Source organism: Mya arenaria, chromosome 1 (assembly GCF_026914265.1).
Source record: "Mya arenaria isolate MELC-2E11 chromosome 1, ASM2691426v1".
Lineage (NCBI taxonomy): Eukaryota > Metazoa > Mollusca > Bivalvia > Myida > Myidae > Mya > Mya arenaria.
This window is the reverse complement of record NC_069122.1, coordinates 7,737,322-7,881,500: the sequence shown is the minus strand read 5'-3', so window position 1 is coordinate 7,881,500 and position 144,179 is coordinate 7,737,322. Positions and strand designations below refer to the sequence as shown.

The 144,179-nt window shown below is 34.5% G+C and overlaps 6 protein-coding genes across 12 annotated transcripts in view; 4 read left to right on the top strand and 2 right to left on the bottom strand.

Annotated features, from left to right (window-relative positions):
• The window catches only part of LOC128230985 (fibroblast growth factor receptor-like), a 90,815-nt gene extending 81,095 nt beyond the window's left edge, over positions 1–9,720 (top strand). Inside the window, exons 17-29 of the mRNA XM_052943411.1 lie at positions 56–180; positions 869–1,034; positions 2,864–2,926; positions 3,475–3,534; positions 4,057–4,113; positions 4,281–4,456; positions 5,096–5,267; positions 5,689–5,808; positions 6,439–6,593; positions 7,140–7,265; positions 7,484–7,598; positions 8,425–8,515; positions 8,756–9,720. Coding sequence (XP_052799371.1) covers positions 56–180; positions 869–1,034; positions 2,864–2,926; positions 3,475–3,534; positions 4,057–4,113; positions 4,281–4,456; positions 5,096–5,267; positions 5,689–5,808; positions 6,439–6,593; positions 7,140–7,265; positions 7,484–7,598; positions 8,425–8,515; positions 8,756–8,888 — 1,559 coding nt within the window. The 3' untranslated portion in view covers positions 8,889–9,720. The remainder of the gene's footprint in view (positions 1–55; positions 181–868; positions 1,035–2,863; positions 2,927–3,474; positions 3,535–4,056; positions 4,114–4,280; positions 4,457–5,095; positions 5,268–5,688; positions 5,809–6,438; positions 6,594–7,139; positions 7,266–7,483; positions 7,599–8,424; positions 8,516–8,755) is intronic.
• Positions 9,721–19,958: 10,238 nt separating this feature from the next.
• Positions 19,959–42,341, top strand: LOC128230970 (uncharacterized). 2 transcript variants are annotated; one of them, XM_052943399.1, is made up of 25 exons: positions 19,959–20,340; positions 25,553–25,660; positions 26,758–26,855; positions 28,518–28,604; positions 29,646–29,753; positions 30,072–30,213; positions 30,754–30,905; positions 31,302–31,440; positions 31,646–31,760; positions 31,877–31,975; positions 32,196–32,401; positions 32,704–32,876; positions 33,292–33,433; positions 33,755–34,108; positions 34,367–34,490; positions 35,320–35,505; positions 37,023–37,059; positions 37,769–37,893; positions 38,436–38,601; positions 39,106–39,162; positions 39,330–39,523; positions 39,876–40,047; positions 40,474–40,593; positions 41,470–41,628; positions 42,209–42,341. In XM_052943399.1, exons 1-24 carry the CDS (start codon positions 20,261–20,263, stop codon positions 41,622–41,624), a joined length of 3,339 nt encoding a protein of 1,112 aa, XP_052799359.1. In that variant the 5' UTR covers positions 19,959–20,260; the 3' UTR covers positions 41,625–41,628; positions 42,209–42,341. The 2 variants fall into 2 exon arrangements, 1 of the variants encoding a protein (XP_052799359.1); XR_008260287.1 differs by lacking the exons at positions 39,876–40,047; positions 42,209–42,341 and having other exon boundaries at positions 41,470–41,605.
• On the top strand, positions 42,179–43,872 carry LOC128236146 (tyrosine kinase receptor Cad96Ca-like). Its single transcript, XM_052951020.1, has 3 exons — positions 42,179–42,347; positions 43,402–43,492; positions 43,740–43,872. The coding sequence occupies exons 1-3, from the start codon at positions 42,179–42,181 to the stop codon at positions 43,870–43,872; spliced, it is 393 nt and encodes a 130-aa protein (XP_052806980.1).
• Positions 43,873–64,681: 20,809 nt separating this feature from the next.
• LOC128231271 (uncharacterized) lies at positions 64,682–84,873 on the bottom strand. Its single transcript, XM_052943873.1, has 28 exons — positions 84,704–84,873; positions 83,611–83,730; positions 82,307–82,404; positions 80,992–81,087; positions 80,472–80,579; positions 78,335–78,476; positions 77,761–77,912; positions 77,157–77,295; positions 76,830–76,944; positions 76,615–76,713; positions 76,165–76,370; positions 75,699–75,871; positions 75,048–75,189; positions 73,841–74,194; positions 73,493–73,616; positions 73,041–73,226; positions 72,344–72,380; positions 71,548–71,672; positions 71,012–71,177; positions 69,770–69,823; positions 69,420–69,604; positions 68,461–68,623; positions 68,045–68,164; positions 67,105–67,259; positions 66,524–66,649; positions 66,198–66,312; positions 65,913–66,003; positions 64,682–65,626 (listed from the first exon to the last, which is right to left on the bottom strand). The coding sequence occupies exons 1-28, from the start codon at positions 84,781–84,783 to the stop codon at positions 65,494–65,496; spliced, it is 3,804 nt and encodes a 1,267-aa protein (XP_052799833.1). The 5' UTR covers positions 84,784–84,873; the 3' UTR covers positions 64,682–65,493.
• Positions 84,874–98,282: 13,409 nt separating this feature from the next.
• On the bottom strand, positions 98,283–138,846 carry LOC128236139 (uncharacterized). Its single transcript, XM_052951008.1, has 39 exons — positions 138,767–138,846; positions 135,357–135,454; positions 134,187–134,282; positions 133,650–133,757; positions 132,870–133,011; positions 132,265–132,416; positions 131,427–131,565; positions 131,177–131,291; positions 131,037–131,068; positions 128,799–128,933; positions 128,194–128,345; positions 127,356–127,494; positions 127,106–127,220; positions 126,045–126,168; positions 125,508–125,615; positions 124,728–124,869; positions 124,123–124,274; positions 123,285–123,423; positions 123,036–123,150; positions 122,829–122,927; positions 122,377–122,582; positions 121,882–122,054; positions 121,287–121,428; positions 120,600–120,953; positions 120,211–120,334; positions 119,644–119,829; positions 119,021–119,057; positions 118,196–118,320; positions 113,974–114,139; positions 112,169–112,225; positions 111,774–112,021; positions 111,426–111,430; positions 110,876–111,099; positions 110,366–110,485; positions 109,416–109,570; positions 108,967–109,092; positions 107,974–108,088; positions 99,106–99,196; positions 98,283–98,864 (listed from the first exon to the last, which is right to left on the bottom strand). The coding sequence occupies exons 1-39, from the start codon at positions 138,844–138,846 to the stop codon at positions 98,732–98,734; spliced, it is 5,169 nt and encodes a 1,722-aa protein (XP_052806968.1). The 3' UTR covers positions 98,283–98,731.
• On the top strand, positions 99,814–107,958 carry LOC128231276 (uncharacterized). Of its 6 annotated transcripts, XM_052943897.1 has the most exons (4): positions 99,814–100,075; positions 100,222–100,560; positions 100,928–101,022; positions 102,185–103,375. In XM_052943897.1, the coding sequence occupies exon 4, from the start codon at positions 102,187–102,189 to the stop codon at positions 103,009–103,011; it is 825 nt and encodes a 274-aa protein (XP_052799857.1). In that variant the 5' UTR covers positions 99,814–100,075; positions 100,222–100,560; positions 100,928–101,022; positions 102,185–102,186; the 3' UTR covers positions 103,012–103,375. The 6 variants fall into 6 exon arrangements, 4 of the variants coding, with proteins under 4 accessions (XP_052799857.1, XP_052799874.1, XP_052799847.1 ...); XR_008260336.1 differs by lacking the exons at positions 99,814–100,075; positions 102,185–103,375 and adding an exon at positions 107,916–107,958 and having other exon boundaries at positions 100,151–100,454; XR_008260335.1 differs by lacking the exons at positions 99,814–100,075; positions 102,185–103,375 and adding an exon at positions 107,916–107,958 and having other exon boundaries at positions 100,151–100,560.
• Positions 138,847–144,179: the final 5,333 nt, after the last annotated feature.

Below are 144,179 nucleotides of genomic sequence, written 5' to 3'. Positions count from 1 at the left end.
CCAGCTATAATGGCACAAAGCTGTAGTTAAACGACAATATTTGTTTAATTTTCAGACAATGGCCCAACGAACATAAGAATTGAAAACGTGTCTGCAACTAGCTTCAGGCTTGCATGGGACATGCCTGAATCGGAGTCCTGTTATGGAGCTGCAGACATCGTCATTATCTTAACAAACAGGGTAAGACATAGCATACTGGCCAGGTTTTTAGAACTCTATCCAAACACGTATATTAATTATGTAAAAACCAACAGGGAAACAACCGATGAAAAATCGGCAAATTTCATATTTTGAATGTGGTGCCAAAATAGACTTTGACTGTTTTGTAAACATTTTGGTATTATTTTTTGTCTTTCATTGGTATGTCTTTGCCTGCTGTAAGTGGTTGTTTCAAGTAGTATAAACAACTTGGAACTCGAACTCAGTTGATTCGTGATATCTAAAAACGTCATTGTATATGTATATTATTTATTTAGACAAAATAGATTCTATCAAAATTCTAACAAAATGCAAACATGATAAAGGAATACATGAATCACAAGTAAATAAAGATATACCAATGTTAAAAAAGATTATACGTTATGTTATATAAACATGATACCTAACCATTCTTGATAAACATACCTATTTTTATATAGTAAATATGCACTGTGTTGTTCGTGGAGTTTTGTGCTGTTATTCCATGTTTCTTGTGTGTGAGTTTTTGTTTTGTATTGTGTTCTAGGTCTTTGGCGTTTACTCTGTGCTTCTAAACGGTGTTAATGTTTAAACGTTTAACTACTGAGCATGTTTGTTGTGGCAATTTCCATTCATTTGTCTATTTAAAACAAAACATAACCTAGTTTATCAGTTGGTTTTACTTTTACAGAAATCAAATGGCGAAAATGAAATTAGATCGTTTGAAACGCCAGGTACTGCTACCTACTTTTATTTTCTGAGCCTGAACCCTGAGGTGAATTACAACTTAGGGCTTCAGATAAAGACCGAAGGTGGGACAGCACTAAACCTCGGAGAAGACCTGTCTGTTGTTACTTGTACGTACGCATTATGCATATTATTGCGAGTATTATATTTTTATCGCTACTTTAGAAGACGATGATGAGAATGTGTATCTTTTTTACAATTGTCACTGGTGAAGAGCAAGCAGAGTATTAAACTTGTCTTCAAGTTCCTCCTGCATAAGCCTTATATTGTTAGGTATGGCACTACTGTAGAATGTTGTGGGGTATTTTATACACTATATTGTTTAAGCCCAATTTGACTCTTGATTTTCTGACCGTTCAAAGCGGATAATCAAAAATAAAATAATAATCTAACGATATTGAAAAGACCCCAAAGGTCCGTAAAAATAAATTGTTGTTTATTTCTAGCGTCGGGAAATATTGGTTTATTGTTTAAGAAAAGAATTTGTATTTCATCAAACACGTATATCTTCTCAAATTAAAAGTCCCAATTTATTCAGGTCAAGTTGACCAAATACAAGTACGCCGAACAACATTTTTTTCACAAACGTTGTATATGTTAGACGTCATTTAATTTGACTGGATGATAAATAAAGAAAAAAATAATTTCAGAAAGACAATGTTCATTCTGACTTAACATTTCATGCAAAATTATGCACAGCAATTTCAAATTAGACAAATTGAAGGGATGTCTTTGAAACGACCAAAAATGGTGTAAAAAATATAAAAAGTGAAAATATAATTTAGTAGTGTGCAATTCTACTACTACTTTAACTATCTATTAAATAACTTTAAGCGTGGTATGTATTACTCCTATGTTACTTCAACATCTGCATGAACTGATATAACAAAATTGAAATCTCGGGGAAACCTGAGGTCATGATGAGACAACAAATGAAACATTGTAAATGACAAATTCAAAGATTGACCGTTGCATAGAACGTTAAATATTTTGGAGCGATATACAAATTGTTGCAAATAGATTATTATTAAATAGAGGAAACTGAATGCTACTTATGGTTAAGATAGTCCGAATACCGCACCAAATTGTCAGACTATATATATACCATATGCAGCAATTTTACGCCATTTTAAGAGATATGCGGGTACCTTGTCTTAATATCCCTGTCTGCCTGTCTTTTTTCCGTCCGTTGTTCCGTTAGCATGTTTCTAAGTGTTATCATTATAACTTTAAACCCGTTCAAGATATCATTTTTAAAACGTTTAAGCAATTTCATGACACGTTTTGTAACTCAAACTTTAATATTTTTAGATATAACGTTATGTTGTTTTTTTAAACAAATCAGCAAACCTGTTTTTTTTTGCACATATCTAAACTTTTGTTCAAAATATTGTATGATACCTTTGCGACAAAATGATATGTCAAGTTAGACGCCAGTGTAGTACAAGAATCACAAATGTTTGACTGTTTCTATTCGAGCCGCCTTTCTAATGAGAAGTTGATGGAAGTGAATCAATATTTCTTATTGTGTAATGTACAAAAAAACTTGACTCTGATCTGATTCATACACATGTTTAACATTTGTGAAAAGGGGTAACGAACGTTGAGAAAGAAGTTAATTACAAAAAGAAGTTAAATGGCAATAGGATCTTTTCACATTTCAATTTAAGTATAATTGTCCCTTTGTTCATATATAACCTTTATTTGTGATGAAACATATTCAAGACAAAGAGTTTAAATCTGGCATAAAGTGAAAGTAAATGTATTTGAATCCAGTCGTATATCATAATTCTTTTATCAACATTCCGGATTCCCGCTCATTAATGTTATGTAATACAAATGAAAAAATAAATATTTAAATGCTTTTTTAAGACCGAGTAAAATGTACATACTGTGCATTTTTTACTTGAACATTTGTATTCTGATGGGTCTTTTTCAGTGAAAGAAGAATCGCCTGGAGGGGTTTCTACTTCTACTGAAACTGTTGTCGAAACGACAATTGGTAAGTAATGAGGAATATAATCCAGTCGTATAATCATAACTCAATAATGCATATTCCTGAATTCCGTTCATATTACTTTTGCTTGGATGGCAATATGACTAATTACATGACTTTAAATACCCCTATTAAATAAATGTTATCATTCAAGGCCACGCGCGTCTTTGTAAATGGTGTTTTTAAAATATTTTTTAAAGGTTGTAAGATAATGGTTTTAACTTAACCATTTAATAAAAATACAATTTTTTAATTAAATCGAATGTTTTTGTATTGTTTAAAACACGTGTTCTCAAAATATTCAAGGACAACTCACGTACATGGTATCTCTTTTTTATCCCTTGAACCGTTTGATTATCAACATGGACATCGTACAAACGTTTTGTTGGGTTCAGGTCATTCCTTTAAACAATGTTATGTAATTCAAATGTAAAAAAGTCCTGTAAAATGTTTTTTATTAAGAAAATACATTTGTGTCTCAATATTAACCGAGTAAAATGTACATACAGTGCATCTTTTCCATAAACATTTGTATGCTGATGGGTCTTTTTCAGTGAAAGAATCGCCTGAAGGGGTTTCTACTTCTACGGAAACTGTTGTCGGAATAACAAGTGGTAAGTAAGGAGGAATATAATCCAGTCGTATAATCATAACTTTATGAGCCATATTTCCTAATTCCGTTGATATAACTTTAGGTTTGGTGGCAATTTGACTAATAACATGACATGAACCTCCTATCAAATAAATGCTGTCATTCAAGGCCATCATATCACCCTGTGATGGCTCAGATAAACGTAAGCGTGTGCCACACGCGTCACAGGAAGTGTTTTTTTTAAATATATTTTACAGGTTGTAAGATGATGATTGTTCCATTAAGATTTGCATATAAATATTAATTATTAAACAGGCGTTCTCAAGATATTCTAGGACAACCCTCGTAAATGGTATCTCTCATGTATGCCTTAATCTGTTTGCTTATCAACATTGACATCGTATGTAATTGGGTTTAGATCATCATAAGTAATGTAATTTTCTTCATTTTTCGAAAAGGCATTTGCCTCTCAATATTAACCGAGTAAAATGTACTTACCGTGCACGTTAACTAATACACTTTATGGTTGGTGGTGGGTTTTTAGCGAAAGAAGAATCACCTGGAGGGATTCCTACTGGAGCTGTTGTCGGAATAATTGTTGGTATGTTTGGAATAATAGCGTAATGCGTTGCGTAAAACATGTGGTTTGAGCGCAGAAACTTGGGCTCTTATATTCCTGATATCTTTATTAATGATTATTCTATATGTATATATAAATATAATATTTTGAAGAATAAAACATATATATGTAGTTATATTCGTTATTAGGTATTATTGTTTTGTGCGTTTTGGTTGTTGGCGTTCTCTTCGTCCTCACACGTCGTGGAATTATCAACGTTCAACCACAACGTAGAGCCGTCACGAAGCATGTACGTCAATCGAGAATCTCAGCGCCCGAGCCGCTTCCGCGACAATCTTATGAGAACAATGTCTTTGTGTTTGATGTAAGAACCTTCAGATATTTGATTCTGGGGACTTTGTTTGGTATATCAGTGTCTGCGAAGGTACAGTTGACCAGTAATAAGCAAGTGTTCATTAAACATATACCCAAATATTCAAAAACAGACGTGTGTTTTTGGTCTGGTAACTTTGTCAGTCGCTTTGCGAGTTCAATTTGTATATGTTTTCCTCATAAGGTGTCCGATAGGACTTAACTCTGTTCCTCACAAGGTATTCTTTTTTTTACGTTGAGTACAATGTTTCACCCTGTCGTTGTTATTGTTTTATTTAATTATCACTTTTATTGTGATTGATAGCATTTTAAATTGGTGTATTGTAATATCTCGAATGAAATATTATTTCGTTGGAAATAATTTCGCCAGCATGATGTATATAATAAATACGCATGTAGTAAGATGTATAGAACGTAGAAGCATGGGAACGACAATCTGAGGTGCTTTGGTTTGCATGAATCGGTGTTGGCGATAACCAACGTGAACATGTAAAAATCAATAAAAAAATCGTGAATAAGTTCCGATTAGTATGCTTAGTTACAAAATGAAGATACATGAATATCATATTAATTTGGACTTATATACAAGAAAGGTCCTTAACTAAAAGCTACTGTGCTTGTTCCTTTTCAGAATCGTCAGAATGAGTTGAACTTCTATGAAAAGTTGGATTTTAATTCCTCCAGTAAAGGCTACATAAGAACGGACCAGATTTCATTTGGCGAGCTCTTAAAACGTGGTCACTTTGCGAACATATACCGAGCACATTACAATAGACAAAACGTTGTGGCGAAAACTTTAAAAGGTACTTTATTTTATATTCATGTTGAGTGTTTACGTTTTTTTTTTCAACGCAGTTTTATAAACTGCTAATAAACAATGCTTAAAATAAACAAAAAACAAATATCATTAATTTTACTTTATATAGTTATAACAACAAAAAATGCCTTTTACATAAATACTGGACAAATACCGTAGATAATGATACTAATATGGAACACTGACTTTAGTAGGAACGCTTTTACGTTTCAATCATTGTTATACTTAAATTGATATTTCTGTACATGAAACTAAGAACGTCTTGCGAAGGATGACAACGTGCAAATTTTCATCAATTGATCATTTTAACAAACAGTTTCGATCGCTGCCAGTTGGTATGTATAGTAAAACATAAAGTAAGATTAACTCCGATAAAATGCTTTAACATAACTCCGATGAACTTTCAGAGCACTTCACGAGTGATGACAAACTACTAATGAAAGCGAAGATAAACTTCTCTTCCGAGAGAGTTGGCGATCATCCAAACATCATCAAGTTTGTTGGAGCGGTCGTGGATAATGTATCTAGTACGACATTTAAAAAAAAAAATATTTAGCGCCTATAATAGATACGGCAAAGGACAGCTTAACGGGTTGATGTGAAGCGACTCGCTTTTATCGGTGCTTAAAATCGTGAACAAAATGAGCTCGATTATCGAACCCGGATCCCTTTGTGTGTCAATCTGTTCCTTCAACTGTGTTTATACCTAGATAGGACTGGCAATTGCTTTGTTTTCTTATAATGTTATGGCATCAACATAACTTAAATAGTGGTTGCGCCACGGCTTGGTCAAGCAATCATCAAGCCAATGGGCGAGAGAAGATGCTCATTAATACTAATAAACACGAAAACACCGGGGCCATTTTATAAACTAGTGAATCGTATGGTTGTTTTCAAAACTTTCTTGGTTCTAACTGATGTTTAAAACTAAGGGTGGATTAAAATGCTCCACAAGGTTAAGCTGACTCTCGAGTAGTTGTCGTACTCTAGTTAATAAGAGGGTCCCAACATTAAATTTGGAACTTGTCGTTTGTACTTCAGTTAACCTGACGGATTTCTTACTGAATAACATATATTTGAAATGTGTGTAAATTAATGATTTTAGTACTCCCTTTGAGGTGATATGCTATCGTTCATTAAATGTTTTCTCAACCCAGTGGGTCCAATGATCATCTATGAGTTTTGCGAGAACGGAACTCTGAGAGAATACCTTGAGGAAAACAAATGTAACATGACCGTTGAGATGAAAAAAACTCTCTTCGGCTTTGGATTTGATATCGCTAAAGGCATGGACTTTCTTGCTAATAACGCGGTAAGCGGGTGTAAATACTTTACCAACTATCAGCATTTGGAATGACTTTAAAATGGCGTAAATACCATTATTATTAATGCACTACCATTGACTAATAGTTATTGTTTGTGTTTTTGTATTGTCATGGTCTCTAAGGGTATTGACGCTAACTAAAGGTATGTTTTCTTGTTCTTTCTACTTGTCCAATGTGGTCTCAACTCGATTACATCTTAAACAATAATACTCAAAGAATCGCATGTTTAGAATATTTCATGTCAGACAATTAAATAAAATCCAACACAGTTTTTATATAAAACAAATATTTGCTTATAACGGAGTAGACGGATGTAAATATATGAAACAGTCAATGAACATTTAAAAGCAATGCAAATGACATCGCCTATAGTGATTTTAATTGAAAAACCGTCTTAATTCTGATGATTGTAGTCAATTACAGTGTTGCGCTCAATACCTTTTGAAAAACCTTTGCATTTACAATTACCTGCGATACTATTGGTGTGTCAATGTCCTTATGCGATGTTTAAAAGCTACAACTGGTATCTCAAGGTAACACACGGACGTCTTGCTGCGTGCAACATATTCCTAAACCAACTCAATGCGATTAAAATTGCGGGATTTTGGCCCGAAACTGCTGGCGAGGAGAACGGAGAAGACGCGGAATCTGAAAAGAAAGTAGGAATATTTCCAAAGTTGGATTTGTTGAAGAGCTGGTATTAGGTTCAAAGAAAGATATGCGTGTTGCACGAAATATAACTATCAATTTACAGCAACAATCGTTTGGCAGCTGTTTTCATACTTTTGAACTACTCCTTTTTCCAGAATGTATTTTGTCTTAAACAACTTTGTATAATTTCAGGTGTGAAATATGTTATTCTTTTACATTTAATAAGGAACGTATCCTAATACGTTGGATGGCCCCTGAGTGTATGACATCAACAAAGATGGCTAACGGGAGAAGCGATGTGTGGTCGTATGCTGTTGTTCTCTGGGAAATTTTCTCTCTTGGTAAAAGATTAAATGTAAAACAGTGCAAAAGAGTGAACCAGTCAATGACCATTTAAAAATTAATGCATTTGACATTGCCTTTATTGATTTAAGTATTTTAGGGATATGTTCAAATCTCATCGGTATATTATATGTCTTTTTCGTTCTTAATTTTTTAAAAAGTTGTGTCATCAAACGAAAAATATAATGACAATTTCTTAAAAAAAGTATTTTTATGCGGTGTTGAGGAATCCATGTTTTCTTATAATGTTTTAAGTTAATAATCTGACTAGTACATGGTTTGTTTACACTGTGCCATCGAACGGAGTTCATTTTTAAACTTTGCACAATGGACTTCTTTCTGTAGTTTTTCCATATAAATATTGATATTACATAGAATATGTCAGCAAAACAAAACATAGTTTTTCACATAAGTATAGACATGTACACAAAAACACACACCTATATATATATATATATATATATATATATATATATATATATATATATATATATATATATATATATATATATATATATATTATTAATTTCGCATTGATAGGTTGTCGTGTAATAAGTGTGTGTACTACAATACGCAGAAGGAAACTTAATGTTCTCAAGCCGATGTTCGAACCTTAAAAGTTCTTATAGTGAAAATGACAGCATTCATTTTGCAGACATTACCATAAAACCTTGTCAACATGGTCGCCTAATCAAACTAAATGTCTATAATTAATATGTATAAACTTTGCAATCACGTCTTTTGGGCTGCATGCATATAATTAATATGATGACAATACTGACAGTTGGTACGTCATTTACCTTCTGTAATTGTATTTTCTTCTAGGTGAAACCCCATACACGGGTAAGACCCGCGATCTTCCCCAACGTCTGAAGAGGGGCGAGCGTCTCGGAAAACCAGAGCATTGCGATGACAAGTGAGTTTAACTTTCTAAATTGCGTTTGTTTCCTCGTGATAATTTTCGATACCGAAGTTCGTATTAAGAGTTTCTTACACCAAGATACCTAGCAGTATTGCTTGAAAACATACTTGACTGTGAAGTACAAATTAAAGCGTTTTATGGTATTTATACACATCCACATATAGATGAATACGATTTTATTTCTTTAAATACATTGTAGCTCATGAGCTCACTTAACGGGTTGATATTTTCCAGATGGTATAGCGTGATGCAGGATTGTTGGGAGTACGAACCAAGGAAACGACCTTGCTTTGCGGAAATCCGCGACCAACTTGACAAACTCTTCGTTAATTCGCCGGGAGACACCGTTTATTACAACAATCGCTAATTTCCTGGACGGACTTTACTGAAAAATGTTGAAGAAATATGGAATTATTACATACACACTGTATTATCTCTTTCCCTTTATTTCAGAAACGCCATCTTATTACTTAAAACATTTTTCATAAGCGCAATGCATTTTAAACCCAGTGTTGAAGTACTTTTGAAGGTTTGCATCAATGTATTACATACTCTAAATCCCGTTTCAAGGATACGGCTTCTACTTATTCATACACTTACTTACCTATTCATTCATGTTCCTTTAAAGGCGTTGAAAAATTCGAAAAAAAATGCTTTATCAACTTATTGTCATTGCAATGGACTTGGACGTTTTGTTCAAAGTTCGGAATGGAACGCGTGCTACGTTTCGGTGTCGGTGTTATACAGGATTAAGCCTTTTACATGAATACATGAATATATTGAATCACGCTTATTTCTTTATTGTATTTTACTTTTAATGATGTCAAACCATTCAATAATATAAATTTGTTTCATGGTGATTTGCTGGTAGTTTTGAGGTTGAAAATGTTGATTTTAACAATATCTAACAATTGTTAGTGGTGTTTGGTACGTTAAAGTATCATCTCAAAATGAATATGCACAAGTTCGCAGTCTTTAACGTGATTTTAAATTGATAGCTTTATCATCAGTCTCCATTAGGAACTCAGTCTATTTTTGGTTTGCCTAATGATATTTGTTATCAATTGTTTTTTCAGAACAACTTTCATGATTGTTGATATATGTATTAATGTTAACAATTTGTTTCCAAGTTTTAAGGTTTGAAAATTGTTGTCTTAATTGAATATTGCTAATGCTTTGGTTATAAAATATTAATACTTTTTTGTCATTCTGTTGTGACTAATATTTAAACAATATCAGCGGTCGGATGATTCTGGTTTGTGTGTTATCCCATCCGTTCTCTGTCTGTTATGGATAATAAACCGGGCGTCAACGGTAAAAATCGTGTATACACAATTTATCCATGTACTGTTAACGACTTACGCTTCGTCTGCATTTCCGATTCCAGAGTTTTCCTGATACGGATTCCAACTTTTGACTTTTTTATTCGTGACATACATATTGCAAAGGTTTACATCCAACGATTCATTTTAAGTCTCCACCACCAAGCCATACAATTTTTAGAAATCTTCAAAAAAAAAATACCGACCTGTTTACTTGAAACGAAACAGCACACCAAAGTTTAACTCTTGAAATAAGATTACCTACTTTTGTTGATGTACATGTATATCTTAACACTTTTCAGATAATATTGTAATATGCACGAATTGATTTTTCTACCGTCAAAATGATAATGGCATTGTTTTCGTTTGCTTTGAACCGTACATAACGGTTTACCAACCACTTTGAAGTCAAAAGCAAATGCTATGTATGCACTCGTATTTTCTCAGAAGAATTTGAACAATTAACAATGTTGGGGCTTTGAATAGAATATACCACTTTTTGTTTGTACCATATGTAAAGTATTTTTTCCATATACATTACCATTTTTAAAAGCTTCTTTTTGAAAAAAACAACAACATAGTTTTAATATGGTTTTGAATTTTACCTAAATAGCTTTGTGCCCGACGTTCTGGCAAACTATCTACATTTTCAAAACGACAACTGGATTTATTACATATCCGTCGTGAATTTCACTCGCGAAATCCGAATCACCAAAAAAACACTCGAGTCGAATACAACCTACCAGATCAAAACGCAGAACGTATATACATAGTTCGCACAATTGTAGCAATACATATTTTATATCCATGTCTATTGCTTTTTACCTTGAAACAAAGTTAGAAATACAAAGCATATTAAGAATTAACATTTTCAATACGATTAACATGCTGATTAAAATACATCACAAATAGAACAAGTGTCGTATGAGTTTATTCTGAATCATGACAGAATGTGTTTTTCTCCAAATAAAACATTAATTTGAACAATGAACATGTACGTTAAATTTTACCAACCCTTATTTAAACTGACTGAGCATTTTTTTAAAACGACTTTTAAAACGTTTCTTGTTGCCAGTTGACTCGATGACTGTCTGCCGTTTCTAAGTCTTGTAACTTGTTTCTGTAGTTTTTCATATAAATAGTGTACAATCAAATTAGCTTGACCGATTTTTCTTCATACCTTGTAAAATGTACCAGAACGATATGCTCCCCGTTTTTACGTCAAAACGGAACGTGTACCAGTAGACAGGGATTGTATCTTGCAATATACAGGGTGCAGATAAGTAAATACGATATTCATTTGAACGCCGCTACCCATAACACGATGAGTATGAGAATATAATTCACAACAATTTCTACACCCATTACCTTCGTAATGGAAAATAATCAACTTATTCGTCTAGATACAGCTATTTCGCTAAATTGTTTTCTTGCATGGAATATATATTTGCGAAGAGGTGCTGAAGCCTGTATTACACGTTCATGCTTTCTGTGAATAAAATATCTCAAGTGTTGGATTCCTCTTAAAGCGGTTTAAATGGCTCCCCCAGTATTACACGTTCATGCGTTCTGTGAATGAAAGGTCGAACGGAAGATTCCTCTTCAATGGGTGTTTAGAGGCTGCGCCTGTATAACACGTTCATGCGTCCTGTAAAACAATCTAACGTAAGACTCCATTTCAAGCGGTGTTAATACGCATAAAACACTTATGCGTTCTGTGAATGAAATGTTTATAACAGGACCCTTTTCAGGCAGTGTTTAGGGCTGCGCTAGTGTTACACGTTCTCTCTATCTGTGATTTAAAGGTCTAAGGCTGGAAGCCTCTTCAAGATGTGATAGGGGCAGTGCCAGTGCTACACGTTTTTGTGTTCTGTTAATGAAAGTTATAACATTGGTTTCCTCGTGTTAGGGGCTGCGCAAGTGCTACACTTCAATGCTTTCTGTGAATGATAGGTTTAAGCTGGATTCCTCTTTCAGCTGTGTTAGAAGATTAGCCATTGGGACACGTTCATGCGTTCTGTGAACGGACGGTCTGACATGCGATTCCTCTTTAAGCGACGTAAGGGGCTGTGCAAGTGTTGCGCGTCCATGTTTCTGTGAATGAAACGTCTAACGACTATTTCTTCTTCAAATGTAATAAGGAGCTGAGCCAGTGTTACACCATTCATGTTTTCTGTGAATGGATGGTCTTTGTACTTGTAAAAATACACATTATTTGAAACCTGCATGCTCAGCAATATAGTATAACATTATAAATGCGTCACTAAAAAGTAACACTAGAACATTTAAAAATAAGTAGTTAACAGAGTTTCGCTCAATAAAACGGTAAAATTTATTTCATATGAAACTAATCTAAAGTAACTAAAAGTTCGGTTATACTACTTGTACTTTTCATTATATGCTATACCTTGTTTTCAGTTTAATAACGCGATCACTTATGCTTCTGTATAACATATGTGATTTAACAATCCTCTTTTTCTATTGGTCAGAAAATATATAACTTCACAAGTTTAGAAACCAATGAATTGGCAAAAATAAAAGTTTAATTTACAATATTCAATAAAGTCATACGTTCATTTTTCATTTTAAATTCATGATAAATATTTATATGAGAGGAATATTTGTCATTTCGTCTTATTTTGGTGAGGAACATATTTAAAGGCACTTAATGTGTTTAAATAGAAAATATCGCCATAAAACAATAAACAAAAATATAATATCATCTTACCAGATATGACGTCACAATAAAAAAAAAAGATTTAATTAAAGTATACTGATATTTGTTACTCTTACTGTATACTGTATTAGTATGTATTTAACTTTTAAACATAAATATAACGATCAGATGTATCTGTAGTTTAAAATTATTCAGAGTTCAGATCAATACAAATTTGCAATGTTTAGAGATTTGGAATGGCATTATTTTGTTGTATTCGGCTTATCACTAGCGCAAGGGAAACATGAAGGACGTAGCTGCCTTTGTTTACAGGAAACACACGTGTGATAAAAAGAATATGATACTCGTTGGGATCGCTTAATAGCATACTTTCTGCACTCGTTGAATAAAATTGTTTATTATATACAACTAGTGACAGATCCTATTTTTTATGACAGGTATAGTTTTGGTTCATACAAATGATTTTATATTCACTTCATATTCATATTTTACTCGATGGGTGTAGTTATTAAATGCCGTCTGGTACGTTTTGTGTATGTTAGCAGTATTCTTAGTGCATGTGCTAATACAACAATAAATTGACTTGATAAAAACAATTTTAAAGGTATACTTTAAATAATGATGGACATATTCTTAAAAGAAGTATTGTTTTGTATTATCTTTCTTGTAATTTAAAAATCAAGACCATCCTAAGGTTACTGTTACTAGATCGAAGCTATTGATAAAAATGTCTCATTTCATTTATTTCACCCCAAAGCTTATATTGTATTGAACACTTAAGCGACAAACTAACTAGCCAACACATGAACACAGATCCTGTTTAAAGACGCACGGCTACGGCATTACTAACATAAAACGAGAGAGGCGCAATACAGACAATATTTATATGAACAACTACAGAAACAAGCTCAGTAGCCAAACGTTAATCCCCGTTTAATGACACTGGGTAAACGCCAAGTACTATGAATAGTGCAAGGACGCACTGTTGTGCATAGGCTATTATCGTTTGTGGTTATGAATTGTTGTTATTATATAATAAATGTGATACATATTAAATTTAGTGTTATATAATTGCTATACATATATACATTTCTGACTGGCGTTTTTATGTTCTATTTTTATATTTTGTTTCAAACGTAATTTTGCATTGAGCGTCGCAATGCCAACTGTTTTACTGTTTATTCAATAACTCATAAAATAAGGTCTTAATTTTTTCATGATCATCGGTCTTTCGATCGAATGAAATATTGTAGGGGGCTCACCTTAGTTTCACGCTAGTGAATGTACTTGACGCAAATGCATATCACAACTTAGCTTCAACTTCTTGTGGGCCGTGCTAACAAGCTCAGCTTTGCTCTCAAGTAACCGACTCAACTCTGATATTACGCAGACATTCTGTAGTTCGTACCAATTTCAACCACGTATTGAAAACAGTTGATAAGTTTTAACAGTTTTATTGCATTAATAAAGGTGAAATATCACTCGAACTGGGTACATATGTTCATACAGAAACATAATGTATTTATATCATAATATTTATTAAAGGTCACTATATTTTCGCTGGTGCGCACGTACCGAAAAAAGCCGTATAATATATTATATAATTTATTATTCCTGAACCAAGCGGTGTTATTTCTGTAGTACAACGCGAGTTTAATATTGTTAGGGTAATGGCAATCTAAGCGAGATAACTCACAAAAGTCACCCTACTTGCTTATTACAGTTGTCTGTGCTCTATAAATTCAATATGTATACACGTTCTGAACAATATTAATACTGTAGGACTTTATCAATTTTACCAGAAATGAACGTTAGTAAAAATACTTATAAATGTTCAGTTTATACAAAGTCACATACGTTATATGTTTTCTGAGTGATTATTTTGTCAAGAAGTTCTTTAATGTAACTTTTGTAATCATTTCAGTTGAAATTCAGATGTATTATTTAGCAAACGTAACGTGGTTCTGCACTGAACAAAAGCTTGACCCAAACTGCCTGCCAACGAAAATCGTGGCGCTTTTATACTCGCACAGTTGGCGAAACGCTACTGGCAAAAAAAAATGATGGCAATGCCACCCAAAACGTTGGCAGTGCAAAGAAAAATGATGGCAGTGACAACGATTTGAATGGCAGTCATGTGACCGCCACAAAATAGAACGTTTATAGGAATCAAAGGCAGCCATCTTGGAAAAATATGTAACTGATACAAAGAAAGGCTCTGAACATAGCCCTAAGTTTTGGAATGTAAACATAAACAAATCAAAAGGATGAGTCACCTTATACATGACTGCACTTGACCTTTAAAGAGCGGAAGTTGCGCAGAATAACAAAATGGCTGACATTGTGCGAGTACAGAAACTTTACGATAAATAATGCAAGAAATAGAGATATAACGTCGCACCAGCGGTGAGGAAAACAAATGCATCAACATATCGAGAAAAGCTATTGTTGAACGATTTAAATTTAAAAGCATGCATATGTTGAAAAAGTTCACAAAATGCTTACAATTACCGGGTGGGGTAAAGTTCATCTGAAGTGCACTTTTGGCAAATGTAAATACAGAGTCAGTTCATGATACTTTCACCCCTCCGAATGTCATTATGTTCTGAACAGAATCGGGTAAGTGTTTAATTAGATAATTTTTAATATAATAGGTTACATTTATAATGTTTAGATTTGTATTTATGTACATAACAATAATAATTTTAACTTTAAATTAATGTCTTTGTGTCCAAAGATCTGGCACAACAATATATATTAAAATAATAGTTTTTCAGAGTGCAAACTTATTGTTCTTGCCAAGCTTCAGAAGAAGAGAATGGCACTTGTGAAATCAACGTTACTCACAGTCTGCAATAGAAATGAACACTTAAGAATGTGTTATTTATATTTCTTTTTTTATATTTATTTCTTGAAAGTGCTAAAACAATTTGTACAATTAAGATTAAAAACAGGTCAAGCTAGTTTGATTGTACCATTTGTTTACATGGAAGAAGTTGTTCCGTTTACTGGCAACTCGAGACCACCAAATGTTTACATTCATTAAAAAAAGATCATTCAGACTGCAAAATCATTATTTTCCAAGCGTCAGCGATAAAGAATAAGACTTGTAAAATCAACAATGTAATATTAACAACGTTTATATTAGGAATGGTTTGCATTTAGCATGTAAGAATATGTTTATTATTTTATTTATTATACATATAATATATGAATGCTTATTTTTTTTTGTTTTCTTTCTTCTTTTTAGTCGTTCTGCCTGCTTGTAACCGTTCGAATTATTATAAATGAAATGACAAAAAAAAAAACGCTTTCCAATGCGATTTATAATATGAAGGAAGACAGGTCTAGCTTATTTGATTGTACAAAAAGTACACATTTGTACTGGCCTCGCTTACAGCCTTATAAAAAGATGCTCTATGTGTGATATATACTGACGCCTGAATTTAATAATTCAAACTTAAATACTATTAACAATTTGATAAAACGATAAGGTATGATTTTATCAAATTGTTAATAGTATTTAAGTCGTCATGCAAGTCAGTGGTATGCAATATTTCAAAACATTTTGAGCGTGTTAACCTGACATGGTTGATATGCACTTTTGTAAAACAAATGACAGTGATCATTTTATCTGTCTATTGTAAACATGATCATTCGAACCGTTCCAGTGTCAGTAGTTTTACCGCGGCCTAACATGAATGTTTATCATTTACAATGTGTCGCGTATCGAACGACCGAAGTACTATACTATGCAATAACAATCTTATTGGAAATCTCGGTCATTTAATGATGAAACAATGAAAGAAAACTTAAAGCAAATCATTTCGACAATTTTGTTTATATTATTACAAAAACCTGATTTATTTAGCATTATCAATTCAATTTGCTTGATAGTTGTTTTTGTTATTGGCCTGAATATTTTGTTGATAAGCATGCATAAGTACAGAACCACGTGAGGATTCTTTATGAAACGTTTCCCTGCACTGCTGATAATTTATAAAATATACAGAATTACTCCTTGCATAATTGACGTAACGCCCCCTGTTCTCCTGTTGAAAATCTGTCATAAGTACAGAATCGATCATTGGATACGTGATGAAACGTTCCCTGTTCCACTGTTGAAAATCTCTAATAAGTACGGAATCAATCATTGGATACTTGATTAAACGCCCCAGAGAAGCAGGTTGTTCAACGCCTAGTAATACATCGTGATGACTGTGTTTATTAATAAATTAGTATACTGTTCGTGTATACCTAGATCTAAAAGAATGTGTTCATCAATAGATGTGTATATAGTTTGTGTATAGCAAAATCTGAAAGAACGTGTTCATCACTAAATTTGTATATAGTTTGATGTTTAACAGTTTTACAAACTTCACGTACTGAAGAACTAGATATCACCGTATGAATCCAGCCAGAGCATCAACTTATGAAAGAAGAAGAGTTCAAGATTAAATGTGTTGATGAAGATGATTGTGAAATACCTCCAGTGATTCGAGTTACTCAAAGAGAAGTTGTGGTACAGATATATAGTAGAGTCGAGAAATTCTCAGCCTGGATATCCTTAATAAGAGCCTTTACTTAATAATGGTAGCAGGGTGCAAAGTGTTGGCAAGCCATATTATGGGAGCAGTGTTGATTCTTAGACAGAGGCATGTATCATTAGAGGGGCACAGAGGTCTGTCCTCGGGAATGAGGTGGCAGGCCTTTAAAATGAAAACTCATACCAGCTTAAAGCAGAATTATTGCTCTGTCACCTTTCCTAGATGATCATGGCATTCGACGAGTAGGTGGAAGTATCAATGAGGCACCAGATAAGTTCGGTCTTAAACACCCCATGATTTTACCTAGAAAATTATACGCAAAGTAATGCACTATCATTAGGAGGCTCAATTCCAGGGAAGACAGATAACCGAGTCTTCCATTCGCAGTACTGGGTTCTAGATTGTTGGTACAAAGAGACTGGTACCATCGAATCTACACAAGTTATTTTTTGTCTACGTAGAACGTTTATGTATTATCAGATGGCAGATTTACCAAAATACATGGTGACACCTTGGCAAATGTGTACTCATGTGGTTGTATATACATTTGAGCCATTGTCAGATGTCAGTCTGAAAACATGTGAGGTCTTCAAAACAACAGGAGGTGTGCTATTCTATTTGGTTATCCCCCACCAGAGCAGACCATATTGAAGTGGGTGAGGATATAAGTTGTTCATAGTTTTGTATCACTCAGGGGACCTGTGCATGAATTAATGCCAGATAGGGGTACAATCTTTCCCGTAACTGATGCCAAGCTTTTAAAATGTCTTGGATAGAAATTAACTTATAAGTGAATTCATGCGCAATCATGAACTCTAGGCAAATCGCACAGCTATATTGCGGTCCAGAAAGTCCTCAGATAATATCACCTACAATGCTCCTTACCAAAATGTAGGGATTGAAAATCGGACCAAAGTCATAATCGATCATCGAAAATAATCGGACGAGCCCTTTCGATCAATCATCGATTATATAATCGAAACGGAACAATTGAATATATTACAAATATATCCAAAACTATATTGGTTTGTACATACATGTCTTTAAATGAATAAACATATTACAATCAGTTATGTTTTATATGCTGTTTTGTTATACATTCCAGGTTACAATTGATAATTTAGTAAAATGTTTTGAGGAGATAACTTAATTCTAAAATAATTGAGAATAAATTGCCGTATAACCCCGTATAAGTCCGTACCGTTTCCCGTTTTAAAGAAAATCAGAACATACACAACACGGTTACGTCCCTTTGCCGTACATTAGCGATAATCGATTATGGAATAATGAAATCGATTATCGCCGACCTCGGACACAAATAATCGACTTTCAACAATACTCGATCATCGTTTTATCCCTACCAAAAGGTCTGGTACGCTGGCTGATCTAACTCCATCAGACAATAGCAGAGACATTTACACATCTGCAAAAAAAAGAACGTACAGGTTTATCCAAACCATTTTGAAAATTCTGGAGGGAGGAGTTACCTCTAGAAAATGCAAGCGCGCCATAATGGAGAACTACAAAGTTTGTGAGATTTGTCTTGCTGAGAATTAATGAAGTTCACATAAGCAATTGTCCCCTGAGTGTCGAGAAGAGTGTTTTTCAAAGCAAAGAGGATAATATCCGTTAGGTTGAAGGTTCTGTGATTAGGGAAGAGAGACTTACCAGCTTCGCCAGGCCCATTACGGAGCTGATTCTTTTTCTAATGTAAGGTATGCTTAAGCAGACCAATTATCAGCAAAATATAAGAAACACAAGTGCTTAAGGCTGTTTACAATAGCTGAAAATTTATTTGAGTACATCTTATGTTTTTGCTTTTTAAAACCACTTTATTAAGTAAGTATGCCACTATACGTGATCTATTGAAATCATAATAGTGTGTTAAATGTAAACTTTTAATTTGTTCAATGTAATGTAGGCGGTACCTTACAATCCTTGATAAACACACCTAGTTTTTTCTATATAGTATGTATGCACTGTGTTGTTTGTGGAGTTTTGTGCTGTTGTTCAATGTTTCTTGTTTGGTATTTTTTGTTTTTATGTTTAAACATTTTGCTACTAAGCTTTTGTCTGTAGTTTTTCGTATAAATATTCATCGTTTTTCACTTGTAAGTAAGATTAATATTCTATGGAATTAACATACTAAGTTTTATTTTTGTTGCTTTACTGTGGATATTTTCAGCTTTAGAAGATTTCTGTCCGAATTTTTATTTTAAAGTCATTCGTACTTAAGCATAGTCATAAAATTGCAGGCTCTAGTCATTCAATTTGTTAGACTTTGTTCTAAGGTTAAATGTTATGATATAAGCATAAACATTATTAGCTGTATTAAAATGTAAATAGATATTTTAAATGTAAAAGATGTTAACTTAAATTGTTTTGCCATTGTAAGAATGTTAATTGTGTCAATCTTTCATACATATTAATTTACAGTATCAATCACTCTGTTTATCACACGTTTTTATGATTCCAAAATTTTAAAAAAGTAAATCTTTCTTATTAGTCTTATTTTCACTTTTACGGTTTCATTAACAGTTTAAACTGTGTTTGTGTCTAAACAATAAAACCCAGTTTAAAATGTGATTAATATAATAGTGGTTCTGAAAGAATCAACGTAAACGTAAGTTTGGGTACAGGCTTGAGATAAAATACTATTTAACTGCTTATTAAAATCCAACATCGTGTTTTACTATAACGATTTTTAACCACCAGAAATATATCAAGGTTAAATTCAACACTTTACTGATTTACTAAATGAAAGATCAAATTAGCAGAGTAGCTTCCCTTGAATATATCAGTACCCTCTATGAAAAAGTATAATGATTTTACATAAATATCTCTGCAATTTTTAACTATTGTATTTGACCGTAAAATGATCGTGAATGTCATTTCACTCACTATTGACTTGCGCTTGTTGAATCATATAAATTCGTATAAGATCTTATTTTTAAAAATGACCTAAACCAAGCTGGATATTTGCCAAAAGTGTTTAGCGACAAGTGCATAAGAAAATACCCGTATGGATTACCTTCTAAAAAGCTTCCTGGATCCGATTTATAAAACAGTTTAATCTTCCGCACAAAGAGTAGGTGTCAGGCGCAAACTTTTCGTTTTGGGTGACAACTGCTTTTGGAGCAGAATATTAAATACTGTTGCTTATTGAAAATGTGATTGTATAACCAAACTTAGAATGATGCGGGGAATAAGTTTTGGACTTGTTGTGGTTGCTGCTTTGGCCGTAACATTAGTAACATCACAAAGCTGGTCTGGGTATGTATTTTGTTTTGTATTCAAAAAAGCAGCCTAATTGTTGAAAAAACATTATTTCATTCATAACAGAGAAGCAAATCTATAAACCATTTTACTTAAAAGTAAAGTCGATACACATAAATACCTTACGAGCGAGCTATACATGAAGGTGTCATTGTGCAAAATAATATGGATTTATATTTTCTACGATCGATGATTTTTACAAAAATAGCAGGCGTTCGTTTTACATTAAATGCTTTAATCCATATTACGGAAGCATTTCTATTGACTCTGATGTTATTCAAATAAAGCTATGATTCTTATATCTGCCGCACAAACGTTTATAGGGATTAATGCTTAAAATAATATTGATAAACAATTATTACCATAACATGATAATTACGCCAACGACGACGATGATGATGATGACCACGATGATTATAATGACGATGATGATGTGGATGATGATTGTGGTGGTGGTAATGGTGGTAGTGGTGGTGGTGATTGTGGTGGTTGGTGGTGGGTGCGGTGGTGGTGATGCTGATGCTGATGCTGATTCTGCTGCTGATAATGATGATGAACATGATGATGATGATAGTTTTAAACCTTAAAAAATACTTTTTGATAAAGAATTTTCGCACTGCTGTTTCAGTTGATATTTTACAAGGTATTATTTTTACACGTTTTCTGAGAGCTTCACAATATTTTTTTAAAGCCACCAATATAGTTTTTCTGAAATTGAAACCTAACAAAAAAAATCCCGTAAAACATGCATTCAAGGTCATATAAGGTATAAACATTGCATTTGTTTCCAGTTTCAATACCTACTCTAATGTTTATGGCTGTTTACATTACCAGTGATTCTAAACCTGATAGTATATATGTTCATAAGCATATAATTATGCATCAAAATATACTGGAGTAATTTGTGTTTGTTAATCAACCATCCCATACTATTCACCCAAAATTTGGTTTAATAATAGAACGAAGCACTAAACATATTTTGTGGGGAAATTTTAGACACATTAATCCACATAATGAATACGTTGAACTTGATTTATAAACCGTGACATGCCTTTAGTGAATCGACCAAAAATGTACATATCGTAATGTTATTCAGAACGACATTTTTTGCCGTATAATGTTTCATCTCGCTTCTATACAAACAAAATATATTATCAATACATTGATAATTATATATGCAATTTGATATCAAATTAGTTTGCATCTTTTTAGAGAGAAAGAGGGGAAGAGAGAGGGGAAGAGAGAGCGCGCGAGAGAGAGAGATATATTTAATGATAGGGTTGTGAGAGCACGATTTGCATTTTCAATTTTAGTCAATTTCATCGGCAATTGATTAAAGGTTGTCAGAATAAACATCTAACAACTAATTCACACGAGCAAATCAATCAGCTTGCAAGCAATATAACATCAAACGGATTCAATTACTTTCGGTTTTACGGCACTTTAAGACCTGGTCACTTATCACGTGATTGATACATGGAGAGGAAGTACTGCCAATTACGGTTTTTTCCAAATCTTTGATGTCAGACTTGGAAGGGTTTTGGCATAATGGCATTTCTGGCTCTAATAATTGACCGGGCTCAAGGCGCATTAGTCTTCAATAGATCCCGCCTGTTTCGGGTGTACATAGACCGATCTTGACACTGAACAGTATATGACCTTTCATTCAGTTTGTCAACTACAGTGGTTGAAATCCAATTACTTTGCAAAATCAGCAAATTCCTGAGAAAAAATAACGAGGAACACCATCTGATATAACCTTTTCACCAATTTCTCATCTTGCCATAATGCCTTTTAATCTGTTTATGACCAAGGTGCTTCAAATATTGGGCAAGTCCTTGACTTCAAAATACCTGCTGTAGTATTCCACTATCAGCAGTTCCTGTTTATTCATGTAAATATATCACCCATGTAAATATATCAGTGCCTTTAATTTGCCATGGATAATCAGAAATCTCATATGGATTTAATGGCTTTTTTGGATTTGAGTTTCTGTGTTTTGAATAAGTGTTGCATTAGAGCACAAGACTGGTAATATCAGCCGATATTCCTTGCCAAAACATATCGGGCCCTTCTGAGACATTTCTCCAATCCCATATGTCTTGCGTGAATTAGTTCAAGCATTTGAGACTGCATTGGTTTGGGGATGATTATTTTCTTACATGACTATTCCGTCAATAGAAGTTAACTCATCACGGAATTTCCAGAAAGGAAATATCTGGGACGGACACATTTTCTGGAGGTTGGCCAGCCTTGAACTATAGTCTGTTTCAACAAAACTAAAGTCTCAACTTGACTGCTTTGTCCTTCATTTCATTCATTTTTCTGTCAGATACAAGTAAATGTGACCTAACCATATGTACCTGCATGTCCCAGCCTGGTGACAATTCAGTGAACGTTTCATTTAGAAAGTTCCTGCTCAGTGTGTCTGCAACAGGTACTTGTTTAGATGGGTTATGTTTGATGTCAAGGTCATAATTCTATACCTGAAGTAGCATACACTGCAATCGTGTTGGTCCTTCCTTAATTGTTTGTTTTTTGAAAATAGAAACTCATGGAAAATGATCAGTTTGCAAGTTTACCTTGCGACCATATACAAAATAGCAAACATTTCCTTCTCAATTTGTGCATAATTGAGCCCAGTTTGTATTAGTGATTTTGATGCATTTGCAAGTGGTTTCCTGTCTTGCAGTATGGTTGCACCGAGACCAAACTTGGATGCCTCAACTTGCACTGTTAATGGCTTGTTTTTGTCATAATAGGATACTATCTGATTCGGATCTGTGATGATTCGTTTTCTTACTAGTCACTCCTAGCATCACGCTTGGTGAAGTACTTTGCACCTGAAATTTGAGGCAATGTATCATCCAGAGTTCTTAAAAGGTAATGTGGACGTATAATAGCCTTATTTAATTTACGCGGATCCAGACGTATACGAATTTGTCCATTGTCATTTTCGGTAAAGACCATGACCAAAGAACTCAACCAGTCAGCGGGTTCATCGACCTTTTCCACCTAATGACTCCATGTGGATGAACTCATCCTCGTCTTTTTCTTATAATGCTTAAGGGACTTTATTTGGCGGATGCCCGCACAAGTCAGTAGAACAATGTCATCAAAAACCTCAATGTACTCCTTTAATACCATGTCCTTAGTGAGGGTTTTGAACTGGGACTCTGACATAACTGTCAACATAAGATTTATGAGTTCAAAGAAAAGGGATGATTAGAGACTTAGCAAAGGATTTGAATGTATGTCAACTACTTGAAATTAAACATCTTCTGTTTTGCCAGTTCCGGGATGATTACACCTTAAAGTAATGCACCCCTTTATATCAAGCGTGCTGCCGGTATATGCTGAAAGCTTTGAATGTAATGCTTCAAGAACTGACTTTATTCCCATTTCTATAAAGGTTTTGTATGGAAAACTATTCACTTGACTCCCAGTATCAATCTTAAACTTTACAGACAAATTGTAAGGACCTACCCTGAAATCTGCAAACACCTGCCCATTTCTAACATTGCACTCAACGTTGTCAATCACTAAATCCTTGCAATCATGAAAACAAGAACTATAATTATTAAGACGTTCATTCACACTCTAACACACTGTAAAGTGATTCCAGTTTTGACAGCTTTGATATTGTTTTCCCTTTGATGGACACTGATATTTATGTTGGTGTTTCCGCCCACAATTTTGGCAATGGTTTCTCCAAAAGTGATGCGCTGTGGTCTTTCTTCGCTCCAACTGGCCTTAGGAATTGTGACCAGGCTAGTCTGAGGTGTAATGACCAGTTACCTTTATCGAACGAACCACATTAACAGCTGCTCCTTGCGAGGGTGCCTGCATTTCCCGGAGTTGTGCTTGAGCATATTCAAAACTTTGACATATTAGAATAGCTATGCTCAATGGCATTTTTTCTTCCACATTGGTTAGTTTTTTCCAGGAATGTTTGTGACGATATTTTAAACACAAGTCTATCCCTCATAATGTCTTCGCTGTTTTTAAAAATTTCAATCCTTCACCATTACTCTCAATTTGATCAAGAATTCTTCGAAAGACAATTCCCCCTGTGATATATTGTTGAAACGATAACGTGCGAAAAACTGATTTGATCGTCGGCTGTATGTATTTTGTAATCGCTTCACAAATTGCTGACAAATGTTCCCTGTCGGACGCTAACAGTTCAAGTGTTTTGTATAGGTCCCGACTCTTTTCACCCATCCAAAATTGCAAATTGGTGATGTGTAAATCCTCAAACTTTCCTTTTAATTGGACCTTAAAAAATGGACTCACAGCGCTCTGGGAATATTTTCCAAGCTGCTAGAAAGTTTGAGCTATTCCAATCCATGCGCGGTGTTAGAACACCACTTAACTTTATTCTCAAAGTGAATATTTTATTAGATGTTTAAGCTATTAACTAACAATCCAATGTTAAAATAATCCACATTGAATACTATTTGAGCAATAAGTTTCTTTCTGTCACCAAGTTATTAAGAACCACAACATTTGTTCTAACTAGTTTTTAATATATAAAATATTTGTGAGGATTTTACCACACCGGCTGCTAGAGATAAACTGACCGCCTGTGTTGGTTAGCTGGTCTGATCATATACTGTACATGTGAATTATAGTAAGCGGGATGAATTAATTCATTGTCGTATAATGTTTCACAGATTATGAAATGTGAACATTTTAAATCCGGGTTTTAGCCAATGTAAAACGGTCCTTAAATAATATCCAATTTTTTTTTCTGAACAAATCAATCAATGCATGCATAACATACATCAGTTCTTACTTGGAACAATTACAGGCTATACACAACTGATAATATATCGATTTAAATGTTCATTCAAGCGTTTCACATTTAAATCAACAAAACATTTCCTTAATATTCAGTTCAAAGCCCAATAAATTAAACAATACAAAAATACTTTCACGTTTTTCCTAAGAGATTTTAACCAAAGTAAAACACTACTATTTTCAAAGAATTAAAGTACTTGCCATGTATGATGTACCTATATATACATGGAGTTTCTGCTGTTTAATTTGTCTAAAATATTTGCACAAATTAGAACTAACGGACAACAATAAAACACTTCTTCAAATATATTTATATAAGTTAGGTTCAGAACAAAATCCTACAGTCAATATTAGTTTTGTAAACGCAAACAAGTTCAACAATGTTTATCGAAGGCATATATTGCAGAAACTACCAGAGACGTTATGGAGTGATACGTTACGAATCATACTGGTATTGTCGATGCCGTTACTGGCACCGGTGGCGGTTGGGATATCGATGGTATTGGCGATCGTGGTAAGTATGGTTTTCAACCAATGAGCAATAAGATACACAGAAAAAGGTCTCAATATATGCTTCTGCTACATTACCAGTTGTCAGACTCGTCTCAGATACCTTTTTCTTAAAAGGAATTAATTTAACTTTAACCATAAAACATAGCATTCCATGAGGGCTGAAGATTAAGTGTCATTCAAATACAATATATGTTTCTTCTTTCGTCAATCGTTTGCCAATCATGTGAGGTATTTAACTACTCACGGTGAAATAAACTTGAAGTAAAGTATCAAAGCATTTCAATAATGTTAGCGCTCTAATACAGGACATAATGGCGTGCAGTTGCTAAAATTGTTAGAATGAGTATTTCGCTAAGTATAATAAAACAGTTTTTATATAATGTTAATGAAATAAACTTTAGGAAATTAATAATGATTTGCTTGTTGTTGTTGTTGTTTTTTGCTATTGTTTTTTTAATTTGCGGCGATAAACGACAAAAGAGAAGCAATCATCAAACATAACCCATAAAAATGAGCATTTGGTTTAATAATAGTACAGTTGCTTGTATTGCTTTTTATTGGTTTGTTTTAATAAAATGACATTAATGAAAGCAGAACTGTCAATTTCTAACACTACATAAGATAAAATTTTTAGGCATGACTAAGCAATGATCATTATGAGCACTAAATACGACGTCACTGATTATTGAAATGACACGCATCATTAACGCTTAAAGTAACTTATAAGCTTTAAATGTAAGTTTTTACCCTAATATTTAGTCTTTATGGAACAAAAACAGAGTAGTATTAGTAAGGAAAGTCTTTTGTTGTCGATATGAATAATTATATGAAAAGCTACAGAAACAAGCGCAGTAGCCATAAGCCTCGTTTAATGGCAAACAGGAAAACGCCAAAGAAACCGAACACAAAAAAAACACAAACAAGAAACACGGAACAACAACACAGAACTCAACAAACAACACAGTGCATATATACTATAAAAAACTGGGGTGTATTTTTCAAGGATTGTAAGGTTCCGCCTTGGAACGGTCAGTAAAATATTTTTTCTGGGGATGCATATTTACTGATATCTAGCTTGTTTGTTATGTATTTTGCAAGGTGTCCCGCTTCCAGCTTTTATCGGCGTCCTGTGTTTGGCTATATTTACTCGTGTAAACCTGGATGGACACATAGTGGCAATCGATACTGCAATATACGTGAGTGATGTACATATGTTACACTTACGGAGGGGGTATTTATGAAATATATTGAACACCTCTGTTTCTGAACATTGCAATAACTATAAGTATGCTATGACCTATTGCGTTTACAAGAACAAACCAACATGGCATTTAAATCATCTCCCTCGGCGTTCCTCTCCAGAAGACCATTTTTGTCATCAATTATCAGTCATACGCTATTCCTACATGGTTTTCACATGGTTGCTTTATCGACATGACCTCATATATGTTATTGAATCAAAGTGAACAATTGTACGATAACAAAATTAACTAATAACTTTCAAACTGAACGCAGCGGTTGTCAACCGTTGCCGTTTTAAATTCCGAATTTCCATCAAAGTAGAAAAAGGAAAGGAAAAAGTTGATAAATTTCCACACGATATACACCCAAACTGGGCAATAAACAATAACTCTCAGGTTAATCCCTGATACAATTATCCGCATGTTTAGGATACCAATGCCACCGCGCGGCTATATATTAATCTTTAAATTAAAAAACAAGTCCAGTTGATTATGAAGTTAGCTATTGCCAAAAATGAGTACCCAGTCTTGGCTATAGCTTACATCACAATCTATTTTACGAATGATTATGAAATAAACAATGGAAACCACAGGACCAAGTCAGGTTGCCGGGAATTCAACCAGAATCCTGATTCAAGGCCAACGGATCAATGCAGAACACACAAGAGACACATAACGCTATAATACAACAAACATGTACTACCAAAACAAATCGTTATTGATTATTATTATGGTAACCGGATCGATACCGTCAAAGAACACTGTGGGTTTCTTTGTTTTGTTATCTGCTTTTGTTTGTCACTGATCGACTCTTTGAAGTTAATCGTTCAGCCTTGGTACATGGTAAGCGAATATTTTAGTTGCTGGCCTTGTCACTGTCAATGAAACTAGAAAAAGTTCATAGGGGGAGTAACGATTTTGAAGAAAGATTTGTTTGTCGCTGGTGGTCTCTTTGGATTAAATCATTTTGCCCTAAAACACAGGACATCTACCTGTTTTTGTCAAATGTACTGTTTCATGGTGCGCCCTCTTTTAAACAGTTTGTTAGCGAACATTAAGTTAAATTACAACAACAAAATTTTATCAGCCTCGGCTTTCATTTTTAATCCTTATTTCTAGAATAAACCACTTACCATTATCTAGTTTTACTGCATTACACTTACAACTCCCCTAAATGCAGATGCCGCTTTACATTAAAGACAATTTGGTTTAGTTATTCTGCGTGTTGTCAGACAGCGATAGCAAACGTCTAAGAGGAAGAAACTATCCTTAAAAATGACCCCAGTCCTTGTAGAAATGTCTGACCCGAGGCATGTGTCAAAGCCAGCTACGGACAAAAACAGATCAAATACAATGATATAGATCGTAATATTATCATATGCTAAAAATAAACAAACAAATATTTGTTTTATTTATAGTGTGAAACGTGTTACGTATAACGTTTGTGTGTATCTTTTTAGTAGTTCTTATAATGCACGATTGGTACAAATATTACGCGACGTAAAAATACTGGGTCGGTACCCATGTACATATGTATACCGATGCGAATCGTTTCTGTCATGTCGCATCATATCTGCTTTTTATCGATAACGACGCACATTTGTTTTCAAATTTCAGCTATTTGCCGGCCAACATGTAAGAATGGTGGGAACTGTTTATCTCCAAATGTATGTGATTGCCCAAATACCCAAACATGTCAGACACGTTAGTATAGAATTTTCTCGATATTGCATATGTCATACTCGTTAGTATAGAATTCTCTTGATATCGGATATGTCAGACTTACGAGTATAGATTTGTCTTAATAACAAATACGTTAATGAAGCACTATATATGCATATGTATATACAGTAGAAACTCACTAAACCGGACAAGGTCCGGACTGGGCAAAATTTCCGGTTTAGTGAGGATTCCGGTTTAGTGAGGATTTGATGTACGGAGTAAGTTTACTCAAAATATTAACTGAGTTAACCTTTAAAGGAAAGTTGAAAACTGGAATAAAATGAAAACAAATAAAGATAAACATAATTAAACATTTATGCGTTTTTATAATCATCTTCTTTTCCAAGTCTTAAAATAAAACAACTCGCGAAAACGACCACTTCATCACCAATCAAAGTTCTTGATTTGAGTAACAAACTAACAAATTATCCGATTATCTGTAATTTAATGCTTGTTAAGTATGTTTGATTGTTTAATTAACGCACCGCTCTAATTTGATTCAATCATATCAATCAACAAACAAATTAATGTTTCAATCAAATTTCTTTTCACAAGTTTGATTATCGTGCGCCAGTCAATCCACAGCGCAATCATTATTATCGATTATCGATATCACAGGTGCAATATTTAACGACGCACCGGCTGTCAAAACAAAGTGACACGCGATTCGCAAATTCCTAATACACAAAATCATTTTGACATGTTCGAACAAATATATGTCCAGTTTTGTGAGGTAAAATTACATTGACAACTAACAAATTTTCTCGATTTTTTGTCCGGTATCCGGAATTCCGGGGTAGGGATTTTTTTACATTGAAAATTGAAGGGGAAAACCGGGACTCTGAACAAAGTCCGGTATCCCGAGGATTCCGGTTTTGTTGAGTTCCTGTTTAGTGAGTTTCTACTGTACAACTAATTCATTGCCATTTGTTTTTTTATTGAAATACAAATATGGACACCACTGTTCTTGTAACGTCTAGAACATCAATAACTATATTTGACTATCTTTATATATCCTATAAGTCACCTGTTCCTATCGACGCCCATGCTATCCTGGGGACTGTGAGGAGAATACATGCAAATGTGAGCCCGCGTTTTATTCAATGAACATATACGACGGATGCATCAACAGTAAGGATAGTTAACTGAAGAAATAAGTAAATTGAGTCATGAAAATCCATAAGGTCCCAGTCATTACATTTGCTTTAAACCAATTAATGCATGAATTACTTAATGATAAAGACAGAATGACGATTGGTCAAACAAACAAACACAAACACAATTAGAAACGAACAATTCGGCATCAAACAAGCGTACAAACGAGTGAAAAAACAAATAAATTAAATCATGAAGAAATTTGAAAAATGAATGGAATACGAATGTTTTTACTGGAAAAAGTAATAGGGAAAACAATAGGTTAAATAGTGCTACAGCTCTTTTTATTTCAAGTTAAAAGCACTGCGGAGGGGTTTCGTCCAGATATCGTTCAAAGCAACGTTACACTTGCCCAAATACGACCCTCTGATAATAAAACGCAGTATATGTTCACTGTGGTCGGGAAGGATGAAAATGACTTCACGCTTGTTTGGAGGTTTGTTTTATAGTTTCGAAAATACTGGTAGTACAGATGATATGGGATTTTCATTTGATTATGAGAAATAGAATACAAGCACGTGTTTTAACATATGGCGTGGTGCCAGTTCTTTACTGATTATTAATGTTGAAAGTACATGCGAAATGGTTTGGAGAATATTGATTTTACATATTAAATATTCAATAATACATGCATACGTTTATTCCGTTACGGCATGGCATCCATATATAAACACGTGTACTTGTGTACTAAAGTGTTTAATGTACTAAACAAGAACAGAACAAGTCGTGTTAAAAGCGGTCATGTGATCAAGAAGGCGCGAAGATCAAAGTTATAGGTTAATATATATTTTTAGTATAGATCGATTCCATTACCTACTAGCATGACCTATGTCGCAGGTTTTTGTTGGCGAGTGTTTGTTTCTGGTTATCTCCCGAATAAAAAAACTTAAACAAATGTATCCTATGGTGTTTTAAATTTGAATCCGGTTATCCATATTTTAGGTTGATAGATTTAGAAGTGTATTTATATTGACAGCAATCAAAAGCGTTTCAACAACCTGAGGTTCGAGTTTGATACGCTGATTGACACCCCTGAAATCCCAGAAAGGCCGAATTATGTCCATGACGCTAAAATTGGAATAGTCGCAAGCAGTATAGAGGCATCTGTAAGCAAAATACCACGTGATGGTAAGTGCATCTGTTAAGAGATTTATATATGCTTGCCAGTGTATGTAAATCATGTTGTGAACACTTCCAGTAACGGTATAAATGTCATAGATCAAACATCACTCTTGTATGTGTACTTAAAACTGAATATTTTATTTTAGCATATTATATAAATGCAGCTGTATCATGAAAAAATGTGGAAATGGAAATGGACAATTAGCAAAAGCTTGAACACAAAATAAATAGTATAGTCTGGAAAAAATATCCTTCGAAAGCATAAAAACACGACAAAGTGAAAACAGTAGATTTCGCCCGATTTGATTCCTTTACGGTAATTACAAGTGGAACATTGTTAATCATTTGTTTTAGTTAATTGCTATCATAACAGTAATTTATGATGCGTTTCTATTTTGCTAGGAGGCAGCAATCGATACATAGCCTCCAACAAAACCTACAACTGTGAGACTGGAATAAGCAATGATACTCCTGCAGTAGAGAAGGACACTTGTGAAATCAACGATGAAAACTTTGCGACCCTGATTGAACATGGAGATATGTAAGTCGTTACCAATTATGATAATGATCGATTGTTGCGATAAATTACTTGTGTCACAGTTGCACAGCGTGTAATTGATACGTTATTTCATTGCAGCTATATCATTTCCCAAATAAATCAAAATGCATTAAACACAACACACAAACGAAACAGTATCAGATAGAAAATGCACTTAGGCTTTTACCATCAACTGTTTTGTTTGCAGCCTTCTCCTTAAATTCCGATCGCGTAGCGGTGGGTTTCAAAAGCTAATCAACATAGATGACCGAGGGAAACCGTATGCGACAAAGAATTACAATGGCCTTCAAGGCGAGCAAAATGTAAGTTGTTATGTTCTTTAACATAAATTGTGCATATTGTGTCTTTACACAATGGTTTATGTTAATCAGATGTATATAATTTTGAATAGTATACAATGGGTATGTGTCTTTTACAGCTGGAGTTCCGATTCGACTTTGTTGTACCCGAGCACTGTTCTTTAAATTCCGGGTCGTGCCTTCCCAAGCCACTTCACATAGACAATGAATTTACCAGAGTAAGTACTTCAAAACTGTGTTATAATGGAATAAAAAGACTAGACAATAAGACATTTGCCTAACGTTAAATGTTTTTCAAATAAAGTTCTGAAAACTTCCAAGGCAGGGAATATGTTGTTCAAAGTTCTGGATTAACTGCTGGTTAAATTATGCAACTTTATTAATAAGTAAGAATATGCCCAGCACGTAATAATCCTATATATTGGATCCTTATTTTAGACAAACATCCGAGCCAGCTGGTCGGATTGGACAGATGCGATGGCTGGAATGTGGCAGTATTATATGGAGGTGTTTAAACTCGCACCCAACAGAGACGAAAGACTAGTAGAGGCCACGCCCATTAATCCAGTTTACAATAAAGCACTGAATCACACCAACGGGGAAATGTCTAGTTCATACACGCCAGACGAACCTGGAATGTACAGGTATTTTCGATTCATAACGCGAAATGAGACCGAAATGCGAGACATTAATTAGCTGGTTTTAAAATTCATCTACTGGAGCTTTAATTGACAAAATACAAATGATTTTTCCAAGTTATTAACATACACGTTTTTAATAACACAAAACGATCTGATATGGGCAAAAGAGATATAAAGGCACTACACATAATTTCAGTTTCCTTAATTCGTTACGTTTCTTTTGTACACCCAAATCAAATCGAACTTAAATAACTTGTTTTATGTCTAAGGTTGTCGAAACCCACAGACGGATATATCTGTTTCAGTGTGCTCTTGAAAGTGTCCGATATGGCCAATAATTCCAGAATCGCTCGGCGCTTTGTTCTTTACGATGATTCATCCATGATATCTGTGAGTAACGAAACGGACAAGAAGCTGTACATCTCGAGTGCTGTCGAGGAAACTGGATACGCTTGGCAAACGCATTCGAACAGTGAGGGTAAGATACCCAATAGATAGGCTAATATGACAATGTCGTATGTCCGGGATTGACCAATATATATTTGGCTTGTATGTTACCCGGTTAACCGAGTGGTCTTACCAGACCGGGTACGCACATGCTTTACGATTTGACAGTGAACATTTTTACCTTTATAAGTACCGGTATTGTTGCAATAAAGGCATACACGTGGTAACATGAAATAGTAAGTCTGATGAAAACTTGTGTTTATGTTTATCATACGTTCGCGGTCAGTGACGTTATGAAGTGAAGTGTTAACACTGAACAGTTAAAATCAACCCGGTTTTCGTACTAGAAATTCATTTTCCGGATGTGTATTTCACATTTCTTTTCGTGTAATGTGTTTGATTTATACGTAATTTGTTTGTTACATTTCGAAGTTATGTTGAAACAGATAACATAGTTACGGTGAACACGAGATGGGATGGACACTTTGCAAACAAACTTCATGAAGACGGGAAATTTCTTGCTGAAATCGAGAAGTACCCAACTCAGTTCAAGGACATAGAAGATGATGGAATATTAATGAGTTTAAAGTAAGTATTGATTGGTCTATGCTTTGTTTATGACCACCCCGTTTTCGCACGAGAGGTTGGCAATTAAATGATGGCGATTTGTAGCGAGATATTGGTATCAAAGTAAGCGTCGATATAAAGTTCATTTAACCTGAATAAGATAATGAGCTACTTGTTATTGACATTAATAAAAGAAACTATAGGAACAAACGGATAATAAAACAAAAGCACACAAAACAAATAGCACATTTATAAATAAAGGCTACCACATTGAAAACAAATCAGTCCACTGAATTTAAGAGGCAAACATGAAGGAAGTAAATCCATGAGTTTCATGTTCAGGTTTGTTGCCGACACTCTTGATGACGACGAAGGTAAACGTACACGGAAAGCCATTACTAACTACCATGGTATCATCAAATTTGAGGTAGCATATGACCCATCCCCATCAGAGGAAGTGCCAACAACAGGATGGACAGTTATCCCACTTCAAGAAAGTATATCCACACAAAGAATCCTTGAAGATGGCGACCGTTTGCGCGTATGGGTCCGAGCTACTGACGTAATGGGAAATACAAATACCGACTCGACGTTCATGAGAATTGACGGATCACCTCCGTTCATTTCAAGTGGAAATGGCTCTGAACATCAAGTCGTATTAAATATTGAAGGTGAAGAATTCAAACATGCGTCAAGGTTTGTGATATGTTTGAACAATAGTTGCTTCTTATTCATACACTTTTACATGTGCGAGTCAGTAATACGATTTATGATTTTGGTATTGAAATTACTTTTCATTTTCTACAGTAATTTGTTTACATTTTCGTTCCTATTAAAACTCAAACAATCGTTTACAATGTTGCAGTTTCTTTAATCATAAAGGAACAGTCCGAATCACACCGGGGCTGTCTTTTATTTTCTCAAATGACAGAAAAGGTTATTTTTCGTTTTCAGAGCGAGCTTTCTGGCTTCTGATCTGCAAAGTGGTGTTCACAAGATCGAAATAAAACTAACAGTGAAATCGCCTGGCAAGGAAAACATGGTCACATATCGTAATTTCACAGAAGCTAGAAGAGGGGTACTCTAATTTATCTTATGATATACATGTATGTGCTTGTTTTAACGGAGTATTCCGCATGTGTATTGACTCTTGAATACATACAATTTTACATTTCATTATAAGGTCTTTACCTGTAAAATAAACTTAATATATTGGTCATAAGGCGAATTACCAAGGCTTGTTCTTGGAATTTTCATTCCATTATTGTATCAATAAGACTGCAATGAAAGCTACAAGGTCAAGCAAAACATTTCAGAAAAAACAACAACATAAAATAGCACGTAGTAAATGCAGAAAACGTCCAAGCTCCAATTTAGACGATTTTTGTTGAGCTAGTGAAACCTTGAGCATATTGATACATGATTGATCAAATGGTTCAATATTATTCGACAGTTTATGTATTTAAGGGCCTGTGGTTGCATATACCATTAAACACCATCGCAAAAGATCTACATAAAAGCCCAGCAGTTGGATTTTTATTTTACCCTGTATATGGTCAACACGACAATAAACTAGAGACTTAAACGTATTAACGCCACCTACACAGCACACACAGACAAAACGGATAACATATATGTTTTTGTTTAATAACAAATAGCAACTTGTTATATATGTCACTCGTAACTTAATTTGAATACAATGATCACTATAGGGACAAGCCTTGTAATCGTAAAAACACACAAAAACACCTTGTTTAGCGGCTAAAGTTAAGGGCCAAAACGGCAATGAAATAGAGACACAAACGTAAAAACACCACCTTTTCGTTAACAGAAATAATACTTCTTTTTTACGATAAGTTGTTTTTCATTTATAATGTCGCTATCGATTTCGGGTGTTTTTTTTTCAGAATGACATCACAGATCCGCGGTGTATCGGTTTCGACAAGATCGGGATGTGTCTCCTGCCAGCACAGATTGTGGAAATTGACAACTGCTGGCTAACTGTAAGCAAGAAGGACCTTGAGACGGCTTCAGGCGAGCTAGAGCTCACAGCTTACAACCAAGCGATGCTTACAGCAACCACTGCCTTTGATGTAAGACTCGCATTTTATTACTTATGCTAACTACTACAGAAACAAGCTCAGTAGCTTAACGTTTAGACATAAACCCGTTTAAAAGCACAGGGTAAACGCTAAACATATAGAATACAAAACAAAAAGTCACAAACAAGAAACATGGAACAACAGCACAAAATTCCACAAACTGCACAGTGCATTTATACTATTTACTCACTCAATACGTGAGAAAACTAATTATTCACTTATCTCAAAATACAACAACACAAACAGTTTAGGAATTGGCAATGTATTTGGTTAACATGTACACAGGAAAATACAGTATTCGGATGCTGGACGATTGGTTATAGCGTCTGAGCACATCTGGATCGTAACCTTGGTCGATCGTGGCCATGTCCGTCCTTAGAGTCAGCAACATCAATAATGACTGGTATCTTAGAAAACATCATTACACAACTGGAACGAAACTAAACATACGGTAAATCTAAAATCATAAAAGTAATAAATACGTTACTAACTAATGTTAGGCAATCAAACGGTGGAATTCTGTAAATGAAAATAAATATGCCTGTTAATCGAGCACATGTAACGGGAAAATCAACCTGAAAATAGTGATTGGATGGGCGGGAAATATTATCAAAATTATATCTTTGCTTTTAGACATTCCAAAATAACTTATTTCACCAAATACAAAACCTAGAGTGGCGTAAACAATATCGTTTTCCCCATATACCCACAAAAACACGAGGAAATCATGTTACTAGTGTCCCGCAAAACTAATCCAACTAAGTACTGAAGTACTACGAGTACTTAAACGATTCTCCTTAAATCAATAAAGTTTATATTTTTCAAAACGTGAATAATTGTATTATAAAAAACCTAGGTATGTTTATCAAAGGTTTGTTAGGAACCACATTGGAGCGGTCAGTTATATGTAAATTTACTAAAGGTTTAAACCAGTTTACATGATCATGTTAAGCTCATGAGACAAGTTATTGCAACGCTATCATGAAAACGCTTGTTTTTAAAAATGTCATGCGGAGGAGAATATACATTATTGGGGAAAAGGGATATCCGCCTAAAGCGTATTTGGCCGGGCCATGCATCCAGAGAATCAAGTTCAAGTGTGCTAAGCTGGCATCATTAATGCCTCATAAATTTAATTCCGTGTCAAGGTCGGTTGTAGAGCAATTTGTAATTGATAGTAAGCTTCTCAGTTTTAGTCGACGCAATGCTCATAACGATATACCTTTTGACCAAAGAGGCATTCGAGTACCAGCGGGGACACCTCACGACCACCTAAAGTCGACATCCAGCAAGCAAACAGACTCAAGTGTTAACCATGTCCACTAATGGATGTATGAACAATAGGGCTATCATGAATTAAACTGATGATTTACCATAGCCTTTTATCACGTCATGTTCTCCACAACCATCGCATTTCAGAGAATAATAGAAAGAGTACATCATGTATGTTTGTAATTTAGTTGAGTATAGGATTGTTAAGACTACATCTTGACTCTCTTTTTCTTCAGATGGGTCCACTGACAAACCTTCAAGGCTTGGAAAAATGTATGTATTAATAATATATAGAAACAATAGCTTTGTTCCCTTGAATGTTATGAGTGTATGCCTTTTGCTATACACTTGGTTTATTTGGTCATTCGAATAAATTAAACATATCATAACCATTCTTTGAAATATAGTACCGCTTAACAACAAACACAAAAAGTAAATGGCAGAAACCCATTTAAACATCATTTTGCAAATGTTACCTCACAATCGATCATTTTTATAGCGATTTTAATACATTCCTGCAAAATTCTGCATTGAAAGTCTTTAATACAAGTTTAACATAGAGTTCTTCTTTCAATAATGGTGTTTTATCATTGTTACTAGCATTTTTTCACATTTCACCCTTAATTTAATTGTTTGATGTCTTCCCTATAAACGTGAACAGGTCCCTCTCGTGAACAATTCTTTCTCGTGAACATTCTCTATAAAACGAGACTTTTGTTTTAATAACTGGATGTACTCCTGAATATGATCAATAGTATCCTTATTGGGGTGAGAGTGTCTTATGGTCAAAGGGTTCTGCCTTTCACCGAAGAGGTTGTGGGTTCGAGCCCTACTAGAGATACTTTCTCATGACCTCTCTAACTTGACACCACCACTAGTTTATACACAGGATAAGGATTCAACTCTATACCATTATATAAGTATAAACTTACAACTTTATTAAAGCCCAGTAAGTATAGCACAATATTTGTTTAATCCACAGACAATGGCCCAACGAACGTAAATATCGAAAACGTGTCTCCAACTGGCTTCAGGCTTACATGGCAACTGCCTGAACCAGAGTCCTGTTATGGAGCTGCAGATATCGTCATTATCTTAACACACATTGTAAGACATAGCATACTGGCCAGGGTTTTAGAACTTTACCCAAACACTCGTATATTAATTATTTTCCGACCAACAGGGATCAACCGCTATGAACAATCGGCTAATTTCATATTTGGAATGTAGTACCAAAATATACTATTGATGAAACTTCGACTGTTCGTATATATATATGCCACATTATGGTATGTTTTTTGTCTTTCATTGTTATGTCTTTGCTTGCTATAAGTGGTTGGTTCAATTAGTATAAACTACACGGAACTCGAACTCGGTTTTTGATTCGTATTATATATATACAGCAATGTTACAATTGATTGTACGTTATGTTATATAGAAATGAGATTAAAAGGACTATTACACAAACAGCCTTTGTAAACGAAAGTATAATTGTATAAATGATTAATATTTGAATGGTGTTCGTTGTTATTGTTATGTAGGTTGTGGCAATTTCCATTCATTTGTCTTTTTAAAAAAATATACTTTTAAACATATTCGATAAAAACAATTAAAATAAATCTTTCTTTCGTTTATTATTTATTTTACAGGATTCAAATGGCGAAAAAGAAATTAGATCATTTGAAACGCCAAGTACTGCTACCTACTTTGATTTTCTCGGACTGAACCCTGAGGTGAAATACAATTTAGAGCTTCAGATAAAGACCGAAGGTGGAATGGCACTGAACCTCGGAGAAGACCTGTCCGTTGTGACTTGTACGTACGAATCATGCATATTATTCCAAGTATGGTATTTTTATACTTTATATTAGAATTTTGAAGACGATTATGAGAATGTGTATTTTTAACAATTGTCACTGAAGAAGTACTAGTAGAGTATTGATATGGTAACTTAGTATCAAAATATTATGATAAGTTGGACGTCAATGTAATACATTGAAAAAAGTCACTTTAATTTAAAGAATAAAATGAACATCAGTAGATTTACTAAAGCAAATAACAAAAATACATTTCAAAGGTTGTAAAATAAGAATTTTACCATAACCATTTAATAAAACTATAATTCTGAATTAAATCGAACATTTTTGTATTTTTTAAAACACGTGTTCTCAAAATATTCAAGGTCAACTCTCGTACATGGCATCCAGTTAAATTTTCTTTATTTTCAGAAATGACATTCTCGTCTCAATATAAACATAGTAAAATATACTTAACGTGCACTTTCACTAATACATTATGATTTTGATCGATCTTTTTCAGTGAAAGAAGAATCTCCTGGAGGGATTCCTACAAGAGCTGTTGTCGGAATAGTAATTGGTAAGTACGGAACAATAGCGTTATGTCGTAAGTAAAAAGATGTGGTTTAAACGCAGAAACGGATAAATTTTACTTGGGCTCTTAAATATCTGATATCTTTAATCTTTATACATATTATATTTTGAAACATATATAGATATAAACACATATAGATATATTCGTTTCAGGTATAATTGTTTTTTGCGTTTTGGTTGTGGGCGTTCTCTTCATACTCACACGTCGTGGAATAATCAACTTTAAATTGCAACGTAGAAAGGGCGTGATACGTAGAGCCGTCACGAAACATGCACGTCAACCGAACATGTTACAGCTTGAGCCGATTCCGGGACAATCGCATGAGAACAAGGGCTTAGCGTTTGATGTAAGATCCTTCAAATATTTTATTCGGGGGACTTTGTCTGGTACATTAGTGTCTGTGAGGGTATGCATTGGCTAATATTAAGAAGGTGTACATTTTACATACGTCTAAAAGTAGGAAAAAAGTGTATATGTTCTTGTAAAGGCTGTCGTCAGTAGCTATGTTAATGGCTGTGCATGTTCTAACTGTAAATGAGTCCCTCGGAAAATGGCCGATAGGACCTAACACTATTCCTCTTAATAGGGTATTATTTGATATGTTGATGACAAGGCTTGTCGCTGTCTTTTCTATTGGTTTGTTTAATTACCACATGAACGATCCTTAACTGAAAGCCTCTTTGCTTGCTCTTTTTTAGAATCGTCAGAATGAGTTGAACTTCTATGAAAAGTTGGATTTTAATTCCTCCAGTAAGGGTTTTATAAGAACGGACCAGATTTCATTTGGAGAGCTCTTAAAAAGTGGTCACTTTGCGAACATTTACCGAGCACGTTACAATAGACAAAACGTTGTGGTAAAAACCTTAAAAGGTACATTCTCATATATTCATGCTGAAAGTTTACGTTTTTTATTCACCGCAGTTTTATAAACTGCTAATAAACAAACAATGTTAAAAATAAAACAAAAATATTAATTTTAATTTATATAGTTATAACAACAAAAACATGCCTTTGACATAAATACTGGACATATATCGTAGATAATGGGAATAATATGGAAAACCAACCTAAGTAGGAACGCTTTTCCGCTCCAATCATTATCGTACTGAAATCTGTACATGAAGCTACGAACGTCTTGTAAAGGATGACAACGTACAAATTATCATCAATTGATGATATTATGACCGATCATTTTGACAAACAATTTCAATCGCTGCCAGTTGGTATGAATAGTATAACAGAAAGTAAAATTAAATCCAGTATAAATGCTTTAACATTACTCCAATGAACTTTCAGAGAACTTCACGAATGAAGACGAAATACTAATGAAAGCGATGATAAAATTCTCCTCCGACAGAGTTGGCGATCATCCAAACATCATCAAGTTCGTTGGAGCGGTCGTGGATGATGTATCTAGTACGATATTTTAAACTAATATTTTAACATAAATTAGAAGCGCATATAATAGATACGGCAAAGACAGCTTAACGGGTAGATGTGCTAGTTGATGTCGTTACCCACAAGCCTTTAGGACGTTTTGTTGACATGACCTTTCAATGGAAAACTGTGGCCATCGAATAATCTGATCGATCATTGGTAGAGCGTCCTGTTCTGTTGCGGGAGTTCCTGGGTGTAATCCTGAATCGCGTCATACCAAAATACATTAAACTGTACCAGCAGATTCGGCAATAGAGGGTAGTGCTTAGAGGTTGGAAGTACTCAGTACTGGTCAAGCCCTATACAAGTGACTCACTCTTATTGGTGCTTAAAAGCGTGAACAAAATGAACTTTAGTATCGAACCCGAATCCCTTTGTGTGTCAATCTGTTCCTTCAACTGTGCTTATACCTTGATATGACTGACAATTGCTTTCTTTAATAATGGCATCACCATACCTTAAAACGTGGTTGCGCCACGGCTTGGTCAAACCATCAATAAGCCAATGGGCGAGAGAAGATAATAATAAATTCTAAGAAACATGAAAACAACGGGGCTATTTTAGTGCAACAAGTGCATCGTACGATTATTTCAAGACGGTTTTGGTTATAATCGAAGTTAAAAACTTATGCTGTATTGAAATGCTACACATTTTTCATACTCTGTTAATAACATTAAATATCATGTAGTCGAATTGCAAAGTAGGTGTACTTTAAGTTAACCTGACGAGATTTTTACTGCATTTTACTATCATATATTTGAAATGTGTGTAATTTAATGATGTTGGTACTCCCTTTGATATGTATGCTTTTTTGACGTGATATGCTTTCATTCATTAAATGTTTTCTCAAACCAGGGGGTCCATTGATCATCAACGAGTATTGCGAAAACGGAACTCTGAAAGAATACCTTGAGGAAAGAAAATCTAACATGACCGTTGAGATGCAAGAAAATCTCTTCCGCTTTGGATTTGATGTCGTTAAAGGCATGGACTTTCTTGCTATTATATAACGCGGTAAGCGAGCGTAAATACTTTACCCAATATCAGCATTTGGAATGACTTTAAAATGGATTAAATACTGTTATTAGCATTGATGCACTATCATGGACTTTGTATAGATATTGTTTGTGTTTTGTATGTTCATGGTTTCTAAGGGAATTGACGATCAACAAAGATTTGTCTCATTGTTCTATCCACTTGCCACATGTGGTTTCAACTGGAATACATTTTAAGCAATAAAATACATCGTACAAAGAATCTCATTTTTGATACATTTCATTTCAGACTATTAAATAAAGACCAAAACAGTATTTATATGAACAATTTCCTTTCTAATAACGAGGTAAACGGGTGTAAATATATGCCAAGTCAATGAACATTTAAAAACAATGCCATTGCCATCGCCTTTAGTGATTTTAAATGATTATATTGCTGGTGATAGTAGTTAATTAAAGTGTTGCGCTGACTATTGACTTCATTTTTTCACATAAGTATTCAGTCTTTTGAAAACCTGCTGCCATTACTAATACCTGCGATACTATTAGTGTTTCAATGTGCTTATGCGATGTTTAAAAGCTACAACGGGTATCTCAAGGTAACACACGGGCGTCTTGCTGCATGCAACATATTCCTGAACCAACTCAATGAGGTGAAAATTGCGGGGTTTGGACCCATATCTGCTGGCCAGGAAGGCGAGGAAGACGAAGGAGACGCGGACTCTGAAAACAAAGTAGGTATCCTATTTTTTACCTATTTCCGGCGTAGGATCTGTTAAAAACTGTAAATAGATTGAAACAAAGATTCGTGTTGCACGAAATATAACTATCGATTAACAGTTACAATCGTTGCAGCTGTTTTCATACTTTTCGTTTATTTTCTTGTTTTCGAATTACTCCTCCTTCCGGAATGCATTTTGCAACTTATTATAATTACATAATTCGTAGTTTTGAAATATGTTCGTTTTTACATTTGATAAGGAACGTATCCTAATACAATGGATGGCCCCTGAGTGTATGACATCGACAAAAAAGGCTAACGGGAAAAGTGATGTCTGGTCGTATGCTGTTGTTCTTTGGGAAATTTTCTCTCTTGGTAAAAACTCAATTTTAAAACAGTGCAAAAGAGTGAAACAACCAATGGACATTTAAACATTATGCAATTGACATCGCCTGTATTGATTTCAGAATTTTAGGGATGGGTTCAATTCCCTTCGGTATATGATATGTCTTTATCCTTTTTTAATTTTAAAACATTGTGTTTACAACCGAAACAAATCAGGACACTTAAATAACGTTGTTCAGGAATATATGTTTTCTTATAATGTTTTCATTGAATAAATTGACTATTATATGGTTCGTTGACACTGTGCCGGTGAACGGACTTCACATTAAACTGTGTATACTGGACTTGTTCCTGTAATTTTCCATATAATATTGGTATACTATAGAATATGTCAGAAAACAAAACATAGACATGTACTTTAAAAACATTAATTTCGCATTGATATGTAGTCGTGTATTAATTGTATTTAATACACAATGTTCCATAACCGCTGTTCGAACCTTAACAGTTCTCATAATGCGAATGAAAGCATTAATTTTGCAAAAACACTATCATAACACCTTCATAACAAAATCGCCTTATTAATATAAATGTGAGCAAGTTATCAATATAAACTTTGCAATCAAGTTTTTATGGCTTTAGACATATAGTTAATACCATAAAAATACTAACAGTTGATAGAATCGTATGTTTCTCATTTGCATTCTGTAATTTTGTATTATCTAGGTGAAACCCCGTATATGGGTATAAGTCGCAACCTTCTCCAGCGCCTGAAGAGCGGTGAGCGTCTTGAAAAACCAGAGCTTTGCGATGAAACGTGAGTTTTAGATTTTAAATTTCTTTTGTTCGCTCGTGATAATTTTTTATACAAAAGTTCGTATCAAGATTATTTTCTAACCCCAAAATACATAACAGTACTGCTTGAAAATTAATTCGACTGTGAAATATTTAAATGTTTTATGGCAAAAAATACACGTCAACATATATGAACGCGTTTTCATTTCTTTATATACATGGTATGTTTAATAACAAATGAGCTTATTTTAAGGACTGATTTTTTCCAGATGGTATAATGTGATGCAGGATTGTTGGGAGTACGACCCAAAGAAACGACCTTGCTTTGCGGAAATCCGCGACCAACTTGACAAATTCTTCTTTAATTATCCGGGAGGCAACTTTTATTTCAACAAACGCTAGTTGCCATGACGGACTTTGCTGAAAAATGTTGAAAAGATGTGGAATTATTACATACACACTGTATTACTCTTTTCCCTTTTTTCAGAACGCCATCTTCTGCTATAAACACTCCTCCTAAATAGCGCAATGCATTTTAAACACAGTGTGATTACTTTTGAAAGTATGCACCAACGAATTACATACACGTAATCCGTTCTCAAAGATACAGCTTCTACTTATGCATTCACTTACTTACCTTATAGTTTACTATTCATGCATCTTTAAAGGCGTTAAAGTACTATGCTAGCGCTGCTTTATCAACTTATTGCCATTGAAATGGACTTCATAGTTCGAAATGGAACGCATGATATATTTTTGTATCGGTGAAATACATGATTAAGCCTTTTACATGAATATAGTGACTCACGATTAGAACTTTATTGTATAATACTTTTAATCATGTCTATCCAGTCAGTAATATATTTGTTTCGGGGTGATTTGCTTGTGCTTTTGAAGTTAAAAACGTTGATTTTGAAAATATGTCAGTTTTTGATGTTGTTCGGTACGTAAGAGCATAATCTCAATACTTATGTGAAAATCTACAGAAACAAGCTCAGTAGCAAAAAGTTTAAGCATCCTTTGAACACGCATATGAACATCATTTTACTGGCGAGATATATCATGTTCTTAGTCTTAAACGCACTTATAAAGTGATAGCCGTAATATCAGTCTCTATTATGAATTCATGCTACTAATGGTTTGCATAATACATGCAGTGGTCAGATGATTCTTGTTTGTGTATTATCGCATCAGATGTCTGTTCTCGGTCTGTTATGGAATATTTACGAGCAAAAAACGGGCGCCAGGAGAAAAACGTGTATTCATCAAATGAATCCATGTGCCGCCAACGACTAAGTTTCCTCTTCATATCAGATTTTAGCTTTTACCTGAGATACGGATCACACGATGTCAACCGTCGACTTTTCTTATATGTAACAAACATTTACACCCAACAGTTTATTTTAAATAATCACGACCAATACGGAGCAAGAAATCTTAGAAAATAGATATCGTCTTGTTTATGTCAAACGAAATAGCGCACTTAAGTTGAAATAAGACTGCTTGCTTTTGTTGATGTACATGTATATCATAACCCTATTCAAACAATTTTGTTTCTCATGCGAATTGCCATCTCTACAGTCAAAAATGATAACGGTATTGGTTTTATTGGTATGAACCGTACATAGCGGTTACCAACACACTTTGATGTCAAAAGCAAATGCTTTGTATTCACTCGTATTTTCTCAGGTGAATTTGAACAATAAACAATGTTGGGGTTTGAATAGTATATAACACTATTTGTTTGTACCATATGTAAAGTATTTGTTCAATCTGCATTACCATTATTTAAAGCTTCTTTTTGAATTTGTGAAACAACATCCTAGTTTTAATACTGTGTTGATTTTATCTAAATAGCTTCATGCCCGACGGTTAGGGATTACTCAAACTATCTTCAGTTTCAAAACGAACATTTCAATCGCGAATTCCGAATATCCAAAAACACACTCGAGTTGAAAACAGCTCACTGTATCAAAACACAATACTTATACAAGTATTTCTAGCATTTGTGGCAATACATGTTGTCTATCCTAGTCAAATCTCCCTTACCTCGAAATAAAGTGAGGCATACAAAGCATATTAAGAATTAACATTTTCAATACGATTAACCTGCTGATTAAAATACAGCACAAATATTACAAGCATTGGGTGAGTATATACTGTGTTTTCCTTTCCAAATAAAACATTGATTTGAACACTGAATATGTACGTTGTTTTACAAATCCTTAATTAAATTGATCAAAGTTTAAATTATTAAAGAAATTCGAGTATGCCGGGAATTAGTGTTCTTGATTTTTGGCTAATCTGTTTTTGAACAATATCAAATGAAACACTATTCGTAATTAACAATACAAACAGTGCGTTCTTGAGCGTACGTGCTTAATACAAAACATGTGTTTCAGTATGGACGTTGTTTCAATGCGTACTGATATTTGGCAATTTTGAAAGAAATTATTTAATAAAATGTTCTATACTTTGATATCGCAATTGTAAAAAAGATACAAAAATGTAAAAAAAAATCGAATCGGAGACCGGGTTCGAACCAGTGTCGCCAAAATTGCAGTCCAGTGTTGTATCCACTGTGCTAAGAAAGTTTACCATAAACGATTGGAATATTTAAGCTATGTACCTAACTTGGTATTATCACGTGATAACATCGACAAGCCAATCACGCATAAGGAATGAATTCTACTAGGAAGACGTACCTAGTAATCTTTTAATCGAAAAATACAAAATAACTGCGAAAAATAAAATAATTGTAAACTATGTTGTACTTCAGTTTGTAAGTTGTAATGCATTGTACACATCGATACCATGTTTATGTCAGTTTTCGACAATTTTCTTTTTTTCCGCTATTTCATCATACGGAGTACAGCACCTTTAAAGTTTCCGGCAATAACACTTTAAGCCCGTAGAGGCAGCGCCTTACATGTAGTTATATTAAGATTTCGGCCTTGTTTTGATTAACCTATATGTACGTGATAGCATACTCTTAGTAAAACGCATTTCCTACATATCAAATAAAATCGTATATATTTGTCTTGGTTATACGATTGGCGAATTTAAAGTATTTTGTAAACACCAAGTCAACCGTTTGTTTTCAACCAGTGCGCGACACAGTAAGACACCGGAATATACCGGAATAATCCGGACTATACCGGAAGATGCCGAAAGAACAAGAAATTTGAGTGCCAAACTAGTGTCAGAAATGGAATTTAAAGCTGCACTCTCACAGATTGGATGTTTTGACAACTTGGAACGAGCCAATATTTGCGAAAATCCATGGAAACCAGTGAAATAAGACTGCTGACAAAAAAGTTCGCAGATTTTTATATTTAAGTTCAAAAATTGATGTTTTATGCATTTTTCTTAAACTGTTAGTAGCGGTTTAAGCCATAAAACATTAATTTTCGAACGGAGATATGAAAATCTAAGATCTGATTTTTGTAAGCTGTCTTATATCATTAGTTTGCAGATATTTACCGAAAAATTTGCCCTTTCAAAGACAAAAAAACAGTTGTAAAAGTGGTAAATCTGTGAGTGTGCAGCTTTAAAACCAAATAAGCCTTAATTGATATTTTAAATTGCATTAAAATCCAACATTATGGAATCAAAAAATCAATCGTTCATTAAAATGTCCCAAATGTTCCTTCTGACAAATTTTATTTAGCAGGCCTTATTTATTTCCCATTTGGTTCCAGTTGAACTCTAGCTTCTGTATGTTCCCCCTATTTATTGCATTTATTGGCAAATGAGTCACTCATATTTACAATACAGATTTTGATTGACCTGTATTGAATTGATATTGTTTACGTCCCCACGAATCCCCACCCCGCCCCATTTCTAAAAATAAGGTAACGGATTCTTTGTCCGCCAAAGCATATCCATTTTTTATGAATGACCAACTAATATCTCTAGCACTATGAATGGTATCTTGCTTAACGTTGAGCTTTGTATCAACTTAATGATCGTATGCAATGTTCTAGTGTTTTAATAAGTAACATTAGCTGGACTTCAAGATTAAGGTGTGAAAGAAATATTAAGGTTCATTTTAACATAAAAGGCCAGAACTTGATGCGGTTAAATTGAGTTTTTCTGAAATGTAAATTTCTGCTTGAATAGTATTTCTACTGCTAGACCCATATATCCAAGGGTACCTTCATTGTCCTTGATCAACTGCCCATTCATTCTTATATACGCATGATTCTGTTAATTGTAAAAATATAATTATTTATATGGACTGCATGCAAAATATGTATTATCAACAAAAAGTTCAACCATGTGTAAAAAGTTTGTCAATGTTCGTAACTTTTAAGTTACATAACTTGAGCATGTTGATGCTTATGTTTCGAATTCTCGAATAAAAATATTATACCTATGTACGATTATATCAAACTTGCTCTAGTGTTTAACGTTTCAACGCATTTGTTCATATTTTAAGACAGTGTAAATGAGTTTATAGACACGGACTTCGACGCCGGACAATTTTTAACGGTTCAACACATTTTTTTCATATTTTGAGACCTTATAATGGAGTTCGTAGACGCCGACCAATATGACCGCTCGTGACTGCAGTATTATGCATGCGACAAAAACATGTATTAAATGACCAATATGGAACACACATACACATCATCCATACTATAAATACTGTGAATGGCAAACGCTCAATATAGAGCAATCATGAAATAACAATGAAGTGATTACAATCATAATACATAAACTATCTCTGCACTTCCGCTCTTCCGTGACGGGGCTTCTGCTTCACCCCCTTGAAGAGCTTCCGGTTTGGTATTGTAGCTGATGTTGCATCTCAATTTCTGCTTGCTGATGGTTTGATTAAGGCACGGATGCTGCTGCATCTCCTAATTGAGCTTCCGGTCTGATATCACGATTTCTGCTTTAACCCCGTAGGAACTTCTGGTTTCGTCTAACGGATGGTACTGCATCTCAATATGGAGCGCATCTCAATCTGAAGCTTCCGGTCTGATATTATAATTTCTGCTTCAACCCTGTACGGAACTTCCGGCTTGGAATCGTGGATGATGATGCATCTCACTATAGAGCTTCCGGTCTGATATCATGATTTCTGCTTGATCCCTGTACGAAACTTTCGGCTTGTATCACGGGTGCTGCCGCATCTCAATATGGAGCTTTCGGTCTGATATCATGAATTCTGCTTGATCCCTGTACGAAACTTCCGGCTTGGTATCACGGGTGCTGCTGCATCTTAATATGGAGCTTCCAGTATGACATCATGAATTATGTTTGATTCATGTACAGAACTTCCGGCTTGGTATCACGGATGCTGCTGTATCTTAATATGAAGCTTCCGGTCTGATATCATGAATTCTGCTTGATCCCTGTACGTAACTTCCGGCTTGGTATCACGGATGCTGCTGCATCTCAATATGGAGCTTCCGGTCTGATATCATGAATTCTGCTTGATCCCTGTACGGAACTTCCGGCTTGGTATCGCGGGTGCTGCTGCATCTCAATACCGAGCTTCCAGTCCGATATCATGATTTCTGCTTGATTCATGTACAGAACTTCCGGCTTGATATCACGGATGCTGCTGCATCCCAATACGGAGCTTCTGGTCTGATGTTATGTTCTTTGCTTGATCCCTGTACACTTCCGGCTTGGTATCACGGATTCGATTGTATCTTAATACGGAGCTTCCGGTCCGGAAGTGCGGTGTTTGTTTGATAATTATACGCAGCTTCGGCTCTGGTATCACGATTAATAATGCAGCTCAAAAAGAAGACCAGATCTTGTTAAGCGTCTCTGCTTGAAGATTGCACATACTTTCCGGTCTGGTTGGTTAACGCGGGTTTCAGTAACTCATTTTTTGATAACAAATGATATGTTGGGATCGCTGTGGTCAATTATCGCTACTTCCGGCCTGGTGTCACGAGTTCTGGTGAATCGCAACGTCCAGATTTGTACGGGTATTCTGATGATTTACAGCGGGTTACGCCCGGACTAGGGGCGCCGATTCTCTTGAATCACTGCACGCAACTTCCGGTCTGGTGTTGCTGGTGCCGACTGCTCCCTGTACATCATCGCCTAAAATAGAATCAATAGTCTTGGTTTAGGACAATTAATTTATTATTACTTGAAAAAAGTTCGAATGATGTATTGCAATGGTGAAAATACATTTCACACTTTCTTACAAGTGTAAACAGTTTAGTAATCAACACATTGCATTGTTATTACATTCATATTTATCTACGTTAACTTTGCCTACTCCCAACGGTCGGTGTGTAAGGTTTAGTGGTAAAGGTGTTCGCCTCTCACCCAAAGTGTTATAAGTCCCATCGTTTAAACGTTCTTATTAGGTAAACAGTTCTTGGCGACCCATATTATGACAAAGTTTCATTAATAGTGGGTGAACAAATGGCCTGTAGAATGTCAACAATAATTTTTCATTTTTACCCTAGTGATCAAGTTATTTGACCCAAAATAATCATAAGTAACGTTCGTCTATTTTTCCTGCAGTTGGTTAACGTACATTTTCAAGAGAGAATTATGCACCTTGAAACATGTGTGTTTTGAAAATGATAATATGATTGTTAATTCTTATGAGTATATCTCATAACGTGTTCAGTTAACGTTATGACAATCGATTACGATTTGTACATGATAGTGTCGACAATGCCAGATCTCTCCTTAATGCGGTACTTAAACAATAAAGTATCATAATACCTTATTACTCCTTAAAAGGCCTATACAGTAGAACACCGCTATTTCGAACACCGATAAACCGAATTAATCGGTATTTCGAACTTTTTTCCTTCTTTATACAATGTAAAAATTAATGTTTAAACCTAACTTCACTATTTCGAATAAATCGATTTTTCGAACTTACTATTCGGTCCAAAATACGTTTTTCACGTGTGTTTATCAATCTTTGAATTCGAAACTGTGCACAAAAATTAGTCAATGTATTTTAGAATCCGCTAGCAGACGACCTATGCTTATCGCTTTGTTGTGTTTTCACACCTACGCTGACATCGGCGTGACAGACCAATTAACGTTATAATAAGGTGCAATTATCGCGGTTAAAGGAATGCCTTAGGTTAATTGGCGCGTGTATGGAGCAAACAACGGTATTGAATACATAGAGTGATTAATGTTGAGTGATATTATTTGTATATAACGGATGTTTTTTCGGTAAAATCGTCATTTGAAATGTCTGCCACAACAACACCGATCAATGTTGTATTCACTCGACCCACTGCCGAGCAATCTGGAGAAGGGCCCGGTAATTAACCATATATCCAATATAACAATTTATGCTGTAATTTGTGCTATTATATGTTTCTTTTATATATAAATGTTACTATTATATTATTTTTTGTGTAAATAAAATATATGTTTCGGAATTTTATTAAACATCGCTTTACATAGTGTAAAATACAATGGTTTAATGCAGCCATTTGAAATTTCACAACACAAATATTTTGTGACGTCGGTAGAGTAGAATTCGGATGCGCCGGATTTCGGAGACAATTGTTGGTGGAACTTCGGATTATTTCTCTCAATGTTTATTTCGAATAATCGTTATTTCGAAGTATTTAGCTAGATCACGACGACTTCGAAATAGCGGTGTTCTACTGTATATAATTTACAAAGAATTTGGGCATTGTATTGGTTCAAACATATGACCTTGGGTAATTGAACACTTGACCTTTTGCCAAACGTTCGTTTAGTTTTCCTTATGTTGATTGAAGGACACCAACCAATTTCAAGACATAATTAAACACTTGAGTAATATGTATGTAAAGTCGTATGTGAATGTTTCAAACTGTTTTGATGACCTACGTGTATGATTTTTGCAAGAAATATTTAACTGCCGTTCAAGGACTTTACGTTTCAAGTTTCAAGGACTTTAAGAATCATAATACCTCCATATTCCGAAAAAAGGCCTTAATACAATTTACAGTTTGGAAATTAGTATCAGTATGTGATCAAACAAATAACCTTGATGGTGAAACTGTTTTTTTTAACATCTGACCTCATGACCTACATTGGTTTACCCTGACATAACACATAGTCAACCTTGACCTTTATATGTACGATAGAAAAATACAATATAACCATCACTTGTGACCTCTGGATTTTACAAAAGAGTTGTTCAGTATAAAGTAACGAAACCGTGTTTCTTAACGAAACGTAACCAAATTTCAAATATTGATTTATATTCTAACAGGCTTCATTAGTACTTGATTGTTTTTTTTGTACAACTCGCGACATCATTGCTAGGTTTTTCTAGTGAACCGTCTAAACTGGACATGTGACACTAACTAACGCGATGCTTTAACATGATCAAGATTGATATTCTGTCTACGTAGCGTGGATATTTGGTATAACATGTTCCCCCAGGTACGATTGCAACGTTGTTGATTTCGGGTTTGATCTACTTCTTAACTTGAATGTGCACACACAAGACGAACATGTTTACAAATAATACGCCAGAGTTGTGGGCCTTCCTTTAGGGATGTGAACTGGTTTACAAATATTAAGTCAGAGTTGTGGACCTTTCTTTATGGATGTGTACTGGTTTACAAATATTAAGTCAGAGTTGTGGGCCTTCCATTAGGGATGTGTACTGGTTAACAAATATTAAGCCAGAGTTGTGGGCCTTCCTTTAGGGATGTGTACTGGTTTACAAATATTAAGCATGAGAAGTGGGCCTTCCTTTTAGGGATGCGTACTTGTTTACAAATATTAAGCCAGAGTTGTGGGCCTTCCTTTAGGGATGTGTACTTTTTACAAATATTAAGTCAGAGTTGCGGGCCTTCCCTTAGGGATGAGTACATGTTTACAAATATTGAGCCAGAGTTATTAGCCTTCCTTTAGGGATGTGTACATGTTTACAAATATTAAGCCAGAGTTATTGGCCTTCCTTTTTTGTATGCCCCCCCCCTCCCACCTCACCCACTCCCAACAATGCTTACAGCTGCAAGACTATGACACTTCACTGTTTATTTCTTAAGAAACTGACATGGGTAAAGGCACATTATATATACTACTATTATATAGATTGACAGTCTTGTCAATTTGCCTTTCTAATCTAACGTCAAAAGTCTCCATTTCTCAAGAAATCTTTGAAGAAAAAGAACTTCAAGTGTTTAGAGTAAAATCAAACCCCATTGGCTCGAACCCACATGCACTGGCGCAAAAAATCTCGAGCCTAGAAAATTCGAGCCAAGTGAGATTTCTAACATTCAGTTGAAAAAAATCGGTTCTTAACATCGAGCCAAGCGATTTCGAGCCAACGGGGTTTGACTGTACTTTCTTTATGCATGAAAAGTGAAAGAAAAACTCTTAATCGGCTTGACTCATAATCGAACTTCACTCTAAATGTAATAACGCACGCATAATGTAGCATCGTTAGGGTGATATTAATAAAATAATCGCTCTATTTCTAAAACCGCATTTGTCATATATGGCCATATAATGAGTCTTGTACCGCTGAATTCACCTCAGAGTGATATTTCTAATGGTTTAATTAGTTTGGTTCTGTTTAATAAATTGTTCAAATTGCAATTCCAAAATACAGTTTATGAATAATTGAATCTATTCAAACTTTAAATATGATTTTCTCAAAACATGAAAAACGACATGAAGTAAGGCGAAGAAATGTTTACAATAGACTATAACCGACGGACAACGTCCGATAGCTCACGGAAGCTAACCAACAACACGTTATGTTCAATTGCGCTTCATGATAAGCCTACGCATTACAGCCTTCTCACATTTCTGCAGATCTTCATTAAATATCCGTTCAAATACATTCATTTGTCAATCGACTGTTGACTTAATTTTTAAAATTGTATTCAACTATGGCCAACTTAATGTTCAAAGCACTTACGGCATGCTGAGCAAATCTCTGTGAATTCTGCCGATAGGTTGTCATAATTCCCGGCCTGAAAGTAGTCCATTCCCGGCTTCTCCGCCATGAACAAATAGTCCGCCCCTCTGGAATATGCTAGATAAACCCGCAACCACATCTGTACCCGGGTATAGGCATCTGAAATAAATGAATACAAAACATCAAGTACCCATACATCTTGTATATCATTTGGATAATTAATACTGTTTACTCAATGTTTTCTTGGTAGATCAGTTTAAACAGTCCTTGTTTCAAGTACAACCGCCTTGGGTTCGATTCCTGGCTAAGAAATAGTGATAAAATAGGGCAGAGATAACGAAGGGCAAGTTATAAACCGCAATTATCTTTTACTTTTCACAATTTGTAGAAAATCATAGCATACAGTAACATGTACAATCTCCTGGTTTATATGAATATACATTGCTATTGTTGGTTCTTTTTGGTAAAATGTTTCCGCTTCTATCATTTACTGTAACGGTGCTTTTACCCAGATTCTGCATTTTATGATGATATTAGTTATGATATGGTGGACATTTTGTTAAACGCTTTTGAAATGTCAAGGCGGTGGACGACAAAAACAGCTATAAACTAATGCAGTATTAGCCAAAGTTTGAATAACTGATTCATCGTTTGAGCCTTGTTAAAAGAGCACATTATCGCTCCTAAATTATCACTGATTGAAAATTTCTTTTAATAAATGCAAAAACGATATCCCTACAATAAGACACTAAAACAATGGCGATCTACGGAAATGCAGTTGCCAACTAATGCTGTATTAACCAAATTTGGATTAACTGCCTTTTCGATTGATCTTCATATATCCCACAACGACAACATAGTGATCTAGGTCTGATAAGCGCTTGCGGAGGCAGCCCCGCTTATGAAAGTCTCTCTAAGCCGCCTAGGTCCCTGTCGCTACCTGCACATAGAGTTCTGAGGATATCTGTCACAGATTTCTAAAAGGCGTCGAGCGCGTGTCCACCAAGGTTGAGCATAGAGTCATTCCACTTACAAGATAACCCGAACAAGCGCTACCAAACCTAGACAACCGTACCATCGCTATAGTTAAAATAATAATTTGCATTTTCACTCATTTATGTTATTTTCTGCATTTACTTACTTCATTTAGGTATAACCTTCATCGATACACCATCGCATTAACGTGTGTTTGAGTGGTGCTAAATCGAAATAACCAACACATGCTTTATGAAATGTCCGCATTAAAAATTGACAACTTTGACAACCGTGTTAAGTAATAAGCACATTATTCGATGAAGGGAAGCACTAACACACATAGAACTTAAAGAAAAACTATACAACATTAACATAGTTCATATTTTTAAACAACAATAATTATTTTAAATTATGAAACTTAGCTTGTTTCTTCCATTTCTGCCTCAGCCAAATAATTTGTGCAAACTACTGATACTTCAAGTATTTTAAAGATGTGTGAAATATAAATTAATACATGATAAAGACTGACTAATCCGTTATTGATGGTTTACCCTCAAGTTATACCACACCTCTAAAGCTAAAACCCCTACAATATGTTAATATAAAGTGTAAAGAAAACATTATGGATTCGCACATCGGTAAAAATCGCTCATCATTGTTGGTTGTGGTGATAATTGCTTAACAGTGTGCTACATGCTTCCATAAGAGAAAGGCCTTTTGTTAGTTTCATACCCGCGGCAATTGGCAATATGTGTAACTTTCAATCAAAACCGTTTCTCCCATTGTCACGAATGCGAAATGGCGCCAGCTCTATTAAGAGCTGCATACAAAAAGATCAATGCCACTTCCAAACTAGAGACTATTTTATAATGATGGCCACTCTTCGCCTCTAGCTAGTAAGTGTCGTTGTTTTTGTTTTTGTATGTACAGATCCAGCTGGGGCCACTGCTTCGCATCCATGATGAAGAAAGCCTGTACATTCATAACGAACTGCCTCAAGTCTGAGCTTAGCCAAAATGCAAATTCCCTTCTGGGTGAATATTGGTAATAATTTTGAATATTATTTTACAGTATACATGTACTATTTTTCACAATTTTTGGAATAAATGGAATGTCGATCATTCTTTGAAATTTAATAAAAATCATTTTCTAAGTCTAGAAAAACGGTACATACATTAACAAATATGTAATCGATATGTTTAGATATTTATTCTAAATATGTGTCCATTTATTGACCTTTATACCTATTTGGAATAAAGCGTACGATTTCAGCCAATCAAATTGCAGATAGGCAATCATTATCATTACGATTTTCTACTTTCGCGGGTGTTAAAAGGTCCGCCTACTGCAACTTGTCCGATACACACCCCTGTGTTAGATTTTGCGTTGGCAATGTGTTAGCCAATTAGGTTGTATTCTAAGTCAGTTCCGTGTCATGACCTGAAGTAAAATCTGAATGACTAAGAAGGGTTATGTTCGCTACGATACCCCTTCCCATTATTCAATCATTAAGATTTTACTTCTCGTCATGTAATTTTAACGTGCACATCTTTTCAGAACTATATTGTATATTAAATGCGGAGTATTCAATGGATTTAAAAACGAGAGGGTACGAAAGATTTATTGTACATATGTCAGTGGCAATGGCATGGCCACTAAACGCCAGCCCCGCCACTTAACGATGGTGCAAAGAAAATGACTGTCGACACTTCCGGCTCAGCGCTGTGTTTACTTCTGCTACAATATGGTTTAACCCCGACGTGAAGCAATCACGACTTAAATTGTGTTTATACCATGAGTGACTTGAGATAGAAGTGACATCAATTCGCAGTCAAATCGAGATAATCGAAGACTTGAAAAAAAACAACAGAGATACAAGAGATACGGGTGCTATACACTAGCTCGACAAGAAAATATTTATTGGTTCATGAATGTGCTCGGTGTAAATCACCGATACACGAGATACAACTTTCCTGGATTGAACCAGTGCTGAGTACACCACTTTCTCAAGTACTACCCTTCAAATGCCCAGCGCTAGGCAAATGGAGCTATTGGTACCATATTTTAAAGTATGTGGTTAAAATAGCTATTATAAATACAGGGCCAATCAAACCAATGCGAAAGTGATTACTAAGCGTTACGCGTTTTTTTTTCTTGTTTTGTATTAACACATAGCGTTTAATCAAAGTAAGGCTATTCGATTTCAGCCCGTTGACTTATTTCCATCTTCATAGGTATTGAAGCTGAATAGTTTGTGATTTCATGCCGGATATACTTGATCTACTTTTGTGTTTGTATTTTCACCCGATGTTTGTACTCGTACACCATAAATGGTCACTGTATCGAATACACAGTGGCTACATTTTTCTTCTTTTAAGAAACTTATTTTTCTAAAGTTATTTAATTTTAAGTTCACAAGTGGAACTTTCTTCCCATATATGGTGCTGGGGTCGCCACGCACTTTATATTGCATGCAAATTTGTCAAGTTGGTCAATGAACTGTAGAAAATATATGAGTGTCTCAAATATAGTTCAGAATAAATCTGAACTTTTGAAATGCAAAACTATTTCTGAAAAGAACAGTCGAACCCCGTTGTCTCGAACTCGCTTGGCTCGAGATCTCGTTATGTCGCCGGTCTCGCGAAGTTTGAGCCAACGGGGTTCCACTTTACGTATCAATTTTTACATTTATTTAACGATAGACATGCAAACACATTTACATATACGTTCACAAAAATATAAATGCATGTTCCACTTCTGTTTACATATTTGCAGCGTGTTGTCATCGGTAACCAGTAACGTTCTCCCAAGCCGGTGTTGCAACACCAGTCTCTGTTACCTAGCTATATATAGCACATGTATGTATGGAATATATGGAATATCGCTTGTATTAGAAGGCGTGAGTATCGAAGCATCGTAATCATTAGAACACGTTATTATCGTAGCATCGCTATCATTAGAACACGTTATTATCGTAGCATCGCTATCATAAGAACGCGTAAGTACTGCAGTATCGCTATCATAAGAACGCGTTAGTATTGTAGCATCTTTATCATTAGAACAAGTAAATATTGTAGTACCGCTATCATTAGAACGTGTTATTATCGTAGCATCGCTATCATTAGAACGCGTTAGTATTGTAGCATCTTTATCATTAGAACAAGTAAATATTGTAGTACCGCTATCATTAGAACGTGTTATTATCGTAGCATCGCTATCATTAGAACGAGTAAGTATTGTAGCATCTTTATCATTAGAACAAGTAAATATTGTAGCATCGCTATCATTAGAACACGTTATTATCGTAGCATCACTATCATTAGAACACGTAAGTATTGTAGCATCTTTATCATTAAAACAAGTAAGTATTGTAGCATCGCTATCATTAGAACACGTTATTATCGTAGCATCGCTGTCATTAGAACGCGTAAGTATTGTAGCATCTTTATCATTAAAACAAGTAAGTATTGTAGCATCGCTATCATTATAGCACGTAAGTATTGTTGTATCGTTATCAGTATAGCTCGTAAGTATTGTTGTATCGCTGTCATTAGAACACGTAAGTATTGTAGCATCGCTATCATTAGAACACGTAAGTATTGTAGCATCGCTAGCATTAGAACACGTAAGTATTGTAGCATCGCTATCATTAGACCGCTTGAGTACCGCTATCATTAGAACACGTAAGTACTGAAGCATCGCTATCATTAGACCGCTTGAGTACCGCTATCATTAGACCGCTTGAGTATCACGATCATTAGACCGCTTGAGTATCGCTTTCATTAGAACGCTTGTGTATCGCTGGAGTATCGCGATCATTATACCGCTTGAGTATCGCTATCATTAGACCGCTGGAGTATCGCGATCATTAGACCGCTTGAGTATCGCTTTCATTAGAACGCTTGAGTATCGCTGGAGTATCGCGATCATTATACCGCTTGAGTATCGCTATCATTAGAACGCTTGAGTATCGCTATCATTAGACCGCTTGAGTATCGCTATCATTAGACCGCTTGAGTATCGCTACCATAAGACTACTTGAGTATCGCTATCGTTAGACCGCTTGAGTATCGCTATCGTTAGACCGCTTGAGTATCGCTATCGTTAGAACGCTTGAGTATCGCTATCGTTAGACCGCTTGAGTATCACTACCATAAGACTACTTGAGTATCACTATCGTTAGACCGCTTGAGTATCGCTATCGTTAGACCGCTTGAGTATCGCTATCGTTAGACCGCTTGAGTATCGCTATCGCTAGACCGCTTGAGTATCGCCTTCGTTAGACCGCTTGAGTATCGCTATCTTTAGACCGCTTGAGTATCGCTACCATAATACTACTTGAGTATCGCTATCATTAGACCGCTTGAGTATCGCTATCATTAGACCGCTTGAGTATCGCTATCATTAGACTACTTGAGTATCGCTATCATTAGACCGCTTGAGTATCGCTACCATAAGACTACTTGAGTATCGCTATCTTTAGACCGCTTGAGTATCGCTATCTTTAGACCGCTTGAGTATCGTTATCTTTAGACCGCTTGAGTATCGCTACCATAAGACTACTTGAGTATCGCTATCATTAGACCTCTTGAGTATCGCTATCATTAGACCGCTTGAGTATCACTATCATTAGACCGCTTGAATATCGCTACCATAAGACTACTTGAGTATCGCTATCATTAGACCGCTTGAGTATCGCTATCTTTAGACCGCTTGAGTATCGCTATCTTTAGACCGCTTGAGTATCGCTATCATTAGACCGCTTGAGTATCGCTATCATTAGACCGCTTGAGTATCGCTATCTTTAGACCGCTTGAGTATCGCTATCATTAGACCGCTTGAGTATCGCTATCATTAGACCGCTTGAGTATCGCTACCATAAGACTACTTGAGTATCGCTATCATTAGACCGCTTGAGTATCGCTATCTTTAGACCGCTTGAGTATCGCTATCTTTAGACCGCTTGAGTATCGCTATCTTTAGACCGCTTGAGTATCGCTATCATTAGACCGCTTGAGTATCGCTATCTTTAGACCGCTTGAGTATCGCTATCTTTAGACCGCTTGAGTATCGCTATCATTAGACCGCTTGAGTATCACTATCATTAGGCCGCTTGAATATCGCTACCATAAGACTACTTGAGTATCGCTATCATTAGACCGCTTGAGTATCGCTATCTTTAGACCGCTTGAGTATCGCTATCTTTAGACCGCTTGAGTATCGCTATCTTTAGACCGCTTGAGTATCGCTATCATTAGACCGCTTGAGTATCGCTATTATTAGACCGCTTGAGTATCGCTATCTTTAGACCGCTTGAGTATCGCTATCATTAGACCGCTAGAGTATCGCTACCATAAGTCTACTTGAGAATCGCTATCATTAGACCGCTTGAGTATCGCTATTAAAGGGCAACTGATTTCTTAATATAATCATTTTATATCTATATGAAAAGAGGGAATCACGTAACAAAATGACACACATTAAAGCATGAAGATAAAAGCCGTGTGTGATGCGTCTTTACGATTTGATGGATCATTCCCTTAAACTCTTTGAGAACTATATTAAAGGCACACACCAAAGGCTGTTACATGTTAAGTCTAGAATAAACATTGAAATTACAGAACCAAATACGATATCGTATATCGTAATAAAGTAATGCAATCCATAAGAAGACGAATATAGAAAAATATATCCGAATTTCCTTGCAAAAGTGGAATATACTTCAAAAGCAAAATAAACATTTCTTAATATGATTCATTTATTATAGATTGGACATAAAATAAAACAGACATGAAGCGGTTCCGGAAATCGAGGTAACGTTTGGACATACTTTACATTATTTTCAATTTCTTTTCAATTGTCCAATTATCTTGTAAAATATCGAAACTTACTCATTTGAAAATGACCACGACGATGATGATGATGATGATGATGATGATGATGATGATGATGATGATGATGATGATGATGATGATGATGATGATGCCCTCAGGGGCAATATCAGCTCCTAATGGTGTGCGTTCGAGGATTAAAATTATTGACGAATTATAAACAGTTAAAACACCACTTAATATTTTCTATATGTTTTTTAGTTAATTGACCAATTTGCATGCAATATGACACTGATTTCTAGTAATTCACGAGCCATATACTATAAATGGGGAGAATGCCCCAGTTCAGTACTTAATATGAAACAACGCTGGTAAAAAATTACGTTTCACCTAAAAACTCATCCCGCTTCTGAGGACGATTTCTTTGTTATCATTATAGTTGAGTGTAACCGAACTGTTTGCGTATCGCTTCATGTCATGGCAAATGATACTTTAGTTTGTTGACAGCGAGGTTTTAACCTTTCTAATGCACCAGTCAACTGTAACCACGGCCCCCAGGTCCGGGGAATAGCGGGGACTTTGACATTCGGTCCACCCAACCCCAGCTAAAATCCCCGCCCTGCGGGGAACAGATGGTAACAGATGGTTAAATCCCCGCCAAATGCCCCCGCACCCCAGGGACTCTAGGTAAGGCCCATTCCCCGGTATATTTAAAGCGAAGACAAAACCACTGCATTCACCCTGCCATGCGGGGCCACCCGAAAGGTAAAAACACGGCCCATTGCTTGTTCTGCTGAAAAAGTGGCATTAAGATATCTGCGCATAAACCTGAAATAAAATGACGTTCGAGGTAAAATGACAATATCCGGAGTAGGAGGGCAAACAATGCGGTGAATTTGTAAACATTAATAAGTTTATCAAGTAGATCCAATATGTTCAGCCTGCTTTTCAAATCGTAAAGCATTCATCTTCAAAACGAACAAATGGAAATTAGCCAGTAGCCTGAAATGGTACATGCCCAATACTCATTTCGTTACCTGGAATATTTATGTGAAAACACCCGAACATTTCCTTCCAGTTCTGATCATATTAGGATACATTTGGTACGGTATAAATTGTGATTCAACAAGGCATGCATATTCATAGTATTGTTAAATAAACTTCTACCCACAGTTGGAGAGATTTGTAGCGTTACAAGTGTACACCAATAATGCCAAAAAATAAAGAGTATCCCTTAACGCTTATTATTGTAGCTAACATCTGGTCAGTGACAAAGACGTTTGCTATTTGGTGGTGTGGGTGGAGGGGTACCTTTGCATAGCTCACCTAGTCCAAATTTAAATCTGGAATCACCACTGCATATTGTAATGGTATTGGTACTATTCATTATTCACAGATTCAAAATTCAGTCTGTTCAGGAATACAGGATTCATCATCGTCAGGTTGAAATGGTTGTATACTGTACGTGGCTGAACATTATGTTATCATTTGCTTTTGTTAGAGTTCAATTTACAAGCATCTTTGAATGCTTCAAATAATTAATCAGAATCTATATGTTGTACTCGTTTTTTGAAGATAACCAAAACAGTGAGGGGATGGAATGCTTTATATTTGTAACTAAATCGCGGACAGAAGTTGATATTGCGATATACTGGCTCCCGTTTCATCGTCATCGTATATATCAAAACCGAGAGCAAGTACCAATGGAAGAACACACAGCGCAAACAGCAACGCAAAGGGAGGCAGATCAATCGCGTGTTTCGGAGATTGTGAAACAGGGGATAGTTTGTAGGAAAGCTGCTAGCTTATTATACTGAATAAAATCTTGTATTACACTTGAAAGGTATCACTCTTTTACATCGCTAAGTAATGAAAACATGTCGAATATGATTCAGTTTTATTTTAAATACTCCGGTTCATTTTATGAGTTTTTTTTTCTGTATTTAAAAAGTCTTTGAAGTTTAACGGCGACGAGTATGATGATATAACGATATTATTTTACAAATAACAAACACCCACCTGATTAGGAATGTTATCTGTTAACATTAGTGTTGATTTGTTTCATGTTCCGGGTATGTGTTTTATGTCATTGGCGTTGATCCTTCCTTTTAAACGGGGTTTGTGTTAAAATATCCACTACTGGACTTGTTTCTGTAGTTTTTCATATTTATATTGCATTGATATTTCCATTTCCCTTTTAAAGGATCTTCTTGAACACACACCCCAATAGACATATATACACTTCTTTATTATCAGATAAAGTCACGAGGAGCCAGAAGGGAGTAGAAAGGAAGCATGAATGAGAGACGATGTGTGTTGGTATTTCGAGGTGTGTAACCTTAAGCGTTGTGAAGCGTTTGAAGGATTTCTGAAGAGTTGCAATTTTTTTCTAGATTCGTGTTTTAAATTTATCTACCTTTTTCCTGGAGGAATATGTTGCTTCATTAACGATTGTTTACACGCGCCTATATGCAGTGAAGCCTTAAGGATTGTAAAACGTTTTTATTTCATCTGAAAAATACACTTGGTACAAATCAGCCTGTTAAATAATGCTACTATAAAATAAAAGTGTTTTGAGATTTTAAACCTCCGTGTGTGTCTGGGTGTAAAGTTATTAATTGTACCTGAATGGAGAAAACAGATCTTTGCTATAAATTGGGAAATAAGATGAGGAAGAAATGTAAAAGCAATGACAGTCAACAAATAATCAGCCTCACCGAAATGATGGTAGGGTTATTTATCTCAGCTTAACAGACAACAGCTTTCACTAAGAGCTTGCTTCATCTTCAGTCGAAACCTAACGTTACTTTGATCGACTTGGAATTACAAAGAATAGAAGCCATCAAAAAAACAAAAGGGCAGGGTTTGAAGGATGGATGTATTCGGTAATGCCATCTAGGTAGACACAAAGTCAAGAAATGTTCAGAAACGTCCGTAAACATCATTCCCATCAAGCAGATGTTAGGCGTAATGCCTCACTTAACCCTCTTCATAAGCGCTATGGAATTTGTATTCAATATATAAATGTAATATTTGTTTGAAACCTTCCAGAAAACGCGAGTATATGTTGCGACATAGACAGCTTTCGCATTCAAAAGAAGATTCGGATGACGACTCAATGTCTGACGTTACTGACCAATAATATATATTTGGACCTAATGGTGAAATAGAGTCTGATAAATCAACACAAAATGTATGAAGCCTCCGATAAGTTTTAAGTTTTCTATCCTTGACGAGAAGGGCGATGCAGTTTTTCAAAAGTTTCAGTCAAATTACGAGGAGGAAGTGCGTATGATAAAAGGGGAAGATATCGACCTTAATGAAAGCGAAGCAAACAAAATATGCATGGGAGGATACGCGGAGAACTCAAGGAAAGTCTCTGATGAAAGTTCTCGTTGTTTGATGCTATGAAGCGATATCTCAACTATCAACTAATCAAGAGGACATAATTAACTTAAAGACATAGAGTATTACGAACAGCAGGCGGAGATTGTATTTCGAAAATGTCTGAATAGTTACCACATATCTTATTGTTAAAGTCAAAAAGCAGGCGGATATGGTGTGAAAAAAAATGTAGATATATATATACCAAGCTACTTTCTACACAGAATAAGGACTCGATTATATACGCTTATATAAATATTAATTAAAACCCAGTAATTATAGTACAAGGCCCAAGTAAAACGACACTATTTTTAATCTTCTTACAATGGCCCAACGAACGTAAGAATTGAAAACGTGTCTGCAACTAGTTTCAGACTTGCATAGGAACTGCCTGCATCGGAGTCCTGTTATGGAGCAGCATATATCGTCATTATCATTACACACAGGGTAAGACATAGCATACTGGCCAGGTTTTTAGAACTGTATCCAAACACGTATATTAATTATGTACTGACCAACAGGGAAACAACCGATGAACATTCGGCTAATTTCATATTTTGAGTGTAGTGCCAAAATATACCATTGGTGAAACTATATTTGTAAATACACCACATCATGGTTTGTTTTTGTCTTTCATTGTTATGTCTTTGCTTGTTATTAGTGGTTGTTTCAACTAGTATATTCATAATAAATAACATCCACCAACGTACGTCAATTTTCTGATGAAGCTTCAGTGTGTAGTCTTTAAATGTCAATATCTAAAGTTTAAGAATTCTGGCTCCATCTTCAAATTGAAAAAGCGTTTGGCTTTGGGTGGCGATTTTAAATGGACCATTGTGGCTATATATTTGACATTTGATCGTCACAGATGAAATAACTTATTGAAAGTTTTGTTAGTGATAAAGTAACTCTCTTCTAAGCATGAGGTCAACAGTCGAAATCGTGTGATCCGTATGTCAGGTCAAAACTAGAACCAGATACACATAGGAGAAAACAAACGTTAACGCCACATCGATTGATTTCAAATACACGTTTTCTACCGTTGACGCACAGACCGAAGACGAACGTTTTGTACGATAATACACATACTAAAGTCATCCAACGGCTGATATATAAGCCTCATTTGAATGACAAAATAAAAGAGAATAAATATTTTATCAAAGACAGCATAATGGATATTCAGTAAAAACAGCAAGTTTAAAAAAAAAAAAAACACATTTACATTAAAGGCAAACATCAATACTATGAAAGTATTTTGAAAAGGTATAAAATCGATTACATATATTATTGTGCAAAACACAGGTAGAATAAAAACAGAACGGACACTGGAGATCAAGAATATAATGAAATGATTCCTTTAAAATCGCGAACGTGATATATCTCGTTCGAATAAATTGTGCATTTGAATTTTGATAGGATGATTTCAAGTACTCAACAGCACAAGCAACTGAGATATTACTTACATCGACATTTTCAACTTCAAATGTAGCGGAAAATCCCCCACCCCCTATACAACAGGGTGTTCAATGATTTTATATATTACTTAATTAAGAAATAATCGTGATTCACCATCATCATATTCTCCATCTCCATCGAGACAACGCAAGCGTCCGTTACCAAGTAATAACTCAAACGTTCAAACCAATATAAATAAAGATAAGATAATACATCAAAATTTTCGAAAACTTCAACGTCTTTGAAAGCAACATAAATATATATTTTTAGGTAAGTGTTTTTAATAGTAGAAGCCGCCTCATGGAGAAGCGACTAGGATTACATAATACGTATGTGAAATATTTCAAAACTACTTCAACATTTTTGTTCAAGGTGCATTGTGTCTTGGGAGAGTGCTTATACAAGTAGATGGTGTTTCCGAAGACATTGGGGGTGTATGTAGATATTTCATAATTCTTCAACATTTCACACAAATAATATACAGTTTTTCAGAAGAAATTAGCGTTTATAGTAATAGAAGTCGTCTCCTGGAGAATTGACGAAGAGTGTGTCAAGTTGCTCGCGGACTTCCGCAAAGCGGGGTCGTTTCTTGGGGTCGTACTCCCAACAATGCTGCATCACCTTATACCATCTGGAAAAAAAATCCGTAAAGTAACTGGTTTTTATGTTGTTGTTTTCAACATGTATTTAAAGAAATTAAAACGTTTTCATACATTTGTTGATGTGTATAATTAACGTAAAGCGCTCTCGTATTTCACAAACGAATGTGTTATTCAGGCATTATTATGATATATGTGTTTCGACCAAAAATAACAAATTAAATCCAAGATTCAATAATCATTGATTTTTTTCATTGTACTTTTATCGAGGCGGAAATTTAACGAGTATAACATCGCAATTTAGAATCTAAAACTCACGTTTCATCGCAAATCTCTGGCTTCTCGAGACGCTCGCCCCTCTTCAGTCGTTGGGGAAGATTGCGACTTTTACCCGTGTACGGAGTTTCTCCTAGAAAATATAAAAGTTGCATATTAATGATAAGGGACTTACCAATCATTGTCAATGAGGTTATAATATCTATTATGTGCATATAAACATAAACAATACACTGCAGTGTTTATTTTTTTATCAAACTAAACTTGTTTAAGCAACATTTCGACTCTCCCATTATAATGTTATTGTACTTGAATCTGAGCAATTACCAAGAGAGAAGATTTCCCAGAGAACAACAGCATACGACCAGACATCACTTTTCTCGTTTGCCTTCTTTGTTGATTCCATACACTCAGGTGCCATCCATTTGATTGGGATACGTTCCTTTGTAAATATAGGAGTATATTTTAGAAACTCAAAGTGTGCAGAATTAATAATGACACGATTAAATTCCGATAGAGGGGTCATTTAAAATCAGCTGCCAAACAAGTGCAACTGTCACTGATTATAGAAGTAACCAACATACATTTTTTAAGTTTATAAACGCTTTTACACATATAAACTTTAATAAGTAGGTCGAAATAAACAATCCTACCTTCTTTCCTGTTTCCGCGTCTCCTCCGTCCTCCTCGCCAGCCGTTTGGGGTCCAAATCCTGCGATTTTTACTTCATTGAGGTAATTCAGGAGGATGTTACGAGCAGCAAGACGTCGATGTGTCACCTGAAGATACCAATTGTAGCTTTAATAAACATTTCATGAATACGGATTCTGAAATAGTGATAGATTAAAAGCAGCAAAGTAAAAGCAATAGTAAGGGTTCATTGAAGGCCACAACCAACACTGTGTATGATTCAATGGCATGGAGTTGGTTCGTTGTCATTAAATTGTTTGAATAAGAAACTATATAAATACACTTCTTTATTAATAATTAAAATTTATTTGAGGTAAAACTGCATCGGTTAAGTGAAGAAAAACAGAAAAGCTATAGATTGCCAATGTCCTAAAAAACGAAAGTACTAAAAGACTAAAAGACTAAAAGAAAAATACAACCACTAACCCTATCGATTACATTCTAGTGGTTCAATGCTTAATATAGTATTTATTTTTGTAGTCATTCCAGTTGTTATTGTTGTTGTTGTTGTTTTTGTTGTTGTTTAGTACTAACGCATGCTTACCCCTTTAGTGGTTAGGTAGTCCATGCCTTTAGCGATGTCAAGTCCAAAGCGAAAGAGATTTTCTTGCATCTCAACGGTCATGTTAGATTTGTTTTTCTCAAGGTAGTCTCTCAGAGTTCCGTTCTCACAAAACTCATAGATGATCATTGGACCCACTGGGTTTTTTTAAAAAAAAGCAAACAGTAATTAAATTCACGACACTAAACCATTATGATTAAGGGAACTAATTTAAAAGTTATAGATTGACACACATTTCAAAAATATGCCATTCAGTAAAGTCATTATATGAAGCCATTACTTGTGCAATATACTTCAAAGTTTCGTCACTGTTCAACAGCAATAACTATTCCGACGAGAATTTCAATAATTTATATTGGGACCATCTTACAAACGCAAGTAAGGCAAGCAAACGAACATGGATACAGGGCGAGTGTCAAATTAATCTTGTGTATCTTTTCAATCCTACATATTTGTTTTAAATAGTTATATGTTTATATCATGAACGCTCGTCGACAAGGTGGCCAATCTACTTTGTTTCTTTGTTTTTTCTGCACCCATCATGGCTTGCCCTTGCCGTAGCGCAAAAGCGATGTAAAATGTTTTAATGGGATTCAATAGTAAATATAAGCAAAAATAAAGAAACAGATTCAAGAAGGCCCGAGAGAAATCTTGATTCTTAAACGTACATGATATAAAGCGACGATACACGGGAAACAACACCATTCCCTAGCGAATGGTATCAAAGGTTAACGAATTTCAGTAAGACGCACCGACACTTTATAATGCTTGTGGATGACGACGTCAACTAAAACATACACGGGTCTAGCTATCAATTATCGATACGCCAAGGTTAATTTCCCAAACAAACATATGCCGGTTGTACTATATATGCGCTACTCATCAATGTTAAAAGAGAGTGTTTAGATTTAAATTGCCCTACTTGTTACATCATCCACGACCGCTCCAATAAACTTGATGATGTTCGGGTGATCGCCAACTCTGTCGGAAAAGAAATTTATTTTCGCCTTCATTAATAGTTCGTCATCCGTCTTAAAGTTTTCTGAAATTTCATCGAATTTATGTTAAAGATTTTATAACATCGGTTTAACTTAAAACATATATAAAAGAAAAAATGTACTGTAGATACTTGAATAAAAATGTATATGTATCAACTGGCAGCGAACACAGCTTTTAACTATTTGACTGGCCATACTATCTTGAGTCTTTTGCAAGATGTGCGAAGCTTCAAAAAAGTTAATAAGTCCCTTGTTTTTGCCAACTATATACACTTATACTTTAAAAACAGCGGTTAACTTAAAAACAAAACACGCGAACATCGAACATGAAGACATGTACCTTTCAGAGTTTTAGCCACAACGTTTTGTCCATTATAACGTGCTCGGTATATGTTTGCAAAATGCCCACTCTTCAAGAGCACGTCAAATGTAATATGGTCCCTACTTATGTAGCCTTTGCTGGATGTATTGAAGTCCATTCCCCCGTATAAGTACAACTCCTCCTGAAAAGGATGTATATAAATTTGAGTTATTGCAGTATTCATATTTTTTCTCGTTATGTATCTAATAAACTTAAGCATAGATATTGGATCAAGCATTATCACGATTATGGCATACACGGGGTTATGCAAACAACTTCACGTGAAATAACATACATCGGAGAAAAAATATATATTGACTACTAATAGTACAACTCACTCTGGCGATTCTGAAAAAGTACAGACCTTCTAAGTTAAGGAATGTGCTTGTATATAACAAAAATGTTCTATCCGTGCGCTCTTGAAGGAAAATTCATTGTTGAGATGTTAATTATTTGACATAAGCATCTCAGATATGAATTTTGAAAACAAGAGCGCCCGGATAGAACATGTTCGTTCCCATGTATGATGCATCTACTAATCTCTCATCACAACTTTTGCCTGACTACATTATATTTCACACACTATATCGGCATGAAACATATAAAGATGATATCAAACACAATAAATAAGATCATAAAATAAAATTAAAGAAACGACAAGGATAATCCCCGAAATCAAAAGTATAAGAAAGAACCTGTTTAAAGGAAAAGAGCTAAGGTCTATCATAAACTTAACAAGGGAAACATACATCGATAGATCACATATAGCCGCTAACAAAGCTACTGACTGCAAGCCTTTACTAGACCGCATAATACGTATTCACACGTTAATGTGTCTGTCCGATGTAGATAAGCCAAGTACTGACAAACTCTTTTCTGTTCAGACACACCTGATATGTCAGAAAAAAATCTTGTATCCGATAACTAAATTATCTTACATCATAGCTCTTGTTCTCATGTGATTGACTTGGAGTATCAGTCGCAAACATTCTCGACTGACGCACACGCTTCGTGACGGCTCGACGTATCTCGCCCATTCTTTGTTGCGGTTGAATGTTAATGATTCCACGGCGCGTGAGGACGAAGAGGACGGCAACAGCCAAAGCGCACATCAACAGTATACCTTTAACGAATATATATCTAAATATGTTTGTATTGCTAAAAATACAGTATTCAAAGTATGATTTACAGAAGACATTACGAATATAATAGCTCGGGTATAAACTTTCCAAATGCATTTAATCCTGGTGTTTCACGCTACGAGATTACGTTATTGTTTCATACATACCAATAACGATTCCGGCAACAGCGCCAGTCGAAACTCCTGTTGATTCTTGTTTCGCTGAAAAAAGCCCGTCAAAATTATGTGTTTTTCATAAAAGCACAAGGCAACTTTGTTGTACTAAATGGAACAGGGGTTTTACTTCATTTGTGTTGTACGTAAATAGTAACAATAAAAAAGAATATGCATGAACGAAATCCAATATCTTAAATTATGACATAAATGTTCATAAGAAAAAATATCGTATAGAGCGATAACATACACTTAGGTTGTCTTAAACTATCGTGATATCATCTGTTTTAAACGAAACAAAAATTGTAGATATGTATATATATATATATATATATATATATATATATATATATATATATATATATATATATATCAAATAATCGAATTTAATTATGAAATATAAATTATAATTGAATATATAAAAATAAAATCTTATTTTCAACATATATCATATTTACATGATGCATCAAGAACATATGTATATATATATATGCTTAAACATTTCTATGTTGAATATAAAATTTACAACCAAGTTTTAAATGTATTTTTATAACACTACTTCCTAAGTCGTGGAGAAAGATTACTTTATCAATCACAAGGTGTAATAAGGCCCTTGAATAATGGCTTATACTTGATTGGAACAATTTGAAGACAGGTGATAAGCTAACCGGGATAACCATAGAACTATAACATATACAGTAAACTGAAGTTCTCAGACTATAAGTATTTGCTTTGAGGTATTTCAGTTTTTATTATAACATTAACATAATTTATTTTCGGTCTTTGACTAACCATGTGATAAAACTTATAAAGTTCATATTAACATTAAACAAAACGTCTTTATTACGTATTTACTTCCCACTTGAAAAGGCTGATCAAGAGATGTGATTATCAAGACAAATGTCTGATTTAAATTATAATTGTGATTGAAAAGTTGTGTTTTGAATTGCAATTAAGTAAACATTGCCACATTATCAAAGTAACATTAAAGGAACGTATAAATATGATCTCAGAGTTATGTTTATGTTAATGGTTCCATTATATATTGTCATCAACTTACGATTAACTCTCTTTCCTGATAATGCTATATGAAGTATTTGTTTATTCATGGGGGTATATGTGACAAGAAGGAGAGTTATGCTGCCTTTTTCTAATTGTGCATTATTCCCAATTGTCATTAAATACATTTATATAAACATAAAAATACTCGCAACAATATGCCAATTGCGTACTTACGAGTAATAACGGACAAGTCTTCCCCAAATGCCTGAGCCGTTCCACCTTCGGCTTTTATCTGAAGCCCTAAGTTGTATTTCACCTCAGGGTTCAGTCCGAGAAAATCAAAGTAGGTAGCAGTACTAGGAGTTGCAAACGATTTAAGTTCAATTTCACCGTTTGAATCCTGTAAAAAATAAGAATCTAAAATGCTAAATATGTAATTTATATGAAATTAATGTTTTTTATGAAAAAAAATCAAGGTTTAAAATTTATTTTTAAACAGCAAAGCGAATGTCAATTGCAACCTCATACATAACAACCTTCAAGTTTTAAATATTAGTAAATTCATATATAATAGCATACACACTAGTTAGGTTGTCTGAGTTAAGAGGGGTTTTTCTTCTAATGTTTATATATGACATCACTGTCAGTACAAATAAAATATTGCATATCGTTGTTCACATATAATTATGATTTTCTGTACTTCTGTATTCTGTGTGCATTTAATGAAAAGTATTAACTTCTTAACACCTGGTCAGTATGCTCTGTCTTACCCTGTTTGTAAGGATAATGATGATGTCTGCAGCTCCAAAACAGGACTCCGATTCAGGCAGGTCCCATGCTAGTCTAAAGCCAGTTGGTGACTTGTTTTCAATCCTCATGTTCGTTGGGCCATTGTCTGTAGATAAAAACACGATTGTCGCGGTACTGGAATTATGTACTTTAACTATTTGGCTTTCATTAGGAAACTTGTAACTATTAGATGTTTATAGAATTACAGTCCGCATCCTGTGAAGAAATAAGAACTAGTGTCCATATTGAGAGGTCAAGTATCCCTTGTAGGGCTCAAACTCACAACCTCTTGGGTGAGAGGCGGTAACCTTGCCCACTCTTATCCTAGTTAAGAAAAGTTAAGACAAGACGTTCAAGTTTCATCCGGTTTAACAAAGTACATAATAAAAAAAATGATGAAAAAGGCTCGGTTTGAGGGAAACTACTAAAGGGGCCTTTTAACGTTTAATATTGTCAGATTTCGAACAAATGAAGTCTGTGTGAAATGTGAACTAAACACTTGTAACAATGATCAAACATCAAGTTCGGAAAAGAGCTATTAAGTTAACAGATATTGAAAAAAAGTCATTGAATGGAAGATTTGCCGAGAACCGTTAGTGAGACTATCGAACACTTTTCCAATTAATTAATATAATATATTCAGCTAATACAAAGGGCTAGCGAATACGAAAACAGTGTTGTCCGGTTTCTAACGAGACATGAATGTAGTAAAAAGCATTCAGTCAGAACATTTAAAGGAACAAAGCAAAATTGCTTTCATAGATTTATTCTACTTACATTTTTCCAAACCATGAAGTTCTGTCAATGGACCCATCTGAAAAGAAAAAGTTGCATGACATAGTTTTTACCAATATCATGTTGTACTCTTCTTTGAATATTTTCTAAAATACAATGGTAGTGGAGTACTTAAGTGGTGTAAGGCTATGATAGATAAGAGGCTATGCCAATTTAATATTGTCCAATAATGAAGACATCAATTAGTAGACATGTTTATGGTTTATGCTTGTGTCATTTTGCTTTCTGTCTATTGGGTGGTCATAAGAAGGTGACGATGCTGGGGATAGAAACATGTACATTTTTGGTCAAAGGTGAAACACTTAGATAACGATGAGTTGTCTTCACGACTTTCAAGTCTATATATCCAAAAGTATGAAAGGTTCTCTAACCGACCTTAACATTGAATGAAATGGCTGAGGTATTAATATTGCTAACGTAGCCCACTTGTCTTAGTATTTATGTGAAAATCTACAGAAACAAGCCATGTAGCCGAAATTTTAAACATAAGCAATGAGTTGATTCTTGCGCTGCATGGCGTAGCTATGTGGATACCCCAGTTCCCCAATATACCGCAAGACCACGATCCCGGGAAACACCTTATCAAATAGCGATATAATGATAATATTCCATCACTTGTCTCACAACTTTAGACTGAAAATGTTAAAATTGGAAATCTTTACATCAGAACGAATCTTACGTCAAATGTAGTGGTTGCTGTAAGCATTGCTTGATTGTAAGCTGTGATCTCTAGCTCGCCTGAAGCCGTTTCAAGATCAGCCTTGCTGACCGTCAGCCAGCAATTGTCTATGTCCACAATTTGTGTTGGTAGGAGGCATATCCCATTCTGGTCTAACCCGATACACCGCGGATCTGAGTTGTCATTCTGAATAATACAGCCGAAAGCATCAGCGACATTAAAAACCGAAAATAACTTATAGGTAAGAAGAAGCGTTCTTTTTTGGTTAAACGAAGAGTTTGGTCTGTTTGTGGAGTTTATATTACGGTACGGGGTGTTAGTATATAAAGAAGGTGTTTTTCACATGTGATGGCCATATTAAGATAGTGTACAATCGGATTATATCAGTGCAAATACACAAATGAAATAGAACGTAAAGACAAATACATAAATCATAAGCAAAATTTAAGTACCCCTCTTCTTGCTTCTGTAAAATTTTGGTACGTCACCATGTCATCCTTCCCAGGCATTTTAGCTGTTAGTTTTATTCCAATCTTGTAAACACCACTTTCTCGATCAGACGCCAAAAAGGTTGCTCTGAAAACGAAAAATAACTTTCTCAAGAAGTCGAGAAAAAATTGAACAGTCTCGTTTAGATTGACACTCCTAAATCACTATAACAGAATCTGTATTATTGTCAAAAGTTGTGTTGACGATTATTTAAATATTATTTTAATACCCGTATCAGTACCTGTATAACTAACTCGCACTAATTATAGATAATTAATAAGAAGCCATACTACCGAAAGAATATTACAAACCTAGATGCATGTCTGTATGCACCATCATCAACATTTAATTCAACGCGATGATCTGAACTACTTCCACTTGAAATTGTTGGCGGAGATCCGTCAATTTTCATGAACGTCGAATCCGTTTTTGTATTACCCATAACATCAGTAGCTCTGACCCATACGCGCAAACGGTCGCCATCTTGAAGGGTTCTCAATGTAGATGTACTTTCTTGAAGAGTAATTTCTGACCACCCTCGTGTTGGTACTTCCTCTGATGCAGATTGGTCATATACGACCTCATATTTGACGATTCCATGGAAGTTGGGAATGGCGGCTCGTGTACGTTTACCCTCTTTGTCATCAAGAGAAGCGGCAACAAACCTAAAATAAAACGAATGAATTTACATTTTTTTTCTCAGTAAATTCAGTTCGGTTATTTGTTTTCGATTAACGTTTCAATGTATTAACTATAACGTTTTCTTTATTAATGTGCTTGTTGATTTGGGTTCTTCTTATTATCCGTTTGCTTCGGCTATTTGGGTTTGTGCAACTCTACATGTTTATACTAAGGTTTAAGCTGATGGCCCTTGCCCCTGACGTTTCCCTAGCATTATTCATATCAATATCAAAGTATGCAGTTGATGCATGGTCATTTGTGTAACAGTCAAAATTGTTGTCCCGAAGTATAGGGGATGACTTCTAACTATTGTTCCAAAGCCGATTTGACTGTTACACAAATGCCCATGCAACAACTGTTTTATTACCTAAATTAATATGTGTGTGTTCAAACACGAAAAGGACAAATACTTTTTTACCCCGGTAATAATCTTGATCATATAGACGATTAAGCGCTTGAAATTTATTCGGTATTCTCCGTGAACCAATTAAAATTACATAACCAATACCCGAAATTCATCAGTTTAAACATATGCAGTATATTTGTAGAATATCGGTCAAACCCATGACGTACCCTTTACGAAGCCTCACGCATGAGTAACAGTTCATACTGTTTACTGCTCAACAGTTTAAAACATTGTAATGTTCATTACTATTGGTAAAACAGTCGGAAATTTTCATTTATATAGGCATCGGGTAATTATTCAATATGTAAACAGCTTAAAGGCATATGTATATCGTCGCTTAACCATCGTCCTGATTCAAATGTTCCAAAATTATGGGACAACCTTTAAGCCAATGAAAAGGCGGAAATAAACATTTAAAATACAATACGTACTTCAAACTCATTAATATTCCATCGTCTTCTATGTCCTTGAACTGAATTGGGAACTCCTCGATTTCAGCCAGAAATTTCCCGTCTTCATGCAATTTGTTCGCAAAGTGTCCATCCCATCTCACGTTCACCGTTACCTTGTTTTCTGTTTAAACATAGCTGAGATATTTTACCAGCGCGAATATAAAAACATTCAAAGCATCTTAAAAAGAGAAAAATGTACATAACATTTATTTATGGATAGAAAAGCACACTTGAAATTCTAGCATGAAAACAACAGTATCTGATTAATTTAACTGATCAATTCTAAAATATCATTCAGATACATTCAATAACCTCGAAATCCGGAAAATCACTTCACTTCGTTACTACACTGTTATTGAACGCATGACAACACTAAACATCTAGTTTACATCGTGTAAAAATAGGATGAGCTCTATGTTGTTTATATAATCGTTTACTTTAAATGTCTCTTATCAATGTGACGAAGTAAATGCGTGTACAAATGAACTCGCTCGAATGTATGCGTACCCGGTTTGGTAAATCCACCATGTAGAATACCAAACATATAAATAAGCAAAAAGGTCCCTTGGTCAATCCCGGACAGACGACATTATTTTATGAGCGTGTGTCATACATATAGGGAAAACCAACCTTTGCTGGTCGAAGGCGTTTGCCAAGCGTATCCAGTCTCCTCCACAGCACTGGAAATGTATAGCTTCTTGTCCGTCTCGTTACTCACTGATATCACGGATGTACCATCGTAAAGAACAAAGCGTCGAGCGATTCGAGAATTGTTGGCCATATCGGACACTTTCAAGAGCACACTGAAACAGATATTTCCTTCCATAGGTTTAGATCTTATGCCTACAAAGTTAGTGTATTTCGATTTGATTTTAGTGTATAATTCAAAGTTAACATATTAAGGATACTGAAAATGTTCGTCGTGCGTTTATATCTTTGAAGCGCATACTTAATCTTTTTTATCTTTTAAGAACGCGTTAGTTAATAACTTAAATAATTCATTGTAATGCTCCGTTATTTTTAATTTTAAAATCAATTAATTAAAGTCCTAATATTCTTGAAATGATCCCGCATATTATGCATCGATAGAAAATACCTGTACATCCCAGGTTCGTCGGGCGTGTATGAACTAGACATTTCTCCGTCAGTATGGTTAAGTGTTTCACTGAAAACTGGGTCAATAGGAGTGGACTCTTCAAGTCTTTCGTCTCTGTTGGGTGCCAGTTTAAGAACCTCAATATAATACTGCCACATACCAGACATCGCATCTGTCCAACCTGACCATCGGGCTTGTATAGTACTCTGAAAGAAGGATCAAATATATTGGATTATAACGTTGTTATATGATTATTTACGAAGTAAATGCAATCCAAAGATACATTATCCAGCCAGCAATGGATACAGGACACCATATTTCCTGCCTTGGTAACTTTTCAGAATCATCTTGCAAAAACGATCACCGTTAGACAAAGTTGTTAAGTGATTAAACGAAGATGTCGTATTGTATCCATTTTTATACACTGCAATAGAGGTACAAAGCACTTACTCTGGTAAATTCATCGTCTATGTGAAGTGGCTTTGAAAGACACGACCCAGAACCTAAAGAACAGTGCTCGGGTACAACAAAGTCGAATCGAAACTCCAACTGTAAAAGAATAGACCCATTGTATGATATTGACAATGATATACATCTGATGTATACAAATCTTTGTCCAAAGACACATTATGGACACTGGTTGTTCAATATACCTAGACACTTACATTTTCCTCGCCTTGAAGACCATTGTAATGTTTAGTTGCAAACGGTTTCCCCTGGTTATCTATGTTGATTAGCTTTTGAAACCCACCGCTACGCGATCGGAATTTTAGAAGAAGACTGCAAATATAACAATATGCTAATGAGGCAGATAAACATCTACTGGCATTTTTCTATCTGGTAATTGACAATTGTGCTGCTTTGAAATGATTTAAAACAATACTTAAAAAAGAACATGTGTTGGATAAAGCCTATTACTGCAATTACTTACCAATAAAACATTATAAAACTGTAAAACCAGTCGTTCATTATCTTTATTGGCTACGACTTACATATCTCCATGTTCAATCAAGGTCGCAAAGTTTTCTTCGTTGAATTCACAAGTGTCCTTCTCTAGTGCAGGATTATCTTCGCTTATACCTGTCTCACAGTTGTAGGTATTGTTAGAAGCAATGTATCTATTGCTGCCTCCTAGCATAACAGAAGCAAAATTATCATGTATAACTATCATGTGATAAAAACATACGAATATATGATTTAGCAATGTTGCACTTGTTTTTCTGTAAATTAATACCAATCAAATCGAGACAAAACCTACTGTTTTCACACTTCATAGCGTTTTTTAGCTTGATAATATCTTTCCAAGATTTAATCTTATGAAAGTGTTCAGATTAAAGATTACCTTAACAGTTTATCATTTCTTATGGTGAAGTTGTATTGATATGAATTCGCTAAGAATAAGAAATTTAGTTTTAGGCAATAACAAGATGTTGTATTTTCATTTCGTATGTTGGAAGACAAAATAATGTTTGTACCCTAGCAAACAAAAGTGATGTTTGATAAGCAAGTTTGTACTGTTATTGGAAGTGAGTGCTGACTACATGCTAAACATACGCTGGCTCCAGTAAATGAACAACAGTTAACAGATAAACTTACCATCACGTGGTATTTTGCTTACAGATGCCTCTATACTGCTCGCAACGATTCCCATTTTAGCGTCATGGATATAATTAGGCCTTTCTGGGATTTCAGGAATGTCAATCAGCGTATCGAACTCGAACCTCAGGTTGTTGAAACGCTTTTGATTGCTACAAAAATAAATATGTTTCTAAATACACTTATAAATCTACCAAATTAAGTAAACGGATAACGGGGTCGTATTTCAAACACCAAAAATCACCTGAATCGAAAAACCAACAACCGCTAACATTAACCTTCAAAATGTTTTATTCAAGTATATAATGTAATTAATATACTAAAAAGGATTAAAGATAACATTTAGTCCTTAAGACTTTGATCTTCGCGTCTCTATGATTTCAAGGAAGCTTTTAATAGCCGTACTTTCCATGTACTCTTAACTTTAATATACATTATAGATGGTTATAATTGAATGCCATGTCGCAACAATAAACGTATGCTTGTATTATAGTGCTTCATTATAATCGGATTTTTTTAAATTAATGCAATACTTATTCTTTGATATCAATAATATCGACACTATAAAACGTACCTCCAAATAAGTGTGAAGTTATTTTTATCCTTCCCGACCACAGTGAACATATACTGTGTTTCATTATCAGAGCGCCGTATGTGGGCCAGTGTAACGTTGCTCTTGACGATTTCTGGACGAAACTCCTCCGCAGTGCTGTTAACTTAAACAGGTAACATATTTTAAAAAAATGAACGGTAATCAATTTGTAAACAAGGTCATGAGTAGTGTATGAGAAAAGCAGTATGAACATAACTTGTGCATATTGCTTTATTTTAATATCAAGTGTTTTACATTGCTGAGGAAGAAACCTGTTTAGCTTTTACACAAAATTCTTACTTACTAACATTAATGACAGAGTAACGGTGTGTTCTTGATAAACATGTGCCTGCGTTATTACTTTGACAAAATAATAGTTAAGCAAACATCACGTTTTCACAATGGCATTAGTCTGACTTGTGATAATATTAAAAGGCAATGAAGTTATATTGTTTAGACTCTTGGGTGCCAAAAATGATTCTAGGATCAACAACGGTTAATATAAATTATTTAAATTTTATTTTTGATTGAGTTTTGGGTTCAGCGGAAATATTTATTCAAAACGGGAAAACGGATTTATCGTAAATATATGATTAATTGTTTATAATACCAATGACCTATTATATTAGTCACATCATGTTTTAGTGATGTAAACTTATTTTTTGTATGTATATCCAAATAGGTTCTCTTAACATTTTTGATATTTTTTAAGCCCAGAATGATATAAAATGCCATTACAAATGCAACAAAACTTAAAGTATAATCTAAGTGTAATCAACATTAAGTGCGCCCAACGTCATAACGAAATTTGCATTTCACGTGACTTTCTGAATACTTAATGATTTGCAGTCTTGAACTAAAAAAATGGTCTTAGAGGTTGTTCCGCTAATGCATCTGAAAACACTCTTTTTATTACTATCTTATTCTATGATATCAGAATTGAAAAGAAAACAATACAATTATAGTACAAACAATATTTTGGTTTAAGTGGGGTGCGGACCCATTCCGATACAGTCAAGATCCTCCCCCAGACAATATGTGACCTGAACCACTAGACCACGATAACTACAATACATCTTGTCGATTAATTGACTTCTTGACCAGACAATACTTATATCAAGTGCTAATTTTAATCAGCCAATGATGCGACAACAAAACATGAACATTGTAGTCCTCAAAAAGCTAATTTTGAGCAAATATCACCATTTACTGTAGTGTTCCAGCTTTTAGTATCTTAGTTTAAACGCTCCTAATGATTTGGCACTTTTTATTTCGACATACACATAAAGTGCATTTTACAACATCATAAGCAAGTACCTACCTATCTGCGATTTTTAACTAAACAACATTGATGCTATTCTCCGCCCATTTATCTGCCTCATTAGCATATAGTATAAGTCTGTGGAATTTCGTTGGTATTTATCACACATTATTTTTTATTAAAGCATCTTTTGGACCGCAGGAATTTATCAGACATTATGAGAATCGATCATAGTTATATTCTCTCTTTTATTTTTGTTTTTCTATTTATTCAATCCTATGTGGATGCGGCTTTATTTTTGTCAACAACAGACAGTCACGATGTTTGAGATATTAGTTAATCGGCCCCTCCGGCCATCTGCATTATACTCGGCCCGAAGTTTTCATTGTTGAACAAACAGGCAGCCATTACAAAATAAGTGCTAGTTCCTAAACTTGTTTGGTTTTTCGAAAGTGTAATTGAGGTAGGTCAATCTCACACCGAGACTTGACGTAGTTTGGACTTTTGAAAATAAGCTACACCTCTCTAAGCAATAATTGGTCGATCTATCTTTGCTTCGTTCAGAACAAAGCAACGCAGAATTATTGATTTTTTTTTAATTTGTTCCGGATATGTAAAAAAAAAATAATGTTTTTGTTTGAGTTTTTTTCTAAAAGTGGGGAATTTCAGGGGCTAACTTTTTGGAAGAATAAAAATGGGTCATTGTTTTCTTAAATAATTTACCAAAGTATTCTTATAAGAAGCATACGTCACATGACTGGAGATTACGAAAGTCATTTATTTATTCGATTTATTATTCAAATATTCACGAATGCTTCATGAATCGGTTTACTTATTTCTTGAAGGAGTTAGCCTTACTGTTAATGCATCCGTCTGATGGGTTCGTGGAATAAAACGCGGGTTCACACTTGCATGAATTCGCTTCACAGTCCCCAGGATAGCAGGGGCGTCGATAGGAACAGGTGACTGCAAGTATAGTTCTATGTAATAATATATATATTCAACAGCCTCATATACGCTATAATGATAACATTACCATTGTAAATGCTTCATGGATATTTTTTATACAAAGCAATACTTAGCCACTTAAGTATTTGTTTAATTGAAAGCTTTTTTATGAAATGATGCATAACACACTGCATCAATCGACAACCAATTGCCTAAATAACTACAACATTCCTTCACTCAGTGTATGAAGATTGTAACATCAATAACAATTCTATACTCTTATTTGATATAAAAGTCAAATGCATGCCTTTGTCTTATTTAAAGATAACTATATGCTGTTATCTTATTTCAAATATGACTATATGCTTTTATCTTATACCAAATACAATATTAAAATCTTATTTGAAAACAAATAAAAATATATACTAACGTGTCTGACATGTTCCACCAGTTGACGAACTAGGGCAATTACATACATTTGGAGATGAACATGTTCCACCATTCAGACATCTCGGCCGACAGACAGCTAAAATTTGAACGATACGTGTCGATATGCATGTCAGCCATATAATATTTTCCCAATTGCGATATCATCATTCAAACGTATCATGCTTATTAAAATCTCCTAATCTGATACAGATAAAACATTTAATATAAATATAAAACAAATAGTCATTTAGTCCGTTACCGGCTTCGATACATACCTTCGGGGCGGACTTTTTACCGAAACCGGGAAGACGTGATGTATATATATGTATTTTTTTAAATGTTACTTTTAATTGTCTTCTAAAGCTGCTTCACATATACGGATAATAACAAAACACAGTTTAAATCAATATGTATACAAAAAAACTACAGAAATAAGTTTAGTAGCAATAAGTTTAAACATAAACCAGGTTTAATGGCACTGGGTAAACGCCAAAGACATAGAACATAAAAACAAAAAAATCACAAATAAGAAACATGGAAGAACAGCACAAAACTCCACAAACAGCACAGTGCATACATACTATATATATATATAAAAAACTAGGTATGTTTATCAAGGATTGTTAAGGTACCGCCTTGGATCGGTCAGTAAAATGTAAATTTACTGGGGGTTCAAATCAGTTTAAGTGCACAAACCCCACTCTTATCCCAACAATCCTAAATAAAGAAAAAACGTAAAAGGTAATTCTTATCAAAGTATGTTTAGCGGTATCTGCAATCGGGCGGTACTAGGCTTAATCCAGTTAAACTCAATTATGGTAAGAGGTTAATTCTCGAAATAGGGATTAAAACATGAATATTATTACATGTTTAAAGATAGATATATGGCAGAATTATTGTGTCAGGGATTTATCCCAAGTTCTGTTGTTTACGTCTGGGGATATTATCACCCAATTGCCTTATATTTAATTGTTGTTCTTTTTTAGATTTTGTTCTTATCTAGAAAATCGAAATTTGAACCTGTAATGGAAATTAACGTAAATTTTGAAAGCTATGTAGTTATTTCGTTTTCATACATTAATTTAGTGTCAAATACAGCAAAGATAAAGCAATTATGTGAATAAAATTCAAAGTCAGCAAACAATGGAAATTTAAAGACAATGAAATCTTTATTAGAGGAACACTGACACCTTCTGACTTCACACATTTTAACAAACCCAACTGCGTTCAAACCTCGATAATGACATCAGTCCCGCAAGTCATTCCATAAATAATACCCAACATATCAACAAGTGTAACATATGTACATCACTCACGTGTATCGCAGTTTCGGTAGCTACTCGTTGTCCATCCTGGTTTACACGAATATATATAACCATACGAAGGACTGTAGTAATAGCTGTAAGCGGGACACCTGGTAAAGAACATAAGTAAGATAGTACATATAAAATATTCAGTTATAAACGTATACGTGTTCCTTTAACCACAACGAAAAAAAAAGTATCACCAATGCTTCTCCAACAGCAAAGTATAACTCTAAGCCGCGACGCACGTGTTTCGGCTTTCATTAACATAAGTGAAATTATCAATGATAAAACACTTCTACTTTAAAAGGACTATAATTGTCGAATCATTTTCGCGATGATTTATAAAACTGCTTACCAATGCGCCCATAGCAACCACGGATTTTGTAAAAAATTGTATAAATGGCTACATAGTGCCTGATTATATAAAATATACTGAAATGAATTTTCAAACTTTCTCCTCATTTTGTTTCATGAAGAGTCCATGATAATGTAAAAACGTACATAAAAAGCTTGTTATACCATTTATTCGTTAATATTGCAAGTCGTTTTTATTCGATATGTGTGTGACGTCAAATTGAGTATTCAAATTGCGAATGGCTCAGGCATGCATGTTAACAGGTTTCATCAGAAATCTAACACAATTTTGTATTGCTTCCTAAAATGCCATGTCATTAAAATACCCTATAAAACAATAACAGCAACTGTACGCCATACAACCTCAAATCTCCGCTCTATGGTTAACGATAGATGATCGCCTCGCTCTTGGCACTAATCGTCTCAAAAATAAAACAATACAGAGCAAACCCTAAAATATTTCCTAAAATTTTAATTCCATTATCAATTCATGAAAACTACGTCTTTAGCACTGTCATAACTAGGTTTCATGCTTTAGCGCTACCAGAACAGAAATAAATTATATGGCACTTAGCTTCATGTTAATTGCACAATGAGTTACAATGTCTTAATGACTGACATGTCCATATATTTGCAAAAATATGTTTTTAAAATAAAAGAATGAGATATAAAACAATGAAATATAAAAATACGAATGCTACTTTAGTTGCTGAGTATAGATTATACTCTTATATCATTGTGTCGAAGCAAGCAAAATAATGTATTTTGATAAGGTAAAGTACAAGAAAATATACTTTCAAGGTTTAATATGGCTGTAAACGACCTCTTAAAACACTAACAATATTTTCTTTTATTTAAAAGGTATCTTAGACGATGACGACAACTGTTCATGTCACAGAAAAAAAAATGTTAAGACCTTTTCTGCGTGTCCCGGCCCATTGGTTTAAGAACAAACTTACCACCATCGCCTATACCAGCCATATCCCCAATAATAGTGGTACCAGTAACGGTAATAGTAACTTGATCGGCAATACCGGACCCAATAGTAATGAGTCACTCCATATCGCCTCTGGTAGTTTCTGCAAAATATGAATTTGTTGTTTTAACTTCATGTGATGTTTTATGTATGGATTCGTAATGAAAAATTCTTCCAACTAAGCCTTAATGAAAATATCATGTTTAAGACATGTCATTTGCTAAGTTTGTGTTTTCTATTGAGCATTTCAGTGTTTAGATCAACCTGTGTGACTTACACAAAAGCGTTGTTAGATCTACCTTTCTTTAGGCTCGTCTTTGTATTAAAAACTGAACTCCATCTAAATATTTACATTATATGAGATGTTTGATACGTTGTGTCAATGTAATGTCTTAACGTTTAACGTTAGAGTGCCGAACGATTGCCAACCAAACATTAAGATAATTTCGATTTACGACTCAAATCTATTAAAATCTTTTTTGAAACAGGCTCCTGTGTCACACGGATTTGGACCGCATCCATAACATAAAACATTACTTACATACATGTACTATCACTTGCTTGCTAAAATTACACTCTTATTTAAAATCAATACATACACTTAAATCACAAACATTATTTTTGAGTGATCAGCCTTTAACTACTTAATAAATAATACATTTATGGAAAATATTAATTACTGACAACAAGATTGTAACTGTGTATTCAATAGCTGTAAACACACAATTATCATAATAATAATAATAATAATAATAATAATAATAATAATAATAATAATAATAATAATAATAATCGTCGTCGTCGTCGTCGTCGTCGTCGTCGTCGTTATTATCATCATCATCTTCATTACTATCCTCATAGTTCATCAACATCGCCATCGTCGTTGGTGTCATCACCATGTTATGGTAGTAATTGGTAATCAATAGTATTTTAAGCAATCATCCCTGTAAACGTTTGTGGAGCAGATATAAGAATCACATCGTTATTTGAATAAAATCAAAGTCAATAGAAACGCTTCTGTAATATGAACTAACAGTCTGCTATTTTTGTGAACAAAATCTAAGACTAAAACCTACCCAGACCAGTTTTGTGACGTTACAAACGTTACAGCCAAAGCAGTAAACACAACAAGTCCAAGACACATTCCCCGCATCATTCTGAGTTTGTTTTAAAATTTATTCACATCTACAATTACAATTAGATATTATTTGCAACAGTTTGTGATATTCTGCTCCAACAAAACATGTTCCCATGAATGCCTTAGACTCACTCTTTGGGCGGAAGATCATGCTGTTTTATAGGTCTGGATCCGGAAGTTTTGTAAATAGGTCACCCGTTTTGGGATTTTCTTTGCAAAGGTTGTGCTGTATCTGCAGAAAATCACACGCTATTTCGCATGTAGTCATCTTTCTGTCAGTTCATTTTGAAATTAAAACTTATGATGAGTGTAGTGCTTGACCGACTTCCGTTTTCAAGCACAATACATAAGTGAAATAACAATTATTCACGATCAATTTGCGATTAATTTCATTTTATTCACACTAGAAACGGAAGTCTGTGACGTAACAATGTTTTAAGATATTAGCAATTGATCAAAGAAGTGCAACATTCGCAAAATAGGATGCACACCTGAATAAATTTTAAATAAATGCACTTCCGGAATTGAGAACCATGATCGTTTTAACATATTTGTTTTCTTGTTTTTTTGTACTTTGTTGAATTTGAAAAAGTGTACGTTCCGATCAAAGACAGGTATGTTTCAATTTACATTAAAGCCGGTTTTAAATACAATATCAAATCAACATTTGTTGAACAAAGCTGGTTCATGGTAAACAGAGAGGGACTGTGTACGGATGGTTTTGGAAAATGTTTGGTATTGCAAATGATATATGTTATGATGCAGGTTTAATACATAATGGAATGCAATGTTTATTATTCATTTTCACCTTATATTCAGTGCTTATAAAATTGATTTATTGACTACATTTATCATCTTTATATTATAATTAAATGTAGAAATATATGTATGGGTATATATTAGCATGCGAATAAATGATATCTGAGAAGTATGACTCGCTTACACTAACCAGCATTATAACATGCCAGTTGAGGCAATATGCCTGCCCGGAACATCTGTAATGAGATAATGTCGCAGATTGAAGTTGTATCAATATGAACTATGTTTTGCATATCAACGAATCATTTTTATATGCATGGATAACAGGTGTTAATAATTAGTTAACATTTTTATATGTGTTTGTTTCTATCATTACAGCAGATTGTTCAAAAGTATTCCTTCACGTACGCATACAATAAGGGAAATATAGATCATGCTAGGTGTGTTATGTCCTTGTAAGGAGTTTAAGTAAGGATGAATTTGATGAACACGGCACCAATGCGACAAGTGAATTTCAAATCAACTGTAACATCTATACCTGTCCACCGACTTCAAACATGATGGAAACTGAATGCAGTTATCAACGAGTTGGCATTCACTATGCCTTATCACCATGAACTTTTACATCTACAAAAACCTGCTTATGTCCCTGCAAAGCATTTGCATTTTTTTTATAAAAACTAACCAATTAATCCGAAGCTTTGAACTACGATCACTAGGACAGCGCAGCTACAAACAGCTCTTTTTAAAGTACTAAACATTTTAAGAATTTAAAAATGTTATTGCCAGCCAAAGTTTTCCCCAAAAATATAGCAAACAGCGTGTTCAATGTCGTGCAACTGACGTAGTCGGACACTGTCAAATAGTTTCTAAAACCGCCTATCTTTAGCTTATGCTTAGTCACTCTCCTCTGCGTGATGTTGCGCTAGAGTGTGATCTTGTGAAATTTTAAACAAGGGTACTCGGAGAAAACCCACTTGTCCGGCTTGATGACCACAGATACTCAAATACACCTAGGCCTCAATCGAACTCGGGAACCTTGAAAAGCAAGTGTGCATATCACTTCGCTAACTATTGCACACCATTAAATTTAAATAAAACATAGAATGATCAAGAATACTAGATAAACATATAAATAAATCAACGAAACATGTAAAATACAATTCCATACTCAAACATAAGCACTTTTTGATTTTTAGAAACAACCAAATCAGGTCTATTTCACTTATAAGCCGTTCGTCAATGACATATTCAATGGATTGGGCGCACGCTGCCGAACTCAGTGACATATGAACATGAGTGTATGGCAATTTAACTTAGACAAAAGAGCTTCAGGTAGAGTATACTTAAATGCTAAGTAACAAGAAGTGGTCCAGGATGCCATATTTTTTCAAGATTGAAAATGCTGCTTCAGATTGATATTCTGTTTAAGTATGAGTAATGCAAATACTTTATAGTTGTTTTACTTTATATTAAGTCCAATATATAGACTCAGGGTTAAAAAAAACATGTCTTAGTGATTTAATATTCTTCGCTGGACTAGAACTTGTCTGCCTTCCGACCTGATGCAACATGGATTCCTTGAAAAATAAACAGTACTTATCTTCTGAATTGAGTGTATTTTTTTCGGAGAAAAGTGAAATACCTGCTTTATTGTTGAAATTAAATGAGTTCTAACTGAATTTAAACAATTATGTGTTCATATACGCGAAACGCAAGAAATGCCTTTTTTCCAATCTGAACTGCTGCCTGTTAGTGCGGAAATGTAAAGGGAAATTAAGTTTTAGCGCATAACCGTTCTATCTTAAGATTTGAAAATGTTACCAGTAAATTTCGTAATGCCTGTTAACAAAGTGTTGATTCTTTGTCACAGTGGTGGCTTAAAATGAATATACAAGCTTGATACAATAAAATGCACATTTATTTACTTTCTTAAAAGAAAGAAGTCAATTTCGCCCACCAAATGATATATCCTCAATTTCCCAACGCTTTGAGGAACATCGTCACATAACGTACTCAGATTCGGTTTAGTCCCCACTCATAAGGGTATTTTTGATATTGTTTCATAAAGGGAAAAACAATATACACATTTGTAAATTTCTCTTTTATTTCAATGTTTTTAAATTTCTATGAGGCGTAATCATAATCCTTCAGTTTTAAAGAAGATGTGAACAAAATCATAAATTTACTTAAAATGTGTAAAAAAAGAGCCAAGCTTACTGCAGGAAGTTCCCTCTCCCTTTAAGGAAGTAATCAAGACATTATGAAGGGGTTTCTGCTTCCTGATTACTCGAAGTAATTTGTTTTCGAGTTACAAGTGTGTAACGAGTGCAAAAAAAATTCTGCATTAGTGTTACAAAGATTCTACTTATCAACCGGGATTCTTTTCATGTAACCATCGCTTGTTTCAAGTGCACTTCAAAATGTACCACCTACACCCATGACTCGTGGGAGTTAAAATATTTTAGGAGCTTCTATGTAAAGTGTGTCTTACATTATCTTACAAGTTTAGTCAGAATTTGGAACAGGAAAATTTATAATCAGCTGAAAATTGACCTGGGGTCCAAAGGGTGAATCCTCCGAAAAGTTCCTGGTATCTGAGCCTTTTGCATGCTCCACAGTGCCACAATATTATGTCCTCAAAAGGTATGTGATAGCTTTATTTGTGACTAGTAAATTGGTCAGTAATACTCCTAATGGTTGTTCATTAAGGAAATAGTTCAACAGCCTCGTAATTAGCATTTTCTGAAATATGCAATAATATACTTTGATCAAATTTGCTATCAACATGTAAATATATATATTTGTTATGATTACGTCATTGTTCAACGAACTTATTTGCTTGTTCAATGAAAAGGCATCAACATTCTCACTATTTATTGAGAAATGTCTTAAAAGGGAAAACATTTACAATGAAAAAGTGATTCATGAATCAAATACAGAACATAAGTATTAAGCACGTTTTCTAATTGTTTTATCAGTCTTGACTCAAACACTGTTAACTTGTCTCCAAATCAGGACGTAAGATTGACTGAACATTTCAGAGGCTTACACTGACCTTGGCTTCAAGTGTCGTATTAAACAGCTTGACCTTGTACTGTTAAATGTGTCACTATTCCTCATCTAAAGTAAGGCTCAACTTAATAAGTGTGTTACTACAAATATAGATATTATTGTTGATGCTGTACAGCGAGAAATCAGAATCAGATACTAAGGTGCCTTTCTAGGCGAAACCGTATCCTTTAAGGAACATGTAATGAGTAAATGCCGTTCTGCAGGTAGATTTTTTTCAGGGAAAAGTGTAAAATAATATATCTAACCAGAGCTGCAACCGAAATCCTTGTACTTTCACTTGTTATCTCTCATTTGGACTACTATAACCTTATATGGTATTTCTGAGATTGAGTTAGCCAAAATGCAGCGCAACCAAAATATGTGCGCAAAATAAGTTCTTAACCGAGGCAATGACGACGGGGCCAAGCAATGTCTGTATGATATGCACTTTCTGCCGGCTGCCATTTAAGAATCAATTTCAAGATGGGGACAGTTAGTTCAACGGTGGTACTGGTTTGGCTCCTGCCTATTTGTCTGAGATTTTGTCTGAGAGTGTTAGAGGTATCCAGGTATCAGATATGATGAACCAGTTAACAAGAGAACAAGGTTTAATGATATAAGGTTTTGAACAATCGGACCTGCCATTGTAAATATTGTTTACAGTTTTATTACTTGTTTTAAACAGGCTCGGATAAGAAATGTCTGATATAATAATTTAATTTTAGAGTGTGTTTTTTTACAGTTTCTATCGTTTGCTTTGACCAATTATGATTTAAATTAATATATATACTAATATATAACTACTACAGTTCCCTTTATTCTATTGAATGTTGCAAGTTTTTTATATAATGTTGTATAATTGCTTTATATTTTTTTATATCAATGTATATTCAAATTCTATGTTGGATATATAAGTGTATGCATGCATTGTACAATGCCATTGAATATAATGTACAGAAATAGGCGTTTAATTTAATAAACACGTTCATATCGTTTAAAAGTATCTGTATAAATGTATACGAATGCTTTTCACTTTTTAATACGGTCTCGTAGAGCCCTGTTTATGCTACAGGTAAATATAAAAAGAGGTTCTTTCTTTCAAAGTTGCTCCTTGTAATATGCTGAAGTAAAGACGTTAATGTGATGGAACCAATTATATCTTTAAAACAAATATCACATTGAGCGCATCAATGCCGGTAACTAGAAATTCTTAAACTGGCGAAACTGTGATAGTTATCGTCATCTCCAAATCGGCCGTTTCCATAAAGTATATTGAAAATGGAAGCTACGAGACGCGAAGAAGAGCTGCAGAATAGTGCATTTTAGTTACGCATGTATATAGAAAGTTATTTTATGTCTTAAACAATTAAACCCCATAGCAAAACTTTTATTTTCACTTGCATTTATCTTTAAAAATATTGTCTAAATGGACTTTATTTGAATATACTGCACGCAGTGTTTACGAAAGTTAATTCGTCGTCTTATGCGAAACTTTCTCGCTGTTTTTTTATAACATTAAATATTTATTTTACCCGTGTATGTGCGATAAGGTACACTTGTCTATACAAATAAATTAATGGCCCGCTTCATAGCAGAATCATTCAGTTCTGCAAAAGTAAAACGAAACAACGTCAAAAGAGTGTGAATAGTCAACAAAAAATAAACGATTGACAATTGCCATCAATATTCACTATATCAAGTTTGATTTTGTTAACATGATAATTGTGTTGTTTACATTTATCGTTTGTTTCGGTTGATTACAGTATACATGTCGTAACGCGGCTACTTTGTGTCATGTATGGCGCATAAAACCGATAAAAACAGACTCATAATTATCCGACAATAATAGTCCAGTGTGTGTATACCACGTGATAAATTGCGTCATAAATACTACGTCGGAAGGCAATATTTTGATTTGAAAAAAGACTTTAAACAAAGATAACTTCACTATTTCTTCACCATTTTAAATGAAACAAAGCTCAGTCTAAGCCGCTTACGGAGCACTGCCTTCGGTCTTTTAACAAAGTTTGATTGAGAGTTTAGTTTCTTAAAACACTTCGACAAACCTTTTCACAATTCGGCCGTCTGACGGAGCACTGTCAACATAATATTTGGAAACGGGTTTGTCGAAGTGTTTAATGAAACTAATGACCTTATCAAATTTCGGTAATAAAACAAATACGGGGCTCTTTAAGCGGCATAGACTGTCCTTTGTTTTATTCAAAAATAGTAGTTTAAGAGAAAAGTTATCTTTGTTTTGAGTCTTCATTTTAAGCTAAATGTTGAATATATGACGTTAATTATCACGTGGTATACACACACTGTAGTCTCAAAGAGGTAAAATAAACTTGGGAGGATAAGTGCGCCAAGTGTGAGGCACTAACCAACGACCGCCGAAACACAAGCACGGGACTCTAACGGTTAGAGATAACCGGAAAGCTGGTTCTTACACACATTATAATCCCCCCCCACACACATTTCAAGGCATATCCAGGAACTCTTGTAATTAACCTTTGACACCAGTTAGGTTAACATTGGGGAAAAATCATATTGGGATCGAAACCACAACCACTGAAGCACAAGCATGTAGCTGTAACCGCATAAGCACACTGTGCAGCTTGGTCTTTTTTCCCAACACACTGCATAAAGAGAATTGAACTTATTGATTGCTTTATTCACAATTCAGGTTCGTATATAAGTTGACACTGCGAAGTGATCGAGCTTTTTAGATTCATTTAAAGCGGTCCTCGCTAATTCTGCCTTTTCGTTTTTGTAACGCTGTGGACCAAATCTTTTTTAAGTCAATCTGTTAGGAGTTTAGCGTTTGTAGTGATTAAACTATAAAGCTAGGATGGGGTGGCGGGATGGATTGGGGGCAACGCCAATACAAGCATGACGCCATGCTTTTACTCATCATGGATCTGCTAAACAGGAAATTGGGTTGTCTTGTGACGGAGTCTCGTGCAGTATGCATGTTTATTCACTGAAAGAAAATATATGAGTATATGGGGGTTAAAGTACAGGTATGGTTGTTCTGGTACGATTTGCAAATTAACTTATCCGTGAACATTTTATGGATAAGCCTAATCAACCCCAATCATTATTAATGCAATAAAGGAAATATCAAAGCTAATAAGTAATATAAGCTTATAGGAAATTGTTTCAGGAACCACTGCTTTTGAATTTTTGAACACCCATTTTGCCCTTTCATTTGTTTTGTTTGGGATAGGAAATAAGGTACTAAATTTGAGGCAACGAAATTACCGAGCCGTTAAATATTTTTCATTTCACACATGAAACAAATGTTACTTGAATACCTAAACACTGTACAACAGGAAATCCACAACCTGAGTAAAAGTGATATATGCGATACACGAGTCTGTATACTTTCAGTAACAAGGGTTGTGGTGGTAAAACTATTTTGTATACTATTATCAAGGACATCATTCAATAAATAGCCTTCAATATAAGTGCAATATACGTGAAAACCATTGTAATTTATCTGCATGGTAATTATAGCCAATTTTACTTGATATCGTTCTGATATGGGAATAAAGGTTTGAACAGAAATAAAGGATAACACTAACAAGCATGTTATAATAGAAACCCTTAGTCTGTCAATAGTGGTGGAAGACTTTTATTAACAATTGGATTTAAAAAATCGGAGGAAATTAAATAAGATAATTAAATATCATGGTAGTAGACTAAGTTTATCCGCAGAACAGGAAGTAGTTCAGAATACATGAGTTGTCCTTTCTCGCCTTAATGAATTTCCCAGTACGCAGTTAGTCGAATGTCTAAGGACTATCTACCTTTTGCATTGCATTTATAGTCGGCACTTGTATGAGGTATAAAGCTGACTTGGTTACCCTATCTTAGACATAAACACAAACCTTATTGTCTGAAACATGGTCATTCCGATTATATTTTCAATTTATTTGTTATCGCATGCGCCATCGCGGGTGACAAAATCGATGTAAACATACAAGAAGGTGACGTAAATTACTAAAAATATATTTGACAGAGAAGATATGTAAATATTTCAAAGCCTATTAAAGACCATGCTAATTTCGAGTTCGAGTTCTGCATGTGTGAACTATTTTCGATTTGCTATTAATTTAATGATCCTTTTTTTGAATCACCTGACTCCGCATACCGATTACTATTCCCTACTAAAAACGCCCAATATCAATTCAGATTACTTCAGAGTCATTATTTCTATATTTTATTTATATAAATTATTCATTATATTGTTTTGATTTTGCACGTATCATATTTTTGATTACACCAAAATGATGCTACTATATTGACACGGTATATTAAAGGGAGGTAATAGCACAAAATATCATTATGATTGTTAAATAGTATTATTAATTTGCTTCTTAAAAATATTATAACTATAAAAAAGTTTTCGATGAAATATATACAAACTTAACATTTTGTAACTTTAAAATGAAACTTTACTAGTAACACTATTTTTGTATTAATGATGAATGGAGTACATTGCGAAGTGAAATGATCATACCTTATACTTACTAACCAGTGAAGTGTAACTTAAAACGGTTAATCCATTTGAGTTAGATTTGTCCGTCAATTACAGATAGACGTTTGCTGTCCCTACCTAGTTTGTTTTTTAATGATTTCGCGATAAAACTGGAATACAATAAGTTAACAGAAAACAGGTAAATGTAAGGATTAATGTAATGCAATAATAGGGGCGATACCTCGCTGTTCATTTCATTGGCATAGTGACGAGTGATTCCACTTCGAATGTAAACTTTAAGCGTTTATGTAATGCTTTCGTTGAACTGGTTTACAATGTGTATAAAGTGTGAGAAAACATATCAATATAAGAAATGAAACTCATTTTGGGGGTATAGTTGCGATCTTGAAAGCACCTCTCAAAATGGATTCACGTTAACGGGAATTAAAATTTTGTGCGGGGCATTTCAAACTGCATGAATGAATGAATTTCAATCCCTAAATGAGTAATAATATCGATATAATTTAATTGTTTCGTTTCAATGCATCTCCTATTCTGTTAGCATATGAAACAGGCACGACAAGAAATGTCTAGGTGTCTTATGCAGATTTTTCTCGTTATTGTTCAAATTGATCAATAATTTATTGTATCTTTAAGTTGAACAACCCTGATGAAGCCGGGTTCTAGAAATGTTCAATTAAAATAACCTATCATGGTATATATATGTATAATCTTCTTGTTGTGTTTGTTCACATATACAATCAAATGAATGTTCAGTATGTATTTGAAAAATACTTTGGAGTCGGGATATTTGACAAATTTAAATTAAAAAAACACACAACATTTTTAAATTAAGCTTTTATATGTCACCTGCTAAAATTGACTGTGTTAAATGTGTTAAATATGTTGATCTTAAATGAATTATAACTGGTAACTGCAATAGGGACGTCGTTTCCCAAAGCTTTTATTCGGATTCGGATAAGAACACTTCTTAATTAAAAACATGTTTTTTCTCTATTGAATTGACTGCATAAAACAACCTTTGTCATTGATATTCATTGAATATTCATCAAACCACTTAAACATTTTGTTCTTCTATCTGAATCTATCTGGTGTTAATACCTGTATCATGCTCTGAACGTAAGACTGTGAAAGTAACAAAATTGTTTTAGTTGATTTATGAGTGATTGCCACTGTGAGTTTTTTTTACTTATGGATTACTACGATTGGTATGTGATAAATATTACATTAAACAATTACATTCCAATGTTGATTTCGCTCATTTGTTTATTTAAAGTTGACGAAGAAAGACACTGGGTGACGTCAAATGCAATGCTTTTAACATTTGACGTCCTTACTTAAAAAAACAGTACATACCAATAAACAATTATTACTTTTCATATACATGTCATAGAAAAATGTATGTTAATGGAAGACATATTTTAACATTTAATTGTCATTGTAAACGACAGTTTGCTATGTAACTTTGTATTATGCCCGAGCACGACTTAATTTTCTAGAATAAAAACATCGATCTTATTAAGTTCGCAAAAAATAAAGACACATCTTATTCGCATCAATGTCCTAAACTAAGTACTGTGATTGTTTCTGCCATCGAAGTTTTTATAACAAAAACTTACATCAGCGTAGAGGAGAGTTCTAAAATGATAATAATGTTTTGAAGATTCTTGAAATTTTGTTGTACCTTAGCAATACATCTTATTAAGTTCGCATCAAATAAAGACACATCTAAATCGCATCAAAGTCCTAAATTGAGTCCCATAATTGTTTCTGCCATCGAAGTTTTTATAACAATAACATAAATTAGCGAAGAGGAAAGTTCTAAAATGTTTATTGTTAATGCTGTTTAATCTCTTTTTTAAATTCTGGTGTATCTTAGTAATACAAGTTTCGATCAAAACACATTTGTTCCAGCTCAGAATCTATTAAAGCATATATATATTGACTGCAATTATTTTCTCCATCTGTTTGTGTTTGTGTATGTTTAGTTATTCAATATAGACTCTTCATGTCATTCACGTGTGGTTTTGCCTTGCAGACAAAAACATGGTGACTTAACCAATCCTTAATGTCAAGAAATAACGTATGCCACTTGGGTCAAAGTACGTTCTTTGAACAAGATTTACTTGTTGTAGGCTCAGGTAATGGGGTGTCTTCTGTCTGACTGAACTGAATGTAATTAGCCACTGTAACAGCAATACAGAAAGATAATGTTGTTTTCATATGTTGTGTACCGTTTTGAGTAAGTATCTTAAAAAACACGTTTTGTGCTTATGGCGATAGATTGGTACGATTAAGAACAGAAGAGAAAATATATTTAATTAGACTTGTCGGGTGGTGAGAGCGTTTGCGTCCGCTGATGGTTTTTCTGTAGTTTTTCATATACATATTGTGTGGGACATGAGATAATCGTTCAGACATTATCGGCACAATAACCAATGCCAGTTGATGCAGTAGCTTATATCGCCCCCTTAGGGCGAAAAGTTGTCAACTAACAATTTCGATTTCTCTTTTGCCTGTTTTCCTAGATCATTCACTTCATCCGATTCAAATAGTTCAAAATATAATTTTACCTCTCTCGTATATTCCAAAAAAAAATGAAACCAATTATAACGTTTGTCCATTTTCACACTGCGTCATTTTTACCTCACACACACACACACACACACACACGCGCGCGCGCGCGCGCGCGCGCGCGCACACATACACACACTTGAACTATATAACAAAGTAGTATACTTAACAATTTTACATCAATGTGTCCGTTCAAAAAATACTTGTTCTTAATGTTGTAATGCATTTTTGCAGCATTTGGCAGCTTCTCGGTCAACTGTGGTTGGTTGCTTCTTTCGTAGAGCTTTAGATTGTTGTGGTGTAGGAAAAATCTGGTATACTTTAGCTCAATCAGCGATTTGAAGACATAACTAATAAGCATTCATAACATAACAATGAACTAGTTGCCTGGAAATTAAAGCATACAGTTTAAACAAGGTTACACATTAGAAATGGTAACTAAAATAAGCCTTTTCCAACTATATTTATGCAGACTATTACAACAAGTTAGATGGATAAGAGCACTGTTTACACTGATAACAATTTGTTTTTTTCGGCTGTAAGACCGGTCCAGCTTCGCTAGTTGACATACCACTTTCAAATAGTAAATTCATTCAAGAGTATACATTAGGGACAATAATAGAAGTAGCATTATGTACATATATATTACAGCATGGTATAATAATGTGTAGTTGGAAAAGAAATGAAATTGACTATATAAGTTGCTTTAATTTAATTTGCTAGAAAAACTTATCAAGTATATGAAATTCCACTAGATGTTGCTGAATTATTAGAAACAGTAGCATACGAAGCCATCGTTGTTCTTATGATTGATTAAATCCCTACCCACAGATAACCATCCAAATATCTGCACGACCACCGTTCTGAGCACTTACTCTCAGCACTTACCACTGTGTTAAAATGCGTATTGAATATACTAGATCGTTACACTTAAATAAAAACTAGCCGACTGAAAATCACAAGTATTTTCCTGGTATTTGAATACCAAATCTTAACCAATACATCCTACTGAAAACAAAACTCATTTTCCGTTAAAAATAGGATGAAAGATATTAAGTGTAACACATTACATTCTCCTTTTTTTATTTATAAATTGTAAAAGATTTTGTGCACATTGAGTATTTATGCGAGGGACATATCCAGGTTCGGTCAGTTTTTTTATATTCTAGATTGCTTTGAGAGCACCTAATTTGATGATAGATATTCAGTAAAACACCTTATATTCTTAATTTCTTCATATTTATAAGTTCTTTCAGATTATTTTCACAGAGTATTTTTAGAGAGACATGTCAAGGTGCGGATCAACCTTTTAAGTTCTAGGTAGTTTTGAGAGCACTTAGATCCTTTAGGAGGTTGTTATACCCTACCTGAATGGCCTCAAAGCGAAAAAGAGTTTTTCCCATATTTAGTTGCTCGAACTGATGGCAAATATACAAAGTTTTTTTTTAAACCTGAAACAAAAAATATAAGTCGTATATGATTTAAGGTTTTGAACACATTCTGGTGAGATATCGTTCAAGGATAAACTAATGAAACCATCGACTGAAAATAAATAAACAACTGACGCGTTCGTCGACAGGACAAAGGAAATGCAGCAAGACATCTTAAATCCGTGTTTAATAAAACAAATGAATTTGAGACTTTGTTGGAGACTCTACAGCCAGTATCATTTGATATAATTAATTCTGGAATTTTATTACAATTCACCAGCGTTCAACGAGTCGTCTAGGAGAGAAAATGGAAAGAAATTTCATCTTCAAAAAGAAGACACTAATGGAAATGGAAAAAAATAATAATAAGTTTAAACAAGATATTCAGCCTTTATAGTTCTTTATCATATGCAGGGGCCCTTAATGGGGAAGATGGACTTAAAGCATCTAAAGGGCCTAATCAGATGATAGCATTTTTGCTATTATAACATAAAGTGAAGCGTCTGTAATGTTAAATAACATGAACGCAATACTTGATATGTTGGATGTCAATGCTTGTCAGTCGCTTTTCACACATGAGATATATTGCAAGTTTAGTTGGTGAATAATAATTATCATTTTGATGAGCTTCTAAAAATGAAGTCAACAGTTGAAATCGTGTGATTCTTATGAAAGATAAAAACTAGTACCGGGTATTCAGACGAAACGCTAGTCATTAACGGTAATACCCGCTTATTACACGCTTGCTACTATTGACGCCCGGTTTATACTCGTGAACACAATTCACAAACGGCCGAAATTCTATGCAACGATATACATACCAAAATCATTCAAGGACTGATATATAACTCTCAATTTGATAACAAAACAGAAATGTATATAAACTTTATAACCAAAGCAAAATGCAATATCCAGTAAAGATAACAACTTTCAAAACTTACTACATGTACTTAAAAACATCTTCATTTAATTCATTTAACCAAACATAAAAATATTTTCGTCAAAGGTGTGAAATTGATAAATATGAAGAACATAAAAAACATGAAAATTGAATATAAAAAAATAATCAAAGATTAAGACCACAAACGGTATATATCTCCCCAGTATAAGTTGTCCTTTCCCACTTAGAAATGATGCTTTCAAATACATAACAACAAATACAATTATAGTATTGTCTAAATGAATACGTTCAAATTCAAATGCACCTTAATTTCACACAGAAATAAATGATTTATGACTGGTAAAGCACAAATTGATATATTATGAAATTAGATAAAACATAACGATCGTGATTAACCATTGTCATGTGAAAGGCTCATGTCCTTCATCGCCATCGAAACATAGCAAGGGTTCTATTTGGAAAATGAACATTAATATTCAATCTCATTCACATTAAAATAAATTAATACATCAGTGGTTTCGAACACTTTAACGTCTTTCCAGCATTATGCACATACACCTGCTCAATCGTCTTTGGGAGAAGTGTCTACGATTAAATAGTGTGTAATCTTCAAACTGTTCGCTAACTTCTAAATGCATTGCGTGAAGAGGAGTGGTTATAATAGTAGATGGTATATCCGATGGAATAAGTCCATAACTCTTCAACATAATACACAAAATGTACAACGAAAATATTTCGAGGAAATTAGCGTTTGTAGTAATAGAAGTCGTCTCCCGGAGAAATGACGAAGAGTGTGTCCAGTTGCTCGCGGACTTCCTCAAAGCGGGGTCGTTTCTTGGGGTCGTATTCCCAACAATGCTGCATCACCTTATACCATCTGGAAAATAAATCGTAAAGTAAGTTCAGCTTTTTCTTTAAATCTTACCATTTAAAAACAAAAACATTTGAATTTCATATATTTGTCGACTTGTATTATTTTCATAAAGCGTTATCGAATATCGATTTAGGCAATAAGTTTGGGTGTAGTACTAATATTACTATCCATATTCTCCACACGTATTTATTTATATCAGAAATTATTACTACAAATAAATCGTTATTAAGAGCCTAAAACGCACGTTTCATCGCAAAGTTCCGGTTTACCGAGACGCTCGCCCCTCTTCAGTCGCTGGGGAAGATCGCGGCTTTTACCCGTGTACGGTGTTTCACCTATATATATATTAAAGTTACAGTATGTTTTCTCCATTAGTGGAAACATAAATATAAGAGTTATATTTATTGCACACATAAGACTTGATTAAGCAAACATGTCGGCAAAGTGTAATGATCATGCCTGCAAATTATAAACATTGAACGGCCCTTCCCAATAAGAGAAATTTAAATTTGCGAACTCGTCGTGGAATCATTGCTTAAAATTTCTGCATATTGAAATAAACATAATAATTCGACTAATAAAACATCAATGAAGAGTTAATTACATTCAAATTTGTTATTATGAGTAAATGTCTAAGTTTTTCTTTTGCGACCTATTGTATATATACCACTAAATATAAAATAATTTGATAACTAAATTACTAATCCTTAAAACATTATATACAAAAAAGTTATTATATTTATATTTGGTTTATTACACGACTGTTTCATGAATTGAAATAAAATAAATTAAAATAGAAAATTCATGGGATTCCAACTTAAACCTCAAATGCATATCCCACAACAAGCGATGCCATTAGAATAATGTTTAAATATTTACAAATGCTCACTAAATGGATCACTTATTTCTTTTCATTGTTTTTTTTAATTGTCGCAGGGTCATTATTTATGTGTTTGTCATTGTTTGTTTGTCTATATGTGTCTAATATTATTCATCATAGTAATAGTAGAACTTAACCCCTGTCACTCACTTTCACTTTCAGTCTGGTCTTCATTATTCGTTCACTTTCAATTTCACTTTATTTTTCTATATCCGTTAACCTTAACCTTTCACTCGTGCACGAGGAATCCGCGCACTCGTATATTAGATTTTGGACATCACAGACGTGTTTTGTTTATGTCTTATAATTATACTTTGCGTGGCTATTTCTTCAGGTAAATTCCATTTATATTTCATTCTGTATTCATTTTATGTCTTACATGCTGTATTTGTATTTAAGCACTCGTATATTAGATTTTGGACATCACAGACGTGTTTTGTTTATGTCTTATAATTATACTTTGCGTGGCTATTTCTTCAGCACGCCTGGGTTTTGAACCCTCGTACTCCGAGTATCGCGACATTTGGTGGCCAGTGTGGTCTCGGGCTTGTATTGCTGTTGGGCTTCGCAACGTATATATCTGCAGTTTTGGGCTTGGCGGTCTGTGTCGAACGTCGTGAGGGCGAATCTTCACCAGCCAATCGCTGTGGCGGGATCCATCATCACGTGATCTGCCATGTGACACCGCTCTGTAAAGCATTCTACCGGAAGTGGTATTTGTAAACATTCAAAGCCGACATGGCTTTAATATTTTCACAGTTACAAGTGAATTAAAACATTGTCATGGACTACCATTGCTGGTATTGTGATCTATTTATCGTGAGTGATTGATTTAACTCGCATTTACATATTTGCATTGGAATTTCGACCATATTTTGACTTCATCTTTCGTCAGCGATAGTGACCTTCACCTTTTGACAGCTCTCTATCTGTCATTTATTATAACAACTTGGACTTCATTTTAATGAAGGAATCTACAGTGATTATTTAACATTTAGTTTCTACATTCATCCAGTGAATCTATAAACATTACATGATACTTTCGTAATTAATTGTGACTCTTTGATAATTTTTAGTGAATATATACTAATATAGTGTTTTGATTTTTCATTCACTGATTTAATGTTACATTGTTATGTGATTTATTTGTGCATTCTTGTTGAACATTTTATTTAAATTTTTGCAGACTGTCGTGCGGTTCCTTGCGTTTCACGATCATGGTTTCACAGTCTTCATAACAGCATCTTAATAGTAACAGGCTTTTGCATTTAACAAATACTGGTGAGCACTTCATTTTCATTGACTAACATCTGGTATTGGTGATCATTTCTTATTTAACAATATCGATACATTATATTCATATCATATAATCCCGTGTCGTGTTTTCTGTTGAAAAAAAAAAAAAAAAAAAAAAAAAAAAAAAAAAGCCCTCTGGTCAATATTTATTTAGTTTCTCATTATTAAGTTAGTTCTTACCATGATAGTTCTAGAACTTGATTAGTGATTAGAATTTAATTATTAAAAAGTAGTTTGTGTATTTTACTTTCATATAAAGTGTGACTGGTGACATACTTGTGGTGAATTGCTTCATGTTAATTTAATTCTGGCACTTAAGTTGATATTAGTCTGCAGTTTATTTTTCATTCAATTTATTAAATGAAAAATAGTGAGTCTTATCAATGTAAATGGTCTTTAAATTATTTGATTTGAAGTGCATGACATTGAATTGTTAGTTTCAGCTTTATTCCTGGTGTTCTATCTACATTTTTGCTGTAATGATGCACATGTTAGATGTTGGATTGGTAAGTGTGGTGTATTTAGCATTGCAAAATTTGGGATAAAGTGAAAAACAATTGTTCTTGTATTTGTGTTTCTTTTCTATTGCATTTGTTTTTTATGATCCTTTCCAGTGTTCCTGAATTGTTGTTGTGGTTTTCATTATATTTTGTCCATTTTTTTCATCTTCTAGTTTTTGCTATTGACATTTATTTTTTATTCACAATGGCAAATTACACTGATGAAACACCTGAGCTGTCTGGATTGCAGGAGATAGAGTTAGCATACTATGCAGAGCAACTTAGGAAGTCAGGCAAATACACTGTTTTGGCTTCAACTATTACAAGCACGCCAGCTGTATCAAAGGTTGAAAACCTCACATTGTCCACACCGACACCCGTTAGGGAATACAGGATTTTGCATGACAAACCTAAACCTGTTCCCCGAGCACGTTCTTTCACATCACAGTTTGGTAGTCCCATTCATGGTGGTTCCCCAGTTCATTTGAAGTCTCCTGGTGATGATATTAAACAGTTAAGTGGTGCTACTGGGTCTTCTGCATTTAGAGGTGCTTCTACTGGCGCTGTTGGTTTCAAACCTGAGGTTGTTAGAGTGAAACCACCTGTTACATCGAGATATTCAGTCTTGCCACATGCTTCTCTTTCAGGAATGAACAGTTCAGCTGCTACTTCTGTCCCAGTTTCTTCAGTTAAGGTGCCTAAACTTCCAGAGTTTTCAGGTGAGGCAGTTGTTGGTGGTGTTGAGTTTGATGTGTGGAAGTATGACCTGAAGTGTCTACTTAGAAGTCAGGTTTACCCTGCCCACACTATACTTGAGGCAATTAGACGGAGTTTGAAGGGCAAGGCTAGATTGGTGCTGTTGCATTTGGGTGAGTTAGCTACAGTTGGTGATATTTTGAGTGAGTTGGAAGGCATTTATGGTAATGTGCACTCTACGGAGAAGTTGAAGGAGCAGTTTTACAGTGCCAAGCAGGAGGTAAATGAGAGTGTTGCTGATTATAGTCTTCGTTTGGAGCAGCTTCTCAGTACTTCCAATTTACAGCTTGATCCTCATAGCAAGAATGACATGCTTCGTAATCGTCTGTGGTCTGGTCTTCGTAGTCCAGAATTACGTAATGTGTCACGTTACAAATTTGAAAGTGTTTCTGATTTCAATACTCTACGGAAAGAGTTGCGGGTCATTGAACAGGAATTGGGTTCAGTTGTTTCTGTTAAGCCGGTTGGGAACAAGCAGCCTACTGAGACTGTAGGTCAACATATGAGTGTTGTTGAACATAAGATGCTTCAGCAGTTACAGGAGCTGAGCACGCAGATGAAGCAGCTTAGTACCAGGATGGGGAAGCTGGAGGAGATGTCTAGTAAGCCAGGACAAGGTAGAGGTGGTCCTAAGTCAGGTTCATACTCTGGTAACTCTAGTAATAGTAAACCGGGTGATTTAAACAAGAAGGGGCCCCAATCAAACGGGAGCCAGTAGGTGGCCCTTCTTGTCGTGTGACGGCTCCCCTTGTAGGTCAATCTAGTGAAACAAAGATTCTGGTAAATGGTGTCTCTTGTAATGCTTTGTTGGATACTGGTTCCATGGTAACCACTATAGGTGAGAAGTTGTTTAACTCACTTGAACCTCATCCAGCGTTGCAGAGTTTGTCCGATTTCACACTCAACATTACAGGTGCTGCTGGTGCGAAGGTGCCATATTTGGGTTACGGGTTGTTGGATATTGATATTCCATCATCTGCTATAGAATCTGTGACTGTTCCAGTGTTGGTTGTGCCAGACACTCAGTACTCTTGCTGTACCCCTGTTGTTGTTGGTACCAACGTTATAAGTTATGTTAAGTCAGCTGCTGATTGTAGTCAGATGCCCTCTGTTTGGCAAAACGTCTTTTCGACATTTTCAGAGGCGCGTGTTATGTCAGTAAGGTCGCTGAGTAGGCTACCTATTGTGGTGAAACCATTTGAGACCCGTACACTTACTGGAGCTGTGAGAGATGTTGGAGGTATGACAGTTGGTGTTACAGAGACGGATGAACGCTCCACTTATTTGAATGTTTGCCCTAGATTAGTACAAGTTAAGTCAGGAAGCTCATTTTGCAGGATTCCGGTCCGTATTTGCAACATGTCTGCACGGCCGCTTACACTTTTGCCGAAGTCTGTACTTTGTTCTCTGCAAGAAGTGGATGTAGTACGACAGGTTGATCCTTTTGAGGGCAAGTTAGACAAGACCCGGAATTCTGACAAGAGTCTGGAAGAGTTGGGTATTAGTGTCCCTACTGATACACTTTCTGAGGGAGATCATATTAAGGCCAAGGATTTTCTTTCTGATTGGAAACATTTGTTTTCCTCTGGTTTTACAGATTTGGGGTGTACTTCTATGGTCGAACATGAGATCAATTTGACAGACCCCACTCCTTTTAAGGAACCTTATAGAAGGATCCCACCGGGAATGTTTGAGGAGGTTCGTGAACACCTGAAGGAGATGCTGGAGGCCGGCGCTATTCGTGAATCGAAGTCCCCATTTTCATAAAACGTGGTCTTGGTTCGTAAGAAGGACAACTCACTTCGGTTTTGTATAGACTTTCGTCGTTTGAACTCTAGGACTATTAAGGACGCGTACTCACTTCCACGCATTGATGAGACCATTGATTCTTTGTCCGGTTCTAGGTTTTTCAGCAAACTTGACCTTCGAAGTGGTTATTGGCAATGTGCCATGAAAGAGTCTGATAAGCCCAAGACGGCTTTTTCAGTGGGCCCTCTTGGATTTTACGAGTGCCAGCGTATGGCTTTCGGGCTTACTAACGCCCCAGCGACTTTCCAGAGACTCATGGAGCGCTGTATGGGTGAGCTGCATCTCAAGGAATGTCTGATTTATCTAGACGACATTATCATTTTCAGCGATACCTTGGAAAACCATTTTCAGAGGCTCAATTCCGTTTTCAGTCGACTAGAATCAGCAGGGTTGAAGTTGAAGGGCAGCAAGTGTGAGTTTTTCCAGCGGCAGGTGAAGTATCTGGGTCACGTTGTTAGTGAGTCGGGTGTAGAGACTGACCCAGACAAGATTGTTGCACTTAGACAGTGGAAGGTCCCGACGAACATCAAGGAGCTGCGGAGCTTCCTTGGGTTCGCCAGCTATTACCGGCGTTTTATTCACAACTTCGCACAGCTGGCGAAACCCCTGAATGAGCTGTTAGTTGGTGTTCCCTCCAAGCAGAAGAAATCCAGAACTCAGGTTCCGTGGGAATGGGGCGATAGACAGCAACAGGCGTTTGACTCTATTATTGACAAGTTATGTTCTGCTCCGGTGTTGACGTATGCTGATTTCTCAAAACCGTTCATTTTGAACGTTGATGCCAGTGGAGACGGGCTTGGAGCAGTTTTATACCAGAAGGTGGAAGGAGTTGAGCGTGTCGTCGCGTACGCCTCCCGTGGTTTGAGACAGAGTGAGCGCAACTACCCCGCGCATAAGCTCGAGTTTTTATGTCTTAAATGGGCAGTGGTTGACAAGTTTTATGATTACCTTTATGGTAACCAATTTCATGTTCGTACGGACAACAATCCGTTAACGTACGCCTTCACCACGGCCAAACTCGATGCTCTTTCACATCGGTGGTTAGCTGCCTTATCTGCCTTTAACTTTTCCATCAAGTACCGGTCCGGCAAGGAGAATATAGACGCGGATGCTTTGTCGAGACTACCAGGTTTTGGCACGACATCTGGTTCTGTGCATGAGTGAGTAGTGTTTCCAGATGTCATCAAGGCCATTTTTCAGTCCCATATGGTTACAGTGGAAGAGTTCCCTCTCTTTGAATGTGTGTCGTTTGACCAGGATGTGGTTGTTGACGCAGATTATGATGTATCAAATATGGGTACACCATTGTCATCTGTTAACTGGATAGACGAGCAGTCTATTGATCCAGTGATCAACCGGGTTGTTCAGATTGTGCGTGGAGGTCATCGGCTTACACGTCGGCAAACAGCGCTGGAAGAAGAGCCAGTGAAACAGTTGCTTCGTGAGTGGCCGCATTTGTTTGTGCGTGATGGTGTGTTGTACAGACATGGTTTGGTGAATGGGCATAAGGTTGAGCAGTTGGTAGCTCCAAGAGCATTTCACGATCTCATTTTTACAGGTTTGCATGAAGAGGCTGGACATCAAGGTCGAGACCGGACATCTTCATTGGTACGGTCTAGGTTCTATTGGTTCGGCATTGATGATTACGTTGAGCGGAGAGTACGTGACTGTGAGCGGTGCATTTTGAGGAAGACACCGGAGAAGAGGGCTGCTAATCTTGTCCCTATTGTCTCAACGCATCCTCTTGATCTTGTTTGTATAGATTACCTCACTTTAGACATGTGCGCTGGAGGGTATGAGAAGGTTCTGATAATTACAGACCACTTCACGCGCTTCGCACAAGCAATTCCCACCCGCAATGAGACTGCGAGAACAACTGCAAGGGCATTGTTTGATAAGTTCATTTGTCACTATGGATTTCCGAGCCGCATCCACAGCGACCAAGGTCGAAACTTCGAAAGTCATGTTATCTGCGAGTTATGCAAAATTGCTAACGTGGAGAAAAGCCGCACCACACCTTACCATCCCCAGGGCAACGGAATGGCCGAAAGGTTCAATCAGACTCTGATGAACATGATTGGCACTTTGACCGAGGAGGAGAAGAAGAATTGGAAAGCACATATACCTACGTTGGTGCACGCGTATAACGCAACTCGACACGAGAGTACGGGCTTAACGCCACACTTTCTTATGTTTGGGCAGCACCCTCGTTTGGCTCTAGATGCATTTCTAGGCATTACACCTGATACTTGTTCTTCTTCTTCTGTCGATAAGTCCTCATATATCAGAGATCTTAAGTCTCGTTTGCATTTTGCATACAAGGCTGCCAGTCGTGAATCCAAGCGACAGGGCCGGAGACATAAGCGCCGATACGACCATCGTGTGAGATCTTGTAAGGTAGAGCCAGGCGATCACGTTTTGGTTAGGAAGGTTGGCATAAAAGGTAGACACAAGTTGGCTGATCGCTGGGACCGTGATGTCTATGTTGTGGTTGATCAACCTAACAAGGACATTCCCGTTTTCCGGGTCCGGAAGGAGTTTTGCAGGGGTCCTGTGAAAACACTTCATAGGAATTTGTTGCTGCCATGTTCGGCAATTCCTTTGAGAGGTCCCGATGCCGATGTTGATGTTGGTGAAAGGCTTGATTCAACGGATGTAGGCGAGTCAGATGACGTAGTTTCACCAAGTACAACAATGGCGTCCCCGCCGGGAGCTTCTTTAATTTCAGACTCTGGTGGTTGTTCTGATGGTACTCGTGCTTTGAGGTCTAGAGAGAGTAGCAATGTGGTAACTTGTTCAGATTCCAGCCAGAAATACGTCATACCGCAGCGACGTGAAGCGAGGGTGCGTCAGAGACCCAGATGGATGGAGAAGGATTGGGTCGTTTGACACTGGTTTTAATTTCAGAGTAATTACGGTGTTTTCTGAGTTGAGATCTGAAGATTTTGTTTCAATTTTTTTTTCTTGTTGTATTGAACCATGAATTTGAAAATTGTGTTATTTATTGTGTTTGAAATGCGTTATTATTGAATATGTAAACCATAACGGTTAAAAATGCTGTGTTTTCAAATGATAAAACTGCAGACATACAATTATTTAAATGTGCCATTTATTTGCTATTGATTAAGATTATGTCTTAATTAATATTATTTCACTACTACATAAACATATTATTATGTTTACTGTTCAATTTGGGGCCCGTACTGGTTTTTTTTTCATAGTGACTGTCACCAGCTACAAGTAGTTTTGACAGTTGTAGTGTACTTACTTAAATGTGGTACCTGTATTTAGAATTATGTATATTACTTTAGCTGAATTTTAGTTTACAGCGTCTAGTTACTTTGCAATGTCGGGACGACATTCTCTCTAAGAGGGGGAGGATGTCGCAGGGTCATTATTTATGTGTTTGTCATTGTTTGTTTGTCTATATGTGTCTAATATTATTCATCATAGTAATAGTAGAACTTAACCCCTGTCACTCACTTTCACTTTCAGTCTGGTCTTCATTATTCGTTCACTTTCAATTTCACTTTATTTTTCTATATCCGTTAACCTTAACCTTTCACTCGTGCACGAGGAATCCGCGCACTCGTATATTAGATTTTGGACATCACAGACGTGTTTTGTTTATGTCTTATAATTATACTTTGCGTGGCTATTTCTTCAGGTAAATTCCATTTATATTTCATTCTGTATTCATTTTATGTCTTACATGCTGTATTTGTATTTAAGCACTCGTATATTAGATTTTGGACATCACAGACGTGTTTTGTTTATGTCTTATAATTATACTTTGCGTGGCTATTTCTTCAGCACGCCTGGGTTTTGAACCCTCGTACTCCGAGTATCGCGACATAATGAAAGCAATTACCCAGAGAGAAAATTTCCCAAATCACAACAGCATACGACCAGACATCGCTTCTCTCGTTAGCCTTCTTTGTCGATGTCATACACTCAGGTGCCATCCATTTGATTGGGATACGTTCCTTTGTAAATATAGAAGTATAATATACCTTACATAAATGTGTCCCTTCTTTGTATATATATAATGTCGATCGGTCCGTATATCACTGTAATCCAGTTTTATGATGTCAGCGGTCCATATCAAATTTTGGCCGGTCCGGACCTTGCCAAAATTGTTATATGGACCGGTGACGTCATGCTACAGGTAAGTGCGGCTTGCTATTTTCACAACGGCGAAAAATGGTCGCAATTAAACAGTATTAGCTTTGTTTAATAAGAAACATCTAAAGGGCCTAAAATATTGAATAGTAATATAAAATGTTCGGTATAATATAAGAAATATTTACACACCACTTCGGGCCATATGGCATTATAAGGACCGGCCAGTCTGCCCCCCGAAGGCGAATGGACCTCGGCTAGCGCCTCGGTCCATATACACCTTCCGGGGATGACTGGCCGGTCCTTATTATGTCATATGATCCTCAGTGGTGTGTAATATTTCTTAAATAACACGTTTTAAAACCTACAATTATACAGAGTTATTTTTAATAGAAAAATATATCCTGGAAGAGGGATCGATCGATTGATCGATCGAAAACCGAAAGTATGAAAACTGATACCAAACGATAGCAACTGTTCTCTGTTGGTCATAAACATGCAATACGTATTTATTTGCTTCGACCTATTAAAGCTGCACTCTCACATATTGAACATTTTGACAACTTTTTTGTATATTTTATCTTGGAAGTAGCCAATATCTTCGAAAATGCATGTAAACCAGTCATAGACAGTCACTGCTGACAAAAAACAAATAGCAGATTAAACGGTAAATCTGTGAGAGTGCAGCTTTAACATTCTTTCAGTATTTACTCAAACAGTAGTTCGAAATTAGTTTCCCTACCTTTTTACCAGATTCAGAGTCTCCTCCGTCCTCCTCGGCAAACGTTTGTGGTCCGAATCCCGCGATTTTCACCTCGTTGAGAAAGTTCAAGAGGATGTTCCGAGCAGCAAGACGTCGGTGTGTCACCTGTATATTCGATTTATAGCTTTTATAAAAAGTTGATGAACAACAATTATTGAAAAGTGAAACATCAACATTTCCAGTCTAGTAATAGTAATTGTAATAGCAATGATTTCCTCGATTGATGCTGTCTAATAATGGCCAAAGAAAACGCAACGCTGTTTATGACTCTTATCACCGTCATGCAAAAGGTTTCTTCGTTCGAAATTATTTTTCTGAAATCAATTCATATACATTCGCTTCTTTAAATAATATTAATTGAATTTTTATAAGTTAACCTACATATAAAAAAATCTTTACATATGTTGTATTTTTTATATAATATTTACCCCTCTAGTGGCTAGAAATTCCATGCCTTTAGCGATATCAAGACCAAAGCGGAAGAGATTTTCTTGCATCTCAACAGTCATTTTATGTTTGTTATTCTCAAGGTAGTCTCTCAAAGTTCCGTTTTCGCAAAACTCGTTGATAATCATTGGACCCACTAGGTTGAGAAAGATTTCAATGAATGTTTCTATGTATTGAATCGTTTCGGATGTAGTTACGATTCTTTAGCATAGTTATGAAGGGTAATTTGTTCAAACGAATTGATTGATACACACTTCAAATACATTCGATTTCATAAACAGACTCATCAGTGCAGTCAATAATACAACTTCTTGCATAATCAGTTACCAAAGAACTGTAAATGTTCAATAGCAATATCTAGGCTATCGAAATTTTCGACGGTCTAGATACTGCTTTTGCACATCCACAAACTTTTGGTAACTGATTGAAAGATATATTGAAAAACAAGGACATCCACGTGCAATACTCTAGCTCTATTTTAAGAGCCCTGTTTTCTCTTGATCGTGTATAATTTAAAACACCGATACATGGTAGACAGCTTTCAGGGTTAAGCCATAACTACTAAGTACTCCTTAAGCCAGAATTACTGAGTAATCCAAACTCCCACTCTCTATTACCGAGTGCCTAGTACTAAAGGTTACGTAATTCAGATGCATGCGTTTCGGGGTTGAACCCATGACCTTCCGCGCTCTTAGTTGATGCTCTACCACTGCGCTTTCGGGGCATTAAAAGTATTCAACTGATTGGTATTTGGATAAAACAAAATAACGTCGACAAGCACATCAACCCATCAAGCTATCCATAATCCATAAGCCGAGACTTTTATCCTAAACAAATCGGTTTAAGTAATAAATAATGTTGTATTTACTATATGCCCTACTTCTGTTGGTTAAAACTAGTTAAGAATGTTTCGTTTAAAAAAAATTCGTACTCGTTACATCATCCACGACCGCTCCAACGAACTTGATGATGTTTGGATGATCGCCAACTCTGTCGGAAGAGAAGTTTATCTTCGCCTTCATAAGTAGCTCGTCATCCTTTGTAAAGAGCTCTAAAGTAATGTGTAAATGTCCTTATTAAATCGGTATATGTTATTGTATATTATACAATACATAACAACTGGCAGCAATAAAAGTTATCCGTCAATACAGCCATCAATCCTGCCGTTGATCATACATTTGACTGACGCTATCATATTGCAAGACGTGTGGAGCATTATGAACAGAAACAGCAAATGAGTTTAAAAATAATTTGAACATAAAAGCGTTTCCCACATGCTGGCGCATATTATAATCCTTATCTACAGCAGCGCCTAGTATTCAATGTAAAAAGAAATACTTTCTGTTGCTAACATTACATAAAGTCGAAAATGTTTCTACACTAGAATTCTATAAAACTGCGGTGAATTAAAAAAATAAACATTCACCATGAATATAAGTACCTTTAAGAGTTTTCGCCACAACGTTTTGTCCATTGTAACGTGCTTGGTATATGTTCGCAAAGTGACCACTCTTCAGGAGCATCTCGAATGTAATCTGGTCCCTACTTATGTAGCCTTTATTGGAAGAGTTGAAGTCCATTCCCCCGTATAAGTACAACTCATCCTGAAAATGATGTATATAAATTAGTGTTATTGTAGTATTCATATTTGTTTTGGTTATGTATCTAATAAACATAAGCATAGATATTGGATCAAGCATTATCACGATTATTGCATACACGGTGTTATGCAAACAACTTCACCTGAATACACGATTTTCGTTTCCAAGTATGTTGAATCCTCTATTTAAACTTCTTACTACATGCGTATTTATGATGTTCATCATGCTATCGAACATTTTCAAAAACGAATACACATATAAATATATATTATTCAATATAGAGGAATTTCTTTCTTCTTTTCCATGAAATATGAGTTTTATCGGTGAAATAACATACATCGGAGAAAAATATTGACTACTTATACTACTTTTAAAATCAATTGCAGTTACTTTCCCTGCCAAATATAATAATTGGATCTTATAAAAGGTTGCATACGTTTAAGAATATGTTTTTGGATATAAGATGTCACACTGAAAGAAATTTTTCTCTATATGTCAGTTTAATATGCTACCATTAGACTCAAAGATACCATTAAAAACAATAGAAACCACAGCAAAAAGCCAAGCTCTAAACAATATAAGCGAAGATCCTGTTTAGTTAAAGCCTATTACATTCAACAAGGCTAAACATACAATGCCACGTACATAGACACTTCCTACCAGACTATCAGGTCTTTCAGTCCTTATACTTTTAGGTATTTGTCCACTGTACACCTGCCAATAATGGCCAACTCATACCTTCTCAGACGCAACTGATATGGTGGAAAACTTTCTTATAATCAGATATGTGAAGAATCTTACATCATAGGTCTTGTTTTCATAGGATAGCCTCGTAGTCTCAGGCGCAAACATTCTCGATTGCCGTAAACGCTTCGTAACGGCTCGACGTATCTCGCCCATCCTGCGTTGTGGTTGAACGTCGATAATTCCACGACGTGTGAGGAAGAAGAGAACGATAACAACCAAAGCGCACAACACAATTATTCCTGAAACCAATACATTCATTAATGTTCGTAGTTTTCAAAATGTAGTTAGTATAGGTATATAATTCAACGAAAAAATTTAAGCGACCAGGTATATCGTGTGGAGTGTGGATACGCCCCGATCGGCTAGACTGGTTAGAGTGTACATACCAATTATAATTCCTACAACAGCGCCAGTAGAAACCCCTCCAGCTGATTCTTTTTTCGCTGAAAACAGACTCACTAGCATAACAAATTATTGAAGTTAACGGCAAGGAAATTTACTACGTCTTTAAAAGGTAAACCGTTGCATTAAAATATTTTGTTTAAGATTAGAATAAAAATTAATCTACATGTCCTGAACACAATATTCTAAATTCTAACGATGTCCCTGTCAACGGTTGAACGTCCTTAAGAGAGGAGACATATTCTAGAATCGCGTATAATATTGAGACAACAGCTATTTCGAACAAAACAAAAATGGTACGACTGTGTCTTAGGGATATCTTTAAAACTTTGAAATATAGTTTAATAACACCACAACCTTAGCCTTTCATACGTGGTTGTGTAAAATGATGCTCTTAGATCATATACATTTGCTTCGGGCTATTTCACTTTTTATTTATTAATATACTTAACTCTTAGCATAATTAACGAACACATGACTTTTAAAACACATACATGTTCATATATGATTTTTTGGCATAGTGAACATGTTCACATTACTATCGAGGCAATGTTAACATCAATTATTTTAACTAAAATATCTGGGGGGTTGGAATCACATATCTATGTTTATATTTACCAAACTGCTTTTAAATACACATATATTTGTCAAAAGAGGTAATTTTGGAACCTATTGTCAGGTGAAGCTCTTAATAACATAAACAACTGTATATTTTTTTCATTCAATTCATTCATGAACTCAATAACGCACTTTATCATAGCTAAAGCCTTGAGTTATGGTTCTTGTACAACCCACACAATACAAATGTCAGACACGTATTCCTTAAGTAAGAACTCTTCTATCAAGATGTAAAGAAATAAATGTGTTCCTTTAATAATTTTATTTTAAACGGGAACAGTTCGAAAAAGTGGACAACAGAAATATGATTCTTGTTTTGTGCGTACATCAAACATATTCTGCTATTTATTTTCCGTTATAAATTAAATTAACTTATTTCACTTATTGTACGCATTTGTTAATTTTCATAATATCAAGAGAAGAAATTTGGTGATAAACAATAAAAATGTAATGTTTATTGCACTAAAAACTTCATTTTGCCAAAATCTAATTGATGCTGAAGTTTCAAACAAATACTTATACTACATATACTTTCAACACCTTTTAAATTATGTGCGGCAGAATTAAAAATACTCAAAGGCGATACATCTGAAAGAATTAAAGTTTGAATTACAAAATCTGTTTGAAAAATATACTATTTAGAGTTGATGTTTTCAACGGATTTATGATTCTGACGAAATAACATAGAATCGAGATGATAGAGGTACAGTCAGAACGACATACACATTCGACAGAGTATCCGCATATTTGTCTTGCTTATTTATTGAACATTCAGAGTTATACCATCGCGACACCAGAAAGCAAAAGGACAGGATTTTTCACAGACCGTTTGGAAGTCTATAGTACATATAATATCGTTAAATTATTAGTAACATTTTGATTAGCCACTTTGAAAAGTCAAAAAATAAGGATTTTAATGGTGGATAAAATTATTGTATTGGAACAACAAATTACAATTGTCACAACATTTATCAAAATTGGAAAACAATTTAAGCCTTATCGGGACAATGAATAAACTTAAAAATAGACAAATAAACTGTTCCTTTTCACTCCTCGAATTGCAAATATCAAGTTAAAAATTCTCATAATCGTCACTAACGTTACCTCGATCTAAAGTAGCTTAACATAAAAATAGTATACTCGTTACAGTTACAGCCTTATGCATACTTACGAGTAACAACGGACAGGTCTTGCCCAAATGCTTGAGCCGTTCCACCTTCGGCCTTTATCTGTAGCCCTAAGTTGTATTCAACCTCAGGGTTCAGTCCGAGAAAATCAAAGTAGGTAGACGTACTTGGAGTTACAAACGATCTTATTTCAGGTTTGCCATTTAAGTCCTGTAAACGAAATATGCTAAACTTGATATGAAACAATGGTTTACCATTTATTTTGATGAAAAACCAGTATATGTCAATTGCCACTACAAAACATGAAAACACAAAACATTATGATATCACTTTTACATCTATACCTAACATCATACACATTCGATAGCCACTACAAACATGACAACACATAACATTATGATATCACTTTTACATCTATAACTAAAATCATACACATTCAATAGCCACTACAAACATGACAACACATAACATTACAATAATACTTTTACATCTATACTTAACATCATACACATTCAATAGCCACTACAAACATGACAACACATAACATTACAATAATACTTTTACATCTATACCTAACATCATACACATTCAATAGCCACTACAAACATGACAACACATAACATTATAATATCGCTTTTACATCTATACCTAACATCATACACATTCAATAGCCACTACAAACATGACAATACATAACATTACAATAATACTTTTACATCTATACTTAACATCATACACATTCAATAGCCACTACAAACATGACAACACATAACATTATGATATCACTTTTACATCTATACCTAACATCATACACATTCAATAGCCACTACAAACATGACAATACATAACATTACAATAATACTTTTACATCTATACTTAACATCATACACATTCAATAGCCACTACAAACATGACAACACATAACATTATGATATCACTTTTACATCTATATCTAACATCATACACATTCAATAGCCACTACAAACATGACAACACATAACATTATAATATCACTTTTACATCTATACTTAACATTATACACACTCAATAGCCACTAAAAACATGACAATACATAACATTACAATAATACTTTTACATCTATACCTAACATCATACACATTCAATAGCCACTACAAACATGACAACACATAACATTACAATAATACTTTTACATCTATACTTAACATCATACACATTCAATAGCCACTACAAACATGACAACACATAACATTACAATAATACTTTTACATCTATACTTAACATCATACACATTCAATAGCCACTACAAACATGACAATACATAACATTATAATATTACTTTTACATCTATACCTAACATCATACACATTTAATAGCCACTACAAACATGACAACACATAACATTATAATATCACTTTTACATCTATACTTAACATCATACACATTCAATAGCCACTACAAACATGACAATACATAACATTACAATATTACTTTTACATCTATACCTAACATCATACACATTCAATAGCCACTACAAACATGACAACACATAACATTACAATAATACTTTTACATCTATACTTAACATCATACACATTCAATAGCCACTACAAACATGACAACACATAACATTACAATAATACTTTTACATCTATACCTAACATCATACACATTCAATAGCCACTACAAACATGAAAATACATAACATTTCAATAATACTTTTACATCTATACCTAACATTATACACATTCAATAGCCACTACAAACATGACAACACATAACATTATGATATCACTTTTACATCTATACCTAACATCATACACATTCAATAGCCACTACAAACATGACAACACATAACATTATGATATCACTTTTACATCTATACCTAACATCATACACATTCAATAGCCACTACAAACATGACAACACATAACATTATAATATCACTTTTACATCTATACCTAACATCATACACATTCAATAGCCACTACAAACATGACAACACATAACATTACAATACTACTTTTACATCTATACTTAACATCATACACATTCAATAGCCACTACAAACATGACAACACATAACATTATGATATCACTTTTACATCTATACTTAACATCATACACATTCAATAGCCACTACAAACATGACAACACATAACATTATGATATCACTTTCACTTCTATACCTAACATAATACACATTCAATAGCCACTACAAACATGACAATACATAACATTACAATATTACTTTTACATCTATACTTAACATCATACACATTCAATAGCCACTACAAACATGACAATACATAACATTACAATATTACTTTTACATCTATACCTAACATCATACACATTCAATAGCCACTACAAACATGACAACACAAAACATAATAATAATTTTCTTTTTACATTCATATCTAACTTCCTATTCAATAATAAGGCTGTCTGTGTAAAATGGTGATTTTTATCTCATGTCTATAAAGCATTTGTGTGCATTCTGTTAAGAAATTGGTCAATCGAGTATATAGAGAATACTAAGTTAGTGCCGAGTATGGAGGAAGTTTATCTGGCAAGGCGGAGGAATTTATCGGGTGAGCCTAATGCGAACCCGATAAAATCCGTAGCCAAACCAGATAAACTTTCTCCATCCACGGCACTTACCTAGTATTCTACTTATCCTGTTACTTTGTTTTAATTTAGTATTTTTAAAAGTAAGGGGAGCAACTGTTTTCCCTGTTGACGTCGTCACACTCGGTATCCATGTTTAAATCGCCCCCCCCAATAGTTCTCTAACCTGTTTAACTTTTTTAATACGTTTATATTCAAAGTCATTGCATTTTAATATGTCAATATCCATTCAAACCATAAAAAAACTTTGAATGTGCATAAACATTGATCAGTCTCCAAACATAATCTGATGATGTAACAATTATTCCGTAAGTCACAGAGTACAGTACACAGGTCATATTCAACATCACGAGTGTTTACAAACAACGCCACATGTTAAATAGATTTAATTCATGTTGATAGTGTTGGATGTTTAGAACTGCACCGGCAAAGAGATCATTCCTTTCTGTTGTAAGTGAGATTTTGTCATACACCACAGAAATTGAATAAAATATCGACGAGTATCATTGAATGCTGTTTCACAATTTCCAGCATTTGCGGTGTGGTAAGATTTTCACATCACATGTGGATTTCCAGGTCGATTGTTTTGTCAGTGTCATTAGTATGCAGATTGGTGGAAGTTTATGGGCGAGTGATTGTTGTGTTCGAATGGTTGCGTTCTATTGATAAGATACTGAAACAGAATTTGTGCTTTTCCTCTGACATTGCAGAATATAGAAAAGAAGTTCGTTTTCGCGGTCAAATGACTACCTGACTGTTGATAAACATCACGTGGTCTACTATCCTAATAAACTAAAGTTTATACGGCACCCTGTTATTGGACCGATTTGTATGCAAGTGACAGGATCAAATTAATTATTCGCTCGATTTAGTGCAAAGATTTTATGAACCGTTATCATAGAGTTTTATAAGTACATTTATGTTCCAAATAAATAACGAAAACACTTATTTTATACGTGGGGCATGAAAACATAACAAAATTACTACGCCGCAATTTATTGAATGACAATTTGAAAGGTCGAATGAGTTAGCAAAACAGTTGCGGATAATCATTGGACATAATACATTTTTCTTAGTTTGAGAATGTTTGATGATACAAATATACCCAGTCGTCTTGCTGTCAGAGACCAGTCTGTTCTGCTTGAAGACGTTCGAACATTTGTTTTCGTCTGTAAATTATTTGGTATGAAAGCAAATGTTCGAACATTCAGCTTCAAGATCAAGAATACGTTTGAAAAACGGAATTACCATTTTTCTTATAAACGGTTAGTTGTTAATTCCAAATATATCTTTATTTTAACTTATCTAACATTTCTTTAAATTTTAAATATTTCATTTGCAAATATTTTCTTTTTCAAAGTGAAGTGTTCTGTGAAGTAACTACAATGGATTTTTAAAGTAGATATTTTCATTGTTGTTATTTTACTGATAAAAGTTCATATTTCATCGAAATGCATGAAATATATGTCATATTTAAAACAAGTCAATATATTTTATTTAATGGAATAATTAGGAACTACATCCCTATTATCAAAATAACAGTATTTGTTAAAATCAGATTGTTCATCGGTTGTTTCCGTTTTGATTTTGAAAGTACATAATCAGTTAAATTGTCAGATTAAACTTCTTAACGCCTGGCCAGTTAGACAGTCTTACCCTGTTTGTAAGGATAATGACGATGTCTGCAGCTCCGTAACAGGACTCCGATTCAGGCAGGTCCCATGCAAGTCTAAAGCCAGTTGGTGATTTGTTTTCAATCCTCATGTTCGTTGGGCCATTGTCTGTAGATTTAAAAAAAAAGTTCATGTTATTGAACTGATTGTATGTATATGTATTAATGAGTTTTACGAAGGAAATGAGTTTACATAAATAGAAGCTTATAAAATCCTGCTCAAGTCTATATCTATATATTAAGGATATATTTTTACATATATAAATCTACAATAAATACTGAATTTTCTGCTATAAATAACGTGTATCTTTATAACTTGGTTAAACCAATTGTACTATATATTTGGAACAAAGGTAACAATGATAAAACATCATCACAACTTCAAATCAGAACTCTACAGTTAACAGATATCGGGAAAATACGAAATCAAATGCTATTTTTGCCAGAAAGCGTAAGTGGCGAATGATAAAAGTTACATAATTATGTTTACGTAAGGATCTTCCATTTACTGTTTTGTAAAAACAAATTTTGTAAAAAAATGCCGACAAAATAAAATCTGCAGAGTAGCTCCTTTCAAGAACAGTTGATATATGGTAAAGGGATCATCACTCAAGCGGATGAAGTGGATTTTTTTCAAAGTAACATTATTATGTATTAAATTATTCCGAAGGACCAAAGAATACGCAATTATTGTATAGCTTGAAAAAAGTTTTGTTCAGTATCAAATGAAACAAGAATGTAGGACAAGGCATACTGTTAAAATATTTAAAGGAACATAGCAATTGCTTTCATTGATTAATTCCACCTACATTTTTCTAAACCAAGAAGGTTTGTCAGCGGACCCACCTGAAAGGAAAAAAATGACAAGACTTTAGTTTTTAACAATATTAAACTATCATGCTGTTCTCGTATTTTGAAATGCGATGTTTATGGAGAAGATAACGAGATAATAAGGCTATGATAGATATTAAGCAGTTATGCCTATTTATTATGGCCAGATTATGAAGACATCCATAAATGGACATGGTTAATGCTTAAGTCTGTTTGCAAAATGTCTAGAAGTTTTGAGAAGCCATCAGAAGGTGTTCCTGATGGGCTCGAAACAATAAATTTTTGGGTCAAAGGGGTAAATTTTAAATTTAATTGCGTCGTCTTAAACATTATTTCTTTAAAATTGAAGCTATATATCCAACAATTGAGAACTAAGGGTGAAACAACAGACCTATACTTAAATGAAATCACTGAGCTTGTTTGCATCTGATTCTCGCGCTTCATGACCAAGCCAAAAGCGATTTAGGTGGATACCCAGGGATTCCTCCATAACGTATTATAACACACCTTCTGAACATTACTTCAAAAAACGTGAATTAAAAACGATTCTTTTTTCACAAGTTCAGAAGGATTATGGTGTTTTGAAAGAAGCAAATCTTACGTCAAATGTAGTGGTTGCTGTAAGCATTGCTTGATTGTAAGCTACGATCTCTAGTTCGCCCGAAGCCGTTTCAAGATCCTTCTTGCTGACCGTCAACCAGCAGTTGTCAATGTCTACAATTTGTGTTGGCAGAAGGCACACCCCATTCTGATCGAAACCGATACACCGTGGATCTGAGTTGTCATTCTGAAAAATACGTTAAAACGAAAACAAATATATATATCAGAAGATGTGTTGTTTTTTTAATCAAAAGAAAACAACCAGGATTTGGTAAGTTTGTGATGTTTGTGTACTTTTAGGTAGTGTTTATGCGTTTGTGTTTCTAGCTTATGCCGTTTCATCCCTTCCCGTTTTAAAGCCATACAGAAGAAACATTTAAGAAAAAAACACGAATAATAGTCTATAACACCCTGCAGGCTGCCTGAGAAATCAATTTATCACAAATTTTAATTGACCATAAAATGCCTTATAAAAGTCTTATAAACATTTGATTTATTTTAGTGCCAGCACAAATAAAGGAAAACTCCGTGAAAACAAACACATAAATTATAAGTGAAATTGAAATACCCCTCTTCTAGCTTCTGTGAAATTGTTATATGTGACCATGTCATTCTTTCCTGGCGATTTCACTGTCAGTCTTATTTCAATCTTGTGCACACCACTTTGCCGATCAGACGCCAAAAAGTTTGCTCTGAAAACGAAAATTACTTTTCTTAATAATTTGAGAAAATAAATAACAGCCTTGGTGTGTTTGGACCTGTCCCTTCATGAAAACAGTAATTGCAACATCGTCAACGTTTGTGTTTGACTTTTAAATCGAATACGACAGCGTAAATTGTTAACTTTAATGAATAACAACGCAAATCAATTTCGATACCTGGTTCATAAATCGTACAACTAATTCACACTTAAAAGGTATAATTTAGAAGCAGCTATTCATAAACAATATTACAAACCTAGAACTATATTTGTATGCTCCACCATTTACATTTAATGCAATGCGATGCCCCGAGCTGTTTACACTTGAAATGGTCGGCGGAGATCCGTCAATTCTCACGAGCGTCGAATCCGACTTTGTTTTTCCCATAACGTCAGTTGCTCTGATCCATACACGCAAACGGTCGCCATCTTCAAGGATTCTTTTCGTGGATATTCTTTCCTGAAGAGTAATGTTTGACCATCCTGTTGTTGGCACTTCCTCTGATGCGGATTGCTCATATGCGACTTCAAATCTTATGATGCCATGATAATTGGGAATGGCCTTACGTGTACGTTCACCCTCATCGTCATCAAGAGCATCGGCAACAAACCTGAAGATAAAATCCATGATTGTTCTTGTTTACTCCATTTATTCAGTGGGCTTATTTGTTTCACGCTACGTTTCAAAGTGGAATACTGCACGTTTATTGATAAATGTGCTATTGTTTTGTGTTCCACGGTTTTTGATCCTTGTTCCATTAAACAAATTCCCAGTAAGGTTTTAGCTGTAAGAGTGTTTCCATTTCGTTTTCCTTGCGTTATTGATATTAATATCATGTTTACCATGTTAAGCACCCCGATAAAAGTATTCAAAAGTTACTCAACAACCCTCCTACCCATGAAAACTGTTAAAATACACCGAGCAAAAAACAGTTTTTACTTACTTCAAACTCATAAGTATTCCATCATCTTCTATGTCCTTGAACTGAACTGGGAATTTCTCGATTTCAGCCAGAAATTTCCCTCCTTCATGCAGTTTGTTTGCAAAGTGTCCATCCCATCTCACGTTCACTGTTACCATGTTATCTGCGTCAACATTTACTCAATAATACTATACTGTCTTTCCCAAACAAATGATATTAGGGAAGAGAATAATTTGGAAGCACAAAATGCAGAGGCCGCGGATTGATTTAAACTGTTCATTGACGTTAATGATTAGTAAACACTGTCAACCTCCCCTAGCAACGGCTGGATCGGTATTCATTTCTCTAGATTCATTAACATACTAAAGGTTAATTCAATAATGTAGAAGGAACAGACAATTATTGTTAACACTGACCGCAAACGCACGCTCCAATTTAAAATTAACTCAATATCATGTTGAATGTAGGAAGTGTTCTATATTATTTATATTTTCGTTTTTGAAATTGTCTTCGTAATGTTTTCATCAACTTAGTATTTCAGATGATCACAATAATTCGTCTAATGCAACAATGCCGATACAATAAAAGCCAGATATATTGACAATGAGTGTCTAACCTTCTTCGGCAGAAGGTGTTTGCCAAGTGTATCCAGTTTCCTCTACAGCACTGGAGATGTACAGTTTCTTGTCCGACTCGTTACTTACAGATATCTCAGATGTATCATCGTAAAGAACAAAGCGTCGGGCGGTTCGAGAATTGTTAGCCATATCGGAAACTTTCAATAGCACACTAAAATAGGTATTTCTAAATTTGGTTTTGAACATCTCATGCATAAAATGCAAGTTATTGAATTGCATTCTGAGTGATCGAAACAAAGTTTTAATATTAAGGATATTGTGTTTTTTTGTCGTTCAATTACAAATCTATAATACATATTGATTTTTTGCTAAAAACAACGTGTATCTTTATTACTTGGTAAAATAATGTGTAGTTTATTTTTGGAATAATCATTGAAAAGCCCCAGTAGTTTCAATTTTAAAACCAATTGATAAAAAATTTAATCCCGCATTTCTGTCACCTTTGCTAAGTCGTTATCAATAAAAAAAAATACCTGTACATTCCAGGTTCGGCGGGTGTGTATGAAATAGAGATTTCTCCGCCTGTGTAGTTCAGTATTCTGTTGAAAACTGGGTCAATGGGCGTGGCTTCTTCGAGCCTCTCGTCTCTATTGGGTGCCAATTTAAACACCTCCATATAGTACTGCCATATGCCAGACATCGAATCTGTCCATCCCGACCAACGGGCTTTGATGGTGCTCTATAATAAATATGCACTTGCAAGTTTCATTACATGCTTGGTTTATGATAAGTAACCAAAAAATTCAATCCAGAGAGAAATATTGCAAACCGAAATGAATCCACAACTTCGATTCGATATTTCCATCCTTGGGATTATTCATTATTCTCTTCAAAACAGTCACTGTTAGACAAAGGTGTCTAGTGATTAACGCAGATTTTAAATTGTCTACAAGTATAATAAACAATATAGTTGATAACATCTTACACTGGTAAACTCATTGTCTATGTGCAGAGGCTTGGAAAGGCATGACCCGGAAGCTAAAGAGCAGTGCTCAGGTGCAACAAAATCGAAACGGAACTCCAACTGTAAAAAAAACAATTCCAATGTATAAATAAACATTTGTTGTATATAAAACATGATTGTCTAAAGACAGCGTATATTCGATTTATGTGATTTAACATAGATACTTACGTTTTCCTTGCCATAAAGGCCATTGTAATGTTTGGTTTCATACGATTGGCCTTGGTTGTCGATGTTTACTAGCTTTTGAAAACCACCGCTACGCGATCGGAACTTAAGAAGAAGACTGCAAAAAAATTCAATTCACGATTAACGTCAACTGGCACAATTCTACCTGAAACTTACAATTTTATTTATCTTGGAAACATGACACTGTAAAAGTAATTAATTTCAACAATTTCATATTTTGTAACGACTTACATATCTCCATGTTCAATCAAGGTCGCAAAGTTTTCATCGTTGATTTCACAAGTGTCCTTCTCTACTGCAGGATTATCTTCGCTTATACCAGTCTCACAGTTGTAGGTTTTGTTAGAAGCAATGTATCGATTAACGCCCCCTAGTATAAAGAAAACATATCATGTATAAGTACTATGTAACAAATCAAATTAAAAAGATGACTTAGCATTACTTCACTTTACTCCTTCTTTTGCCTAAATAATATACAGTTAACTTAATTGATCAACAATTTTCACTGTTATCCCGCACTGATACCCACTAGCGCACTGGTACCCGCTGACATAATAGTTCGATGTAATACGGGGTTTATCTTACATCGTCTCGTATCTCCTGTTTATAAATATTGTTCATATTTTGGTATCAGTTTTGCATCAATTTCCGAAAATGATCTGTTTTGTTCGGTATAATACAATGAATATTACTGATTGGAACTGTGCAACTTGTCTATCTCAGGCAAACTCCGTGGACCTTTAGACAGAATGGAGTGTTTCCTTTCAGACTGACAATCTTTATATAGTGGCACACTTGTTACTACCGCTCATATTTACCAATCAAAGTTTGACTTTACTATTAATAAGGTATATTGATATCATTATGCCAAGAATAAAGAATTATCAGTTTATTACAAGCAAGTATTTTATTTTTTTTAAATATTTCGATTGTTGGCAGCCAAAAATAATCGTCATACCTTAGCAAACAGCAGTGATGTTTTATGGCGAAATTGGAAATGTTGCCGAACTGCTTTACAATCGATGACATTAGTTAGAATATAAGAGTATCAGTCAAAAAATGCTCTTACCATCACGCGGTATTTTGCTTACAGATGCCTCTATACTGCTTGCGACAATTCCAATTTTAGCGTCATGGACATAATTAGGCCTTTGTGGGAGTTCAGGAATGTCGATCAACGTATCAAATTCAAACCTCAGATTATTAAAACGCTTTTGATTGCTGAAAATATAAATTCACTTAAAATCTTCTAATTTAATGAACGGAGAAGATGTTTCCCATTTCAAACAACATAAGATACATTTATATATATTGGCATCTGGGAGAGAACTAAACTTTTGAAAAGAACACAGGCGAAAATAAACCGGCAAGGCATTTTATTCAAGTAGATAAAACAATACTTAAAAATGGGTTTTATAATAATGTTGTAAGTCTTAAGGTTTCGATCTAAGCGCCTTTTTGGTGACAAAAAAGCTTTTCCCAGCCGGATTTTCTCTGTTCTCTTAAATGTTTTATTCAGTATAAATGTTTTCATATATATGTCATGTTCCAATAATAAACGTATGCATGTATATGTACATGTATATATATTATATATGTCATCATCGTCAAATCTTAAATGAATACATCGATATTATAGTTTAATATCAATAATGTCAACAATATAAAACAAACCTCCACACAAGCGTGAAGTTATTTTCATCTTTCCCGACCACAGTGAACATGTACTGTGTTTGATTATCAGAGCGCCTTATGTGGGCCAGCGTTACGTTACTTTGGACGATTTCTGGGCGAAACTCCTCCGCAGTGCTGTTTACTTGAAAAGACAAATACGTTAAAGCACTTTTTATAATATAGTGTTTTCACTACTATTTTTTCAATATTTGATTTGACCAACAGCGTTGAAGATCGTTGTGTTTCTTTCATTGTTTTCATTTATTCTTACATTTAGAAATTAGTTCACTTGTTTGTTAGTCGGTTATGGTTTTGGCAATTCTTCATCCATTCTTGATTTCATTCAGTCATTCTTCCAACTAAAAATGTATCACTTTTATAAACTCTCTCACAGTTTGACAGTTTTCAATCGTTTTTAGTTTTTGTCTTGGAATCAGATGTTTCTGGTATCTGTGCCTTCAGTCATATAAGATGATTTCCAATAGAACAGATCTCAATTGTTTGGAAAACTGATTCTGTTATTCATATCGTAAGTAATAGTTTTACTAATAAATATCAATTCTCGAAAGAATATATTAAAAAATGGTGTATGGTCTTTCCTCGGCAGTAAAACATCACTTGTTTTCAGACATTTACGCAAAAATTGGCTCATTTCAAGACATAAAAACAAGTTAAACTGTTAATATGCGAGAGTGCAGTTTAAGAATATGATTAAAATGTACTATTTTTCAACTATTCACGAAGGTTTATAAATCAGCCTTTTTTATGAATTATCCTTACTGTTAATGCATCCGTCGTATTGGTTCGTGGAATAAAACGAGGGCTCACATTTGCATGAATAGTTTTCACAGTCCCCAGGATAGCAGGGTCGTTGATAGGAACAGGTGACTGCAAATATAGTCCAAGCTTTTTATAAATGATCTAGACGTTTCCAGAAAACAACTGATAACCATATTATCTTTCAATAGAAAAGCAAATTGCCATGAATAAGCTGTACATTCATATACATATATAATGCTTCATGTAAAATTTGATCATAAGCAATACTGAACCACTTAAATATTTGTTTAATTGAACGCTCTTTAATCAAATGATTTGATGCAAAACGCAATTTATCAATCGAAAGGCTGTTATATTTACGACAGTTCTATACTCGTATTTTATCTAAATGGCAAACCTATGCTCTTATCTTATTTTAAGAAACTATTTGTTCTAGCCTAACATAAAATACAAATACAATGTATATGTTCTTAACATATATCAATATACACATTTTTAGGCTTATATCAATGAAAACAGAGAACAGTCTATACTTACGTGTCTGACATGATCCACCAGTGGACGTACTGGGGCAATCACATACATTTGGAGATTTACATGTCCCACCATTCTTACATGTTGGCCGACAAATAGCTGAAAATTGAACAAACGAACAAGTATGCTGAGGAAAAGAAAAGACATAACCGATTCACATTTATATGCATCCATTAATGGTTTAATATCACGTTATCCTGATATGATAGACATGAAACTGTTATAGAAGCAAATTATTATTTTCTTTAAAAATTTCAATAGATGATATATCATTGTAACAAAATCCTTTTCAGCCCGTTGCTGACATTTGTGCACGGATCTGGAAGACACGATATTATTTTTTAAGCCAATAAGGCTGTTACAAAGACGCGCTAAATAGGGAAACATAATTGTCTTCAGTATACAGTGGCATATGGAATCAGGGCCTGCACACTAGACGTGGTACAGAACGCCACCGCGTAAAACTCAAATATGGTAATATATTTATTCCCGAAAGAAGAACTATTAAAATATATGCTTCGTAAGCACATAATGTAACATTTTAATGATACAAAATGATATTATTTTACTAAATCTTTGCTTTAAGAATGGTACAACCTTGGCATTACTACAGTGGACTAAAACAGGGACACGCCAAGTATTCGTGTTTTAACCACAATGATTAAATTCAAAGAGACGCGACATTCAAACCGGCAAACAAACTTATATTACGTACGAAAGTAACTATCACCTTAATTTAGTTTGTATTTGCGGTGTCAAATTTGTTACCTTAAAGTTTACCAAAAACGAAATAGTTTGAAGATATTGAGTCAAAGGAAGTAACCATGTCACTATTTAAACAAAATTCCACTGTCAGCGTACGATTAAAAACGATTAAAGACAAATATGCCCTTTATCAAAGGAAAATACGATTTTTTTCATTGCTCAGGTGCAACAAAATCGAAACGGAACTCCAACTGTAAAAAAAACAATTCCAATGTAAAAATAAACATTTGTTGTATATAAAACATGATTGTCTAAAGACAGCGTATATTCGATTTATGTGATATAACATAGAAACTTACGTTTTCCTTGCCATAAAGGCCATTGTAATGTTTGGTTTCATACGATTGGCCTTGGTTGTCGATGTTTACTAGCTTTTGAAAACCACCGCTACGCGATCGGAACTTAAGAAGAAGACTGCAAAAAAAATTAAGTTCACGATTAACGTCAACTGGCACAATTCTACCTGAAACTTACAATTTTATTTATCTTGGAAACATGACACTGTAAAAGTAATTAATTTCAACAATTTCATATTTTGTAACGACTTACATATCTCCATGTTCAATCAAGGTCGCAAAGTTTTCATCGTTGATTTCACAAGTGTCCTTCTCTACTGCAGGATTATCTTCGCTTATACCAGTCTCACAGTTGTAGGTTTTGTTAGAAGCAATGTATCGATTAACGCCCCCTAGTATAAAGAAAACATATCATGTATAAGTACTATGTAACAAATCAAATTAAAAAGATGACTTAGCATTACTTCACTTCACTCCTTCTTTTGCCTAAATAATATACAGTTAACTTAATTGATCAACAATTTTCACTGTTATCCCGCACTGATACCCACTAGCGCACTGGTACCCGCTGACATAATAGTTCGATGTAATACGGGGTTTATCTTACATCGTCTCGTATCTCCTGTTTATAAATATTGTTCATATTTTGGTATCAGTTTTGCATCAATTTCCGAAAATGATCTGTTTTGTTCGGTATAATACAATGAATATTACTGATTGGAACTGTGCAACTTGTCTATCTCAGGCAAACTCCGTGGACCTTTTGACAGAATGGAGTGTTTCCTTTCAGACTGACAATCTTTATATAGTGGCACACTTGTTACTACCGCTCATATTTACCAATCAAAGTTTGACTTTACTATTAATAAGGTATATTGATATCATTATGCCAAGAATAAAGAATTATCAGTTTATTACAAGCAAGTATTTTATTTTTTTTAAATATTTCGATTGTTGGCAGCCAAAAATAATCGTCATACCTTAGCAAACAGCAGTGATGTTTTATGGCGAAATTGGAAATGTTGCCGAACTGCTTTACAATCGATGACATTAGTTAGAATATAAGAGTATCAGTCAAAAATTGCTCTTACCATCACGCGGTATTTTGCTTACAGATGCCTCTATACTGCTTGCGACAATTCCAATTTTAGCGTCATGGACATAATTAGGCCTTTGTGGGAGTTCAGGAATGTCGATCAACGTATCAAATTCAAACCTCAGATTATTAAAACGCTTTTGATTGCTGAAAATATAAATTCACTTAAAATCTTCTAATTTAATGAACGGAGAAGATGTTTCCCATTTCAAACAACATAAGATACATTTATATATATTGGCATCTGGGAGAGAACTAAACTTTTGAAAAGAACACAGGCGAAAATAAACCGGCAAGGCATTTTATTCAAGTAGATAAAACAATACTTAAAAATGGGTTTTATAATAATGTTGTAAGTCTTAAGGTTTCGATCTAAGCGCCTTTTTGGTTACAAAAAAGCTTTTCCCAGCCGGATTTTCTCTGTTCTCTTAAATGTTTTATTCAGTATAAATGTTTTCATATATATGTCATGTTCCAATAATAAACGTATGCATGTATATGTACATGTATATATATTATATATGTCATCATCGTCAAATCTTAAATGAATACATCGATATTATAGTTTAATATCAATAATGTCAACAATATAAAACAAACCTCCACACAAGCGTGAAGTTATTTTCATCTTTCCCGACCACAGTGAACATGTACTGTGTTTGATTATCAGAGCGCCTTATGTGGGCCAGCGTTACGTTACTTTGGACGATTTCTGGGCGAAACTCCTCCGCAGTGCTGTTTACTCGAAAAGACAAATACGTTAAAGCACTTTTTATAATATAGTGTTTTCACTACTATTTTTTCAATATTTGATTTGACCAACAGCGTTGAAGATCGTTGTGTTTCTTTCATTGTTTTCATTTATTCTTACATTTAGAAATTAGTTCACTTGTTTGTTAGTCGGTTATGGTTTTGGCAATTCTTCATCCATTCTTGATTTCATTCAGTCATTCTTCCAACTAAAAATGTATCACTTTTATAAACTCTCTCACAGTTTGACAGTTTTCAATCGTTTTTAGTTTTTGTCTTGGAATCAGATGTTTCTGGTATCTGTGCCTTCAGTCATATAAGATGATTCCCAATAGAACAGATCTCAATTGTTTGGAAAACTGATTCTGTTATTCATATCGTAAGTAATTATTTTACTAATAAATATCAATTCTCGAAAGAATATATTAAAAAATGGTGTATGGTCTTTCCTCGGCAGTAAAACATCACTTGTTTTCAGACATTTACGCAAAAATTGGCTCATTCCAAGACATAAAAACAAGTTAAACTGTTAATATGCGAGAGTGCAGTTTAAGAATATGATTAAAATGTACTATTTTTCAACTATTCACGAAGGTTTATAAATCAGCCTTTTTTATGAATTATCCTTACTGTTAATGCATCCGTCGTATTGGTTCGTGGAATAAAACGAGGGCTCACATTTGCATGAATAGTTTTCACAGTCCCCAGGATAGCAGGGTCGTTGATAGGAACAGGTGACTGCAAATATAGTCCAAGCTTTTTATAAATGATCTAGACGTTTCCAGAAAACAACTGATAACCATATTATCTTTCAATAGAAAAGCAAATTGCCATGAATAAGCTGTACATTCATATACATATATAATGCTTCATGTAAAATTTGATCATAAGCAATACTGAACCACTTAAATATTTGTTTAATTGAACGCTCTTTAATCAAATGATTTGATGCAAAACGCAATTTATCAATCGAAAGGCTGTTATATTTACGACAGTTCTATACTCGTATTTTATCTAAATGGCAAACCTATGCTCTTATCTTATTTTAAGAAACTATTTGTTCTAGCCTAACATAAAATACAAATACAATGTATATGTTCTTAACATATATCAATATACACATTTTTAGGCTTATATCAATGAAAACAGAGAACAGTCTATACTTACGTGTCTGACATGATCCACCAGTGGACGTACTGGGGCAATCACATACATTTGGAGATTTACATGTCCCACCATTCTTACATGTTGGCCGACAAATAGCTGAAAATTGAACAAACGAACAAGTATGCTGAGGAAAAGAAAAGACATAACCGATTCACATTTATATGCATCCATTAATGGTTTAATATCACGTTATCCTGATATGATAGACATGAAACTGTTATAGAAGCAAATTATTATTTTCTTTAAAAATTTCAATAGATGATATATCATTGTAACAAAATCCTTTTCAGCCCGTTGCTGACATTTGTGCACGGATCTGGAAGACACGATATTATTTTTTAAGCCAATAAGGCTGTTACAAAGACGCGCTAAATAGGGAAACATAATTGTCTTCAGTATACAGTGGCATATGGAATCAGGGCCTGCACACTAGACGTGGTACAGAACGCCACCGCGTAAAACTCAAATATGGTAATATATTTATTCCCGAAAGAAGAACTATTAAAATATATGCTTCGTAAGCACATAATGTAACATTTTAATGATACAAAATGATATTATTTTACTAAATCTTTGCTTTAAGAATGGTACAACCTTGGCATTACTACAGTGGACTAAAACAGGGACACGCCAAGTATTCGTGTTTTAACCACAATGATTAAATTCAAAGAGACGCGACATTCAAACCAGCAAACAAACTTATATTACGTACGAAAGTAACTATCACCTTAATTTAGTTTGTATTTGCGGTGTCAAATTTGTTACCTTAAAGTTTACCAAAAACGAAATAGTTTGAAGATATTGAGTCAAAGGAAGTAACCATGTCACTATTTAAACAAAATTCCACTGTCAGCGTACGATTAAAAACGATTAAAGACAAATATGCCCTTTATCAAAGGAAAATACGATTTTTTTCATTGCTCAGGTGCAACAAAATCGAAACGGAACTCCAACTGTAAAAAAAACAATTCCAATGTAAAAATAAACATTTGTTGTATATAAAACATGATTGTCTAAAGACAGCGTATATTCGATTTATGTGATATAACATAGATACTTACGTTTTCCTTGCCATAAAGGCCATTGTAATGTTTGGTTTCATACGATTGGCCTTGGTTGTCGATGTTTACTAGCTTTTGAAAACCACCGCTACGCGATCGGAACTTAAGAAGAAGACTGCAAAAAAAATTAAGTTCACGATTAACGTCAACTGGCACAATTCTACCTGAAACTTACAATTTTATTTATCTTGGAAACATGACACTGTAAAAGTAATTAATTTCAACAATTTCATATTTTGTAACGACTTACATATCTCCATGTTCAATCAAGGTCGCAAAGTTTTCATCGTTGATTTCACAAGTGTCCTTCTCTACTGCAGGATTATCTTCGCTTATACCAGTCTCACAGTTGTAGGTTTTGTTAGAAGCAATGTATCGATTAACGCCCCCTAGTATAAAGAAAACATATCATGTATAAGTACTATGTAACAAATCAAATTAAAAAGATGACTTAGCATTACTTCACTTCACTCCTTCTTTTGCCTAAATAATATACAGTTAACTTAATTGATCAACAATTTTCACTGTTATCCCGCACTGATACCCACTAGCGCACTGGTACCCGCTGACATAATAGTTCGATGTAATACGGGGTTTATCTTACATCGTCTCGTATCTCCTGTTTATAAATATTGTTCATATTTTGGTATCAGTTTTGCATCAATTTCCGAAAATGATCTGTTTTGTTCGGTATAATACAATGAATATTACTGATTGGAACTGTGCAACTTGTCTATCTCAGGCAAACTCCGTGGACCTTTTGACAGAATGGAGTGTTTCCTTTCAGACTGACAATCTTTATATAGTGGCACACTTGTTACTACCGCTCATATTTACCAATCAAAGTTTGACTTTACTATTAATAAGGTATATTGATATCATTATGCCAAGAATAAAGAATTATCAGTTTATTACAAGCAAGTATTTTATTTTTTTTAAATATTTCGATTGTTGGCAGCCAAAAATAATCGTCATACCTTAGCAAACAGCAGTGATGTTTTATGGCGAAATTGGAAATGTTGCCGAACTGCTTTACAATCGATGACATTAGTTAGAATATAAGAGTATCAGTCAAAAAATGCTCTTACCATCACGCGGTATTTTGCTTACAGATGCCTCTATACTGCTTGCGACAATTCCAATTTTAGCGTCATGGACATAATTAGGCCTTTGTGGGAGTTCAGGAATGTCGATCAACGTATCAAATTCAAACCTCAGATTATTAAAACGCTTTTGATTGCTGAAAATATAAATTCACTTAAAATCTTCTAATTTAATGAACGGAGAAGATGTTTCCCATTTCAAACAACATAAGATACATTTATATATATTGGCATCTGGGAGAGAACTAAACTTTTGAAAAGAACACAGGCGAAAATAAACCGGCAAGGCATTTTATTCAAGTAGATAAAACAATACTTAAAAATGGGTTTTATAATAATGTTGTAAGTCTTAAGGTTTCGATCTAAGCGCCTTTTTGGTTACAAAAAAGCTTTTCCCAGCCGGATTTTCTCTGTTCTCTTAAATGTTTTATTCAGTATAAATGTTTTCATATATATGTCATGTTCCAATAATAAACGTATGCATGTATATGTACATGTATATATATTATATATGTCATCATCGTCAAATCTTAAATGAATACATCGATATTATAGTTTAATATCAATAATGTCAACAATATAAAACAAACCTCCACACAAGCGTGAAGTTATTTTCATCTTTCCCGACCACAGTGAACATGTACTGTGTTTGATTATCAGAGCGCCTTATGTGGGCCAGCGTTACGTTACTTTGGACGATTTCTGGGCGAAACTCCTCCGCAGTGCTGTTTACTTGAAAAGACAAATACGTTAAAGCACTTTTTATAATATAGTGTTTTCACTACTATTTTTTCAATATTTGATTTGACCAACAGCGTTGAAGATCGTTGTGTTTCTTTCATTGTTTTCATTTATTCTTACATTTAGAAATTAGTTCACTTGTTTGTTAGTCGGTTATGGTTTTGGCAATTCTTCATCCATTCTTGATTTCATTCAGTCATTCTTCCAACTAAAAATGTATCACTTTTATAAACTCTCTCACAGTTTGACAGTTTTCAATCGTTTTTAGTTTTTGTCTTGGAATCAGATGTTTCTGGTATCTGTGCCTTCAGTCATATAAGATGATTCCCAATAGAACAGATCTCAATTGTTTGGAAAACTGATTCTGTTATTCATATCGTAAGTAATTATTTTACTAATAAATATCAATTCTCGAAAGAATATATTAAAAAATGGTGTATGGTCTTTCCTCGGCAGTAAAACATCACTTGTTTTCAGACATTTACGCAAAAATTGGCTCATTCCAAGACATAAAAACAAGTTAAACTGTTAATATGCGAGAGTGCAGTTTAAGAATATGATTAAAATGTACTATTTTTCAACTATTCACGAAGGTTTATAAATCAGCCTTTTTTATGAATTATCCTTACTGTTAATGCATCCGTCGTATTGGTTCGTGGAATAAAACGAGGGCTCACATTTGCATGAATAGTTTTCACAGTCCCCAGGATAGCAGGGTCGTTGATAGGAACAGGTGACTGCAAATATAGTCCAAGCTTTTTATAAATGATCTAGACGTTTCCAGAAAACAACTGATAACCATATTATCTTTCAATAGAAAAGCAAATTGCCATGAATAAGCTGTACATTCATATACATATATAATGCTTCATGTAAAATTTGATCATAAGCAATACTGAACCACTTAAATATTTGTTTAATTGAACGCTCTTTAATCAAATGATTTGATGCAAAACGCAATGTATCAATCGAAAGGCTGTTATATTTACGACAGTTCTATACTCGTATTTTATCTAAATGGCAAACCTATGCTCTTATCTTATTTTAAGAAACTATTTGTTCTAGCCTAACATAAAATACAAATACAATGTATATGTTCTTAACATATATCAATATACACATTTTTAGGCTTATATCAATGAAAACAGAGAACAGTCTATACTTACGTGTCTGACATGATCCACCAGTGGACGTACTGGGGCAATCACATACATTTGGAGATTTACATGTCCCACCATTCTTACATGTTGGCCGACAAATAGCTGAAAATTGAACAAACGAACAAGTATGCTGAGGAAAAGAAAAGACATAACCGATTCACATTTATATGCATCCATTAATGGTTTAATATCGCGTTATCCTGATATGATAAACATGAAACTGTTATAGAAGCAAATTTTTATTTTCTTTAAAAATTTCAATAGATGATATATCATTGTAACAAAATCCTTTTCAGCCCGTTGCTGACATTTGTGCACGGATCTGGAAGACACGATATTATTTTTTTAAGCCAATAAGGCTGTTACAAAGACGCGCTAAATAGGGAAACATAATTGTCTTCAGTATACAGTGGCATATGGAATCAGGGCCTGCACACTAGACGTGGTACAGAACGCCACCGCGTAAAACTCAAATATGGTAATATATTTATTCCCGAAAGAAGAACTATTAAAATATATGCTTCGTAAGCACATAATGTAACATTTTAATGATACAAAATGATATTATTTCACTAAATCTTTGCTTTAAGAATGGTACAACCTTGGCATTACTACAGTGGACTAAAACAGGGACACGCCAAGTATTCGTGTTTTAACCACAATGATTAAATTCAAAGAGACGCGACATTCAAACCAGCAAACAAACTTATATTACGTACGAAAGTAACTATCACCTTAATTTAGTTTGTATTTGCGTTGTCAAATTTGTTACCTTAAAGTTTACCAAAAACGAAATAGTTTGAAGATATTGAGTCAAAGGAAGTAACCATGTCACTATTTAAACAAAATTCCACTGTCAGCGTACGATTAAAAACGATTAAAGACAAATATGCCCTTTATCAAAGGAAAATACGATTTTTTTCATTGCTTTAGGGGAAAGGCACACTGGACCATGTATTGTCATTTCGGTTCTTTTTAGTTAAGCAAGTATTTTTTGTGATGCACATTCTAAAATTAAAAATCTATCAAAAATGTCTCAGATTCAAAATTTTATAATATTTTGTAGCAGAGATTACAGGGTTTTTTAACATGATAAAGAAATGTTTATGTATATAGTAGAGTGTTCGTTACCATTAAATTATACCCCAACAAGTGTAATGTATGTACATTACTTACGTATAATGCAGTATCTATTGCCATTATGTTTCCATCCATTTTCACACGAGTATATATAGCCGTAATCGGCGCGGATGTAATAGCTATGAGATGTACATCTGCCAAATTCAAAACGAAATATAAAATATTCAGTTTAAAGGGTACACAAATCTCGCTGTTGCAACTCTGACCATGTTTACTCCCTGTTATTTTAAATCTGATCTTTATTTGGAAATTTCAATGCAAATGAAATAATCAATGCTACGAATGTCATTTGTTTTCTCATTTTAGTTCAATTCAGATTCCATTTAAGGACTCAAATTTAACGCTAGTACAAAATATCCATGAGTTCTTCAACCGTGTCATTTCAAAAATGTACATATGAATTGACACCATGTGTTTGGCGTCAAATTTAGTCTTCAAAATGCGCATCGCTTATAAAATATAGAAAAAAGTCTTTATTACTTTCTCAAACGTCATTTCGTTCGAAAAACGCAATAAATCACTAACAGTAACTGGACGTCCCTAAAGTCGCGCGTTTTGGCTCCTACATCTTATTAAGCAATACCTTATATTCATTGAAAAGAAAAACGCCCTCTGATGTACGTCACAATGTTTTGAGAGTCAATTCTAAGCTAAATATAGACCATCTTACTTATTATCAGGGTATCTGCTATTTAAGGAAATGATTATGTTAGGTGATTGTTTCGCCTTTTATCGTTTATCGCCGAGATAGCTTGAAAAAAGCGAGCAAAAATTCAAGTAAATGTTCCTCATCCTGTCATAAACAGGAAGCAAAGTGCCATAGTTTTCCTGTTATGGTAGCGCTTTAGCTTTAAATATGAAGCTGCTACCATAACAGGAAAACTATGGCACTTTGCTTCCTGTTTATGACAGAATGAGGAACATAATACCTCAGATGATTGACAAGATAATCCAAACAATTTGTCTTAAAAAAAAAAAAAAAAAAGTATTTTAAGATAAGCCAAATTCGCACAATATTTCATTCTCGTTGCGTTTATAAAACTCCAAAAACAACGAAGCAAAGGTCTTACAGAACATCTCACGAAAGCAGAAAAATCTGTCAAGGTTTAATTACACATGTACTGGCAATATAATTGCATTTTAAGGTCATGGGCTTTTATAAAACTAGAATCGTTTCATTTTATACAAAAAGTATCTGAAATGATACCGGCAACTGCCAATGTAAAAGATTTTTTTAAAAACAATTATGCGTGTCTCAGCACTTTGGTTCTATAACATAATTACCACCATCCAAAAAACCAGAAACGGGATCGGCAATACCAGACCGGTGTGTGGCCTGTGACTCCTATTCGCCTCTGGTAATGTCTGCAAAAGTTCATTTCCGATTATTTTGTTTATTTGAAAGGCTCATTTTACTGATGTTAAATTAGAATTGACTTCAGAAAATCGCCTTTATACTCTTTAAGGTCCCATTATGTTTTAGTGATGTAAATTTATTTTTGGATGTATATGAAATGACTTCTTTAAACCTAATTGACATTTTTAACCCCTCCGCAATGATAAAAACATGCATATTTCAAAATGCAACAAAGTATATCATTCTAAAACTGTTAAAGATATGAAATATTTTACTTGAAAGCTAAAATACATTCAACTGAAAAAGGGAGGTTAGAAGATAATTAGTATTGACACAGTATTCGCGCATGTTTTTTGGAAAAAAAATGTTCTTTTTTTCCAGAAAAACACTTATTTTGTCACTAATTTACGCTATGATATAGAAATAGCAGAAAAATACAATTATAGTTTAAAAAACGTATTTTGGTGTTAGTGGGGTGCAAACCCACGCCGGTAAAGTCAAGAATAAATAACAAATTCTAACGTCTGAAGCAAATGACCAATGGGACTTTTACAAAAATGGACATTATTTAGACCTTTAAAATATGCATTGAGAACATTACGTGATAATGACACGAGTACCTGTCTCAATTTTTTCACAAAACAACATTGATAATTTTTCATTCGAAAAAACTTGCATCACATTGAATTTAGAAACATGACTTTAGTTAAGTCATTTGGAATATCAATGAAACATGCTCAGTATTTCTCCAGTCTAATCAGGCAACTACTCAGGTACTGTTGGCCGAGCGCTATGCTCCGCCTACTAATCTGCCTCATTAGCAAATAGTGGGTCGGTGGTCCAGTAAGGGATTTCGTTTATATTTTCCATACTTTTATATTTAAACAAACATCGTATGGACCTCGGGATTTTATCAGATATAATATGATAATAATATACTCACATATTGTTGAATTATTTATTACTGAGTGTCACTGGGTCTTAATTTAAAAGGAGTTTTTGTTTTATTCAAACAAATACAATTTTAAAAATAATTTTAAAAAATAAAGTGAAAATCAATGTTCATTAAATCAATATTATGGTAACCGATAAATATACGTCCTCTCCCACATTTTTAAATTTAGAAATGCATGTTTAAAGGGTCTAGACACCAGATGATACCACTAGCTGAAAAAAGAAAATTGTCAAAACCTAAAAATGATGTATTTGATTACAACGCATTGAACACTACACACAATTGTATTACATCGCTTACGACACATGTATCTTTCGCAGCTATTGCGTTTTTTTTTTTCAATTCGAAATTTACTGGGTTTGTCTTACACGTAAATCCCAGTACATTTAAAAATTATGCCCGTATAAGTATCTGTTCTAATTACATGACTTTCAGATTCTAAATATACACATAATAAACTGGGAAAACATTATGCGCTCTTTCAAACAGATAAACAAAATATTAATTTTCATCATGTAAAATGATGTATTATTACGCTTACTAGTTAGTATTGATAATTTTCGGCCTGTTTTAATGAAATACTGTATTTTCCGATTTTGAAACCATTCTGTTGTCTAGCAAAAAACCTTTGTCGTAACTGAAAATTTAAATCTGTGGAAACGCTCACAAATATCAACTAGTTAATTTCTAATCTAATTTTCTGTTCATTTTTTATACTGCCTAAAGTCAAATCACACAATTATATATCTAAATAACAAAATATGACGCTGATATAATTTCATTTTACGATTAAAATCGACTAATATCTTTATTGATTTGGTCTCATGGAAAGGGATCGCATTCATGACATAATCATATCTTACGTACGTTAACTATAACATGCTTGTTATGAAATATATTTCTATGTTAAACAATTGGGTGTAATTCAAGTGCTATTTTACTAAGTCCAGTTGATCTAGTATGATAAACAATGTGAACACGCTTATTTTGAGGAAAGATCTCATACCATCGTCATCGTCATCAAATTTACGTTTAGATAATGTGGTCAATAGAAATGTTTATAAATTATTAATAAAAGCATATCATGTACATAAATAAGCCAACTGGAAAATATAAAGTTTTACGAATACCTACCCAGACCAGCTGTGTGACGTAACAAACGAAACAGCTATTGCAGCAAACACAACAAGTCCAAAACACATCCCCCGCATCATTCTTAGTTTGTTTCAAATTAACATCTACGCTAATAATTAGAGACTATTTGCAGAAGTGTTTGATATTACGCTTCAACAAAACATCTTCCTCTTAACGAAATGATAACGCCTTAGACTCACTGGGCGGAAGATAGAGTTACTTTATAGATCTAGAACCGGAAGTTGTGTAAGCAGGACACCCATACGGGGATGTCGTTTTGCTTGCAATCAGTTTGATGTCTCACGAGGTCCTTATCTCTAAAATGTTTTGTTTAAATATAGTTAGTAATTAACTACAAAGACACTGATACAATATCATTATATTACTGTATTTGCATGTACTTAAGACACGGCAGTCTGCGACTTTTCAATTTTCAGAGCTTACCAGGTGTAGCAATAGATACATTAATGTGACACTCGACCAAACATCACTGGACTTGATATAAAGACGCATTGTTCTTTATAAACTCAACAAAAAAATGAAGAAACACCTAAATTGCAGTGAATACATTTAATGCCTAGATAGAGGATCATGACTTCTTGTAACAATTTTTTTCGATTTATTATCAATAATTCTGATGTATCTAAACAAGATGTGTTTTGGTTAAAGAAAAGTATGGTCCAATGTTAATTAAGCTGAGGATGGATTGTTTGGGAACATGTTTGTTTTGCTAAGTATGTATATTCCAATACTAGTTTAATATTCATTTTGTATTTAAATGTTAATTATAATAAAAAGTAGTTTTAAAATCGTTGTATTGACTACATTTGCATGTATGACCATTATCTTACAAAAAATGCGAGCATTGTCAGGACAAAATGTAAATATATGTGCTGTGTATACATTTTGTTATTCAAAAGATTGTATAATTACTAATTGATATGCATATGTGGTTTTCGAAACTTGGAATAACTTCGCACACCAAAGATGTATCATGATGAAAGTTGGCTTTTTATTAAACAAAACGTTGTTAAAGACAGAGAAATACTAGTGCAAAGAATTTTTCTACATTTTTGCTACGTTTTAATTTGTTTTATATAAATACTTACACCTTTGCACGAAAAAGATTTATATGAGGAGTATAAATAATCTTAAGTGGTTTGTCCTTATAAGGATTTTAGTACTGTAAAATGTGTAAGGATTACATTATTTATGTTGAGTGGAAATCTTTAGAACAGTTGGTTTCTATGATAAATCTTTGTTTTCCTAGTCAAGATAAAGATGTACCTTTAAATGGGCCTGTAATAACATACCATTTTTTGATTGTTTACACTCTAGTTTATTTGTTTGTTTAAAAAAAACGGAAATTCATTTGAGGACATTAAATGTAATCAAACGTAAACGTTATCAGGACATTATTTGAAAGCTTCTTTAGTTGAAAGATTTACATGATGCATATTCATTTTAAGTGCGTGTGTTTTCATCAAAACAAACAGACACTTAACGATGGACACACAGCGTACAGAAACACGGACAGACCATTTATTTATTACCGCTTTGGAACGGTTTGCATAATAGCGACACATAAGCTTACTGGGTTTTTGAACGGCCTATACTAAATTTAAACATATTTCCGTTTTAAGTTACGAAATAAAACATCTTACTCCAATTGTACTGGGTCTTTCCACAGCGGTAGTCGCATTTCGTCGAATACTTAACCTTCAAAACCGTAGAGTCATGGTGGCTTCACGACAAACGCGTTTTTAATACGAATGTTATAGTTGGTTGCTATCAAATGGCAGTAACCGTTTCCATGAGAAGCCTTATTGTCTTCAATTTTCAATTTATGCAGAGAATGTACCCAGGGATATATATCAAACACTGTTTGCACAAATGCTATAAATCTCGTATATAACTCGCATGGTAACTATTTAAGTCGCGCTAGCACCAAACTGATGTTGTACTATATCGTATCAACTACTTTGTTCTTTATATGGCTGTGTTGCACTGATTCTCCAGCTGTATTCATCCGTTTGAAGGTGATGTCTGAATCTAGTTGTTCAGTTTTTGAAGTTAGTTAAATAGTTTACATGTTTTTGGTTTAGATATTTCATTGTCTAAAAGCTCATGTAGTCTCCGATTATGCTGGTCTATATGATTAGTGATGAGACTCAGAACTGATGAGAAGCTAGTGCGCTAACCACTGCACTGACTAATGCGTACCATTGGCCCTTGAATAATATTTTGGAAAACCCGAAAACGCATTTTGACCATTTTTAAACTCTCTATCCTTCTTTGCGATGTGTTTTTGTTTTAATTTTATTATCGTTAAAACGAATCATAAAATATCCTGTACTCGACTTTTTGTTTTACTAAATAAAGTAATTATATTAAAAAACACTCATTATATCGACAAAGATAACTTATATGGAGGATCAGTCACGAGTCGTCATAAAATACACAAAGCGTTGTAAAAACCTGATATACTGTTTTGTCTTTAGGACTTATTTTTTTGCTGCTGATGCTTGATTTGATATTCATTTGTATGCACCAACGAGCTAAATTCGAAAAGACCTAATAATTGCAACTTTGCTTTAAGTGACAAATTTATGTTAGTGATAGGATAAACGCCTAAAATAAATAATATAGTGACCCATCCACCTTGAGTCACATGGAGTTAATAAATCAACCTTCTGGTTTCTGGTTTCTATTAAACTTCCATCTGTCTTAACTTGTGATGTATGCTGTATTAAATAAAGCAATGTATTTCTTTTTACCTTCTTAAAACAAAAAGTTATATCTGCTCTCCTACTTATATGAAACTCAATATCTGAACACTTTATGGAACACTGTCGTTAATGTATGTAGATCCGATTTAATCCTAACTCCTTAGGGTCTTGTTTGTTTTGTTTTCAAAAATGAATAAAGGAATAAATATGTGAATAATACTTAAATTACCCTTGTATTTCTGTGTGTCCAAGTTTTAATTAAGCATCTTTAAGTCTTTATTTTTTTATAAAAGACTTTATAACAGCTTGAAAAACTTTAATTACTTTAATAACAAAAACCGACTTCTACTGCTACACCTACATTTTTTACTTCCAATTCTACTGCTATTTACTCTTCAACAAAATCGATGATTTAAACAACGACAACTTATACAATTGATGATATTGTTTTTACCTCTTCCGCTGCTGTTTTCCTGCTACAATGTTTTACCAATACACACTATGCACATTACAGTTTATAACATTAGCTCCCTGTCATTATTCTATGGGGGTCATTTCATAAGTGACACCGTGTCACACCGTTTCATTTACCTCTATTTAATGACATTTCTTAGCACATGCTAAACCATGTTTCCGGTTTAATATAGCCATCACGTACTTTTCTGTTTTGCACATATGTAATACAGTATTGCACCTTTTATTGGTCAGAAAATATATCATTCCGCATGTTTTTAAACAAATTAATTTGCCAAACAATTGTTATTTACTTATAATCTAACACGTTATACGTTTATTTCTCACTTTAAATAATTTATGATAAAGATTCAATGAATACAGTACTCCATTTACCATCCAAATCTTAAGAGTAAAGCGTTGTATTTCGCCTTGATTTCATTAAAAAAAAGCCGGTCGTTACTTAGTGTATTGAAAATATAAATCACGTAATGAACATATCAAATATGACGCCATCACGCCGGATATGACAAATTGAGTAAACACTTAAGATTTTATGGTTTTTTTTTCCTATTGGACATCATCTTCGTATGAATTCTACTTGTGAATAGAATTAAAATGATCGGATGTACATGTGGTTTAAAATTATTACGCGTACATTTCTGCAATGCATGAAGCTCGGGAAATGGCATTGCTTTGTGGTATTCGGCTCATTACTAGAGCAGGTAACACAGGTAGATTATTTTTACTGGAAAACGCATCTGCTATAAAGAATCTGACTCTCGTCATCATATAATACACACTTTTACTCAACTCGTTCAGGAAATATGTTAGCAAGCTTGCTTACTAACATATTTCCGGCACTCGTAGAATAAAATTGTGTATTATATGCCGTCACGTGACTATCCAATATATCTTAGCATACGAATATGAATAATGTGACGGTTACCTGTAGTTATAAATTAAAAACTAATAAACAGTGGACTTATCTTAGGAAATGTTGTTTTGTAAATGATTCATTATTATAAGAATATAATGTCGTTAAAATGTATTGTATGAATGTGTACCAAGGTTTGACACTGTTTAAAACGGGCTCGAAACAAAGTGATTTTCGGCAGAGCACTATTCAGGCTACATATGCATATAACTTAGGTCTATTTTTTCAACAGAGCTCCCACTAAAGGCCTTAAATAAAGACGTCAATACGATTGACAAGCAATTTTCTTTTCACAAATCTAATTGATCGCGTGAATACCGAAAACCAAACTTTCATCAAAGCATGACAAGACTGCATTCAGTAGTCATCGTCATCGCAAACTCAACCGCTTCCTTAAAATTCATTCACAGGAAAATTGATACTACAAGATGTGATATAGTGCTGCAGAATTGTGCAGTATATTTGAACATTTTGAGTAATGTAGTGTTTTTAAACAATCGCACTCAAAGGTAATTATAAAAGGATCAAGTTCGTACATTCTGGTAAATAATGTCCAAATGGACTTCATTTGAATGGACTGAATTGTTATGCAGTCTTAAGGGTAAGGGTCACGGTAGCCTGTGCATTTACCACATGACAACTTACTTATACCGGACAATACTCATTTAACGCTGTCCTTTACAAAATACCCGCATGGAAACGTTCGTGTTTGAAATTGTACACTTGCGCTAAAACGTTATAAGAATTGATTTTCTTTTATTCCTTGTTAGTAAAAAAAACATGCATCGCTGACGATACAATAAATTCCAATGTTAAAACTAGAAAGCTGGTTTAAGATCAAAATAAGCCTTATTTTGGGTATTAAAAATTACACGAACATTGATATTCACGAGCGCTTTCACGCAACTATATAATTTCAATTGCGAGATATGCGTGACATTACTGTCAATGACAAGGTTCAATAAAGAGCTTGGGTATAATTGAATTGAGTTTTAAATTTTAACACACTTCAGCGTTTGAGTGACGTTATGTATTTACAAGGACTTTGTTCTCCACTTCCCCGCTCAACACACTGTGAACTTAATCCTCTGAACTGCTACCATGCTCAAATAAAGGTTCAATTCACAACCTCCCTATAATTAATAGGAAGATAAGCGGGTACTAATAAATTTGAATTAGAAGGCTGTCGGTCTCCAACGATATGTAAACGTAAATTGTGCAAAAAAGTAAATAAATTTCACATTGCCCTATTACAAAATAGTATTTACAGAATTCTCTGTAGATACAATTTAAT

Excerpts from the sequence above, each read along its gene's own strand:
- LOC128230970 (XM_052943399.1), top strand. The coding sequence starts at position 20,261 with ATGATGCGGGGAATAAGTTTTGGACTTGTTGTGGTTGCTGCTTTGGCC. Across the intron at positions 28,605-29,645 it reads TACCCAAACATGTCAGACAC|TCACCTGTTCCTATCGACGC; the intron begins GTTAGTATAGAA and ends ATATCCTATAAG. Across the intron at positions 34,109-34,366 it reads GAATTCAAACATGCGTCAAG|AGCGAGCTTTCTGGCTTCTG; the intron begins GTTTGTGATATG and ends TTTCGTTTTCAG.
- LOC128236146 (XM_052951020.1), top strand. The coding sequence starts at position 42,179 with ATGTTTAAAAGCTACAACGGGTATCTCAAGGTAACACACGGGCGTCTT. Across the intron at positions 42,348-43,401 it reads GGACTCTGAAAACAAAGTAG|GTGAAACCCCGTATATGGGT; the intron begins GTATCCTATTTT and ends TGTATTATCTAG. Across the intron at positions 43,493-43,739 it reads CCAGAGCTTTGCGATGAAAC|ATGGTATAATGTGATGCAGG; the intron begins GTGAGTTTTAGA and ends GATTTTTTCCAG.
- LOC128231271 (XM_052943873.1), bottom strand. The coding sequence starts at position 84,783 with ATGATGCGGGGAATGTGTCTTGGACTTGTTGTGTTTACTGCTTTGGCT. Across the intron at positions 78,477-80,471 it reads ATCAGACGGATGCATTAACA|TTAACAGCACTGCGGAGGAG; the intron begins GTAAGGCTAACT and ends TACCTGTTTAAG. Across the intron at positions 68,624-69,419 it reads ATGAGAACAAGAGCTATGAT|GAGGAGTTGTACTTATACGG; the intron begins GTAAGATAATTT and ends CATCCTTTTCAG.
- LOC128231276 (XM_052943897.1), top strand. The coding sequence starts at position 102,187 with ATGAACAGTTCAGCTGCTACTTCTGTCCCAGTTTCTTCAGTTAAGGTG.
- LOC128236139 (XM_052951008.1), bottom strand. The coding sequence starts at position 138,846 with ATGATGCGGGGGATGTGTTTTGGACTTGTTGTGTTTGCTGCAATAGCT. Across the intron at positions 109,093-109,415 it reads AATTTCTAGCCACTAGAGGG|GTGACACACCGACGTCTTGC; the intron begins GTAAATATTATA and ends TCGAATATACAG. Across the intron at positions 99,197-107,973 it reads TTGGGAAATTTTCTCTCTGG|GTGAAACACCGTACACGGGT; the intron begins GTAATTGCTTTC and ends ATATATATATAG.